This window comes from Helianthus annuus, chromosome 7 (assembly GCF_002127325.2).
Source record: "Helianthus annuus cultivar XRQ/B chromosome 7, HanXRQr2.0-SUNRISE, whole genome shotgun sequence".
NCBI lineage: Eukaryota > Viridiplantae > Streptophyta > Magnoliopsida > Asterales > Asteraceae > Helianthus > Helianthus annuus.
In genome coordinates, this window is record NC_035439.2 from 127,417,201 (window position 1) to 127,561,379 (window position 144,179).

Genomic DNA, 144,179 nt, shown 5'->3' on the forward strand with positions numbered 1-144,179 from the left:
AACTAGTGAATCAAGCCGTATAATCACAGAGGGTTATACTAACATGTAACTAGGTCCAAAAGAAGCTCTAAGGTAATCCTAAACTTGACTAAAACGCGTCAGAACTGAATGTTAAAGCGAAAGTCAAACTATGCGACTTTCGGTTCCAAACCGGGTCTAAACAGAAAATTGTCAAGTTGAACATGTTGGGACATGTTCTTACATTAGTTACCAAGTTATATTAATGATCAAACAGGTTGCAAGTATCCTACATTGCTAATTATGAGTTAATTTGGATTTAAGCATTCTGTTGACTTCTTAAAGTAAGCTTTGACTCGACAATTATCATGGTTAGAGTGGGAATCTGGAAATACCCTTTTAAGGGTTTGTTGCCCACATAATTACCTACTTATAGGTATTTTTATTTCGAGATTTGACTGAGTAATTATTGACTAATCTCGAAGTCAAACCTTAATTACGACGGTTTGACTTTTAGCTAATTAACTAAGCTAAAATGGATTAAGGGAGGTTAAGGACACTTACAAGAGTCCTAAGATTGCTTATGGAACCTAAGAAAATTTGATTACTGTCCAAGAGCTCCAGAGAATGCCTTGAGTGCAATAGAGAATGAGCAAGTCCCTTTCTTCACAACTTAAGTCCTTATATAGTGAACAAATGAGCTCAAGATCAAGACATGCAAGTCTAGGATGGTTACAAGATCATCCCATGTGTCCCTAATAGGCTAAATACTGCCTAGCAAGTCCCTGGTTTCGAAAACCATATAGTTAAGGCGGTGCAACAGGCTGAACAGGCAGCTGTCCATTTTCTGCTGCCAGCGACAGGCTTACGGACCGTAAGCCTAAGCTCTTGCGGTCCGTATGCAGCTCTTACGGACCGTATGCTGAAATGGTTGCGGTCCGTAACCGACCTTTGCTGAAATCGCCCAGATATGCGTCTTACGGACCGTAAGCCATAACCCTTACGGTCCGTAACCGATGGTCCGAGGCCAAAAATTTTGCAAACTTTCAAGCCTCTACCATGCAATCTTACAAGTCCGAATTCTCATGCTATCCTTTTCAGTTGTGGGTCCTTTTTGCTCAGCCATTGCATGCTTGCATGCCCCTTACATGTTTTTGGATCTTGTGGGAAGATGGAATTGACGGAAATAACAAGAACAAGTCTTGGATTCTCACAATTGAAGAATATGCTTAATTAAATTATTTCCAACTCCTTTTACAAGGATTTAATTCAGGATTTTAGCAGTAACACTCCTAATAACCCAATTTCCATATAAAAGATAGGAATTTTATTTATTTAGAAACAACCGGCTAGATGTTAGATGCTTATCATAACGATTTAAGGATCTTGGGATTTATGATTCGGGTCGCTCAGATGTGTTTCAATTAACATGTCGCCCTTGGGTCGTTCAGAGGTATCTTTAATAACATGACACCCTTTTTAAATCCTACCATACATCTTTTATTTGGTCCAGGTTCCTGACACGTTTGTCCCTCATGACACGTGTCTTTATTTTATTGGGCAAGAATTTCCGAGGTGTTACAATAACGAATCAAGTATAACATATTAGCATGCAGGTATTGGATTGTTGTGTAATTGCATAAAGAATGTGTTTGTGTAAGTTTGTATAATGTAGACATGTTGCACTCAAAAGTGTAAACGAAAAAAGGTGTCGAGTATACCCACAAGTTTGCAAAAGCTTTCCGATAATCCGTGAGTGACGAGTTGTTTGAGGGTGGGGAATCGAAGGTAAGGTTATACGGTGTTTATGGAGTAGTTAGATTCAGGATTTAGAATTTGAGTACTAAAGTATGTATGCATAAAAGTATATATAGTCTAAGTACTCGTTTTGACACTAAGTTGCATGTGATTTCATGGGTCTTAGTTTGCCCATTAGAATCAACAACAAGAGATTTAGAATCGTAGATAAAGTAGCCTAGGTTTATGACGAATAATCATAAGCCGATTATCATCATAAATTCGGCCATGTTCATATATATATATATATATATATATATATATATATATAGTCATAATAATAATCCTAAGCTAAGTCCATCATGAGTTTCATAGATTGTCATATAAGTCAAGCATGGAGGATTAACCTCATTGTATGATTCACCACTATACAAATCATCATAAGGATGATTCGGAGGGTCATGAATGACAAGAGATAAACAACTAACTAATACATTATCAAGTAGCCAAGTAAGACCTAATCCGGGTGAACCACCACAACATGGAAAGAGTTAACTAAGTGTTGGAGGCTAGATGGGGTCATATTACTTTGAGACTAGAAAGCTACTTGAGTTAAAGAAATAAAAACACCAAGTGAGGTGTGGAACAAGTTAGGATAGCCCAAGCTTCCAAGGTTCACACTTTCACCAAAGCACAAGTCTTGCCATATGAACTATGGTAGACTTGGATGGTTTCCATCACTTGTAGGTTGTCTTAAACCTTAATAAACAGAAATTTTAGAGGGTATTTGCACCTCTAAACTCGTAGGAATCAAGCTCTAACAAGTTCCATAACCATAGATAGGTTTAGGATGATGTTAGGCATAAGATCCTTGAAGAAAAGTTGAGTTCATGAAAAGTTAATCACAGGTCTTCCAAAACAGAAAGTTTGGACCTCAAAATGGTGTTGTTCCACCTTGGTTTACCATGGTAAACCTGTGGAAATATCCCTAGAGGTGTTTCAAGCCTTGTAGAAGAAGAAATGATGAAGAAACGTTGAAGAAAAGTGAGTTTGAACTCACTTTTGTACTAGAAAGAATTCTACCTTGTTCTTCAATTTCCAAAAGTTTTAAGAGTGTTTTGATGATTTAGAAGTGTTTGGAAAGTGAAAATGAGTGTTAGGGAGGTGGTATTTATAGTGGGAGTGTTAAGTTTAGTGTTAAATGTGTTTTAAAAGAAGTTAGGTGGGAGTTGGATGAGAAAATTGAACCAATTCGTGCATGAATCGGAGTGGGCTACGAATCAAGTTCCTCTGTGCGTCGCGAAGGTTGAGAAGGTAATTGCCGCATGCCGCGGCGCTTGACACCTGGCACACTTTTAGTTGTTTACACATATGGCCCCTATGCTTTTACATATTCACCATTCTAAGCCATTTCTTGTATAAATAACAAAATATCAAGTATGTAACATGTAGAAAAGCTTAGATTTAGTATTGTGAATATAGAATTAAGTATTTGTATGTATAAAATGAATAAAATCACGTATTTACGACCGATTGTTAGTAAAAAAAGTATGTGTTTTCACGTGAGATGCATGTATATCAAACAAGTATGTATCTTGAATATAAAACGAGTATGCATAATCAATGTAAAACATCAAACGAATATACTAACAAACTTAAAATCTTGACTTTGAAGAAAATCAATAGAATTTGAATACAACTTAAGTTTCAACAAACACTAACTACGAACACACGATCACCTGCCTCAACAACTTTCACCAAAGCTCAATCAAGAGTCTGTTACGCAGCAACATCTCCTTTGCTACATGTTGTGTCCTGGCTACATATGCTACTGGAGACAATGTCACAGCTGCTGATCCAACAATCTTCCTATACAACAGATGATACAAAAACTCTTCTTTATTACTGATCTTTATTTCTCATCAACATCTCCCTGATTTGTCCTTTGAATTGTAGTTCAAAGTCCAAGGAGAACATGTCTTCTTCATCATCCCTTTCAAGTTAAAGGTCCAACAAATATTGGAGATCGTACGCATTCAGATTATATGCACTATCCATTTTAACCCCTTCAACACTACTATCCGATCTGATCAAAGCCAATAATTGGGTTTCTGAGCATGACTTCCACTTTACTATTTTTGGATCAGCTGGTTTTCTTGGGAAAAAACTTATTGAAGATGAGTTTGGTGATTGCGGTCTGCTGACTAAATTTGCAACTACTTCTCTGAGTTGAGCAGCAAGTGAGTCAGCAGCAGGGCCAATTTGGTAATGAAACATATATTTTATTGCCTCTTTTATGTGTTCTTCATACATTTGCTCATCTTTCTCATCAGTCTGCTTTTACCTTTTTAATTGTCTTAAGACATTTGCAGATAAAGCAGATGATGAGAGAAGCTTTTTGGGAGTATGGGTCTGTTGAGGTAGAGCAACAGTTGTAAGATAGACTGACTTTTGAGGAACATTTAGATCTTTAGCTCTCAATTCTTCTAAACTTTCGTAGATCTAAACTATGTTAAATTTAGACCATCTAGCAATGGATCTAACTGAACCATAACCAACAGCCACAAACTCTACTCTCATTCTTTTAAACTTCAATGTCTCATCAAAATTTTCCAACAACACCAACTCAATTTCAATCTTATAAGAAAAAAACATTTCACCACCCTAATTTAGCCTTGATAATTTTGTGCCGAAATTAGTTCACAACAATCTAGATGGCCTAAAAGCATACCCTTTCCGTCAAAGTCAATCTACGACCGTCCAATCCTTATCTCTGGAGATCCAAAAAACGCGCATCTATATCCTACACCCGCGACACACAGGAACACTCCTCCACCATACCCCAGTATATAGCACAAGTAGCTTCATTCGGCTGAAAACCCTATCTCTCTCGGCCGCTACATATTCCGCCTCCGCACATACCGCAGAGGTACCTCTCTCGTCTCTCACTTTTCTCTAGGGTTTCAACACCTTATAGATCGGTACGATCTGTTAACTTCTATATGTTATATCAATAATCGTTAGTTATATTCTTAATCATCAAGTTTTGGTGATTGTTATGATGCTAGTTTTGTTTGATTTACTCTAGATCTGATAGATTTAAGTTGAATATTTCATTTCTGTTGTTTTATTGCTAGATCGTTGATGTTTATGAAGTATTATGAACATTTTGTTGTATTTAGTTTGAATCTGACGGTTTGGTTTATTATCATGTTAGATCGTTGATGTTATGATGACTGTTTTAGCATTTTGTTGTAGATATGTTGTGTTTAGTTTGAATCTGATGGTTTTGGTTGATTGTACGATGGATCGTATATCTCTATGAGTTGAATTTTGTTCTGTTACTGTAGATCGATACTTTTGTGATGTGATTTTGGTTTTCGTTGATGTTTATTGATGTTTGTTTAGTTTGATCTGTGAGTTGTGTTTTTGTCTAGGCATAAGTTTAATGGTTTGAAAATGAAAGATGTTGATTGAGTTTTTGTTTATTTTTCACAGTGTTTGTATTGTATCATTTTTTATTAGAATACACGCTTAGATCTGGAACTTATTGTTGTGATTTTAACTTTCGGTAGTGTTTATGTTTGCTATTTGGTGTTGTATCTGTTCTAAATATGTTGTAAATTTTGACTTGGTAGAAACAATAAATCTTTTGTAAGAAAATATTGTATGAATATTATATTATTGTTTTAAAAACTTATGCAGTTTTTTTATTGTTTGATGTTTTGCGTTAGATCTGTATATCTGTGTTATGTTTTGCCACTTGGTTGAAGTTTTGCTAATTAATAACAAAATTTTTCACATGCTAGTAATAATTGTTTACGAGACATCAAATTTTATGTATGTTTCAAATTTATATGATACTTTTTATGTTGTCATTTTCTAAAAAACTGTACGTTATAAAGTTTATGAAAAAAAGTACCACAAATTAATTTGCAGTTTTTTTTTCTAAAAGAGCATTGTTTTACCGGTTGATCATTAGTTTTGTTATTAACTTATTATTAATTGTATGGTGTTTGAGTTTACAATGTAGCCAATTATGTAATAGTTTATTTGAGTTTACAATGTAGCCAATTATGTAATAGTTTAGTAGCTGTATGCTTAAAAGTTCTTTTCACTTGGTTGTTGACTTTATATTTGTTTTTTAAATGTATGATGTGTTAGTTTTCTAGGCTGTCAACTTCTAATGTGTTTTTAAAATGCTTGATGTTTTTGTTTACAATTTTTTTAAGTATACATTAGTTTTTCAAAGTTTTTATCAAATATATTATGATTTACCATTATCAGCTGTTTGTTATCCTTGATGATTTATGATGCAACTGAGGTGTATTTGTGTTTAGAATTGATCAATGCGTTATGTTAGAATGCAAAGAGACTTGACGAATTTGTCAAACCAATCACACACTTGTTAAAACTGACAGTAAATTTTTAATGTTATGTTTTGTAGGACGATTGTTTGAAGCACTATGGCCGATCAGACCCAACATTCAGTCATTACAAGGAGGGTAGCTAGTCAGCTACACCTTTCTCAATATGCCCTTGCTCAGTATGGTGCTGCTGTCAACAGACCAACTCAAAGGCAGTTCACATACGGAAACTACACAAATGCAGGGTTCAGCTCTCCAATGACCCAATCATTGATAGTTGCGAACGCTTCACCTGTGTTTGTTCAAGCACCAGCAGAGAAAGGGCTAACTGGTTTCGCCATTGATTTCCTTATGGGAGGTGTGTCAGCTGCTGTTTCTAAAACTGCTGCTGCTCCTATTGAGCGTGTCAAGCTTTTGATCCAAAACCAAGATGAGATGATCAAGGCTGGTCGTCTTTCTGAGCCATACAAGGGCATTGGTGATTGTTTCAGTAGGACAATCAAGGATGAGGGAGTTATGTCTTTGTGGAGAGGAAACACTGCTAACGTCATCCGTTACTTCCCTACTCAGGTTTGTTACTTGTAATTGAATCATATGGTTAGGTTTGTTAATGTTGTTTGGTTCTGATGTTTTTTTTTCTGTTGTACGCTATAGGCACTCAACTTTGCATTCAAGGATTACTTCAAGAGCTTGTTTAACTTTAAAAAGGACAAGGATCCTTACTGGAAAGTTTTCGGTGGCAACATTGCTTCTGGTGGTTTTGCTGGTGCTTCTTCTTTAGTTTTCGTCTTCTCTTTGGATTATGCCAGAACCCGTTTGGCAAACGATGCTAAGGCAGCGAAGAAGGGTGGTGAGCGACAGTTTAACGGTCTTGTTGACGTTTACAAGAAGACGTATGCATCAGACGGTATTGCTGGGTTATACCGTGGGTTCCCACTTTCAGCTGCTGGTATTTTCATCTACCGTGGTTTGTACTTCGGAATGTACGATTCTCTCAAACCAATTCTTCTCACCGGAAAGTTGCAGGTCAGTTATAGTTTTTTAATATTTTCATTTGTGAATATATTTAAACGAATGTATGAGCTGATCCAATTTTTTTTGTTTATGAATGTTATAGGATAATTTCTTTGCCAGCTTTGCTCTGGGTTGGTTGATTACAAACGCTGCTGGTCTTGCATCGTACCCAATTGATACCGTTCGTAGAAGAATGATGATGACGTCTGGTGAGGCTGTGAAGTACAAGAACACGTTTGATGCTTTCAGTCAAATCGTGAAGAAGGAAGGTGTGAGGTCGCTGTTCAAGGGTGGTGCGGCTAACATCTTGAGAGCCGTGGCTGGTGCTGGTGTGCTTGCTGGTTACGATCAGCTTCAGTTAATTGTTTTCGGAAAGAAATGGTCTGGAGGTAGCGGTTAAGCGTTTGAGGGAGGGACAGTCTTGTCTTTAATTTTGAGATATTTGCCATAATATGGATGATGGTGATAATTTGTTTCTTGAGACTAAATTCGTGTAGTAGGATTAAAATCATCCTGCGGTACTTTCTTTAATTTTGTTTTGTGTGTTGCATTTTGAGGTTTTCACCGTTGCAGGAAAAGACTCGGTAATAAAATACTTGCTCCAATATTTTGGATTTATAGGTCATATAATCGTTTTCTAAAGCCATATTTACTGTTTTAGTTTACATTGCTATGTTAGCGTGTTCTTTGACCCTTTTGGTTATCGTTTTTATTCGTTAGTAATAAAATTTTTACTTTAATAATTTTTCAAACTTTTAAATGATTCTAGTTGCATTTTTAATTAATTTACTCCATAAATTAAGCAAGTGGGTTGAATAAGAATCAAAGTGTATGGTTGATCAAAAGTATTCTCCAAAAGCCATACATTGGTGATGTTTATGTCAGGCATCGGAACCTTTTTCCTACAAATGTCAAAGCACTTTAGAATTTTTTTAACGCCAAACTAATTCTTCAAATGGGTTACTGATAAAATTCACTACATCGGGATACACTCGCCTCCGAACCGAGAAAAACCCTCAGCTAGGGCCGTAGCCCATGAACACTCGCTGAATACATGACGGTTTGGTGAGGTAAAACCCGCTCAGTTCAAGAGTTGAACTATCAAGAGTTGAACTAGCGATCATCTATTCGTCTAGTCTACCATCATCACCAGGTGCCGTAGAAAATAATGGGGAGGGCAGGAATCAAACTTGAGTCCCTTAGAACACAAACACTCTCCCTTACCACTCCACCACCACCTAAGGTGCTGTTTGTTTTTTCAGAGGTAAAACGTCTGCAGTCTGCGGACCACATCTGCAGACATCTGTGGCAGAAGAGGTGGACCAAACCTCTGCAGTCTGCAGGAAGAAGGCTGTTTGTTTTTTAACTTCTACAAACTGCTGAAATAAACTGAAATATAAATAAACTGATTTATTAAACTTATGAATTAACATTATAAAACAATTTATCAAGATGAACATCTATATTCCATATAAACTACTCCACATATATATAGCTATACAATATCCCCAACAATAAAGTACAAAAAAAATCAACTAAATCAATCAATAGTCCCAACCCTTTAAACCTAAACATCCTACTTATCGTTAAATTAATAAAAAAACGATCAATTACACAGACAAACTATACAATATCCTCATTAACTTGACAACAAATTAAACAAACCAACCAATAGACTACAACAAGCTTCACCTAACCACAACAACAGCTAACTAATTAACTAAATAATTAATAATTAATTAATCAACAAACACACCAAAAGTCGGCAAGCAATTATACCTTCTCGAGACGAATGAAGCTTCACGAATCCTCTACCAAAACTCCTTTGATGCTTCTGCTTAAACCAACTCTTAAGAGACTTCGTATGAACACTATTCGAGCTAATATGAATATTATCGTTATTATTTAGCGGTATACGAGTCTTAATCCGGTTCAAATCGGTCGGAATCCCCACCGCATCCGACGACATGGACGATTCGGCGTCGTTTCGAGTCGTCGTTCCAGCCATAGTGAGAGTGTCGGGGTTGGTGGAGGAGGGAGTAGGAGCTGGCGACGGCAACTTGAGTGGTGGAGGAGAAGAGGTGAGAAGCTAGAGTGGTGGAGGAGAGTGGGTGTCGGCTGGAGTGAGGCGGCGGAGGTGGAGGGGCGGCGGAGGTAGAGGTGGAGGTGGTGGCTGACGGTGGGTGGAGGAGAAGGGGTGGAGGAGAAGGGGTGAAGAGGTGATAGGGTTTTGTGAAGAAGAAGAGGTCTGCAGATCCATGAAGACCTTGGTCCATGTCTACACCAAGAAGTGGTCTCGCAGACCTTTTTTAATGAAAGGTCTTTGAGAAAACAAAGAGGTTCTGAAGACCTTTTCAGGAAAAACAAACACCACCTTACTCTCCCTTACCACTCCACCACCACCTCATTCACACACTTTCAGCATCTCATGTAGAAAAAGCGTCATTTGATTAAAACTCACTAGATTATCCAAAGTAATTTTGTTTATATCAATTCAAAACCTTTTAACATTTAACCACTAGTTCTCTTGGGACACCTATCAAAGTATTAAGTATTTAGAAGTGTAGGGGAATGTTCAAATGAGAAGAAACTTTTTGTAAGAAGAAAAAAAAAGAAATTTCAACCAATAAGAATGTTTTATTTTACTTCATCTAATATAAATATTTAATGTTACAATAAGGGTACATTGGTAAATATACATATGTAATTAATTTGTAGTCTTCCTCTTTAATAGCTAACTATATTAATTTTTTTGTAACTTATCTTCAAAATATATATTTTTTTCAAAAAAAAAATCAAATAAAATAATTTAAAGTGTAGGATAAATTACGAGTTGTGTAGGATACATTACGAGTTGTGTAGGATAAATTTAAGGTGTAGGATGAATTTCGAAATATGTAAGATAACTTTTGATGTGTGTAGACAAAAATAAATTAGTGTGGAGGATACTAGTCTTTATGACTAATTAATTAGTAAAAAATGATAATAAATGAGATAAGTGAAAAAACTAGTTAATATTTTACAAAATTACTCTTTGTTCTTTTCTTCTCAATTAAATTTTCTTCTTAAATGAACCTTCCCCTAGAAGTGTATGCAATATTGTATTTACTGTTTAGACAATGCGTAGGTTAGTTTAATAAAAGCATGTGCCGATGGTTTAATGGTAGGGGTGCTAAACGAGTCATGTAAGTGGGTTCAACCTGACCCGAAACTGAAAATTTTACACGAATCCGAACCCGAAAATCGTGTCATACATATGAACCCGAACACGACCCTAAGTTTTGTAGGTTGATCGGAACACGACCCGCTCAACCCAAATTTTTTATTTTTTTTTTCTGAAATTAATTAATGAAAATTAAAGTTCACCTATATATTAAAAAGCTAAGGGATTGAACAGTAACAATAAATAAATATTAAAAATAGTCTTGAATGAAAAGTAGTAAAAATAGAAATGCATGACTAGTATTGGGTACCAGTACCGGTATCAAGTTTACTAAACTGAGTGTATTTTCGGTATTCGTTCGACACTGGTGTTTGAGGGTAAAGGGAATAAACAATAACAATAAATAAATATTAAAAAGAGTCTTGAATGAAAAGTAATAAAAATAGAAATGAATGAATAGTATTGGGTACCGGTATCAAATTTACCAAACTGAGTGTATTTTCGGTATTCGTTCGGCACCGGTATTCATCGGGTTTTACCCTCAAATACCAGTGTCGTACCAGTACCGACCATATCAAGCCGTACTGTACCAAGTATATTCGGTACCGGTACCCATTTTTGGGGATTTCGGTAACGGCATTTTCGGTACCGGTTGGTACCGAGATCATCAAATCCTGTAGCAACGTAGCAATGTAAGTAATTGAACAGTTTAGATTACTTTTCATACACACAGTAAGTAAACTAGTAAACTGTATTTCGTTTAAATGAGGTTTTATATACACAACAACTTATTTTGCTTTATTTTTTGTCTTTTTACGTAATGAATGAATTGTAGCATGTAAAATTAACTTGTATATTTAAATTATTGATGAGAAAATCGTATCAAATCCTATAATCAAACTGGTATCGTATCGGTACCAAATTTACTATACCAAATCATTTTCGATACCAATTTGGTACCCACCTTTTGGCGTTTTCAGAATCGTTACTTTCGGTTCGACACCGGTCTAGCACCATACCTATATTTATTGATTTTTACCTTCAAATACCATACCTTATTGTACCGAGCATTTTCAGTGCCGGTACCTAATTTTGATGATTTTCCGGATCGGTACTTTCGGTGCCGTTACAGGTACCGAGCTCATACATATTTTAATGTGTTAGCACCGTAATAACTGAACTGAAAACAACCGAATTTCCAACGTGTAGGACGTGTTAGTCCTGTTATTATATATTAGGTTATTTAAAATCGTTTTTTTGGTGGGATTGACTATCCTTTTCACGACATTTTTATTTATGTTTTGATATTCGGTATCTGCTTGCCGTTACTGACAAGCGTTTTGTAGTCATTGGGTCCCCGCCGCAACGCGCGGGCGGAAATTTAACTCGTTTACTTAAAAATACAAATGTATATAACACAAATTATATTTAAATTATAAAATATTATGTTAATTTCCCTTTTTATGTTATAATTATTACATAAAATACACACCTCATTTATTTTATGACATAAAGTATAATGTAAAAAAATATAATATAATATAAATGTGTTAAACGAGTCAACCCGCCAGGGTTGGCCCGAACTCGACCCGTTAACCTAAACGGGTTCGCGGGTTCAACCTGAAACTGATCCGAACCCGTTTAGTAAATCTAAACCACAAATTTCGTGTTAGGTTCGTATCGTGTCAAAAATTCACACCCCTATTTGATGGTAACGTATGTTACACAATTTACTATTATCAATCATTGTCGGCGCCAAATTACAACCACCATCCCATAACCGTCGACATCAATATGTGTGTGTGTATATATATGTATCAGTCGGAACCGATACCAAAATATTTATCCAATATCCATTTTCTAGTTTTCGAATTCACCAAGTCCGGACCTCCCTTAAGAGGCCGGACCATAACAAAAGGAATGCACATCTTAAGGTCCGTCCCCTTTACCAAAACAATGGACACACATCCCAAAATGCGTCCCACCGAATGACGTCATCAAAGTCAACTAGTATAAATACGTCCTCCAATTACACTACAACTACGATTTTCTGAACCTTCGTCCTTACTCTCTCTACTTCCTCTCTCTAGCAAATACTTATCCTCATGCCGGAGGGTGCTCGCAGAGTGGCCCTCCCACCTCTGTGACGAGCCTAACCATTTCACTCTTTTGTCCCTTTCATTACCTCGTTCATTCCATTCTCTAGTTCATTTCATTACTCCATACCAAACAAACCAATTGATCATATATGTAAGAAAATTTGTATCCATGTCATTAAACTACAAGTTACTGAATAATAGTCGAAAATGGTTTTCTTAGATAATATGCAAAATTAAAGAGGTTGAAAGTACAACATATAACGGTTCCAAATTCTTTGACATGACAAAAATATCATGACTCAATAACAATATTTATTTCATCGCTCAAGAACACAATATTTATTTCATCACTCTTCTGCACTTTAATACAATGGATTACATGATTCGAAGACCTGTACTAATTCCAGTTAGACATCGCTAATTGTACTAATATTTCTAATATCCTAATGTGAATTGGATCACCTTTTTTGTTATCGCCAAAGATAGGTAAATATGTGGACTTGAAAAGATCCACCATAAGGGGGAATTGTAGGGTAACAAAAGAAGCAATCGGAATGAAAGCTAATCCACTTATTGGAACAAGCATCCATAGCTTTTTATCACAAAAGACAAGGAACAAGGTTGCACTGAAGGCTATCATCATGCTTGTTGTAGATAGTAACAAACTGAAAAGTCCAATAAACAACCTCCTTGGCAAGCTAACTAGAAAGTCTTTCTCAGCAAAACGTGCTGTCAAGATAGACAAGAACACTAGTAATGCTGTACTCGACGCGAATAGTGAGATTGCATCTGATATAGCAAAGATAATGAATGCAGTTTCCTTTTTAAACAAAGGGGTCCCTTTTTCTTGATTGTTTCCACCTGGTACAGTAATTGCAGCTGCAAATACAATTGTGGTAATGAGTGCAGCAGTGATACTACATGACTCTGCAGTGGTTTTCATCCACTGTTCTCCCTCCTTCACTAAATCCTTGTGTGCCATTGTGAAAAGCATGTTTGGTGTCTCCTTGAAATAGTTTTCTTGTGTAATATATGTAGGAAACACAAATTTCTTCACTTCCTATTATAAAATTAGTTTCACTTGGTTATCCTACTTCAAAATAACTTAATAACAGTTTAATTATATTCACTTATAGTTCAATACTTATGTATGTACCTCACGCCATTGAAGCTCACGTTGTAGTTGTAATGCTGCACCTGTTCTTTGATTGAGTACAGTTGAAGGGGCCAATCTTCCCGCCAAGTGCAAGATATTGTTTTCATAAGAATCTTTATAGATCCTATAACGATTCTTACGTGTCCCGATGTCATAAATAATGTTGTAGATTTTTTCAGATCGGTTTATTATTGCTAAATGAATAATGTCATACCCACTTTTATTTGTACTATCAATTGCTTTTGATGATCTTGATAAAATACCATGAACAACTTCATAAGCATTTTGACATGCAGCCTCAAGAATTGGTCGGGTATAAAGATCGTCTGAGTTCTCCAACTTGTAAATTTCATCACAGACATGGTCCAGAATTTTCTTGGCTACATCCAAATCCATCTTTTTGTTCTCTATTCGCTTGATGGGTGCAACTGAAATTCAAGAACTTATTAATAAGAAAAGATTACAACTTGTTTTAAGAGAATAAATTAAGAACTAAATTGGCAAGGAGTGTATTCACATGGAATCTTTGCGCCCTTCCACAAAAGGAAATAAAGGAAGAGGAATAGGAAAGAAATGGCCCCTAGGAGGAGGCATATAAATACAAAGGATGATGCAATCATGGCTGGAACTGCATAAGCACAAAATTCTCTATTAGAAAAAAGTACAACTCACTTTTGGTTCAAATATAATTGACTAGGAATATTTACTTTTTGTCTATAAATATACACAACTAATTCGTGAGTTGTGTTTACCTGTTAGTATTACCAATTTAAATACCAGAGTACGAATGTCCTTATTATTCCGAGATGAGTAGAATGCAAAACCCCATAAGGCGAACGCAGGAAACCCCAAAAGAAGAATGGTCAGCCACATTGTTTTAAGTAGTATTCCCAAGATATGGTCCAAAGCTAAAATAGAGAACCACAATCAATAATTCTTAAAATAGAAGTCAAATAAAAAAAGATTAAAGTAGAAGTCAAATAAAAAAAGATTAAAGTAGAAGTGAAATAAAAAAAGAGTAACAAATGAAATTGTTTAGAAACATACAAGGAGGATATACAAGTTTTTCCCAATGATCTAGCCCACTGGGAAAATTTTTAGCTAGAGCCATGAGTACATCATCACTTCTCGAAGCAGACTTTGGAAAATTTTGAACCAATTCTAATGCTAAACCTACAATCATAAACAATAAAATGTCACTCTTCAAAGCAATATGTTCACGTTATATATTGTCTGGGCAAAGATGAAAAATTTAGAATATTGGTGAATAGTAGACTAAGCGTTACCATTAGAAAAAATATATTGTCTACTAAACTTACTATATTGTTTTGCGGAAATAGCAGTAACAAGAAGTTTGACTGCCATATCATCATCTGGGTGATCAACAGAGCTAGATAAAGGGGATTGCAACTCGGTTTTGTCTTCAACCTTGACAGCTTTCAACAAATATGCAATGGTATCAAGATGCATATTTTCATAAGCTTTGTGCAATGGATCTTTACTGTCATTGTCTTTAACTCGTAACAACATTTTGTTCCTTTTAACTAGTAGATCTACAACATATGTGTTGCCAACAGCCGCAGCAATGTGAAGCGCTGTGCTTCCATCACCACGATCTCTTCGTTTAAGTAGATCTTCATCATTCTTTATATACGATAACAATTTTTTCACAAAATCATTATGGCCGTTTTCAACAGCAATGTGAAGAAGCGTGCTACCATCCCCGCCCATTGCTTCTGTTGCTAGGGATTTATGTACTTTTAAAGCGTCTTCTACTTTTGGCCAATCCCCAAATTTAGCATATTCAGGTAACTTCCAGTGCCTCAACCACCTTGAGTGATCGGTTTCTGTTGGATCCACGTCTCGATCCACTATTATATCCATTGAATTTGCCCCTTCTTCAACTGTGTTTGTTTCTCCTGAAACAACAACCCCATCGACTTCATTTTCTGTTTTGGATTACGTAGGAAGAGAAGGTTTTACAAAAACGGTTATGAAATGCATGAATAAACAATCACAATTAGGGACCGACCAAATTAATTCTATTAGTCTATAGTTTTAAACCCGGAACCTTAAACAAGAGGGTTTCAAACTCTCTCACAAGTTAAGCAAGTCGACAAGCTATTAATCAACATAGCTGATTACACCCATGTTAAAGGATAATTCAAATTAGGTTGGTGAACCAGTTGCATATCAGAAGATAGCAATTTATTCATACTCGTTCGAGCTATATTCAAACTCATCCCAGCTAGGGCTGAGCAAAAACCGGTTTAGCCGAACCGCAACCGGTTAAAATGGTCCAAACCAGTAGTAATCAGTGCTATTTTCATTTATGTTTTTTTAGTAATTTGGTTTTCGATCTAATAACCAAAGAAGACCGCTTCAGTGGGCCCGCTTTAGTTCAAGATTTTTCCAACTACAATTAACTTATTATATGCCATTTAGAATTTTGCCTAGTGATCAAGAAGAATTATCTCTTGTTTTTGTGGGGAGATTAAGATTCAATTTTTGGGAGGTGTATTTTTAGGAGAAAAAATCTTTGCTGTTAAAAAAAAAATTTAACTTACTATATATGTTAGTCAATCAAATCTGTATTTTCGGCTAAAGGATGGAGACAGCTGGTATTCACAATACCAAATGAATATGAAGTGAAAATTGTTGTTATAAAAGAAAAAAATAGTAAACCAAACGATATATTTCTATATCTATGCTTGATTACCACTTTAATATGTAGCTAATGTGCATATTCGTTTTGTTTGGAACCATAATTTATTTTGATAAAAAAACATAATTATAATGAAAATGATAAACTGCAATATCATCTTAATGGATTTATTGATTATTGAGAACCGTATGGATCGATCCTATGATATAATCTTAATGGATTGGTATAGGGAAAATCGTGTGCGCCCACATCCCCTAAACATAGGTACATTAGAATTAGATCTATAACTAATGTACACGTTATTGTTTATTGCCATTGGCTCACATTGGTATTTCCACATAGATTGTTATCGCATTGATTAATCATTGTATAGAATTGATCGTATCGTTACATTGTTATTGTCATAATATTGTTTCACCATTGGTCGTATACCGTATTGATCGTTCTTATTGAATTATTGTTATTGCTATTGTTTTTCGTTACTGAGCATTTTTTTTGCTAAACCATATTTCTTTTTGTTGTTTTCTCTTATTTCTTAAATAGGTACTGAGCAGAAAATGTGTGAAAAGTAAACGCTAAATAGCTAGAGTTGGAAAGGAGTTTAATAGATTGTTATTTAAATAATTTTAGACACTTTTGTTTTCTCTTGAGCTCATTGTGTGGTTTTAGATTTTAAGCTTTGAAGTTAATATTTTATTTAGTTAAGTTTTAAAAATATATCGGATTACTGTGTTGTGTGACACGTCAGCCCTAATCGGGTCGGGATGTGTGTTACGTGTTTAACAATGTATAGGAATGAGCAACAACTGAATTGTTAACCGAAACTAAACCTAAAACAGGCAAAACTGAATTGAAAACAGAGGAAATCGAACCGAAATCAACAAAAAACCGAATTAACTGAGAACCGATTAACCGAAAACTGCATTAACCAAAACCAGATAACAAATTCTTTTGTACCCTTGTTTAACCAAAATTCACCGAACCGAATCTTTTATATTTTCATATCTTTCTAGCTTTTTTATACATGCAGTTCATTTATTTCTTCATTTGATGGATTTATTATTCTATGTCATGTATTTATACCTCTATTTCATGTATTTTTAAGCAAAAGTTTTAGCGAAGTGATGCACTATCTGAAGATCACCGGTTACAGTGTAAAAGTGTGGAACACGTTAAAAATATGGTTCTTACAGACTTCAGGGTCATCCTACAGACTATGGGTAAAGATATTGATGATTTCGATCTTCCGAAAATAACAAAACACAACTTACAATATATAGTTTATCATGAGGTGCAAGAGGAGTACGGGATAGTTGTGGAACCTGAACATTTATCTGCCATAGATGAACTTAATTCAGACCAAAAAAGAGTGTTAGATGAGATCATGACACATGTGGATACTGATCGTCTAGGTGTGTTCTTTATAGATGGTCCGGGTTACGGGAAAAACATTTATGTACAAAGCTTTGCTTGCTCAAGTACGTTCACGTGCTCTTATTGCTCTTGCGACAACTTCATCATGTGCCGCAGCTAATAATATGCCAGGAGGGAGAACGACTCACTCGAGATTCAAGATTCCCATTTGTGTTAATAACAATTCGATGTGCAACATAAAAAAAGTTGGGTAGCTGAACTAATTAAGTCCTCCAAGTTAATCATATGGGATGAGCCGTATGATTACTAAATTGAGATGTTTGAGCCGTATGATTATTAAATGGATCTCATCATGATGCAAAGTATTTGACACCTGTCCTTTAGTTTTCAACTTTTATGTTTAAGACTTATCTTTCCTTATTTGTGTGTTGTTTTATATAACTTTTAGTTATGTTTAAGACTTATTTCATGTGTTACTTCTTACACCAATGGTTTCTTGAAATACTTGATAATTTAAATTCTAAATTTAACAATTACTAGACACGTGTAACACTTATGACGTATATCCACCATGTGGAGAGTTCAAATGAAAAAAAAATTTTTGTAAGAAGAAAAAAGAAGAAATTTCAACCAATAAGAATGCTTTATTTTACTTCATTTAATATAAGTATTTAATATTACTATAAGGGTACATTAGTAAATCTACATAGATCATTAATTTGTAGTCTTCCTCTTTAATTGCTAACTACATTAAATTTTTTGTAACGTATCTTCAAAATATATATTTTTTCAAAAAAATAAAATAATTAAAAGTGTAGGATAAATTACGAGGTGTATAAGATAAATTAGAGTTGTGTAGGATAAATTTCAACGTGTAGAATGAATTTCAAAATATGTTAGATAACATTTGATGTGTGTAGGTAAAAAAAAGTAGTGTGGAAGATGATAGTCTTTATGACTAATTAATTAGTCAAAGATGATAATAAATGAGATAAGTGAAAAAACTATTTAATGTTTTACAAAATTACCTTTTGTTCTTTTTCTTCTTAATTAAATTTTATTCTCAAATGAACCTTCCCCTATATAACAATGTTATCATAAATATTATACAAATAAAAAAACTACCAGAAACGAGTGCCTAATTGCAAAGCGTCGCCCCTGCCGCATCGCGCGGACACCCTACTTGTGTGTGTGTGTGTATATATATATATATATAGGGTCGAGATTTAGAGAAAACGGTAGAAAGTGTGAGAACGGTGAGAAAGCTTATGGATCGTCCGATCAAAACAATCTATGGACTAGATTGGCGCGGTGGCGTTTTCGTAAATAATATCAATTTTATTGCGTGGATGTGCCTCATTAAGGGTAAAAAGGTCTTTACACTTCTATACCAAAACGCCATACTAATGAATAAAACGCCATTACGGACCAAACCACATCCCTATATAAACAAAAACATCACAGACATAAAAACACACCCCCAGAACCTGAAACGCCATATTTTCTACTATATACCATTCATTTTACAAATGCCAAAATCCCCAAAACATCAAACACAACTACTCAAAAAACGCCATATTTTCTACTATATACCATTCATCTTAGAAACGCCAAAACACACAAACATCAAAAGATTCCAAAAAATCGACGGTTCTTTCAGATACACTATTTTCTCAGTAAACGCCAAAAAATGGCAAATATTGTTTCTTATATATTCAAATATTGTTCTACGCCAAAGTTTCGGATAATGCATTCTTCCCTGAGGTGCTGTGACTCAAATAACATTTTGCTGCATGAGATGGACAAATCATAAACAAAAAGATGCTGGTGTCAGATTTATGTCATTTTTTTGTGTTTTGTTATTGATGAATATTATAATGGCATGAAAAGACGAATGACACTGATGAGTTGTTTGAAGATACACATTCAAACAAAAACTTATGTCATTTTGTCTTTCCAAACGGCCATAAAAACACAAGCATGGCTAAGCCAAACCACCATTGAACATGATTCAAAGAAGAAAGAGACTGATGACAGTGAAGATTTGGAAGATGAATTGTTTTTATTTTTATTTTTTTAATTTTCTTTTTCTGTTGTCACATGTGAAAAACCATAATGCAGTAAAAACGCCAAAAACTCTCAAACTATAATGAAAGTAGTTTGCAGAAGTATTAATAAAAGCTAAAAATGAAAAAAAAAATGCCAAAAACTACTTAAAGCCATTCAAAAACGCCAAACTTGGGAGATGGAAAGTCTATGACCCTAAAAACTCATAAAAAGCTGAACAAAAAAAACAATAAAAATACAGAGTAACTGAAAAGACGGCTACTTTATTAATATAATTTATTATAAAATAAAATCCCGTCTAAACTACACGCCAAAAACATCCTATAAGAGAGACGTCTCTGCACAATCAACTGATCACAAAACCAAAAACAAACGCCATATTTCCTAGAAACCATTCAATTTAAAAACGCCAAAAAAATAGTTAAGAGAGCCACAGATGCAGAACCTCGATTCTTCTATATTGAGTATTGATCTGAATGAAATTTCACTGAATGGATTCTTCTCTGAGTTGGGTATCTCTATAATCTTTTGCTGAATGAGATGGACAAATATTCAAGAAAAAGAGACTGATGACACTGATATGACATCATGTCACTTTGTTGTTGATGGATATATTGATGGCATGAAGGGATCAATACATTAGAGCATGCGTTGGTCTTCAACATGTCATCAAACAAGTATATATCCACCCACCATAAAGGATGCCACAAAAAATAAGCATCTTCTAAAGACGGGCGTTATGTAGGAAAATAAGGATCTACATAAAGTATTTAAAAACAGGTTCAAAACGCCAAAAAAGTTAAAGTAGAAGAGGCTGATGACAGTGAAGATTTGGATGAGAAATTAGATTATGATTTTTAATTTGTTTTTCATTTTCTATTGTTTGTTATCTAATTCTCTGTTGTTTATTATCTAATTCTCTACTAATTTTAAAAAAAATGAGTATAAAACGCCAAAAACTACAAACACCAAAACGCCTAATAGTGTGAAAACTGTGAGAACGAATGCTAGCAAAGCACGATGTTGCTATATAAAACGCCAAAAAACGCAAAAAAAGTATTACTGGAAAAATCAACACTAATTGACAGATGAAAATTGAAAGAAACAGTAATTGCTAAAACAGTAAATGAAGAGACGGTATCACTATTGTCAAACATTTATTTATATTAAAAGCCACTACATGGAAAATTGAAATTTATTTATCTTTTCAAAACGCCAAAACAATACTTAAAACGCCAAAATATTTATTTATTTTAAAAGCCACTACATGGCAAAACGCTTGATATAATAAAATCAAGAAACAATAAAGGCCTGCATCCTGATCTAGAAAACAATAAAAACGCCCAAACAATACTTAAAACGCCAAAATATTTACTATGATCCTGATCTAAAAACAATAAAAATGCCGCATATTTATTAAACGCCAAAAAATGGAAAGATGAAGTGACACGCGTTTAAAAAGAGAAATATGAATGGACAAAAAAGCCTCTCCGCCCTTCTCTAAGCGGCGTGACACGTGTTGGGCCAGGATGCGTTCTCACCGTTCTCACACTTTTAAGCGTTTTCTCCCGAACCCATTTCTATATATATATATATAGGGTAAGGTTCATGCGAGAACCACTCTTATTGCGAGAACCTTACCCGATATATATATAGGGCAAGGATAAATTGAAAACCCACTTGAGTTGAATAAACCCTAAAAACCTTTGTAAAAAACCCATGTAAACTCAAGAAACATTTCTAAAAAAATAGGAAATGTAATATACATATATTTGAACATTTTAAAAACAAGAAACACAAAAAAACACCAAGTAGTTTTTTTTAAAAAAATGTTACAAATTTCAGGTTACATAATATATTTGTCCAAAAAAAAATGTAACATACAAATTTTCAACATTAAAAAAAAAAACTAGTAAGTGTTTTTTCATTTTTTTTCATAAATAGGTCCGTGTACATTTATATTACATTCCTTATTTTTTTAGAAAAAAATAAAAATGTTACATAGGGTTTATTTGGGTTTTCTCAACTCACATGGGTTTTCGATTTATCTTTCCCATATATATATATGGGAAAGTTCATTTGAGAAGAAATTTAATGTGAGAAGAAAAAGAAGAAATGACATATTAGTAAAATACTATTTCATTTATAACTTATATCATTAATTTTTAACTTTTTAATTAATTAGTCAACTAATCATTAATTATTCTACATACAATCTATAAAACCTACACTATCAAAATTTTCCTACATATACCCTACACTAGGGGTGTGAATTTCTGACACGATCCGAAAACTCGACACGAACCTAACACGAAATTCGCGGGTTTAGGTTTAGTCTAAACGGGTTCGGGTCAGTTTCAGGTTGAACCCGCAAACCCGTTTAGGTTAACGGGTCGGGTTCGGGTCAACCTGATCGGGTTGGCGGGTTAACCCGTTTAACACATTTATACTATATTATATTTTTTACAATATATTTTGTGTTATAAATTAAATGGGGTGTGTATTTTATGCCATGATTATATCTTAAAAAGAGAAATTAACATAGATTTTATAATTTAAATATGATATTATTATATAAATTTGTGTTTTTAAGTAAATTGTAATTTTAGTATATAAATTTCAGAAAAAAAATTAAAAAATTCGGGTTAAACGGGTCGTGTTCGGGTTCATATGTATGATACGATTTTCGGGTTCGGGTTCGTGTAAAATTTTCGGGTTCGGGTCGGGTTAGACACGCCAACCCGCGAACACGACCCGTTTAGCACCCATACCCTACACATTATAGAATTTTATCCTACACAGTCGAAATTTATCCTACACATCTCGAAATATATCCTACACAACTCGTAATTTATCCTACACAACTAGTAATTTATTATACACTTTAAATTAAGTTGTTTTTTTTTTTAATTTGGAAAAAGTATATATTTTGAAAAGGAGTTACAAATTTAATTTAGTTAGTTATTAAAGGCGAAGAATACAAATTAATGATTTTTGTAAGTTTACCAATATACCCTTATATTAAAATTAAATGCAAATATTAAATGAAGTAAAATGAAGCATTCTTATTGGTTGAAACTTCTTCTTTTTTCTTCTTACAAAAAAATTCTTCTCATTTGAACCCTTCACTATATATATATATATATATATATATATATAGGACAAAGTTCCGTTAGGAACCACCCTTTATTGCGAGAACCGCGAGAACCAGTGTGAACACAAACAGTAATAGCTAAAAAAATCTAAAAAACACTCAAAAAATTTTTTTTTATTTTTTACTATTTTTTATATAAAAATCGCTACTTTTAGTATCCAAAAAAAAAAGAATTTTTTTTTTTGGCTACTAAAAGTAGCGATTTGAACATAAAAAATAGTAAAAAAATAAAAAAAAATTTTTAGATTTTTTTTTGATTTTTTTTTGATTTTTTTAGATTTTTTAGGTTTTTTGGGGGTTTAGTTTTTAGCATTTTAGCTTGGGGGGGGGGGGGTTTAGGTTTTTGGGGGGTGGGGGAGGGGGGTTTAGGTTTTTGGGGGGGGGGGTGGGGTGGGGTGGGGGGGGGTTAGGTTTTTTTTAGGTTTTTTGAGGGTTTTAGTTTTTAGCATTTAGCTTGGGGGGGGGGGGGGTGGGGGGTTTAGGTTTTTGGGGGGTGGGGGGGTGGGGGTTAGTTTTTTTTTAGGTTTTTTGAGGGTTTTAGTTTTTAGCATTTAGCTTGGGGGGGGTTAGGTTTTTTTTTGGGGGGGGGGGTTAGGTTTTTTTTTTGGGGGGTGGGGGGTTTAGGTTTTTGGGGGGTGGGGGGGGGGTGGGGGTTAGGTTTTTTTAGGGTTTTTTTAGGTTTTTTTAGCTATTTTAGCTTGTGTTCACATTGGTTCTCGCGGTTCTCGCAATAAAGGTGGTTCTCGCATGAACCTTACCCTATATATATATATATATATATATATATATATATATATATATATATATATATATATATATGGGTTGGTTAACGTATAATCTTTCTTAACGTACGATGCGTACGAGATGAAATTATGCACGTTATAAAATTAAAAACACTAATCACGCATGTTGAAAAAACATAATCACGCATGTACAAAATCAGAAATCACGCATGGGGTAAAACCCTAATCATGCATGTTATAAAACTAATCACGCATGTTATTATTTCATCTCGTATGTATTGTACGTTAAGGGATATTGCATTTTACACTTTCAATATATATATTGTTTTTGTTTTAAAATTAAAATGTGATGTAAATATGATATACACATGACTTGTGAGGAGAGGAGGCCGTGCTAGTGGGTACAAAGAACTAAGATCCGGAAGTTGAAGAAATAAGATCGTTTTTAGTCTAATGTTTATGTACATTTACTGTGATATCGTATTTTCAACTCGAAATTTACGTTTTCTTATTTTATTATGTTTTCAACCTGACCCGACTTAATTAACCCTGAAATTCTATAGTTTGATATTAAGAAATTTGACCACTGAAAATAGGTAAACTCATAAGAGAAAATTCCTAAATTCGTCACTACCTCCCGCATTAGAGATGCTCTAACCAGTCCGCTCAGCTTTTCACCCACAAACACCTCTATTTCTGACAAATCCCCAATTATAAAACTAACTAATACCTGATTTAAGTTTAAAAGAAAGCATATTCATTTGAAGAATTAGGTAAGACTTTTTAGAAATGAATCAAGGGACAACCGTTGTTAAAATGTAATAACAATACTACTAAAAGATCATAGTTATTTGTAATTAAAGCAATCAAGATATCATCTGGTTGTGATTAGTCATATTATACAGAAGATGTACCTTTTTGCGAACGTGTAACAGGATCATAGTTGGATTTTAGTTTTTCCCATACAGCTTTAGCTGAATCGAGATCGTGGATATCTACAAGTATATCTTCACTAACAGAACCCAAGATCCACCCTTTGGCAAGATTATCGTATTGTCTTTGTGTCTCTGTGTCAGAAAATCTTGGGCCCACAAATGTGTCTTCCACGATGCCACCCATATTGTTACTGCCCAACAAGCAAAGCATTTGTGATTTCCAAACAAAGTAGTTCTTGTTGCCTGAAAGTTTCACCGAAACAAAGTTGGATACATTATTATCATACAGAATAACGTTTGAAGCACTCATATTTGAGGTATATGAGTGAGTGAGAGAGAAGCTGGGTGAGAAATGGACAGTTAATTAAGAGGGTTTTGATACATTTTATGATCTACTCAACTCCTCTATTTATATACCAAATGGAAGGGGTTCTTTGCATCTCTTCCAAGAAACATTACAAAAACAACCTTGTTGACATAAGAAAGTGTAAAATGACCCTTTCCTTTTGTTTCTTACACAAATGGCCGTTGACCTAGATCTACCTGGGTGCAAGATCCGCAAGCTTACGTAGCATAAGGTAAGCTATTTTGAATTTTTTTTTTTCAAAATTTAAGTTCTAGATTGGTATTTTTTTTTATAATTTTTTACAGCTTAAATTGTAAAAACATCCAGGTTATATAATATTAAAAAAAGATAAGTTTTATATATATATGTGTGTGTAGGGTTGTTCAGTCATTGATTAATAACTTAAAAGTACATTAATTTGTTGTCTTGGCACGTTGATGAAATATATTATTAGTCGATCATTATTCACTTAACATGTTTTGATCGAATAATGAAAGTTTATACTTCCCCTTGAATTAAGAAGGAAAGTCAACTATCATGTGAAATTGCACATGGTTGCAAAACGTTTAGATTTCTCTCTCATGTCATGGGAGGTGACATCATAATTATACAATCCAAATATAAAATGAAATTACTTTAAATGATTGTTTAGTTCATAGAGGTTAGCCCGTATAAATTTCAACAAAATACCGAAGTGCTTTTCGCCTACAGGCTACAGCTATTAAAGTGTATACAACTTGTTTAGACAACAAATTTCATGAGAAGCAGAAAGGCTGTTATAGCTCACGAGCCGAGCCAAATCGAATGTAGATTTCAAGCCGAGCGATTTCAAGCTATTTTCAAGGGAGACATGAGTCACAAGTTGTTTGAACACTCCTATTTAGCCATCTAGCAAGGAACTAAAGATAAAGAATAACATACAACATAAGAAAGTAAATTTTTTTACTATGTGTATGTTGTTGAAGCTATCGTTTTTATGTAATAATTTGTGTGACATAAATTACATTACGTATTAGGTTGTGACTTTTTATTAGTCTTTAATTGTGCTTCTTAGTTATTTCAATAAACATAATTTTTCTTTCTGAAATTAACGTATTTAAATAACCCCCAAACACCTCCCTCAATAGTGTTTACATAGTCTTATTTTGTTTCGTTTTTCATTATGCTTTATCACGTTTTCATGTTTTTTGTGTTTTCTTTATATGTTAGGCATGCCAGCGATAACTATGTTGTTTATTACACTCCCAACGGTACCAAAATGTGGACTCCCAACGTTAACCCCGAGTTTAAACCACTAGTGGGGAGTGTGTTAAAAAAAAAATCTAAAGATGTTATTTTGATGTACAAGACTTGTGCTGAGAAATCAAGTTTCTCTTAACGTAAACCCTAGAGAAAAAAATGGAAATAGTATGTCACCCACAAATAGTTGAGGTGTAACAAAGCGTCAAGACCTCAATATAATCTTAAATTCGACACAACCAAAGAATCCTGGATGAAGATTCGGCAAAGCACTTTTTCGGTTACTGATTGCAAAGCTCGCATATGTGTCCAAATTTGCAAGGAGACCGGTAGGTGTACGGTAATAAGGTTTGTTGATTGTCACACCCATCCACTTGGTGAGTCATATAACCGTGACCTCACCAAGATTTCTCGAAAGTTATCATCCTCTTCTAAACAGTTTATAGATCATATGAGGCTATTTCTTGGGGACCAAGACACCTAGATGGTACATGATTGTTTTCGTGATTGTAAAGAAGGTTTGCCTAATTTCCATTATGATTTTGTGCTGGATGATGGGAAGCTGAGATCTTTGTTTTGGGCAGACGAAATATGCAAGTTAAAAAACCTAAATTTAATCACTAAAAAAACAACAGTACCGATGCACACAGTTTTTTTAGTGACGAAATGTAGTGTTTTTCATAAAAAAAAATTATTTTTGTGTGTTTTTAATTTTTTTAGGTATTTTTGATTGTGTTCATATTGGTTCTCGCGATAAAGAATGGTTCCTAACATATCCTTATCCTATATATATATTATAACTCACTTGTTAATAATGCCCCCAACCCAACTTTATTACATACATAAACTACCCCATCTCTTTTTTTAACATATGTTTAATATATATTTTAATAGCAGGTACATTATGAGCTTTGTGCCATTTACAGGTTTAGACCATAACAAGCAATGTGTAATATTTGGAGCTGGGTTTGTTGCCCAGAATGATCTTTGATCTCTAGATCGCAAATGATAAACGTAACTTTATTGAATACTGAAATTTGAATACAATGGAATGATTACAAATGAAACTATCTATCCCCATTTATACTAATCTAATGGATACGAGTGTAGAGACACGTCACTTCATGAACGGATGTGTCTCTAGATCTTGTGGTTGTAATTAAACGTGAAGAGGTGCGTCTCTAAGATCCAAAAGTCGCGTCCCTTCATCCTTGTATGGCTGCAATTTGTGAATGGGTGCCTCCTGATGTGTGTAAAATGCAACATATAAATTACATCAAATGAGGCATAAAACTAACCCCTTTTAAGTACTAATGTTGGAAAAAGTGTATTTTTGTCTTCCTTTTGTATTTTCAGGATTAGATGAGCTCAAATTAACAAAAGAAGCAAAAAGACAGCTAAATCTAACATAAATACAAGAAAGGGAACAAAAGTGGACTTCCCGACCCCTCGACAACATCTTCCCAAGCAAAACAGAGAAGGCAGAAGACTGAACACGCCCCGTACTCAGCGAGCACGGGGCCATGCCCAAGAAGCAGCAGAAAAGACAAACATGTAGAAACTTCTATTGCTCACCACGGGGCCGTGCCCAGTGAACACGGGGGCGTGCCCAAAGTACTGCAGGCGCATTAATTGTAATTGCGAATTACAATTAATGAGGAGAGATAGTGTCAGACGGGCACGGGGCCGTGCCCAGCGGACACGGGGCCGTGCCCAGGCTTCTGTTCAGCCTATAAATAGGAGTGCTTGGAGCCATTGCAACTCATCGCTAGGCACACCACCTCTCTCACACTTCATCCACCACCCACCACCATCACAACACCATCATCCACCACCATCATCCATTGTCCATCATAGAGTGTGTGAGTCGTCTCGGGATCCAAGATTGATCGTAAGAGTTCTTGACAATCAAGGCCATGTTTGCCTAAGTCTCTTACATCACTTGGTGAAGACAAGTGTTTAGTATAATACTTTTTATTTTTAATCTTTTGCACTTTTTAATTGGTTTTGTATTAATGACTTTAATAACTAGTTTCTTATGTTGAAGGTGATTCTTCCTTATCGTTTGTCCGTGGTGTCTTGGCATTATTTTACTGTCTATATAAAATAAAAGATTTTCACCATTCATATCTCCACGGTCTATATGGAGGTATGTTGGCTACCTGGTCGGGGGTTAAGGGAACGGTTTGGTAAGGGTCTTGCCCTTGTTCAGCGTTTAGAGGTCCTGCAAGGGACCTGGGTCAAATTTAGTAGGACCTCCTTCAATACCCAAAGGTATTGGATGGCGGGGGTCCAAACTCTTTGATCCCCTCATAAGTTAACTACTACTAATACTATAACCCGGCTATTTAGGACTGTATCCCTGCTGACTCAGACTACTTAGTCGAGGGTAACGTCACCTCCAAAAGAGGGGCCTACCATAATTTGCATTAATAACTTAATTAATTATCTTTCAATAATCCGACCCTTTAGGATTGTATCCTTGCTGACTCAAACTACTGGGTTGAGGGTAAAGTCGCCTTCAAAAGGTTATACTAACACACGAGTCGGATCCAAGTGATTCATCTTGTCTATCTGTTTTTATTTTTGTTTTATTTTTCAGCATTTAGTTAGTTTTATTTTCTTAGTTTAAAAATCTTTTTCTAACATTTTGATTTGATTAGACGTTGAGGATAAACCGGTACTAAAAGCTCTTGTGTCCTTGGACGACCTCGGTATCTTACCAACACTATACTACGTCCACGATTGGTGCACTTGCCCATATGTGTGTTTAGTGTTAGTAAATATCGTGTTTTATAAATTTAAAACTTGGCTAAAGTGGAAAAAGGGCTTAAAATATATACTTAAAACATATACACACTAGCACGCATCAAGTTTTTGGCGCCGTTGCCGGGGACACAAGGATTTTAAGAAAGTTAGAAATCAACGGCCTAATCATATTTTTTTATTTTCTTTTTACTTTTTTAGGATTTTCTTAAATTTTCAGCTTCTGCAGAGCTCAGCACGGGCCGTGCCTGGTTGGACACGAGCCGTGCCCAGCAGTATTACTGGCAGTTTTTAGTTTTCCGAGTTACAGAAGGCTGACCACGGGGCCGTGTCGGTGCAACACGGGGCCGTGTCCAACTCTCCAGTAACAGGGATCCGGAAAACAATCACTGTAACTCCGACCACGGGCCGTGTTCACTGAGCACGGGGCCGTGGTGAACTTTCTGACCAACATTCTTTTCTGTTTTTGTTGCAGGACTTGGAACCAGACGCCACCTCTACGTAGTGTATGAGCTCCAGCTCTCATAAAGACATAAAAGAACCTCTAGAAGAACCCGAACGCTTTCTCATAAAAAGGCTAAAAGCTAAAAACCGAGAGAAGGTTTCGGGGAACCCACTTCCAATGGCGGACCAACGTACCCTCATGGATTTCTACGACCCACCGTAGGTAATCTCGGCGCCGCTATCAATGCACCGAATGTTGAAGCCAATAACTTCTAACTTCGGCCGCATTTGATACAGATGCTTCAAAACTCTGCAACCTTCCATGGGCTTGCGGACGAGGATCCCCATCTACATATTACTAATTTCTTAGAAATATGTGATACCTTTCGGATCAATGGAGCATCAAATGATGCCATCCGCCTCCGAATGTTTCCTTTTTCACTAATAGACTGAGCAAAAGCTTGGCTTAACGCCCTCCCAGCTGGATCGGTAAACACTTGGGATGAACTAGCCCAAAAATTTCTATATAAGTATTTCCCTCCCGTTAAAACGGCTAAATTAATGACCGAAATTAATACATATTCACAAGAGGACGGGGAATCTTTATATGAAACTTGGGAAAGGTTCAAGGAGCTATTGCGAAAGTGTCCACATCACGGCCTTGCGATATGGCAACAAGTATCCACTTTCTATAATGGGTTGTTGCCACACACAAGGCAAACACTTGACTCTAGCTCCGGGGGACTTTTAGGTAATCGCCGCCCGCATGAAATATATAATCAAATTGAGGAAATTGCTCAAACCAATTTTCAGTGGCACACTCCCCAAGGCAATAAATCCATTTCCCCGGGCGCCCATAAGGTTGATGAAAGCACTTCTTTACAAGCCCAAATCGAGGCCCTTTCTTCAAACATAAAAAAGTTGGAAATGACAAAACGGTCTCGGTTATGGCTTGTGAAGGGTGTGGTGGGCCACATGAAAATTGGAGTTGTATGAAAAAAACAGACGATCAACAAGAATAGGTAAACTACATTGATAATAGACCTAGGCCGTCGGGTCCTCCAACGGGCACCTACAACCAAGGATGGCGAAATCACCCTAACCTTGGTTGGAGAGAACCCGGCAATGGTAGTAACAAACAAAGCGTAAACCAACGAACAAACTTTCAACAACCAAGAAATGAGTCACAAAATTTCCCTCAACAACAAGGTGGACGAGAGAGGCTTAAAGATACTATATCTCGCCTCATCTCCGACACTGAAAAGAAAAACTCGGATAGATTTCTACAATTAGAATCAAATTTTAGAAGTCAACAAGCTAGTATTCAAAACATTGAAAAACAAATAAATCAACTAGCCCAAAATTTCTCCGAGAGACCGCAAGGCGCGCTACCAAGTAATACCGAGACAAACCCAAAGGCACAAGTTCATCTCATCACTCTACGGAACCGTACCGTGGGTCCCGCAGAAGGGCCAGCACCTAGTGAGGAGGTCACATCTCCGCCATAGCAAGAGAAGGTCACTCCTCCACCTCCAGAGCCTACCAAGGCTCCTCCGGTTCCATACCCCAGTAGGTTAATCCGTCAAAAGACCAATGAGCAATTCGCAAAATTCAAAAGTTTGCTAAAACAAATGCATGTCCACATTCCTTTTATTGATGTCCTAACCCAAATGCCTAAATACTCTAAGTTCATGAGGGACTTCCTCACTCATAAAAGGAAAATTGAAACATTGCAATTAGTTAACTTAGGCGAAGAATGCTCCGCCCTCGTACTCAACATACTCCTCCAAAAGAAAATTGATCCCGGAAGCTTCACAATTCCTTGCTCGATCAGGGACTCCCCCGTTCGTAATGCACTAGCCGACCTCGGAGCTAGCATTAACCTCATGCCCGCATCAATGTTCAAAAGACTCGGCCTAGGAAAAACGAGTCCTACAACAATGAGTATACAACTTGCTGGTCGATCCATTAAATTCCCGCAAGGTGTCATTGAAAATCTCCTAGTCAAGGTCGACAATTTCGTCTACCCGGCAGACTTTGTCATACTTGATATGGAAGAAGACACCAAAGTCCCCCTCATACTAGGGAGACCATTTCTCGCCACCGCACAGGCAGTGGTGGACATGAATGGCGGAACACTCACTTTAAAATATGGGGATAATAAAGTAAAATTCGGGGTTGGGAAGAGAATAGAGGACGATGATCCGGTCAATTATATGAAGGTTATTGATTCGAGTTTGGATGATGCTCTCCAACGGTGCAACCTGGGATGCAAAACATCCCGCTCAGAAAACATATAACCTTGCCTTGGATCTAGCCAAGGACCCTTATAAACGTGGCGCACCACGAAGGCAATCCGCGGAACTATCCTTAGTTTAAGTTTAATCTTTTAGTTTTAATTTGCAGGAATAAAACACACTCATGGTGGTCAAGGATAACAAGGGAAATGAGAAACATAGCCCCATGCACAAAAACAAGGCCATCCGACAACAATTTCTCCATTACAGTAAGCTCAGCACGGGCCGTGCCCAGCCAACACGACCCCGTGCTGAACATCCTGCAGACAAATGCCCAGTTCAGGTAACTGGACACGGGCCGTGTTCACCAAACACGCCCCCGTGTCCAGGCTTCTGTTTCTTTTCCTTAATTATCGTTACTGGCACCTGAACACGGGGTCGTGCCTGGTCACCACGGGGCCGTGTCCAGACTGCCAGTAACATAAAAATGTTGCTTTTAACACCATTTTGCACATTCAATCAACCTAAAAAATTTATTTTTGAGACACATTGAGGACAATGTGTAATTTAAGTGTGGGGGGATGCTAAAACCTTGAATTTTGCAAGTCCTAATAACAAGCCTTACACAAAACTCTATTGGAACCGCTAATCACCCCAATTTTTTTCAAACAATTTTTTTTTTCATTTTTTCTACTTGTCTAAGTTTAAGTTGGGAATTCTAAGACTAACAAGGTTATATTTTTATAAGTTTACAACCGATAGCGTCGTGATAAAAAGAACCAACATAAGAAAATTATGAAACGGCATGACAAGCTTAGTTAAAATTCGATTATATATACTTGATCACATAAAAACCCATTCCCACAAAAGTGAGTTTTGAGCCTTTATTGAGCATACAAATATACATCTTTACGCTAAATGCTCATTTCTCGTTTCTTGTGTGAATAGCCGCTTGGTTCTTACGACTCTAGAACTTGCCACGACAATTCATTCCCGGTCCTTACCAACTTAAACCCAAGTAAGTAAATGATGGAGGCATTAGGACTAACCCTTTTTCTTTCAACACCATTATTTTTATTTTTCTTTTCACCTACCCAAAAATTCCCCCTAGTTAGCCCCTTTGAGCCTAAACCTTTTCATTTCTTAACCCAAAACCCTTTTTACCCACCCAAAACCCTTTTTATTTTTACCTTTTATTTTAGTAACAAGCTCGGTCTTCGTGTCACGAAATATATATATATATATATATATATATATATATATATATATATATATATATATAGGGGACCGCTAAAATGAGAACCACCTCTAGTTGTAAGAACCATGGGAACCAGTTTTTAGCCCTTAGATCAACATGATGGATGGATGAGATTAAATGAATATAAAAATATTTTCCAACTCTTTTTGTCTTTTATGATTTTGATTTTTTTATTCACAAAAGGGTATTTATGGAAACTAATTTTAATGCCAGTAGTCATATCCTGCACATTTCAGCATGCATGTCTAATCAAATATTAAAAACTTTCAATTCTCTATGTTTACTTCTTGCCTTCTTCCAATCTTCGTCATAAACAATCAGAAAAACATCAAACCCTAGAGAAACTATTTGCTCTCCTCTCTTAGGCGACGAAGAAACACCCAAAAATTCGTTCGGCGATTCCGATTTCGGCGTCCACATTTGAAACGGCGAGGACTCCTAGGTTCAAATCCAGGAGAAAAAACGTTAACAGGTTGGTGTCTCTCCTTTTTCCTTTTAATAGTGAGAATTCTGTAATAGAGTTTTTTGAATGATTCTTTTGGATATTTTTATTGGGAACGAATGTGGGTTGTTTCAAGTTATGTAGCGGATGTTTGGGTGGCGGGGGGTCGGTGTTGGGGTCATTTATTGAATGGGGTTTGGGGTTTGATCCTCCGGGGGGGTTTTGTATATTTTGGCGATGATTCAGTATTTTATTATATATCGTAGGTGTTTACAAGGAAAAAATGGTTGCACATACCAGAAGCTTGAGCCGGGGGAAGGGGAAGACAAATTTAGAACCAGATGTTATATGCGTTAGTTCCGGTGAGAAAAGATAGTTTCTTTCGTTACGTAATTAACAGCTGGATTTTTTACACCACGTGTAAAATGAAAACCTAAATGTACATAAAATGTTTTTCCTCCCGCGTACATGTAGGCACGAGGTCCCGGCGTCAGCGCAATAGTCATGTCGCTTGTGTGCTCTTTGACTCGACCGAAGAAGATGTCACGCCCCCACGGGCGAACATCAAACGGCAGATAACGAAGCGGAAGCAAACGGACTATTGTGGCTCCCCGACGAAAAAGAGGAAGAAACACAGACAACCAGCACAACAACAGATTCCAGCGTTGAATACACGATCTTCCTCGAAGCAATTATTCAGTGCCATGATGGTTTTAAGTGATCGTCAGAAAGAGTCTATTAAGGCAATGGGTTTCGGGGGCTTGTTAGGTCTGAGTGTCAATGGGATTCCTGAGAAGTTAGCCTTCCATGTGGTGGATAGTTTTGATGCGAAGTCGATGACGTTAAACATAGGTAACGCCAGCCTGGTGGTTGACGCGGGGTTGATTAGCAAATTGTTAGGGATACGAAACACAGGTTTGAGGTTTGCTGATGTCGAGGTAGCCAAGACGCTTCCTCCATCGTTGAAGGCGTGGCGGGCACGCTTCCCACCAACAACTTACGTAGCCCCTTCACTGATTTCGGCCGAAATACAGAAGGACACCTATTCGGACATGGCGTTTTTTCGTACCGATTTTGCCTTGCTTTTCCTCACTGCGATGGGCAGTTCACAGCAGAACGGTTATGTCAAAGACAAGATTTTGAAGCGTTTGACAGCGGAAACAAGATACGAAGATTACAATTGGTGTGAATTCATTATCGAGTGTTTGAGGAAGTGTAAGAAAAAATGGAGGCCATCGGACCCCAAGTGTTGCTGGGTTGGGCCGTTGACGGTCCTGACGGTGAGCATGTGTTTGGTCGTTATGTTTTAATTTGATTTCTTTTTATTAAAAGTTTACGTTTATATGTTATTGTGTTTTTATCTTTTCCTACAGTTGTTGTATGTAAACTGCACGCAGCAGCCAGCGTGTGACAACTCGAACTTAAGACTCACTTTAATGTAACGTTACGTGTCTACGTGATACTTGACTAATGAATGTAATGTGAATCTTGTGATTATGTTTTTACGTGAGTAGTGTTTACTATATGTGTTTGTATATTAATTAAGCCAAACCGCACAAGATGTTCTAAACGCATAACACTACACATCACTCGCACAAGGCCGTTTGGGCCTCATCCTTGTGCACGGACCAATAGGGCGGCCCATGAGGGGTTTCGGCCCACTCCCCTTTCACGTGATCAAGCAAGTTGTAAGGGGTTTTGTTTCTCATTCTTGTTACAAACATATCACACACACAAGTTCTCAAAACCCTAGTCTTTTCTCTCTCTCTCTCGTTTGCTTGGAACCCGACGGCAAGAGCATCCACAATTCGGATCACCCTCTCTTCTTCTCTAATTCGGTTAGTACTTGTCATGTTTGTAATTGTTTGTGTGCATGTTGATGTTTTCGAATATGATTGCTTGATACCGAATGAGTCTTGTTAACAGGTTGTGTATGATAATTTTAGATTGGATCAATGATAGTTAGTGTTCATATAATTGACTTGCTCATGAATCGGATATAGGTGATTGTATGATTGTAATCGGCCATATGTATACGTGATTGAATCAGATTGTAACTGGTTAATATGCTAACTAAATCGGATTAGTTGATGCTCATTGATTGGCTTCGTGAATGTTAGAATCGGATGTGTTTATGTGTTTAGATAAATGTTCTTGATTTTGGATTATTAATGTTCATACGAAATTCATGATAAAAGTCCTGTTTGATCGATAGTATGCTTGTTGGATTATGGAAAAACTGTTAATTGATCTAAATTGTGAAACTGCCTAAGTTGTTTGCTAGAATCACGGAGTGATTGTTACAGGAATTATGGAAACCAGTTACACACACGGTTGCGACTCAGATTGCGAGTCGAAACCTCACCGTCTCGACTCGAGACCACAAACAGCACAAGCCGAGACCATGGTTGCGAGTCCCGTTGCGACTCGTAACCGGACCATGACGAACCGAGATCACCATTGCGACTCGTAACCAGCTGTTGCGACTCGTAATCTCCGGTTGCGACTCGAGATCCCCGTTGCGACTCGAGACCGGCTATGCACAAACACTGTTTTGGGCCTACACTGTCACGGGCCCAATCTTATGACTGTTATGATATTGGGCTGCTTATTGTCATTGGGCCGGGTAATGATTGGACCGAACACTTAGATTGTTTATCGGATTGATGATACATGTACGTGTTTGCCATGATTATACGTGATACAATATACGTGCTATATACGAACCTGACTTGTATAATAACCATGATAGGACGTGGTTGACCATTTACTAGCTTAACTGTACTCTTTGTGTATCTGCCGAGCAAACCAAGGTGAGTTCACACAGCCAAGGCATGGGATTCCCGGGTTGGGAATTGGGTTGGATATGTTGAATATGGAATGATTACTCGTACTTACGCATTCTCTAGACTATAGACCATCGTCCTCAGGTTAGTCAGGTGTCACACCCCGATTTCCACGTGTCTCACCGGTGGGCCCGGTGGGGGATTACTGTGACGATGTTGGCAACAATATAGTCAAACCACACAATTATATAATGCACAGCGGAAGCATAAGATAAATATATAAATTTCAACCTCTGATCGTAATATCAAAATGTATTACAGGGGTTGAATATATCCACAGTGGATCGTAAATAGTCATAATTTATTGTTCCATCAGATACTGCAATCAAGCTTGCGAGGCTTATCCCGACGCTAGGGAGCTAATACCAGCCAATTACATTTAGGTACCTGCACTTAATCTTTTTGGGGAAAATACGTCAGTTTACACTGGTAAATACATTCAACTGACACATTTGAAAATGTTTATTAAAATTGATTTGAATGCACAAGGCACAAACTCTTTTATAACTTGGGAAAATTCATAATCATCTTGTGAACGTTTTACATGTTCTTTTATGCGTTCAGTAGCCCGGGTCGTGCCGGGTTAAAGATTTATAGACACACCACGTTTGCGTAAAACCGTAGTACAGAAACCAACGGCTACGTCTTTTAGTTTTAATGTCGACACTTTATACCGGGTGTACGCCTACACCGGGATGTCGATGGTCGTGGCCATTTCGTAAAATGATGCCGAGGATATCCGGGACAACGGTCATTAAACCCCCCAAAGGCTTATAAGCAACAAAACTGTTTAAATGAGCCGATCATATTTAATCAATTAACCACCTAAGCGATGGAATTATATAATGCTCAATCAAGCGGTATTAATATACCGTAACCCAAGCCCATATAGGGGAAATAAGTCAAAAGTATTTACCTTTGCAAGTATAAATCCTTAATTAAGATCAAGTCACCGATAGCTTTTACTGGGGCTCCTAATCTGGAAAGAAGGTTTTAATTAACCTCTTAGAATCCTAACGGTCCTTGTATTAGCCGTAGCTTAAACCGGTTGATTCCGATATATAGATATGGTTAATTCGCACGAAAAGGCGAAAACCGAGAATGGAGTATGATTTGGACCCAACAAGTTCAGAGACTTGTTTTATATGGGTTAATGGTTCACACTCTGGATTTTTGGGGTTCAAATAATATAATTTGACCCATATCGGCTATTGCACGAAAACTAGTTTCATGAGCCGTACCGTGTGCGCGAATAGGCGAAACGGTTTACCATAAGTGTCCTACGCTTATTTCCTAAGTCAATATGCCTTAAAAGTATTTTGGTATCAGTAGGATACCTTCCGTAATGCCCGTAACGAGTTTAAGTTTCTATTATGCCCCGTAGGGGCTTTTCGGTCATTTTAAAGACTTTAAAAAGGCTTTTCGAGTTCTACAGGAAATCTGAGTTTCCCGAACAGCTTATAAAGCTTAAAATACTTTATTTATTATTTAAAACCAGTGGCAACTGGAATCGGGTCAAAAGACCTTGTAGAACTCCCGTTTTGGCCAAAAAGGGCATATTCGGTATTTACCGAACCGTAGCCATAACCGCAGGTTATGAGCAAGGTAAAAATTATTAAAAATCTCTAAAATTCCCAAAATATTATTTTACCACAGTGGGTAAAAGTTTTGGTGATGAAAACTTGGGTTAGATGGGCGTTATGCTAATTGCGCCGTTAATTACAAAACTTTCTTAAAAGTGCGCCTTTTAGCATAACTCTCATTCTAGACCTCGGATTGACGTGAAATTTTAAGGACATGCTTATAATTTAATAAGCAAGGTTCTGGTCCGTTCACGTGTCCGAAATACTCGTTTTATTCTAGAAAGGCCGTTACGGTCAACTTTTAGGCGTTTAACGGAAATGCGTAAAGGACTCGGATAACTCGTGAACCGATCACAGAGGTTTATACCATCATGTAACCTGGTCCTAAGAGTGTCCTAAGGCATATCTATACCTCACTAAAACGGGTCAGAACTGAAGTCAAAGCAAAAGTCAAACTTTTGCGACTTTCGGCTCCGAACCGGGTTAATATAGCAAACGGTCGATTCAAACGAGCGCAAACAAGTTTATATGCTTATTATCATGTTTTATGATTATCAAAACAGGTTCCATAACATATATTTTACGGTTTATGCATATATCGCTAAAATAGCTTTCTGTTGACTTTTTAACCGCACGTTTGACTCGACATTTGACATAGTTAGAGTGGTGATCAGAGGGAACCCTTTTAGGGGTTTATTACCTCCATTCATACCAACTTATAACTACTTTTGATTCGTCATAAGACTGAACCATCACTGAGTTATTTTAAAGTCAAACCGTATTTACGACGGTTCGGTTTTTAACTAAATACTAAGCATGAACTGAACTATGAATGATCAAAGTAACTTACAGAAGTTAAGACTTGAATGTAGAGCAGAGAAGAACACTTGGGAGCCTTTAGAATAGCCAGAGATGTGTGTTTGAGTTGTTGTGAATGTTATGCACACAAGGGTGCTATTTATAGTCAAAAACATGATCCAAGATCATTACAACTCAAGCTACAACTGGTTATGGATGGTTGGCATGTGTCCTAGAGAGTTATGGGTCGAGTAGGGGGCAACCATACCTCTGAAAGACCCATTATTACATGTTTTGGCGTTTAAAACAGCCAACAGCCATGTTTCTGTCGCTGGGCGCTGCTTACGGACCGTATGGCTTCGGCCTTGCGGTCCGTAAACCATAGGCGGATAATTTGAAATCATTCACCTCCTTACGGTCCGTAAGGTATAGCCTTTGCGGTCCGTAAGGGGTTAAAAATAAATCATTTTCAAATCTTTTTGTCATGATTACTAAATCTAGGTAATTAATTACTTGACCTTTCGGGTTTGAAGGGGTAACTTTGCGGTTTGGCCCTCGGTTATTTACCGATAGGGGCCTCGAGCTATTTACCTGCATTATTAAGTCCCCGGTTTATTTATTTAATTATTCTGAAAGTCTTAACTTTCATTATTGACGCTTTTAACCCTTCTTCTACGAATTCGATCGTAACCTTCCCGTTTCATATCGAAACTTCGCGAAATTTATATATATTATTTTAGTGAGTGTATAATACCGTTACAAAGTCTTGGGAACGTTAAAGGGTCACTCAGAGGTATAATTAAACATGTTGACACAGTTAACCCCTGTAGTTTGTAATCTCTCACTTTCTTCCGCGTCTTGTTTTTGTACGATCTATATTTTATTCGTTTGAAGGTTCAAGCATTATTTAGGGATACTATACAGTATATTTACCCTTGTTGACATTTATAACCCTCGAATTTATATACTTTCAAGGTTTGTCAAAATTAGTCCTTTATTTATTATGGATGCTACGTGTAATCAAATGACACGTGTTAATACATCATTGGACACAAAATTTCGAGGTGTTACATCCTCACCCCCTTAAAATAAATCTCGACCCGAGATTTACTCAAATAAATAGGGGTATTTTTCTTTCATTGTAGCTTCGACTTCCCACGTATATTCAGGACCTCTACGAGCATCCCATTTGACTTTTACAATCGGTACGTGCTTTCTGCGAAGCTTCTTCACCTGTCGATCTTCAATCGACAAAGGTTTTTCTATGAACTTTAAGCTCTCATCTATATGCACATCTGTGTGCGGGATCACCAATGATTCATCGGCGAAGCACTTCTTGAGATTGCAGATGTGGAACACATTGTGAATTCCATTGAGCTCTTCAGGCAAGTTCAATTTATAGGCAACTGATCTGACTCGTTCAATGACCTCAAAAGGCCCTATGTATCTCGGACTCAGCTTGCCCTTCTTGCCGAAACGCATCACCCCCTTCCAAGGTGATACTTTCAACAATACCTTTTCACCTATTTCAAAGTGAAAATCTTTACGCTTCGGGTCAGCGTAGCTTTTCTGCCTATCTCGGGCAGCCTTGAGACGTTCCCGGATCTGGACAATCTTGTCCGTTGTCTGGAAAACAATCTCTGGTCCCGATAATTGGACCTCTCCTACTTCCGCCCAACAAACAGGCGATCTGCATTTCCTACCATATAATGCCTCAAAAGGCGCAGCCTTTATGCTGGTGTGGTAGCTATTATTGTAGGAGAATTCGATCAGGGGTAGGTTTTTATCCCAGTTACCACCTAAATCGATCGCACATGCACGAAGCATGTCTTCTAGCGTTTGGATAGTACGCTCACTTTGACCGTCCGTCTGTGGATGGTAAGCCGTACTAAAATTTAAACGCGTGCCCAAAGATTGCTGGAAACTTTTCCAGAAGTGAGATGTGTATCTAGTATCCCTGTCGGAGATAATAGACACAGGTATGCCGTGTAAGGCTACAATCTTATCAACATATAGTTGGGCTAACATATCAGAGCTATACGTCTCCTTGATGGGTAGAAAATGAGCTGATTTAGTCAGCCTATCGACTATGACCCATATTGTATCGTTTCCTTTCCTGGTTTTGGGTAACTTGGTTATGAAGTCCATAGTTACGCATTCCCACTTCCACTCGGGAAGTTCAGGCTGTTGTAGCAAGCCAGACGGCTTTTGGTGCTCGGCTTTAACTTGAGCACAAGTCAAGCACTTTGCTACATGGGCGGCTACAGACTTTTTCAAGCGTATCCACCAATAATTTGCCTTTAAGTCTTGGTACATCTTATCAGCACCAGGATGGACTGAGTATTTGGAACTATGGGCTTCCTGGAGAACAACATCTCGTAGTCCTCCATATATCGGAACCCATATACGTCCGTTCAGTCTAAGAATTCCATCCTTGCTAAGAGTCAACTGCTCTTCAGTTACTCCCAGCTTTTCATTAGGATAATTAGCTTCCAACACAGCCTCACGCTGCGCAGCTAATATCCTTTCCGTCAAATTATTTTTAACCTCAATGCTCTTGGCATTGATTCGAATGGGTTTTACCCTTTCTTTCCTGCTCAAGGCATCGGCGACTACATTCGCCTTGCCGGGATGGTACCTGATTTCACAGTCATAATCATTCAGGGTTTCCATCCAACGGCGCTGCCTCATGTTCAACTCCTTCTGGTTGAACAGGTGCTGGAGGCTTTTGTGATCAGAATAAATCACAAATTTAATACCATAAAGGTAATGCCTCCACAACTTCAGTGCAAATACAACGGCACCCAATTCCAAATCATGGGTGGTGTAATTCTTTTCATGCACCTTTAATTGCCTCGAAGCATAGGCAATCACCTTGCCCTTCTGCATAAGCACACACCCCATGCCCGTGTGTGATGCATCGCAGTAAACTACGAATTCATCTGTACCCTCAGGTAAGGTCAACACAGGTGCGTTGCTTAGTTTCTGCTTCAGTATTTCAAAGGACTCTTGCTGCTTTGGGCCCCAAATGTACTTTTCTTTCTTCTTGGTCAAGGAAGTCAAGGGCGCAGCAATCCTTGAAAAATTTTCAATAAACCTCCGGTAGTATCCTGCTAATCCCAGGAAGCTACGGATTTCGGTAGGTGTCTTTGGCTCTTGCCAGTTCATAACTGCCTCTACCTTAGCGGGATCCACTTGGATACCACGCTCACTCACAACGTGTCCTAAAAACTGAACTTCTCGTAGCCAGAATTCACATTTCGAGAATTTGGCGTAGAGTTTCTCACGCTGTAGTAATTCGAGAATGCAACGGAGGTGCTTCTCGTGGTCAGCTTGGTTCTTGGAATAGATAAGGATATCATCGATGAAGACTATGACGAATTTATCTAGATACGGCTTGCAAACGCGATTCATGAGATCCATGAACGCAGCCGGTGCATTTGTGAGCCCAAAAGGCATCACTAAGAACTCGTAATGACCATAGCGAGTCCTAAATGCAGTCTTGTGTACATCTTCATCTCTGACCCTTAGTTGATGATAGCCCGACCTTAAGTCGATCTTGGAGAAGTAGCTTGCTCCTTGCAGTTGATCGAATAGATCATCGATCCTTGGTAAAGGATATCTATTCTTTATGGTAACTTTATTCAGCTCTCTATAGTCGATGCACAACCGCATCGATCCGTCCTTCTTCTTTACAAATAGGACAGGAGCTCCCCAGGGAGATGAACTAGGTCTGATAAAACCTTTCGCCAGCAGTTCATCCAACTGGGTCCTCAGTTCTTTCATTTCCGTTGGCGCTAATCTGTAAGGTGCTCTTGCTATCGGAGCTGCTCCAGGAATGATGTCAATTCTGAACTCCACTTGTCTATCTGGTGGCAAACCAGGTAGTTCTTCAGGAAAAACCTCGGGGTATTCAGAAATGACAGGAAGATCCTCGATCTTCGGCCTTGGTTCTTCAATTATCACCTGAGCCATGTAAATTACACAGCCTCTGTTCAAACACCTTGAAGCTTTCAGCATAGATACGTCTTCGGGCAATCCGTAATGCGTATCCCCTCGAATGGTAAGAGATTCACCACTCGGAGTCTTTAAAACTATTTGCCTTTTGCCACAAATGATTTGGGCCTGGTTATGAACCAGTCCATGCCTAGCACGATGTCAAAACCCGCAAGTTTGAAAGGAAGTAGAGATAAAGGAAAAGAATGGTTCCTAATGGATATTTCACATCCTTCTAGAATAGTAGAGACGGTTTCTATCGTGCCGTCTGCTAACTCCACTTCGTATTTCACGTCAAGGGTTTTGATTGGCATATTTAGTAGTTGGCAAAATTTCTGGTCTACAAAGGACTTGTCAGCGCCAGAATCGAACAGTACTCTTGCAAATATATTATTTACGAGAAAAGTACCTGTAAGCACATTGTCGTCCTTGACCGCTTCCTTTGCATCCAAGCGAAAAACTCTCGCATTTGTCTTCTTAGTCTCTTCTGCCTTCTTGGCATACTTCGGGCAATTACTCTTTATGTGCCCCTTTTCATTACAATTAAAGCAGGTTGCATCCTTTATCTTTTTGCACTCCACTGTCTTATGATCCTTAGACTTGCATAGCCCACAGGGTGGAGTCCTTTGTTGCGACTGTGAGCCAGACGCAAACCTACACTTCCCGGAGTGAGGTTTCTTGCAGACCTTGCAGTGAGGTCTTCCATCAGCTTGCCCCTCATTCCTTGCCTCCGACCCTCTCTTGCCCTCACCGTTTCCACGGTGCTTTTTCCCAGACTTTCGTGAGGTATCATCCTCACGCTTTCGCTTTTCAGCCTCCTTGCTCTTTTGTGCCCTCAGATGGACAGCATCAAGCGTAAGAGACAAGGAGAGGTCAGTAACTGACCTGAAGGTCGTTGGCCTAGAGGCCTTTACGCTAGCTTTGATCGCCGGCTCTAAGCCCCCAATGAATCGGGCAATCCTTCTGGGTTCTGGTGTCACAAGATATGGCACCAGGCGTGACATAGTGTTAAAGCTTGTCAGATAAGCTTGACAATCCAGGTTTGTCATCACCAGTGAGACAAAATCTGCCTCAATCTTCTCAACCTCGTGCTGAGGGCAGTAGTTTTCTTTTATGAGGGTAATAAACTCCCCCCATGACATTTTGTACAAGGCAGACTTACCTGAAGCCTGCACCAGAGCTCTCCACCATGCCAGGGCCTCGCCCTTGAATGACTGGGACACAAACTTAACCACATCCCTCTCAGCGCACCCGCTGATGTCCACAATCATGTCCATCTCGTCCAGCCAGGTGATACAATCAACAGCACCTTTCTCCCCTGTAAATTCACGGGGCTTACATGATACAAAGTATTTGTAGGTGCAACCCTTAGCACTAGACGCATCAGTATATTCTCTCTCGCGATGAACGCTATGCTCAGTAGACGAGTGCTTGTCGTCATCTTTCTTGGGTTCAGAGGGTGGTTTGGAGTGTGTCTTTGGTTTAGAGGGTGGTTTTGACACAGTTCTGCCTTGAGACTCAGTATTTTGACGATCAATAGCTGCCTGGACAGCATTGTTGATCAGAGCCTTTAGTTGTGCGCCCGTCAAATGTACTGACGCATTGTCATAGTCATCTTCATTTGTGTGGCTGTTCTCTCCATTGGGATCCGCCATTGTAACTGGAATCTGTTACAGAAGATAACAAAATTTTAATTTAGGAGATTATTATATGATTGTCTTTTATGACAATTTGTCAACCATGGTATAGAGACCATATTCGGTTAACTTATTAGTTCATTACATATTAGGATCTGAATGTATCCTACTTCAACTATATAAATAGTATTGGCGGCATAAAGCCTAATCATGACGATGTTTTATAATATCAGCCGAGATTTCAGAGAATCATAGGCATAGAGAGTTGAACCGTAGTTCTTTTATCTCTTTCTGACAGAGAGTCATAGACTACCACTGCCTTTTGTCTTTATAAGACAATTATTATGGCCCATAGGCACTACACCTCTAATGGATGTTTCAATATGATTAGCCCGTAGGCACTATATCTCAAAATGGATGTTTTTAATATGGTTGGCCCGTAGGCACTACATCTCTAATGGATGTTTTAATATGTTGGCCCGTAGGCAATGCATCACTAATGGATGTCTTTTTAATACTGGCCCGTAGGCACTACATCACTAATGGATGTTTTAATAGTTCTGGCCCGTAGGCACTGCATCACTAATGGATGTTTTAATATGTTGGCCCGTAGGCAATGCATCACTAATGGATGTCTTTATAATACTGGCCCGTAGGCACTACATCACTAATGGATGTTTTAATATTGATCACCTTTATTGGTGATTTAACCCACGATTTATATATCATTTAGTTGGGTTTTGAAATCCTTAAAGGATTATTGTATAGGAATGACGTGTGTGATTATAACGAATCACATCTGCCATGAATGTTAACATGCGTACAGAGGTTAACAGGGATTCAGAATCTTTTCAGTTAGGTCGTACCATCTTGACTAGATCTTAACAGACCCCAAGCTAGGTTTCACCTTTTAAGATTCTTTATTTAGGCAGATCAATATAAAAGGAATGGTTTTGATTTATTTTTATGTATTTTAAAACAAAACTCATAACATACATTCCAAAATCTCAAATACAATTACATACTGCCCTAAACGGGTCTTTCAAATAATACATACCTCCATAGAGGTTTTAAAATAAGTGACAAGTCCACGCAGGGACTAATACAAGATAGGTGTCCATGCAAGGACTAAAGATAAGTCCACGTAGGGACTGAAATACGATAAGTTGTCCACGCAGGGACTTATTTCAAAGTAGAAATTACAGTAGTACTACTATTAAGGGCTAGTGGTCACGTTTCTTCTTCTTGCCCTTTAGTAGGTTCGCCAAGCCCTTGAGAAATCATCGGTGGCTTTTCTTCTCTTCCTCGAACTCTCTCTCCACACGATCTAGTCGATGGAGTATTTCTTCCTGTTCAGGAGGAGAGAAACGTGGTTGCGGCGCTTGATGCGGAACTGGAGGTCTGGGAGGTATTGGATACCCATGAGCTGAGTAGTCCGGTGGTCCCATGTTTCCATGTGCTCCGTCAGGGTAGCGCGCATTATATCTAGCCGACACCACATATGGGTCGCGCTCATAGCCGTAGTTGTATTGTGCCTGTGACGGTAAACGGGTTGTAAGCCGTTGGACCTGTGTAAGCTGGTATGGGTTGGTCATACCCAAATGGTGGCGAATTTCGTGCAGTAGGTGCGGAGTTCGCTTCTTGTATAGGACTTGAAGGTCCTTCTTCTTGTAGTGGCGGATAGTGGCTACTACTAGAATGTCGAGGAGTGCTGAAGTGGATACCCCCTCCTCCTCGTGTAGACATACGAGCATTTGTCCTCCTACGCCTCGGCGGATCAGGTATAACTGGTTGTGCCGGTGGCGGAGGTGGCGGCGTAACTGCCTCAAAGCGTGAATCCTCAGATGGATCCTGTGGATGTCTCGGTTGCGATGTCTGATGAGATGGTGTGTTGTACCACTCATGTCGGTCAAACAAGGCCATAAAGCTGTCTGGGCCTTGATACTGCGGACCATGATATGAAGATCCATCAGATACTTCTATCGGATGCGTGGGCGTACCACGAGCTGGTTCAGTTGGATCCTCATCTTCCTCCATGGGATCTTCAGAAAAATGGTCTTGTGGCCCTAGTGGAACAAAACCTGAAGGTTCCTGTATGTAGTCAGCCGGGTTAAACTGAGCTACGTAGTATGGAGTAGGGTCGTCATAATTCCGGTGCGATACCGAACGTTGTAGAGGTATGAAGGAAGGTTGTGGGTTGTTGGGATTATTTTCTGAATCTGGCCCAAAGGAGTGCCGGTAGGATGGCGTCGAGCTGTGCGAAGTGGAATGCCTCGCGGGTTCGTAAAGATCTCTTCGTCGTTGTGGCTCTTCGCTCCTTGTCATCGAAGGATGTCTTGTACCAGATGGTCCAGCTTCTTGATCGTGATGTGTCACGATTTCTCCTCGGCCTCTTCGTCCCCTTCCTCTTCCTCGGAATATAACGGGTGGCATTTTCCTGCTCCAAAACTTATTAAAAATCAAATCAAAAATAAAGACAAAAAGGAGTAACAATCCGAATTTGTCCTAAGTTATTGTCTAGACTCAAGTATGTGCAATTGTGTCACTGAGATTAAACACATTAGGATAGTGTTTAATTCACTCAATGTTGGCTCTGATACCAACCTGTCACACCCCGATTTCCACGTGTCTCACCGGTGGGCCCGGTGGGGGATTACCGTGACGATGTTGGCAACAATATAGTCAAACCACACAATTATATAATGCACAGCGGAAGCATAAGATAAATATATAAATTTCAACCTCTGATCGTAATATCAAAATGTATTACAGGGGTTGAATATATCCACAGTGGATCGTAAATAGTCATAATTTATTGTTCCATCAGATACTGCAATCAAGCTTGCGAGGCTTATCCCGACGCTAGGGAGCTAATACCAGCCAATTACGTTTAGGTACCTGCACTTAATCTTTTTGGGGAAAATACGTCAGTTTACACTGGTAAATACATTCAACTGACACATTTGAAAATGTTTATTAAAATTGATTTGAATGCACAAGGCACAAACTCTTTTATAACTTGGGAAAATTCATAATCATCTTGTGAACGTTTTACATGTTCTTTTATGCGTTCAGTAGCCCGGGTCGTGCCGGGTTAAAGATTTATAGACACACCACGTTTGCGTAAAACCGTAGTACAGAAACCAACGGCTACGTCTTTTAGTTTTAATGTCGACACTTTATACCGGGTGTACGCCTACACCGGGATGTCGATGGTCGTGGCCATTTCGTAAAATGATGCCGAGGATATCCGGGACAACGGTCATTAAACCCCCCAAAGGCTTATAAGCAACAAAACTGTTTAAATGAGCCGATCATATTTAATCAATTAACCACCTAAGCGATGGAATTATATAATGCTCAATCAAGCGGTATTAATATACCGTAACCCAAGCCCATATAGGGGAAATAAGTCAAAAGTATTTACCTTTGCAAGTATAAATCCTTAATTAAGATCAAGTCACCGATAGCTTTTACTGGGGCTCCTAATCTGGAACGAAGGTTTTAATTAACCTCTTAGAATCCTAACGGTCCTTGTATTAGCCGTAGCTTAAACCGGTTGATTCCGATATATAGATATGGTTAATTCGCACGAAAAGGCGAAAACCGAGAATGGAGTATGATTTGGACCCAACAAGTTCAGAGACTTGTTTTATATGGGTTAATGGTTCACACTCTGGATTTTTGGGGTTCAAATAATATAATTTGACCCATATCGGCTATTGCACGAAAACTAGTTTCATGAGCCGTACCGTGTGCGCGAATAGGCGAAACGGTTTACCATAAGTGTCCTACGCTTATTTCCTAAGTCAATATGCCTTAAAAGTATTTTGGTATCAGTAGGATACCTTCCGTAATGCCCGTAACGAGTTTAAGTTTATATTATGCCCCGTAGGGGCTTTTCGGTCATTTTAAAGACTTTAAAAAGGCTTTTCGAGTTCTACAGGAAATCTGAGTTTCCCGAACAGCTTATAAAGCTTAAAATACTTTATTTATTATTTAAAACCAGTGGCAACTGGAATCGGGTCAAAAGACCTTGTAGAACTCCCGTTTTGGCCAAAAAGGGCATATTCGGTATTTACCGAACCGTAGCCATAACCGCAGGTTATGAGCAAGGTAAAAATTATTAAAAATCTCTAAAATTCCCAAAATATTATTTTACCACAGTGGGTAAAAGTTTTGGTGATGAAAACTTGGGTTAGATGGGCGTTATGCTAATTGCGCCGTTAATTACAAAACTTTCTTAAAAGTGCGCCTTTTAGCATAACTCTCATTCTAGACCTCGGATTGACGTGAAATTTTAAGGACATGCTTATAATTTAATAAGCAAGGTTCTGGTCCGTTCACGTGTCCGAAATACTCGTTTTATTCTAGAAAGGCCGTTACGGTCAACTTTTAGGCGTTTAACGGAAATGCGTAAAGGACTCGGATAACTCGTGAACCGATCACAGAGGTTTATACCATCATGTAACCTGGTCCTAAGAGTGTCCTAAGGCATATCTATACCTCACTAAAACGGGTCAGAACTGAAGTCAAAGCAAAAGTCAAACTTTTGCGACTTTCGGCTCCGAACCGGGTTAATATAGCAAACGGTCGATTCAAACGAGCGCAAACAAGTTTATATGCTTATTATCATGTTTTATGATTATCAAAACAGGTTCCATAACATATATTTTACGGTTTATGCATATATCGCTAAAATAGCTTTCTGTTGACTTTTTAACCGCACGTTTGACTCGACATTTGACATAGTTAGAGTGGTGATCAGAGGGAACCCTTTTAGGGGTTTATTACCTCCATTCATACCAACTTATAACTACTTTTGATTCGTCATAAGACTGAACCATCACTGAGTTATTTTAAAGTCAAACCGTATTTACGACGGTTCGGTTTTTAACTAAATACTAAGCATGAACTGAACTATGAATGATCAAAGTAACTTACAGAAGTTAAGACTTGAATGTAGAGCAGAGAAGAACACTTGGGAGCCTTTAGAATAGCCAGAGATGTGTGTTTGAGTTGTTGTGAATGTTATGCACACAAGGGTGCTATTTATAGTCAAAAACATGATCCAAGATCATTACAACTCAAGCTACAACTGGTTATGGATGGTTGGCATGTGTCCTAGAGAGTTATGGGTCGAGTAGGGGGCAACCATACCTCTGAAAGACCCATTATTACATGTTTTGGCGTTTAAAACAGCCAACAGCCATGTTTCTGTCGCTGGGCGCTGCTTACGGACCGTATGGCTTCGGCCTTGCGGTCCGTAAACCATAGGCGGATAATTTGAAATCATTCACCTCCTTACGGTCCGTAAGGTATAGCCTTTGCGGTCCGTAAGGGGTTAAAAATAAATCATTTTCAAATCTTTTTGTCATGATTACTAAATCTAGGTAATTAATTACTTGACCTTTCGGGTTTGAAGGGGTAACTTTGCGGTTTGGCCCTCGGTTATTTACCGATAGGGGCCTCGAGCTATTTACCTGCATTATTAAGTCCCCGGTTTATTTATTTAATTATTCTGAAAGTCTTAACTTTCATTATTGACGCTTTTAACCCTTCTTCTACGAATTCGATCGTAACCTTCCCGTTTCATATCGAAACTTCGCGAAATTTATATATATTATTTTAGTGAGTGTATAATACCGTTACAAAGTCTTGGGAACGTTAAAGGGTCACTCAGAGGTATAATTAAACATGTTGACACAGTTAACCCCTGTAGTTTGTAATCTCTCACTTTCTTCCGCGTCTTGTTTTTGTACGATCTATATTTTATTCGTTTGAAGGTTCAAGCATTATTTAGGGATACTATACAGTATATTTACCCTTGTTGACATTTATAACCCTCGAATTTATATACTTTCAAGGTTTGTCAAAATTAGTCCTTTATTTATTATGGATGCTACGTGTAATCAAATGACACGTGTTAACACATCATTGGACACAAAATTTCGAGGTGTTACATCAGGACACGTTACGTAAAGCCTACGTAACCCAGATTATTTGCCATTTGTCTCCCGGGTCGGGAGGACACGTTACGTAAAGCCTACGTAACCCAATACCATCCACTGGCTTCCAGGTCGGAAGGCCACGCTGCGTAAATCCTACGTAGCCCCCACGCGTACCACTGTCCTCGGGGAAGGGCACGTCACGTAAAGCCTACGTGACCCTGTACGTATTCCTGTTCTCGGTAAAGAAGAACACATGGTCGGAAGTTAGTCTAGTAAGTACCGTTAGTGAGAAGCCCTCATTAGCCAGGATAAACATGGGAAGCCCCCACCAGTAATAAGAACACAAGGTTTGGGAAGCCCCCACCTTTAGTACACACTAGTATGGGAAGCCCCCACTAGTCATATTTATACACTATGCTATGAACTTACTTTCTGTGAACTCGCTCAACTAGTTTGTTGATTATTTGCTGCATGCCTTGCAGGACCTTAGGTACTTTATGGAGCTTGCACAGGGAGGAGCAGGTCGTTGTGGGATATGGATCATGAACTTTATCTGAACGTATAACTATCTTGAGATTTTATACTATGCTTCCGCTATTTAAACGATGTTTGGTTTTGAAACATCAATCATGTCATGATGATTTACATTAATTACTTTTACTATTAAATGCTATGTTTGATATGATTGATGGCTTGATCCTGGTCAGTCACGCTCCCAAGCGGTGGTACTCCGCGGGTGGATTTTGGGGGTGTGACAGATTGGTATCAGAGCCATTGGTTATAGAGAACTTGGTTTTAATATGGGAAAACGTTTTTATTAAAACCGGACTATAACCAGAACAGTGCTCTCAACGATCCACAACGACGCTTCGCTCCACGTGCAAGACTCAACATCCTAGGTAATAAGGTTTATGTTTATTGCCTGTTTGCTAGAACTGTTTAGAACTTTGCTCGCATTACGTTTAGATACACATGATACTATAGCATGAGAATCCCTACGTGCTTACACTTTTCTGTCATCGCCCTATTCGCGAACCATTCTTACCTATGCTACTTGTTACAATGAAGATCATGTCTGGAAGAATCAACATGACACAAGCCCAGCTAGAGGCTCTCGTTCAAGCTCAAGTTGCTGCGGCAGTTGCAGCAGCTCAAGCAGGTCAACACGCGCAGCAGCCTGTCTGCACATTCAAGAACTTCATGGACTGTCGTCCAAACTCTTTCAGCGGCACCGAGGGGGCAGTGGGACTCCTCCATTGGTTTGAAAAGCTAGAATCAGTGTTCGAAATATGCGAGTGCCCTGAGGCTCGCAAGGTCAAGTTTGCCACCGGTACTTTGGAGGGAATAGCACTGACTTGGTGGAATGCACAAGTCCAGATCTTAGGGTTGGCAGCTGCTAACGCCACCCCATGGAACGATTTCAAGGAACTCATCAAGCGTGAGTATTGTACACGTGAAGACATTCACAAGCTGGAAGACGAGCTGTATAACCTGAAAATGGTTGGATCAGAAATCGAAGCGTATACTAAACGGTCGAATGAGCTGGCCGTCCTGTGTCCAACTATGGTGGATCCTCCATACAAGCGCATTGAGATGTATCTCAAGGGATTGGCGCCAGAAATTCAGAGCCTCGTGACGTCGGCTAATCTCGACAACATACAGGAAATCCAGCGTCTCGCTCATCGCATCACCGATCAGGCAGTGGATCAGAATAAACTGCCCAAGCGTGTTAGTGCTACTGCTAACGTCACCACCTCAGTTACTCCTGCTACATCTGGTGACAGTAAAAGAAAGTGGGAAGGAGATTCTAGTAAAGGTTCAGCGACTGTTCAGCCACAAGCTCAGCAGCAGAAGATTGACCACTACCAGAGTCCTAGTCAGCAATCCTCTGGCAGTCACAGACAGAGGAGATATCAGGGTAGTCAACCTAGGTGCCACAACTGCAACAGGCATCACCACGGCCCGTGTAACAAGGGTCGTTGTCAAAGGTGTCTTAAGATGGGGCACGAGGCCAAAGACTGTAGGAGTCCACGGCCTGAGAATCAGAATCAGCAGCCCCAGCAACCAGCTCCACAGAACCAGCAGCAGCAACAGCAGCCACAGCGTGGAAACCGGGGATGTTTCCAGTGTGGGGCTGAAGGTCATTTCAAACGCGATTGCCCTCAATTGAACCAGAATCGCAACAACAATAATCAGGGCAACGGAAACAACAACGGTGGAAACAACAATAACGGCAATGAAGCTCGTGGTCGTGCATTCGTACTAGGTCGAGGCGACGCAGTGAACGATCCCAACGTTGTTATGGGTAAGTTTCTCCTTGACAATATTTACGTTACTGTTTTGTTTGATTCGGGTGCGGATACAAGCTATATGTCTGTGAAAACGTGTCAACTGCTAAAACGTGCACCAACACTTTTACCCACCAAACATGTAGTAGAGTTAGCTAACGGTAAAAGTCTAGAAGCCACGCACGTAGTTCAGGGTTGTAATCTTATCCTAGCTGGTCAAGCCTTCTCTATTGATCTCATTCCCATAGTTTTGGGTAGTTTCGACGTCGTGATTGGGATGGATTGGTTATCCCAACATCAGGCAGAAATCTTATGCAGCGAGAAGGTTATTCGCATTCCTCGTTCTGGTCAGGAACCTCTAGAAGTTCAAGGCGACAAGAGTGGTGCTGTGGTTGGCATCATCTCTTTCTTGAAGGCTCAGAAATGCTTACGTAAGGGTCACACAGCCATTTTGGCTCTTGTTTCAGATGCGTCTGCAAAAGAAAAGAAATTGGAGGACATTCCAATTGTACGTGATTACCCTCAGGTGTTTCCTGAAGACTTACCTGGCTTACCGCCTCATCGTCAGGTCGAATTCCAAATCGAGCTCGCTCCAGGAGCAGCACCCATAGCTCGCGCACCATATCGTCTAGCTCCATCGGAATTGGAGGAACTGTCAAAGCAGCTACAAGAGCTCTTGGAAAAGGGCTTCATTCGTCCAAGCTCTTCGCCTTGGGGAGCTCCAGTACTTTTCGTGAAAAAGAAGGACGGTACGTTCAGGATGTGCATCGACTACCGTGAACTCAACAAGGTGACGGTGAAGAACCGTTATCCTCTTCCACGCATAGACGACTTGTTCGACCAGTTGCAAGGGTCGTGTTACTATTCGAAGATAGACTTAAGGTCAGGGTACCATCAGCTGAGAGTCCGGGATGAGGACGTCTCCAAGACAGCCTTCAGAACTCGTTACGGTCACTACGAGTTTCTCGTCATGCCGTTTGGGTTAACGAACGCGCCTGCTGTATTCATGGATCTTATGAACAGGGTGTGCAAACCCTATCTTGACAAGTTCGTCATTGTTTTCATCGACGACATTCTGATTTATTCCAAGAGTCAAGAGGAACACGAGCAGCATCTTCGCCTTATTTTGGAACTCCTTCGGAAGGAACAGTTGTACGCCAAGCTTTCTAAATGCGACTTCTGGCTTCGTGAAGTCCACTTCTTAGGCCACGTGGTGAACAAGGATGGGATCCATGTCGATCCATCCAAGGTAGACTCGATCAGAAACTGGCCTGCACCGCGTACACCGACAGAAATACGCCAATTCTTGGGTCTGGCAGGTTACTACAGACGGTTTATCAAAGACTTTTCAAAGATCGCGCAACCACTTACGCTACTGACACAGAAGGGTGTCACCTACCGTTGGGGCAACACGCAGGAAACTGCTTTTCAGTATCTAAAGGATAGGCTTTGCAGCGCCCCTATTCTTTCATTGCCAGAAGGCACAGAAGACTTCGTAGTATATTGTGATGCATCCATCCAGGGTCTTGGATGTGTGTTGATGCAGCGTGATAAAGGGATAGCCTACGCTTCTCGTCAACTAAAGGTTCACGAACGGAACTACACGACGCACGATTTAGAGCTGGGAGCTGTTGTTTTCGCGCTTAAGATATGGCGACACTACCTGTACGGTACCAGGTGCACGATTTACACCGATCACAGGAGTCTCGAGCATATTCTTAAGCAGAAGGATTTGAATATGCGTCAACGACGATGGGTCGAGTTACTTAACGATTATGAATGCGCTATCAAGTATCATCCAGGCAAAGCCAACGTTGTGGCTGACGCCCTCAGTCGGAAAGACACTCTACCACGGCGCGTGCGAGCGCTACAGCTTACGATTCAGTCTAGCCTTCCTGCACAGATACGAGCTGCTCAGACAGAAGCACTGAAGCCCGAAAACGTCAAGGCTGAAGCCTTACGCGGCTCACGACAACAGATGGAACAGAAGGCAGACGGCGCCTACTATGTAACGGGGCGTATTTGGGTCCCACTTTATGGCGGTCTACGCGAACTTGTGATGGACGAAGCACACAAGTCTCGCTATTCGGTACATCCAGGGTCGGATAAAATGTACCACGACATCAGCACTACTTATTGGTGGCCTAGTATGAAGGCCCACATTGCTACGTACGTTGGAAAATGCTTGACCTGCGCAAGAGTCAAGGTTGAATATCAGAAACCAGCTGGCCTACTTCAACAGCCTAAGATACCGCAATGGAAATGGGAAGAAATTTCCATGGATTTCGTTACAGGCCTACCTAGATCCCAGCGTGGGAACGATACCATATGGGTGATCGTGGATCGACTCACCAAGTCTGCACATTTCCTACCTATAAAGGAAACGGATAAGTTCTCCACTCTCGCAGACGCCTATCTTAAAGAAGTTGTTTCGAGGCACGGGGTGCCCACATCCATCATTTCGGATCGCGATGCACGATTCACGTCAGAGCTATGGCAAGCGATGCACAAATCTTTTGGCTCACGATTAGACATGAGCACAGCATATCACCCTCAGACGGATGGGCAGTCTGAGCGAACGATTCAAACACTTGAAGACATGCTTAGAGCATGCGTTATCGATTTCGGCAACGGCTGGGAAAAGCACCTCCCTTTGGTGGAGTTTTCGTACAATAATAGTTATCACACCAGCATTCAAGCCGCTCCATTCGAGGCATTGTACGGGCGTAAATGCCGGTCACCTCTCTGTTGGGCAGAGGTGGGGGATAGTCAGATTACGGGTCCAGAGATTGTAGTGGACGCCACAGAAAAGATAGCACAGATACGACAACGCATGGCGGCAGCACGCGACCGTCAGAAAGCCTACGCGGACAAGCGTAGAAAGCCATTGGAATTTGAGGTCGGGGACCGGGTTTTATTGAAAGTTTCACCCTGGAAGGGTGTGGTTCGTTTTGGCAAACGGGGCAAACTAAATCCGCGGTATGTCGGACCATTTGAAATCATAGAAAAGATTGGCAAGGTAGCCTACAAGTTGAACCTACCAGCTGAACTCGGGGCAGTTCATAATGTCTTTCACGTATCGAACTTAAAGAAGTGCCTATCAGATGAAAACCTCATCATTCCTTTTAAGGAACTCACTATCGACGAGCGGTTGCAGTTCGTCGAGGAACCAGTAGAAATCACGGACCGGGATGTGAAGGTCCTCAAACACAAGAGAATCCCTCTTGTCCGAGTTCGTTGGAACTCCAAACGTGGTCCAGAGTACACCTGGGAACGCGAAGACAGGATGACAGAAAAGTACCCCCAGTTATTCGAAACTAATGCTACCACTACTGAGGCTGAAGCAACTACTTCGGAATTTCGGGACAGATCAACGGGGGGAGGATGTGACACCCCAGGAAAATCAGTGAACAATACAGTTTACCTAGCTTCCTCAGTGAGTGCATACCAAATTTCGGGACGAAATTTCCAATTAGTTGGGGATAATGTGACAACTCGAACTTAAGACTCACTTTAATGTAACGTTACGTGTCTACGTGATACTTGACTAATGAATGTAATGTGAATCTTGTGATTATGTTTTTACGTGAGTAGTGTTTACTATATGTGTTTGTATATTAATTAAGCCAAACCGCACAAGATGTTCTAAACGCATAACACTACACATCACTCGCACAAGGCCGTTTGGGCCTCATCCTTGTGCACGGACCAATAGGGCGGCCCATGAGGGGTTTCGGCCCACTCCCCTTTCACGTGATCAAGCAAGTTGTAAGGGGTTTTGTTTCTCATTCTTGTTACAAACATATCACACACACAAGTTCTCAAAACCCTAGTCTTTTCTCTCTCTCTCTCGTTTGCTTGGAACCCGACGGCAAGAGCATCCACAATTCGGATCACCCTCTCTTCTTCTCTAATTCGGTTAGTACTTGTCATGTTTGTAATTGTTTGTGTGCATGTTGATGTTTTCGAATATGATTGCTTGATACCGAATGAGTCTTGTTAACAGGTTGTGTATGATAATTTTAGATTGGATCAATGATAGTTAGTGTTCATATAATTGACTTGCTCATGAATCGGATATAGGTGATTGTATGATTGTAATCGGCCATATGTATACGTGATTGAATCAGATTGTAACTGGTTAATATGCTAACTAAATCGGATTAGTTGATGCTCATTGATTGGCTTCGTGAATGTTAGAATCGGATGTGTTTATGTGTTTAGATAAATGTTCTTGATTTTGGATTATTAATGTTCATACGAAATTCATGATAAAAGTCCTGTTTGATCGATAGTATGCTTGTTGGATTATGGAAAAACTGTTAATTGATCTAAATTGTGAAACTGCCTAAGTTGTTTGCTAGAATCACGGAGTGATTGTTACAGGAATTATGGAAACCAGTTACACACACGGTTGCGACTCAGATTGCGAGTCGAAACCTCACCGTCTCGACTCGAGACCACAAACAGCATAAGCCGAGACCATGGTTGCGAGTCCCGTTGCGACTCGTAACCGGACCATGACGAACCGAGATCACCATTGCGACTCGTAACCAGCTGTTGCGACTCGTAATCTCCGGTTGCGACTCGAGATCCCCGTTGCGACTCGAGACCGGCTATGCACAAACACTGTTTTGGGCCTACACTGTCACGGGCCCAATCTTATGACTGTTATGATATTGGGCTGCTTATTGTCATTGGGCCGGGTAATGATTGGACCGAACACTTAGATTGTTTATCGGATTGATGATACATGTACGTGTTTGCCATGATTATACGTGATACAATATACGTGCTATATACGAACTTGACTTGTATAATAACCATGATAGGACGTGGTTGACCATTTACTAGCTTAACTGTACTCTTTGTGTATCTGCCGAGCAAACCAAGGTGAGTTCACACAGCCAAGGCATGGGATTCCCGGGTTGGGAATTGGGTTGGATATGTTGAATATGGAATGATTACTCGTACTTACGCATTCTCTAGACTATAGACCATCGTCCTCAGGTTAGTCAGGACACGTTACGTAAAGCCTACGTAACCCAGATTATTTGCCATTTGTCTCCCGGGTCGGGAGGACACGTTACGTAAAGCCTACGTAACCCAATACCATCCACTGGCTTCCAGGTCGGAAGGCCACGCTGCGTAAAGCCTACGTAGCCCCCACGCGTACCACTGTCCTCGGGGAAGGGCACGTCACGTAAAGCCTACGTGACCCTGTACGTATTCCTGTTCTCGGTAAAGAAGAACACATGGTCGGAAGTTAGTCTAGTAAGTACCGTTAGTGAGAAGCCCTCATTAGCCAGGATAAACATGGGAAGCCCCCACCAGTAATAAGAACACAAGGTTTGGGAAGCCCCCACCTTTAGTACACACTAGTATGGGAAGCCCCCACTAGTCATATTTATACACTATGCTATGAACTTACTTTCTGTGAACTCGCTCAACTAGTTTGTTGATTATTTGCTGCATGCCTTGCAGGACCTTAGGTACTTTATGGAGCTTGCACAGGGAGGAGCAGGTCGTTGTGGGATATGGATCATGAACTTTATCTGAACGTATAACTATCTTGAGATTTTATACTATGCTTCCGCTATTTAAACGATGTTTGGTTTTGAAACATCAATCATGTCATGATGATTTACATTAATTACTTTTACTATTAAATGCTATGTTTGATATGATTGATGGCTTGATCCTGGTCAGTCACGCTCCCAAGCGGTGGTACTCCGCGGGTGGATTTTGGGGGTGTGACACAGCGTGCAACACCGGCGTTGGGGTCCGCGCACTTCATTACTGGACAAAAGATCTTTTGACGCGTCGTCAGGACTACGAGATAGCGAACGGAGGGTTCGGGCGTGGACGGGTGAAACCTCTAAGTGAGGCCCCAGCTAAAAACGGTGGAGCTGAACAGGTATGACCATATTTAAATTTTTGGTATCCCCTTTTTCCCGTATTTCCTTATAATTGGTTTATTGTTGGTCCAGCCTTAAAACAAATTTACGTAGACCGTTAAAAGCATAGCGTTTTCAACGATAAAACTGTAGGAACCACAAAACACTTTTTTCGTAAAAAATGGAAGTTCTACGTGAATTGTAAAAACCCTAACGATGACGGTATGGGCGGGCAGGCGAGCATTGTGGATGAATGGTTACAAGATTAGCTGCTTTAAGGTCCAAAATAGAGAAGACCTTAAGCGATCGGTTGAACCTGGATCCGGACAACGAGGATCATAGGAGGGTGAAGCGGAAATACCTCGAAGTGTTAGACGTGTTGCCATGTCTGCCGGATGAGGGATTAGAGACCTTCGAGGAAGGCGACATGCTGAATAGAACAGCCGGGGGTTCTTCCAGCCCTCCGTCCGCCCTAGCAGGTAATTGAATTGTTTTTTTATTTTTTTTTTTGGCTACGCTAGGTGCATTTTTTTTACCATGTTGTTTTTTATGCAGAGGGGGTTGAGCAAGCGGCGCAAGACGACACAAATGTTGCTTCTGATTCTGCCGACGAATACGAAGAGTGTAATTTAAATGTGTTGATAGCAGGTATCGCCAAAACCGCAGTAGAGGGGGACGGCGCGAGCCTGAGAGATGTAAGCATAGTCTGTGACACCTTTCCAGGTAATAAAAAGAAGGAAATGAGTAAACAAAACGCCCCCTCGAATTTTTTTCCATTGGAATTGTTGTCTTTGTGAAAAAAAGTGTTTATGTATTTTCATATTAGGGACACGTGGCGCTGCGGGTGGAGACGATGCCGACGATGGCGCCGATGAACCAGATATGGGCAATGTTGGGGCTGTTACCGCATGTAGTGGCGGTGCTGGGTACAAGCAGGCTGAAAGTTTGGAGGGGGTGAATCACGGGGAAGACCAGTTGGCGGTTGACAGCCAGGGTACAGTGAGCTTGGGGGATAACAGTCAAGTCGATGCTAGCGTGCCGGTCGAAACGAGAGTGGGGCGCTCGGATGTTGAGAGCCCGGTGAATGTTGGCAAGTCAGGTAACGAAAAAAGGCCCCATGAATGGAAGAAATGGACCTGTTGGGTAACTACTTCCTTTGTTTACTTTTTTTTTTCAGACTCGGGTGACGTTACGGGCGGTCCTGAAGCCACGCCCAATGATGGGAACAAAGAAACGGGCGCAACCGTCGACGACGGTGTTGAAAATGCACAGGCGGATGTTGATGGGAGCCCACCTGCCGCCGACGTTTTGCAGCAGCAGGCTGCCTCATTGCTTCGGCCCCTGGCTGTATGCGGGCTGTTTGCTCCGTTGGTTGGATCACCCAGGCTCGCAGCCGAAATTGAAAATGTTTCAGAACCTGGAACAGGTATGTGACCAGAAAAAATAAATGGGATTCAACTTGTTTATAACATTTTTGTACTTTTTTAATTTTTATTCTTTTTTCAAGCTAGTAAAAAATGCTCTGATGCATGAGTTTTTTGTGCTTCTAACCAAGGGGTGGCCGCTGAACGGACTGATGGCGTGACAACGGAAGGGGTGCAAGTGAGCGTTAAGACTGGCGGAGGTGAGACGGTTGTTAATCGCAGTTCGACGATGGAACTGGGGATTGGGTCTGTTGGGCGGGGGCGAGGCTGGACCAAGTCATCAATTGCCGCGAGGCTTCTTATCGGGCCCCCGTCTGTCAGCGCAGGCTGTTCCTCGGGCTTGCGTGCAGCAGACTACGTGCCCAGGGTATCTTGCGAGGGGGAACAGCCCGTGGGTACGCGCAGTGGAGTGTATATAAAAAAATACCAATTCACGTTTCTTATTTGGGTTTAATGTCTAAACACGGTAAAAATGTGGGCCTTCATGTGTTAACTATTTATTATCGCTCCCGTAGGTGTTGACGGTAGCAGAAGCCGGGTGGGGGGCAGTAGCCAGCCGAGTTTTAGCTTGGGGATCTCGCAGGAAGTAGCGTGTGGCGCGGGAGCAGGCGAAAAATCACCTGGTACGTTCCGTGGGGTGCTATTATGTTTCTTATTTTCGTTTTGGTCCTTTCTTTTTAATTTTTTTTTAACCTGTGCCAAACCACCCACCAGTAGCAGGTGTCCAGACTGACTTCGGACCCGGGCCTTCGGATGATCTGGACGTGTCGGCCACCATATCTAGCCCTGTCAGAAGCCCTCTAAGCTTCAAGTCATGGGTGCGCGAAGGTGAGGCCCCTACGAAGGTTGATGTTGCGTCGGGTAGCCAACCTAGTTTCAGTCTGGGGATATCGCAGAGTGTGCCTTGTGAGCGGCAGCCAAACGGGAAAAACTCGAGTACGTGCGCCGTGACTGTATAAAAAACAAATCACTTTCTTATCACCTTTGTTTAATATTTTTTATTTATTTTTTTTCATTTTCCTTGCGCTACGTAGGGAATGGTTTGTTTTTTATGTATCTTAATTTTTTGTCTCTCGTTCTGTTTTCTTCCTGTGTAATCCCCACCACCCAGCAGGTAATGAGGCCGGATCGGGTTCCGTACGTAGTGGTGGTGCGGGCGGCACCGACGGTGCAAGAAGACGTTTAGGAGCTGATATCTGCGGCTGGGGCCCTATTGCAACCCGGGGCCCGTTCGACATGGCAGAGGGCTGTAAGCGCACGGGGACTGGGGGGCACCCGAAGCAAACGGAGCCTATTCAAGCAAGACCAATCAGAGCGTTTCACGAGAAGCCGCGCTTGCGTTCCAACCCTGATGATGTCGAGATAGACCCAAAACAAAGCACGACGCTGGAACTTTCGGCATGGCGGTGGCTTTTCCGTAAGCGGACAAAGAATGGGCTGTTGAAGCAAGCACTATTTGAAATGACCGAGAGGTAAAAAAGATAAACAACCACGATTTATTATGCCGCGCTCGTGTCGCCATTTTTACACCAAGTCTAAAAATGATTTTTATGTTTTCGGATAAGCGGGTTTTTTTATGTGTTTTTTTTTTCGCAGTGATCCATCCATACAGGTCAACCCGGACGATGCATGCGATAACTTTCCGTAAGTTACCCAATCGAAAATAAATTTATGAAGAACCCTATCGGTCGGATATTTGTTAGGAAACATACCTGATATGAAAACTTCTGGAAATTCCCCGTTTTTAATTTGTAAACTTTTTTTTTCCTTCTTGTTCATGCCCCGTAGATATGTGATGTTTGAAGACATGTTTGGGGCACGGGTGGAAACTATAGCCCTTCAATCCCTGGAGATTGGAAGCAATGTAGCCGGGTCAATAGTCGATGCATGGGCGCACGTCTTCAACGGTGACCCAAAATTTTCAATCCCCGGGATGCCTAGACGCTTGTTTAGCGTCCACACAGCCGTGGTAAGATGTTAAGCGTACACCTTTTTTCCCACATAAAACGTACAATCCTTGTTGAGATGACCTTTTTACAAATTTTCGCAGAACACAAGTAGACCTTTTTTACGTAAACCGTAAGAGGAAAAAAAAAAATTATGCCGTAAAAAAAAATTATGCCCGTAAAAAAAATTATGTGCATAAGTTGTAAAAAGTAACTTTTTTATGTGCATAACTTGTAAAAAGTAAAAAAGGGTTCCGTAAAAAGGTATAGATTGTAAAAAAAAAACTTTTTATGTGCATAACTTGTAAAAACTAAAAATGGGGACCGTAAAAAAGTAAAGATTGTAATTTGCGAACATAACAAAAAACTTTTACGTAAGCGGTAAAACGTAAACCTTAAAAAATGTTTTCCGTATAAAGTTTGGCATAAATAAGTTAAAGGGGTGAAACATAAATTTAGTGTAAACCGCAAAAAAGTTTTCTTAAAGGTAAAACAACAACTGTAAAAAGTAAACGTACGCAATTAGCAAAAAAGAATAAAAAATAAAAAAAGTACAAAAGTAAAACAGCCCGCATACAGCTAGGGGCCGAAGCATGGTGGCATAAAATTATGCCTGAACCGTAAAAACTTGTGCCTGAACCGCAAAAAGTTCCCCGTAAAAATTACGTTTTCATTAAACCGTAGTTTCGCGAAAAACTAAAAAGGTTTTTTCTGTAAAAAGTAAAACGTAACCCATAAAACGGTTAACGTAAAAATTTGCCTAAACCGTCAAAAAAATATTACGCTAACCTTATACGTAAAACGGTTTCCGTTAAAAGGTAATCTAAAAAAAGGTCTCCGTAAATTTTTTACGTAAAAAGGTTTCTGCGAACTTTTTTTACCTGTAAAGTTCTTGCGTAAAAAAGGTTTCCGTAAAATTTAACGCTAAGCATAAAACCGCTTAAAATGTGCGTAATATGTAAAAAGTAAAAGGGTTTTCCGTAAAAAAAAGAAAACTTTGTAATTTGCGCAACAATACAAAAAGTTTTACGTAAACGGTAAAACGAAAACCTTAATATGTTTTGCGTATTCCTTATGCCGTAAAAAAAATAATAAAACGTAAAAAAAAAAATTACGCCGTAAAAAAAAATAAATAAAAAATTATGCAGGTTGACTGGATGTTAAGCTTGGAGACAGACCCTGATGGGGGTCGCGTGTCTGCGTTTGAATGTGGGCTCAAGAGTAGCCTGGCCGGGCGACATCACCTGCTGGACCTGTGAGCGTTCGACATGGTCTTTGTGACAATGCTAGAGGGAGACCACTACTACCTTGTAGTTTTTGATTTGGAGGCCGAGTGCATACACCTCGTTGACCACTTGGGCGACAGGGGGTCTGGGGCATTGTTAAGGGATGACGACAGCTATATCATGAAGTCAACACCGTTTAAAGTGGTATGTGTTGCATGTTTTTTTTCCTAGTACTGATATTGTATTTTTGTCCTTTCTGGTATAATTAAAGCTCAGGTCGTGTTACGTCTGACTTTTTTTCCCCTTGCCCGCAGAAAGATATTTTCGTCGATTACTTGAAGTTGGTGAATCATCCCAAAGTGACAGCAATGCAAGCGAGTCTCATTATGCGCGAGGACCTTCCATGGTCTACAACCCGCAGAATTGTAGCGCCGTTTGTTGAGTCCGGCATATTCGCAATGCGCCATATGGAACAGTTTGTGGGTTCCAGGCGAAGTTTCTTCTGTGGGTTTAGTGTCCACGGGGCGCGGAAAAAAGTCCAGTGCAATTACTTACGCAAAAGGTATGCTGCGGAGATAATGTTGTCCCCCGTGAACAAATATGGCGACGTCATTCGACGTCGGTTGCAGTTTGTGTAGTCATTGTTCTGACATGTTAGCCAGTCACTTTTTTTTGAATGGGGGTATTATGGGTTGGGCGTCTTTTGGGGTGGTTTTTAGCAAGCTTAGACAATGACTTTTTTGTTTTGGGACGATTGACAGATGTGTTTCTGTGGGTCACTAGGACAACCGCATGTTGGTTGACTAAAAACACCCAGTAGGGGGTGGTTTTAAAAAAAAATTCCCTTTCCTTTTTTGTTTCTTTCTTGGTTAATCGAAACTTTACGTAACCCGAAATAATTTTCTTGCTTAGAAGGTAAAAAACGTAAACTCCAAAAGGTATGCGTAAAACGTTAAAACGAGCATGTAAATTCGGGGAATAACGTAAACAGTTATACGTACAAAAGGGCCAATCGTATATTTTTTTACATGAACAGTTACGTAAACCGTACAATAGTTTTAAAAGGTTCATGTAAAGCCTGTTACATAAACAGTTGCGTACCCCGTAAAAACAGTTAATTCCCGTAAAACTTTTTTCGCGAAAATTTTTATGTAAAAATTTAAAAAATGCAAAGTTACATAACCCGTAAAAAGTTTTTGCGTAAAAAAAAAAGGACGAACATCGCCCAAAAATGCCCGTAAAAAGCTTTTTGCGTAAAAGGTAAAAACGTAAACCATAAAAGGTAACCGTAAAAAATTTGCGTAAAACGTTAAAAAATTTTACGCTAAGCGTACACCTGTAAAAGTTTTTGCGTAAAAAGTTTCCGTGAAAAGGTACACACAAAAAAGGTCTCCGTAAAATTTTTACGTAAAAAGGTTTCGGTAAACTTTTTACCTGTAAGGTTTTTTGCATAAAAACGGTTTCTGTAAAATTTTTACACTAGCATAACTGTTACATAAACAGTTACGTAACCCGTAAAAAAGTTACTTCCCGTAAACTTTTTTCGCGAAAGCTTTTATGTAAAAAATTAAAAATGAAAAGGTACATAACCCGTAAAAAAGTTTTTGCGAAAAAAAAAAGGACGAACATCGCGTAAAGAGGTTTTTGCGTAAACCGTAAAAAATTTGCGGAAACCGTTAAAAATTACACCTGTAAAAGTTTTTGCGTAAAAAGTTTCCGTGAAAAGGCAAACTAAAAGAAGGTCTCCGTAAAATTTTTACGTAAAGAGGTTTCTGTAAACTTTTTACCTGTAAAGTTTTTGCGTACAAAGGTTTCTGTAAATTTTTTACGCCAAGCATAAACCGTTTTAAAAATGTGTGCAGTATGTAAAACGTAAAAAAGGTTACCGTAAAAAGGTAAACTTTGTAATTTGCGCAACATTTACAAAAAGTTTCCGTGAAAAGGTACACACAAAAAAGGTCTCCGTAAAATTTTTACGTAAAAAGGTTTCGGTAAACTTTTACCTGTAAAGTTTTTTGCATAAAAACGGTTTCTGTAAAATTTTTACACTAGCATAACTATTACATAAACAGTTACGTAACCCGTAAAAAAGTTAATTCCCGTAAACTTTTTTCGCGAAAGCTTTCATGTAAAAAATTAAAAATGAAAAGTTACATAACCCGTAAAAAAGTTTTTGCGAAAAAAAAAGGACGAACATCGCGTAAAGAGGTTTTTGCGTAAACCGTAAAAAATTTGCGGAAACCGTTAAAAATTACACCTGTAAAAGTTTTTGCGTAAAAAGTTTCCGTGAAAAGGCAAACTAAAAAAAGGTCTCCGTAAAATTTTTACGTAAAGAGGTTTCTGTAAACTTTTTACCTGTAAAGTTTTTGCGTACAAAGGTTTCTGTAAATTTTTTACGCCAAGCATAAACCGTTTTAAAAATGTGTGCAGTATGTAAAACGTAAAAAAAGGTTACCGTAAAAAGGTAAACTTTGTAATTTGCGCAACATTACAAAAAGTTTTACGTAAACGGTAAACCGTAAACCTTAATATGTTTTGCGTATTCCCTATAAAGTTTATAGAAGACGTATAAAATCAGCAGGAACCAACATAATGTAGGACGTATACCTTTTTCAATGTGGCAACATAAAAACCGGGAAATGTTCCAGGAATTTTAACGTAGAGTGTAAAAACCTTTTCGTTTATTTATGTGAAACGCAAAAAGCTTTTTTTTACGGTAAGACATACACGAAAATCATTAAATGCAAACATAAAACCTTCATATTCTATAGGATCGATTAAACGTGAATTTTTTTCTTTAAAACTTAATACATTCTGTGGGAAAAAAAAGGATAATAAAAATCAATAATCACACTCAACTTGTAAACACACAAAAAGGGAAGTGGTAGGTATGTCTGTAAGGAGAGGTGTTTTGGAATTGGACAAAACATCTTTTCTTAGTTTGTCATTTAGTCAAAAATAGTAATGGGCTTGGAACCACTCATTTTTTCCTTTGGAGTTGAAGTGATAACTGCACAAGGGTCAAGTGTCATGCACCAAAAAGGTCAGGAATATCTATAAGTGCAGTTGGAGAAAAAAGCACAACTCCTCTTGTCACCTTCCTTTGTTTGTATCTCTATATATAGTATACCGAATTAGGTTGTTTTTCATCCCAAACCATAGAACAAAAAGACATTCTCTAAATCCACTAACCGACTTCAACAACCAAAAAGGAAAAGCAGATGGCAGATGGCCGGAAAGTTTGGCGCCCACGCAAACCTGTCCCCCCCGGAGGTGAACTAACAAAACATACATGTGTTACATTGTCTTAGCGCGTCGCTTATTTAATTTTTTTTTTATTTTTAAAAAAACGTTTTTGTTTACCTTCTGTCCAGGCTCGTCACCAAGACCTCCCAATCAAAATGCGAAAGCCAAAACAGTGCAAGTGTGGAGCAAGACGGGATTGGTGTCTAACCCAGACACTATTTGGCTCCCTATCCAGCGCGAAGACGGTGTCTCAGGGGTGCAAGTATGGGATCGTCGCCGACTGGGTATGAATTCGGAACCAGATTTGGCTTGGTATCCCAGGCAAGCCACGGGGTCTCCCCCGACCCCCCGCCGCCCCCCGCAAACAGCCTTTGGTTCGCCGGCTCCCCGGTTCGGTTCACCTTCTGCCCCCTTGAGCACGCCGGGGCCCGTTACGCCGGTTCGTGGGAACTTTGGTTCCCCGCCAGCCCGTTTTGCTTCGCCCCCTCTTGTTGGAGTTGCTTTTCGTACTCCCCAAGGAGCTGCTTTCAGGACGCCACCATCTGTGGGTGGAAGCGAGAGGTCAAAGGGCAAGCAGCCAATGACTCAGGTTTGGGTTCCTAAGGCGACCCAAGGGGAGGATCCTGATCCCTATCATGGTTCCAAGGATGCAGCGGCTGGTTCGGATACGGGATTCTTTTTGTGGGGCGCGGACTGCGACTCTGATTTGGATTAGCCATTGGTGAAAATGGTTTTCAAGCGTTTCGCTGGATGTGTAGTGCATGTGGGGTTTGGTCGCTAGGGTGTTTTATGTGTCATGTGTTCCATTGCAGTGTTGTGTTTTTTTAAAACTTCGTTTGTAACCGATGTCTGTTTCGTAGTGTCTTGTTTTATGCATTAAAATGCAACGTATGTGTCTGTAAAATGTTTCGTTCAACTAATAAAAATGGAACGCGGTGTATGTGCTGTAATGTTATTTTTTTAGCAATGATAAAAATTGCCTGGACCGTAAAAAATGGAACGCGGTGTATGTGCTGTATTGTTTTTTTTTTTATCACTAAAAATGGAACGCGGTGCATGTGCTAAATTTAAGGTTTCGTATCACTTTTTTACGCCCAAACTTTTACAGATATACGGTAAGCGTAAAAAGTTTTTTATACGTTTTTAGGCATTTTTTTAACTTTAACCTTTTATGGGTTACGATCTACTTTTTACGGAAAAGCTTTTTTTGCTTTTACGCAAAACTACGTTTTAAGGAATACGCAAATTTTTACTTAAAACTTTTTAAGGAATACGCAAAACATATTAAGGTTTTTCGTTTTACCGTTTACGTAAAACTTTTTGTATTGTTATGCGAATTACAAAGTTTTCTTTTTTACGGAAACCCTTTTTGCTTTTTACATATTACGGGAAACCCATTTTTAAGTGGTTTCTGCTTAGCGTAAAATTTTACGGAAACCTTTTTATGCAAGAACTTTACATGTAAAAAAGTTCACGGGAAACCTTTTTGACGTAAAAAATTTACGGAAACCTTTTTTTAGTTTACCTTTTCACGGAAACCTTTTTACGTAAAAAAAGTTAGCGTTATATTTTTTTAACGGTTTAGGCAAAATTTTTACGTTAACCTTTTTACGAGAACACACAAAAAACATAAACTAAGTACTATTAACCATACCACAAAGGGGGGGGGGGTTGCTTTATACATTAATTGTCATACCAAACTTACAGATATAATATACCAAAAACTTATTACCTAGTCCAAACACAGCCATGCTGGTCAACAAAAAAGACACGTCAACCCAACCGTGCACCACATAAGTCATAAGGTGAACCCCCGTTGCAAAAAAAGGAACCCCCCCGTCACGCCGCCCCCTTCAGCCCCAGGTCTAAGGTTCTGCAGTCTTGCGTTTCTCTGGGCAGTTGCGGGAGTCATGCCCGGTTACAAATCGGTTGCATGTTCTGCACAATCGCTTGGGCTTTTGGTGGTTCTGGACTGCCCTCTCACCCGGCCCAATCATGCGTTTGTTTGTCCCGCATCCCTTATTGCGTACGCCTTGAGGATTGGAGCAGGAAACGGGGGTGCTCTCCTCATCTTCCACCACCACGCCTAGCATATCAGCCATAACCTGTGACTCTGTTGCCTCGGCGACTCTTTTACCACGTCGATCATCATTGAATTCTTTTGTCCAGCCTTTGATTTTCTCAACGAAATCCTCCATCGCTGCCCGGTCGCCCATCACAGCCTCAAACGCTTCAGAAAAGCAGTCCACTAGGGTGTTCCTGGTCAACGAAACCGGAGACAAGTCTACCCCATACCTGAATTCTACACGGAAAACCGACTTCGGCAACACGTGACGTCCCTAGCGACTAACCACATACTTAGCCGGGATTTCGTCCACCTTTGTTTGCCGGTATACGCAAAATATATGCCTGCAAAGGTATCCAATACGGCACCAAAGGTTACATGAGCATGTTGTAGTGTCCTCGACTGGGTCCACTTTAACCTGCACCATGTCGGAAAACACACCCACGTTATAAAAAAAGCGGGTACTGAAAAGAAAAAAAACGGGGAGGGGCCATTACCGTGAATTCATTGACGACATCGGAACGCTTGTCCAAATGCGTAACAGTATAAACCTTTCTCCCGTCGACTACTTCGACCCCGATAGTATAGCAGTGTAAAAGGCCCTTCAGGATCTCTTTGCGGACCTCGATGAATATGGCCGGGGAATACAATAATGCGCAGTGCTTCTCTATCGCCAAACCAGATCTGAAGTCGTGTGCGCGATCATCCGCCTTGAAGTCCCCAACCCTCTGCCTATAGCGTTGGGACTCCATCGTGGAGTCATAACACAAAAAAAACTGGACAAGGGTGTTCGCCCAGGACGAGCTCACCTTAAACGTAGAGTTCGAACTCTCGCACCGGGACGTAGTCTTCATCAAACATGACATTGGGATTTCTCTAAAGTATGCCGGGACCCACATCTCCTTTATGTTGTACATGTCTCTCAGCCACTCGTGACCTTCAAGCCCATACTTCTCTAGAAGCTTCCCCCATCTCCTCTCGAATGTCCCCGGTTTAATATAAATGTTCCACACCAGTTTGTGAACGGCAGCCCTGAATTCAGTGTTATGCGCGACCTCTCCTGTAATCTGGAAAGAAAAAAATGCCAAAAAAATGAGATAAATTAGTTCAGCCAACAAAAAGAATCTCGTATAGAAATAAAAATGAAAAAGACATGAAGGGGCGACAGTTCCACCTTCGCAGGTAGTTTCTTCATGATGTGCCACATGCACAGGCGATGGAGTGAACGATCAAACACAGCAGCCACTGCTTGCCGCATGGCCGGGTCTTGGTCAGTTAGCACCAGGGTGGGCTGCTTGTTGTGCGTGTCGAGGAAAGCCCTTAACTGCCACGTGTAGGCCTCAATTGTCTCACAAAACAATAGCCCCGCTCCAAAAGTGACGCATCGCTTGTTGTTGTCAACCCCGGTAAACGGAACGAAGATCAGATTGTACCTGTGTGTACGACGTCAATCAGTTATAACGCGATTAACCCAGTTGAAACTTTCGAAAAAAGATATATAATGAAAAAAATATATATATATATATATAAACCCAAACTTGAAGGCTGTGAAAATTTACTTGTTGGTTTGATAAGTAGCGTCGAATGCGAGGACGTCGCCGAAAGCCTGATAGTTGACCTTGGAAATTTCATCCGCCCAGAACATGTGTCGAATTTCGCCGTTTTCCACGCTGTACTTAAAGGTGTAGTTCGGCAGGTGGTTGACCCGATCTTTCATCTTCTCGATCACCAAATGTGCGTCCCTGTCACCAATGAACATGCGAACCCTTGATGCAAAGTTCCGAAAGTCATCAGCCGTCCCTTTGACGTTGTGGTGCCCCCCCTAAGGTTAACTTGTAGCCTATGTGCCATCGACGGTCCGACCTTGCTAAGACTTGCTCGATGGATGAATTCTTTAGTAAAAAAATCAAGCTTCCGGCGTTTTTTCGTTAGATCTCTGTTATGCCATGGGACCATAGGATGGTTATGGTTCTCTTCAAAGTGATACAACACCCAAACACCAGATGACTCATCAAACCTCACACGTATGCAAGCTTTACAGTCACACACACGGAAAGTGGCATGCCTTATCTTCAGCGATGTCTCGTCAAGGCTATTGAAGTCCCTATTCTGGCTATGCGGCTTCCCGTGGTTGGAACAAACAATGTACCGGTGCGTGATAACTCCTTTCTTTCGCTTAATTGTCCCAAGCCTAGTTGAAAACCCACAGTGACCTGCGTAGAGGTCATACATCTCCGGGACGTCTTCCCATTGCTGAAACACGGCCTCGATTCTTGGTTTTATGTTTTCCGGAGCAGCTGGGCACCAGTAGCGTGTCCCATTTGGAGTGAACTAGGAAAAGCACTCGTCCTCTGACTCTGGGGCGTGGTCTGCGAAACAAAACACACCAAAAAATTTTATACACCTCAGTCATAAAAAGCCGACTACAATAAAAAAACTAATATTGGGTGGGGGGTGCAGCAGCAAAAAAAGAATACACACAAAACCATGTGTTTATATTTTTTCAAAAACAAAAAATCTATGATGACCAACAATTAACTACTTTTTTACACTGAACGTAAAAAATCAACCCCCCACTCTCAAAAAACATCTGTTTGTATACAAAAAAAAAGGAATAACAAATACAACATAAAAGAATTGTGGGTGAACTGACATCAAAAAATGCAAAAACTAATTTTCACAATTAACATAAGAGGGTGAGCAAGTATAAAGTTAACCCCCATCATTCAACCCCCGCTTTTTATTTTTCTTTGATACCTATGCAAAGTCAGTTCCCAAAAAAAAATTAAGAAAAGTCAAATTAAGGTTTTGAACGGGATATGGGTTACCTCTGTTGCCTGGTTTGGGGTCATCAATGGAGTCCGCGAACCACCAGAACTTGATCCTCGCTCAACACCCACAGTAACCGGCGTCCCAGAGAGAGCAAACTGCTCCAGAAACAGAGTGCCTTCGACATCAATCCCCGCTCCTGATCCCCGTTGTGGGGTGCAAATGATAAGATTATCTGCATCGGCGACTTCTCCTTCCAAGTCGCCACTCGGAGGTTTATACATTTTGCTGGGTGTTTTTGAATTTTGGTTTGGGATTCTCCAGTGAAGGGGGGTGATTGATGAAGGAGGTTTTTAGGAATTGGTAGATAGAAAAGAAAAGGCCAGAAGGTGAATGTGTGGGGTGATTCAAGAAGTAGAGCTTCGTTATATAAAGAATGAAGGAAAACATTGGGATCAATAAAATCTACAGTGCTATTCGTATTATTTCTGACAAATCGAAAAATGGAAAACGGAAATGACAGGGGGGCGGTGGCTGATTGAAAAGGGAAGGGGGGTTAAATTACCATATTAACCTTCAGAAAAGCCATGTGGGTAAATGACATGTCAGCTTGTTATTGGATAATATTAGTTCTCATGGTTCTTACAACTGGAGCTGGTTCTCATTTTAGCGGTCCCCTATATATATATATATATATATATATATATATATATTTTACAATGAAGTTAGAAATAAACAAATAAAGCTCCTCAAACAAAAGCTTGTTTGAATAAATACTTCATTGAAAATAAAAAGTCACAAAAACAAAATGTTTTACGAAAACCGACGCTTTTTACGCTTTTTGCCATTTTCTACTAACCACTAACCCAACTACCCACCTTTAGCCCAAGCCTAACCCTTCACCCAAAAAGTTCTCTTGATATTTACAAAGGTATAAAGTTAAAAAGGAGGAGGATTGATTGCTTGGCAAGCTTATGGTAGGAATAAGTTCCATGCCGCTCTCGAGTGATTCACTAAAAATACACCTTCGGCCGAGTGTGAGTGATTTCTCCCGTGAGGTATGTGAACTTGTATATAAATGGAATTTTAAAAAGGCATGTTATGCCTTAATAAATAATTTACCTTATGAAAAGTTTTTAATAAATCATGACAAATAGGATTGTAAATAAGTAAAAATAAAACCTAAACAATCTTGGAAAATCCCGACACTCTATGACAAGCCCAAAACCTTCTCTTCTACCCATTCCATTTGGGAATGTAAGCCCACATATTAAAGAGTTTTGCTTGAGGACAAGCAAAAATTCAAGTGTGGGGATATTTGATGTGTGTAAAATGCAACATATAAATTACATCAAATGAGGCATAAAACTAACCCTTTTTAAGTACTAATGTTGGAAAAAGTGTATTTTTGTCTTCCTTTTGTATTTTCAGGATTAAATGAGCTCAAATTAACAAAAGAAGCAAAAAAGACAGCTAAATCTAACATAAATACAAGAAAGGGAACAATAGTGGACTGCCCGACCCCTTGACAGCATCCTCCCAAGCAAAACAGAGAAGGCAGAAGACTGAACACGCCCCGTGCTCAGCGAGCACGGGGCCGTGCCCAAGAAGCAGTAGAAAAGACAAACATGTAGAAGCTTCTATTTCTCACCACGGGGCCGTGCCAAGTGAACACGGGGGCGTGCCCAAAGTACTGCAGGCGCATTAATTGTAATTGCGAATTACAATTAATGAGGAGAGATAGTGTCAGACGGGCATGGGGCCGTGCCCAGCGGACATGGGGTCATGCCCAGGCTTCTGTTCAGCTTATAAATAGGAGTGCTTGGAGCCATTGCAACTCATCCCTTGGCACACCCCCTCTCTCACACTTCATCCACCACCCACCACCATCACAACACCATCATCCACCACCATCATCCATTGTCCATCATAGAGTGTGTGAGTCGTCTCGGGATCCAAGATTGATCGTAAGAGTTCTTGACAATCAAGGCCATGTTTGCCTAAGTCTCTTACATCACTTGGTGAAGACAAGTGTTTAGTATAATACTTTTTATTTTTAATCTTTTGCACTTTTTAATTGGTTTTGTATTAATGACTTTAATAACTAGTTTCTTATGTTGAAGGTGATTCTTCCTTATCGTTTGTCTGTGGTGTCTTGGCATTATTTTACTGTCTATATAAAATAAAATATTTTCACCATTCATATCTCCACGGTCTATATGGAGGTATGTTGGCTACCTGGTCGGGGGTTAAGGGAACGGTTTGGTAAGGGTCTTGCCCTTGTTCAGCGTTTAGAGGTCCTGCAAGGGACCTTGGTCAAATTTAGTAGGACCTCCTTCAATACCCAAAGGTATTGGATGTCGGGGATCCAAACTCTTTGATCCCCTCATAAGTTAACTACTATTAATACTATAACCCGGCTATTTAGGACTGTATCCCTGCTGACTCAGACTACTTAGTTGAGGGTAACGTCACCTTCAAAAGAGGGGCCTACCATAATTTGCATTAATAACTTAATTAATTATTTTCAATAATCCGACCCTTTAGGATTGTATCCTTGCTGACTCAAACTACTGGGTTGAGGGTAACGTCGCCTTCAAAAGAGGGGCCTTCTACAATAACTAAGATAATCTCTTAAACAAGTGTAAAAGTGCGAAAATAATCAAAGGTTATACTAACACACGAGTCGGATCCATGTGATTCATCTTGTCTATCTGTTTTTATTTTTATTTTATTTTTCAGCATTTAGTTAGTTTTATTTTCTTAGTTTAAAAATCTTTTTCTAACATTTTGATTTGATTAGACGTTGAGGATAAACCGGTACTAAAAGCTCTTGTGTCCTTGGACGACCTCGGTATCTTACCAACACTATACTACGTCCACGATGGGTGCACTTGCCCATATGTGTGTTTAGTGTTAGTAAATATCGTGTTTTATAAATTTAAAACTTGGCTAAAGTGTAAAAAGGGCTTAAAATATATACTTAAAACATATACACACTAGCACGCATCACCTCCCAAGGGGTTTCGCACCCTTTAGGGTGGTGGTTACCAACTTCTGAAATGTCATAAACAGCCCCTGAACTTTGTAATCGCCATATAACTACCTTTTAACCGCCATATAACTAACTTTATTCTAATAACTAATAAACCCTTGTACTTGAAGGATGTGTAGAGATTAAGGATTTCATTCACCCCCTAATCTTGAACATCCTTGAGTTTTTGCAGATCTTGAACTCCGAGCAGTTCTCGCATTGTAGCAAATTTGACTCTTGCTAGTGCCTTTGTTAGTATGTCTGCCCGTTGTAGTTCTCCACTTATGTGTTCCACAGTGATATCTTCGTTCTCCACGCATTCTCTTATGAAATGATAGCGTGTATCAATGTGCTTGCTTCTTCCATGAAAGACTGGATTTCTCATGAGTGCTATTGCAGAAACGTTATCCACTCTGAGTGTTATCTTCTCTTCCTGACAACCTGTAATTTCACTTAATAGTCTTTTAAGCCATAGTGCTTGGCATGCTGCTGCAGTGGCTGCCATGAATTCTGATTCACATGATGATAATGCCACTGTCTGTTGCTTCTGTGTACACCAGGTTATAGGTGATTCTCCAAAGTAGAATACCAGACCAGTTGTTCCTTTTCCTTTGTCTGTATTAACTCCAAAACTGCTATCACTATAACTTGTGATCTTACATCCTCCTTGCTTCTTGTATATGATTCCATGCTCTTTAGTTCCTTTGATATAACGTAGTATTTGCTTCACTGCTTTCAAGTGTTGCTCCTTTGGTTCTTGCATGAATCTACTAAGCAGACTGACTAGGTAACATAGATCTGGCCTTGTATGCAATAAGTACCTAAGAGAACCTATCAGGCTTCTGTAATGTGTTGCATCTACTAGATCTCCTTCTTCAGTCTTCGTTAATTGTGTTCCTGGATTCATGGGAATCTTTTTGTCATTGCAGGATAATATATTAGCGTCTTTGAGTATCTTGTTCATATAGCATGTCTGCTTGATGGCTATCTCACCCCCTGCTTGAATAACTTCTATTCCCAAATAATATGCTAGCAATCCTAGATCACTCATTTCAAACTTGTTCTTCATCTGAGATTTGAAAACATCTATCTCCTTCCTTGATGTTCCAGTGACTATCAAATCATCAACATAGACTTCAACTATCAGTGTAGAAGTCTCACTCGTCCTTGTATAGATTGCATTCTCTAAAGTGCACTTCTTGAAGTTAAGTGACTTTAGGGTTTGATCTAACTTCGTATTCCAAGCTCTTGGTGCTTGTCTCAATCCATACAGTGCTTTTGATAGTCTATAAACCTTTCCTTCATCTCCTGGCTTTACAAATCCTTCTGGTTGTGAGACATAGACCTCCTCCTTGAGATCTTCATGTAAGAATGCAGACTTCACGTCTAAGTGATGTACCTCCCAACCTTGATATGCTGCTAAAGCCAACATTAGTCGAACTGTCTCAATACGTGCTACTGGTGCAAAGACTTCATCAAAATCTATTCCGTGTTGCTGTATGTATCCTTTTGCTACCAGCCTTGCTTTGTGACTGACCACGTTTCCGTTTGCATCTTTCTTAGTCTTGAATACCCATTTTAAACCTATTGCCTTGTGATTTCTTGGCAACTCTGTCAACCTCCAAGTGTTATTTTTGTTTATCGAGTCTAACTCGGCCTTCATTGCTTCAATCCACTTTTTGTCACTAGACGCTTCCTTGTAATTCCTTGGTTCTTCTTCGGCAAGTAATAATTCCTGTGGATCTACTTGAATTTCCTCTGTCTGTTCGTATAGTTCTTCGAGACTTCTTAGTTTTACTGGAGTGTCACTAATACTCTCCGTTGTACTTTCAGAGGTAGATGGACCTCTACTTGATATTCTACTTGAACTTCCTGATGAGTTTTGATTGTATGAATGTGCTGGCGGGGTTACATAAGAGTTTGGTTCTTCTGTCTGATCTACTCCTGAATCATCATGATGTGGCCCGCTACTACTAGGACTACTTGGTTCATTTTCTTCTAACTCTGGTGGGTTGTCATCTTCTTGAATGACAAAGTTTGTCCATTAGGGATTCCCTGAATCTACCGTTTCCATATAGCTATTCCAGTTCCATGGTTGACCTTCCATGAACTTTACATCTCTACTGACACATATCTTGTTCTTCGCCAGATCATATAATCTGTATGCCTTTGATCCTTCTTCTATTCCAAGGTAAACCATAGGTGCACTTCTATCATCTAACTTCTTTTGTTGAAGTGGTAATACCTTAGCGTATGCTGTGCAGCCAAAGACCTTTAAGTGTTCCAGATTCGGCTTTCTTCCTTTCAATACTTCATACGGGGTCTTGTTTACCAAAGCCTTTGTTGGAATCCGGTTTAATAAATATAACGTATGTCTTATTGCTTCTCCCTAGAAATTTTGTGGCATGTTCATTGCCTTTAACATACTTCGAGTAGTTGATAACATCGTCCTGTTTCTTCTTTCCACTACTCCGTTTTGCTGTGGGGAATATGGCGCTGTAAGCTATCTTGCTATGCCATTGTCTTTGCAATACTTGTTGAATTCAGCCGATGTGAATTCTCCTCCTCTATCCGTCCTTAGCATTTTTAACTTGGTTCGAGTTTCTGTCTCCACCTTTTCTTTGAACTGCTTGAAAGTTTTGAATGCTTGATCCTTGGAAGTTAGTAGATATGCCCACATGTAGCGAGTACAGTCGTCTACAAGTAGAAATATATAATTCTTCCCAGCATGTGTTGGTGGTGATATAGGACCACACAAATCTCCATAGACTAAATCCAGAGGTCTTAAAGATCTGAATTTCGCCTGGTTTGGAAATGGTGTCCTACTATGTTTTCCTAATAAGCATGCGTCACATACTTGATTGGCATGACTTATTTGAGGAACTCCATGTACTAAGTTCTTTCGAGTCATTTCCTTAATAGCATCGAAGTGTAAATGGCCTAACCTTGTGTGTCATAACCATGCTAAATCTTCTGTGTTTGAGAGCAGACAGATTGGCCTTCCAATCTTCAACTTTACTTTGTACAACCTGTTCCTCATTCTCCTGACTCGCATTAGTAACTTTCTATTTCTATCGCAGACTGTTAGTAAGTCTCCATCCATTACTACTTTGCAACCAATTTCTGTAAGTTGTCCGAGGCTCAATATGTTGCTTTTCAGACTTGGAATGTAGTATACTTGAGAAACAATCTTCTGTTCTTGGTTCAGACATTCCAGCAGTATTGAACCTATGTCTTTAATTTCTACGTGTGACCCGTCACCGAACCGAACTTGCCATGTCACCTTTTTATCTAATTCTCTGAAGTGACTTCGCACTCCTGTCATGTGGTTGCTGGCCCCGTTGTCTAAATACCATAGACTTTCATCTTCTGTGGCGTAACTTGCTGGTTCTATGCGTTCTTCGTTTAGTAGAACCCTTTCTTGAACAACTTTTTCTTCATGTATTTCCATTAGCAATACGGGTGCTTCGTCTTCCTCGACGAGATTTGAATGTTCTTGTACAACATCTTTCTCAGGACAGTCTTTCTTGAAGTGTCCATACTTCTGACACTTGTAGCACTGGATCTTACCTATGTCTGTTTGGTTTCTTCCAATATTCCTCCAATTCTTAGACCTTCCACCTCTAGGTCTATACGAAGATCCTTCATACTTAGTGCTTTGCTTGTCTTTATTGTCTCGCCAGTTTCCACGCGGTTGGTTGAACCTGCCACGCCCGTGGTTTCCAAACTGTCTTCCTCTGCCTGAGTTGTTGTCGTGATGTGTAAACATCAACCTGTCTTGACTTTCTCCTGGGCTTCCTTTCTTTTGCTTAAGTCTTTCTTCGAACGTTTTTAACCTTCCGACCGCTTCTTCTAGCATCATTGTTTCTAGATCGGAGTACTGTTTCATCGAGGCGACAATCTGAGTAAACTTATCTGGCACTACATTTAGGAGTTTGCGTACCAGAGTCGGTTGATTCAGTGTTGTCCCTAATTCGCTTGCCCGAGTAACTACATTATTTATCTTTGCGGTGAAGGAGTCTATAGTGTCATCTTCCCTCATTTGCATTAACTCGAATTCTGATAAAAGTGTATGCCAACGAGCCTTCTGTACCCGATCAACACCAATGTGTCTTGTCTTGAGATTTTCCCAAATTTCCTTTGCAGTTTTACAACTTGCAACTTGCAATATAACATCCTCCGGTATAACTTGGAACAGATAAGCAATTGTCGCCTTATCTTTCTTAACATCCGTTTGCGTATTTTCTACTGGTTCAATCGTTTCCCAAAGTCCATTCGCTCCAAAATCATTTTGATGCGAATTGCCCAAACCGTATAGTTTGTTGCTTTCAAAATAGGACACTGGAATTGGGAAAAAGAACTTCCTTCTTTTTGAATTACAATTTGTGAGTTTGGTCGGTTGCTCCTAACATGTCTTCCGACCGAACAATCTTCACTTTCAAAAACTTTTATCTTTCTTGGTTTCAACAAACCTTTAATCCTTAACCCCCACGTATAACCCAACGCGTATCAAACAATCAATCTAATTCGCACTAAACCCCGGAATCAAAACCCTAGATTCCTAACCCCTGGTTCGACCCTGAACCGAAAATAAAACTAACTTGCGAATTGAGAAAAAAATAATAAAACCTGATCGCGAATTCCCTGCGATGCCTAGAGCCTGATGCTCTGATACCAATTGTTGCCCAGAATGATCTTTGATCTCTAGATCGCAAATGATAAACGTAACTTTATTGAATACTGAAATTTGAATACAATGGAATGATTAAAAATGAAACTATCTATCCCCATTTATACTAATCTAATGGGTACGAGTGTAGAGACATGTCACTTCATGAACGGATGTATCTCTAGATCTTGTGGTTGTAATTAAACGTGAAGAGGTGCGTCTCTAAGATCCAAAAGTCGCGTCCCTTCATCCTTGTATGGCTGCGATTTGTGAATGGGTGCCACCCAAGGGGTTTCGCACCCTTTAGGGTGGTGGTTACCAACTTCTGAAATGTCATAAACAGCCCCTGAACTTTGTAACCGCCATATAACTACCTTTTAACCGCCATATAACTAACTTTATACTAATAACTAATAAACCCTTGTACTTGAAAGATGTGTAGTGATTAAGGATTTCAGGGTTGATCGATAGTGAAACTATTGAGTCCTACATTTGGCTCCTTGAATCATTTCTGAGAGCTCATTCCAAGCGACCCAAATTGGTTTTAACTGATCGGATTCGTCCATGAGCTAAGCTATTTCACAAGTCTTTACATAGGCTCGACACCGTCTTTGTATGTGGCATATAATGAAAAAGCTCACTTTGTTCTATAACCTTTTTGTTGTGCAATTTTTTTTTGTTAGAAGTTTAATATTTGTTTTGGTTAACATAATTTTTAATAGATTGTTGCTGATCTTTTACGTAATTCTGATATAAAGACATGTTTAGATCGTCTGGTATGGAATGTGTACATCAAGCCAACTACGTTTGAAGAACGGTGGCAAGCTTTACTAGAAAAGTTTGGTTTACAAGATCATGATTGGATAAAGAGTAAAATGCCTGGATAGTCCCTGTGTTTTGTTAAAATTTCACCCTTAATCCCTAACTTTTTAAAATTACACTCTTGCTCCCTATGGTTTGCTCAGTTGTTACTCGGATAGTCCCTAAAGTAGATGAATCTTAGTTATCTCAGTTAAGTGATTGTGAAATGACAAAAACGCCCTTACTTAAAAATTTATAAAAACACTAAAAAGAAACTAATTAATCATTTAAACTCAGGTGGGCCCCACCCTCGACTCTTCTTCATTCTATCAAACAAAATCTGCAGTTCATCACCACCATTACCTCTACCACGCCGACAACCATCACCACCACCATTACGACATTACCCTCCACCACCGCTATAAATTAACTCAGAGAAAGAGAGGGGAGTATTGTTTGGACCTCATATGATGACATTGGGAACAAGAATAAAATGTTTGCTTGATTCAACTATCAACACCGTTGCTTAACTACTCAAAATTTTAAATACCAAATGCAAATTTCAACGAATGACAAAAAAAAAAAAAAAAAAAACACGCCTAGCGAACTCAAGTCGACTTCAAATTTAATCTAACGCTTACATCTATGTAAGGATAAAGAAGTGAAATCAAAATAAGCATTTAACTGTCTTCAATTACAAGCAAGAAATTTGTTTACCTTTTATTTTTTTCTTTCTCTTAAACTGTCAAACAAGTCTTCAATTAGAAGAGGAAAAAAATCTAAAACAGATGAGTCATTACAGCAATTGCTTTGGAAAATGGTGAGAAACGATGAAATTGATGTTAAATTTGCAGTGTAGAAAGGCTCAAATAGCATGTGTGAGCATGATTGTTAGGATGGCGTGAGGAATTGGGATATTTTGGGGGTTTTAATGGTGAAAGGGGATAAATAGAAACCTAGAATGGTTTACGTTTGAAAAAAAAAGGAAGTTGGTGTGTGTGTGTGTTTGGTGTCAGTGTGTGTGACAGAGAGGAGAGAAAGCGGACTAGGATGGGAGAGATAATTAAGAATGTAAAGTTGCAGAGATGAGGTTTGGGGTGGTGGTTGACTGAGGTTGAAGATGAATTGTTGGTAGGTGGTGCCGTGGTGGGGTCCCAAAAACAATATTAGTTGAATTTTTGTTTTAATAATTGTTTTTTAATAAGTAAGGGTAGTATAGTCATTTGACACTAACTTAACTGAGAAAATTAACCTTCATCCGCTTCAGGGACTATCAGAGTAATAACTGAGCAAACCACAAGGAGCAAGAGTGTAATTTTAAAAAGTTAGGGACTAAAGGTGAAATTTGAGCAAACCACAAGGACTATCCGAGCATTTTACTCTTGGATAAATGATATGTATGTAGGGAATTTGGGTATCTGTTTAATTTGTTTTTTATTTTATAAAATATAGTTCTATAATCTAATTATAATAACATTTTATTATTAATCAAAAGCGGAAGTGTGTACAAACACAAAACGGATAAACAATATCCCCACCAGTGATCCAGTTACGAGTTATTCAAATAATTATATAAATCAACCATAGTGGCTTTAGAGCTATAATTTTTTATGAATACCAAGAACCCACATGATGGATCCGACAAACGGCTCTACTAGTAAGCCTGATCACAAGTTCCCGAAACACCACGACAGTGGCGGAGCTTGATCAAAAGTTTCGAGGGGGCGTAAAGTGATGGGACCCAAATTTTTTTCCTATCGTTATATTTCGGGTCGGGTTGGCTATTCGATTCAAGTCAGGTCAAATAATAATAGTTCCAAATAAAACAAAGTGTATATTTACCAAACTACCCATCATTTATATACAAAGTTTATAAATATTTAGGATATACAATTTAGGAAAAATAATCAGAGGGCGATCCTATATAATTTTAAATTTTTTGGACGAAAAACCGGAACTTATACACTTCTAGCCAAAACATTGGGGTGGGCGGGTGCACCCTCGGGCACCCACTATACTTCGCCAGTGCACCACGACATCTATATGCAAAAATAAATCAAATTCGTTTAACCGAACGGGAGACGCAAGACACTGGCAGTGTGCAACGGCGGTGGACAGAGGGCGGTGGCCCGATGGGGTCGGATGGTGGCAGTGGTGGTGGCCTACGGTGGCTGAGGTGGCGTTGCGACAGTTGTGGTGGCCTACGGTGGTGGAGGAGAAAGAGGGGGGAGTAGAGATGGCAAAGAAGCCCGAGTCTGACGAGTATACCCGAAACATATGGGCCATGTATACCCAAAGCCCGACGGGTATGGGATTAAAATATAAAAAAAAATCGGGTATGGTTACAACAATGGAATTTAGTGATACCTGCCTGTAACACCCCCAAAAATGCGTAATTTTTCTTATTATGCCTTTAAATATTTTAGTATGTAAAATAATAACTTTAGTTGATTAACTAAGTTAAGTAGAATGACTCTTGTGTAGAAGGGATGAAAGATTGTGCTTGAATAAATAACAAATGAAACTACAGGGGCTGAAAGTGTATAACTGAATGAAAGTTTAAAAACAAAACAAAGAGTGCAGTGTGTGTGTATCGTACGAGAGAGAGGGAGAGAAGGAGAAAACCTTCTCCTTCAACAACAACAAGAAATTCAGCAAATCAAGAGGTTCTAGGACTGAAATTGAATGCATGTATTGAGATTCTTGAACATCTAAGTGTCTCTAACATATGGTAAGTTTTGATGATCTTTCATGAAGTGGGTTGTAATCAATCCGTGAAATTATATGGAAATAAGTATGAATATTGGTTGGAATTATCATGTAGGAGATGAATTATGCTTGATATTGATCATCTTGATGATTTGAAACAAAACCCACTTGTAGTGATAAGATGATGAAGTATGATGATCATGTAGGTGCAAAATTAGTACAATGTTGATGTATGAATGTGTATGTAGTAGAATATTTGATAAATGAAATTGATATAGAATGAATGTTATGTTTAGTTGATTTGATGATCCAAGATATGAATTAGAAGGAATGTGCATAGAATACATGTACATTATGCTTTGCTAGTGGTACGCACACCAAGTGCTTGATGAAATGCCTTGAATAAAGTTTTTTATATGACAAAGACAATCTCATGTGTATATAATGCTAGATGGTTAGAATTGGTAAATGATAGATTGTTAACTCAATTTTGTTGAGAAAAGAATGGAAACGAAGACATAAGATTAAAGTATATTGATTGTAAATTGTAGGAGTGAAGAAAGAAGACATAAGCCATTCCGGATCACAAGCGAAGCACGACAAAGGTAAGTTCTTATACTTATAAGTACTAGTAGCTTTAATGTTTATGTTACATTTTTATGTTAAGAATATAAGTTTGTATTTTGTTAAAAGAAAATACATGGAAGTTCGATTCATGCATACGGGTCGAATAAGTAAGAATGACATATGTATGAATTGGGAATTGGTGTCGAACCGGATATAGAAAATTGAAGGAATTCAACATCAAAACCCGGTAGAAAGTATGATCGAATGAAAGTAAATGAAAGGATTATTATTACGTTCGATGGAAGGTTCGAATTCTATGTTAGTTCATTACGATGTAACTAATTTGTTTGGTATGGTTGTAGGTAGATCGTCGTGTTAGGTGGCGCCAAGCTTGGAACGAACACATCACCCGCATATCATGTTTCTGCGTTTCATTTCAAAAGGGTCAAAACATTTTGTAGTTATGTTTAAGTTAGTCGTACGTTTGTAAATTGTGTTTAAAACTTATCATGTTAGCATGTTAGCTACTTGTAAACTTTTAAGTAGGCAGGTTTTGATTGTAAATGTTGGGTTTCTACATGTTAATGAATGGCAAAAGCTTTTGTTAAATGTTAGTACGTTTATATTATGCGTTTTTAGACCCGTGTGCGAATGGGCCTTACAAGTTGGTATCAGAGCCAAGGTTTGAGGGATTCAAGTACAAAGACCGAGGTACTTAAACTCAAACCGAAAGCTCATGCATAGTGTGTGTTTGCTCCGAGGCGCAAATCAAGTAAGTGTATTTAAATTTTAAGAATTTCATATAACGAATAATGATACGGGATGTTATGGGATGTTACGGGGTGTTACGGGATGTTACAGGATGTTATGGGTCAGTTCGGGTTGGATCAGGGCTTGGAAACTAGTCTTACAAGCTGAAACACAGGAAAACAGCATTGGTAACACAGAGGGGGCGTTGCCGACGGCCCCTGTGGCGTCGCCAACGCTGCCCGTTTGTCCCGACACCCTATACTACTGCCTACGCCATTCCTTGATGACGCGAAGATGCACGAGGCGTCACCGACGCCACCAGTAGTGTTTGGATGCTTAATTTTGTTAATCTTTGGTATTGCACCCCCAAACTCGTTCCGACACCTAGTTAAACTCCCGAAACGCACCATATCGTTACTAGGACCCTTAAGGTTTACTCGGGTCACATCAAAGTGTCTTGAAAATGTAAATGTGTATGGTTAGAAAGTCACGAATGCGAATTTTATCGGATTCTCTGACCTTATGGTAGAAAGCATGTAGTATGTGGTCGTAAGAGACTATTAACACATAGAATGAACGGAAGGAATGTCATGAAATTCAGAACGTTAGAACGAGTTAAGTATTTTGAAAGAAGAATGATAAATGTATGAGTAAGAATGAAAGTTTAAATTGAATGAATAAGAAATGGTATTGATCTAGAATGTTTTTGTAGATGGCAAACGAGAATGAAGCGAATGTTGATGATATAACACGTCAAGAGGAACTTAACGCCAAGGTCGCGAAAGAAGTAGCGAAGGCTATACAAGCCAATATACCCCAAATGGCTCAAGAAGTAGAAAGCTGTGTGCTAGAAGTTGTTGAAACTATGATGACGAACAAGCTAGAAGGATTGAAAGAGTGGTTGGGTGAAATTTAAAGTAAGAAAGGGTCTCGTAGATGTACCTATAGAGACTTCATGGCGTGTAACTCATCGCCATACAACGGAGAAATCGACCCGATAGTTTGCCAGGGATGGATCTCGAATATAGAAGGTGTCTTTGTGAGAATCCACTGTGAGAAGGAAGACCAAGTAATGTTTACCACGGGCCAACTACAATGCCAAACAAAGGATTGGTGGGATACTTATAGCAAGGAAGTAGGTGAAGACAAAGTTCAATCCTTGACATGGCAAGAGTTCAAGGCACCCTTTTTTGAAATATCATTGCCCACAATCGGCAATTGATAGAATCCAAGAAGACTTCTTACGTCTTCGGCAAAAGGGGGAGACCATAGATGAGATCACCAACACCGTCCTTGACAAAATGAAGTTTTGTGAAGAATTAACAAGAATGGAACGGAAGAAGATCAATTGGTACCATGACATGTTGAAATCCAAATTCAGGAAACTCATTACTCCTTCAAAATACGAAACATTGGAAGAACTAATAAATTGAGCTAGAGATCGAGAAATTGAGTTGAAGCGACATGAGGAAAAGGAGAAAAGAGGAACACAGAGAAAAGTACCAACCCGAGTCCGTCGAAGAAGCTGAAGTCACACGATCACGGCAAGAAGGAGAATGTGAAGGGTGGAGCTCGCCGGTGTAAGACTTGCGGGAAGCTCCACTAGGGGGAATGTTTAATGGGTAAGAAAGGGTGCTATAATTGCGGGCAAGAAGGGCATCCATATTACAAGTGCCCCAATCCTTCAAGGACATGCTTTAAATGTTTCCAAACAGGACATATTAAAGTGGAGTGCCCAAAGCTTCAACATGGGGCAAGTAAAGAAGGGAAGAAGGATAAGACACCCAAGGCTAAGGGAAGAATGTTTCAAATAACCACCGAAGAGGCCAAGATTCTCCCGAATGTTGTTTCAGGTATATTCCTGTTAAATTCAATGCCTACATATGTGCTATTTGATAGCGGAGCTAGTAAGTCGTTTGTGTCGAGTGATATTATACGTCACCCTTCATTTAGAGTTTAAAGAATATTTGTACCCCTAGAAGTAGAAATAGTCGATAGCAAAAACTACCTGTTACATGAAATATGTAGGGTTAGTAAAATAACTATAGAGGACGGAGATTTTGATATAGACCATATTCCCGTGATCTTGGGGGAATTCAAGGTAGTGGTGGGTATGGAATGGTTAGCCCGACATCATGCAGAAATCCAGTGTAAAGGTAAGATTATCCACGTGTTGTCACCTAGTGACAGACGAGTATCCATATACGGATAAAGAGAAGTTAAATCCAAATTGTGCACTAGTACACAAGCGATCAAGTACGTCCGAAATGGAAGTAGGGCATTCCTAGCCTACGTAGTGAATACTCATCATGATGCCCCAAGGACTCATCATGATGCCCCAAGGATGGAAGATGTGAAAGTTGTTAATGAATATTTGGATGTATTTCCAGATGATCTACCGGGGTTTCCCCCGAGCGTGAAGTAGAATTTCGAATCGAATTAAATCCGGGTGCTAAGCCGGTGGCTAAAGCTCGTTTGGCTCCTACTGAGATGCGGAAGTTAATGACACAATTGCATGAATTGCTCGACAATGGCTTTATACGTCCAAGTGTGTCACCATGGGGAGCACCCGTTCTATTAGTGAAAAAGAAGAACGGTGCAATGCGCATGTGCATCGACTATCAAGAATTAAACAAACTAACGGTAAAGAACCATTACCTTTTGCCTATAATTGATGACCTTTTTGATCAATTACAAGGGGCTAGTTGGTTCTCAAAAACTGATTTGCGTTTAGGGTATCACCAACTCCGAGTACGAGAAGAGGATGTAGCCAAGACCGCGTTTAGGACTTGTTATGGACATTACGAGTTCTTGTTACCTTTGGGTTGACAAACGCACCAGCCGCGTTCATGGATTTGATAAATCGAGTATGTTGAACTATGTTGGACAAATCTGTGATAGTCTTCATTGATGATATATTGGTGTACTCCTGAAGCGAATTTGAACATGCGTGCCATTTACACGAAGTGCTAGAAACACTTCGTAAAGAAAAGTTGTATGCGAAATTTTCTAAGTGTGCGTTTTGGTTAAGGGAAGTGCAGTTTCTCGGCCATGTAATCAATAAAGAAGGTGTTTAAGTGGACCCAACCCAAGTGGAGGCCGTAATGAAGTGGGTTCCCCCAAAGAACCCAAGTGAAATAAGAAGTTTTCTAGGCTTAGCTGGTTATTATAGAAGATTCATTCAAGATATTTCTAAGATAGCATCACCCATGACTAAGCTAACGAAGAAAAATGAGAAGTTTATTTGGGGTACGGATCAAGAGAAAGCCTTTCAGAAACTGAAGGAAAAGCTATCAAGCTCACTGGTGTTGGTATTACTGGACGGGACAGCTAACTTAGTGGTTTATACGAATGCCTCACATCAAGGGTTAGGGTGTGTCCTAATGCAAAGAGGTAAGGTAATTGCCTACACTTCGAGGCAACTTATACAACACGAGGGTAACTATCCAACCCACGACTTGGAGTTGGCGGCGGTTGTAACACCCCAAAAATATAAAACTTTATATTAAAATTATAAAGTATAAAGTAAACAAAAACAAACTAATTAGGAATAAATAACCTAGTTAGTCATATGTCTAGTTGTTACAAAGGAACTTGGTTAAAAACCCTTTAGGGTAACTCAAGTAAAGATAAGGGACTAAAGTGGAACATGTGCTAATTAGTTTTAATAAAAACAAAAAAAATTAACACACCGAAACATATACTTGGTGTGTTCTGGTCGCGCACAAACACAGAGCCAGGAAAGGCTCCCCAAGCTCAAACCCTAATTATTAAGAATTGACCAAATTGAAGGCCAAATTCCGTTCCAAATCAAAATCCAAATATAGAATAGTGATCTCCTCAGTAAAGGGATCGAAAGGTATGTAAAATTCATTGAATAATTCCATCTCTGGATGAATACTTAAAAATTCGAAATTTGTGTTGCATGATTGTTGTTTGAATAGATTTGGAATGAAATTGTGACTAGGAATAAACCCTAGTCAATTACTTGTTGAAATTTTGCTTATTACTTGTGAAACTCATAATCACCAATGAAGGTGTTAAGTGGGTTATGTAGAAGTATGTTAAACACTAGGATTATGATGGTTATTCTAGTGTAATTCGAGTTCTATGAAGTGATTTCTGAATGTAAAGTGAAAAATTGACATGAACTTGCTTAATGGGTGATTAATTTTGGTTACATAATTAGTCATGAGCTTGATTATAAACTTCCAGAAATCATGCCCTTTAGGTGTTTGTGGAAATGCCTAAAAGAAAGCCTAATGTCGAAAATTTGATGTAAAACGCATACTTATATATTTTGGCGAATTATGCGTGGAATGTTAAGAAAAGAGTGCTAAACGATTCGTGGTTGAACTCTATAGGCAAGGAAACCGGGACGTCGAGCGGACAAGCCGACGGTGACACGCGTTTGAAGGAAGCGCTTTGAAGGTACGTAACTATGGTTTCGTTACGTTATGCTTGATTAAGTATTTTCATTAGTAGACTTTAAATTGGCACAATATATGAAATTGGTATTTAGTCGAAGTGACAAAGATCACTGGGTAAATAAACGGGTCAAATATTGGTTAGAATAAGTTTGGTGTGTTGTAAAATGGTGGTTTTCACTAGACAACCAAATGGGTCGAACAACGGTTAATATGTAGTGTTGAAGTGACTTAAATGTCACTCATTAAATTTGAGTTATAAAGGCGTAAACCATGGAATGGAAGTGATATGCTAAGGTTGATAAGCCCGGGAATGGGTAATTATGGTTAGAATCCAATGTTGATAAATTATGCAAGTACATAACTTTCGATTCCATTACTTAGCTATAAAGATTGTCTAGTATGTTTTGTAAATAATGTGTAGTGTGACAAGGATGTTTGATGTATCATAGAAGTGACGGAGTTCACACGATAGATCAAACGGGTCAATTTGGATAAACCTTGGTGGTCACCAAAGTGAAGGTTTCATTTGGCAACCAAACGGGTCAAAACTATGCCTTAAATCAATGATGTGTGTAGAAACTTGAAAGTCTCGTATTATGTTAGTGTTATAAAACAACACGCCAATAGATTGACTAAACTAGGTTAAATTTATGAACCCGTGATAATGGGTCAAACGGCTAGTAATCACTCGCAAGAGTTGCATAAAACGGCATGCTCGTAATATGAGAAAAACGAGCATGAAATGCTATTGTGAGCGTAGAACCATGTAATGGTGTCGATACGCCAAAGTTTACAAGCCTGGGGAACGGGTAATTAAGTCTATTATACTATAGAATTGTATGATGGAAAGTATGCACACATAGCTAATGGGTCGGATAATCGAAACAAGGAATTGTGAACCATCCGTTCATAAACCGAGTTTCGTTATGTGAAATTTACATGGTTAAATCCGTAATTTTAATACGGACACATAGGAAAAAGAATTGGCTAAAACGGACATGTAAATAAAAAGTTATGCAAGTTTAAAGTTGAGATTTTTGGAAAATTGGGAGCTGGCAGAAATGCAGGAAACCAACCTGCATCCACTGGAAATTGGGTTTCCCTGCGTCACGCGCCAAGAAACACTAGTTCTGGCGCGACACGCGAAAGCGCTCGCGGGGCGCGAAGGATTTGATGGAGTCTGTCACGTGGCGCGACATACCAAGAATTGAAATTTTATTTTGTTTTCAATCGTATGATACTAGAACCTGTTTATACGTATTTTATTGATGTCAAAACTAACAATTATTATGGTTTTGGCCTTAGGTGATGTTCATCTCATCCTGGATGCCGATCAAGCAAGTATGCAAGAACCAAACACAAAGTTTTGAAGCTTCCGCGATAATTTAATCTTGTTTTAGATTATGTTTATTTTGTAAACACTAACTACATGTTGCATGTTTTAAACTAGTCAGTTGGAAATTTTAGAACAACTTAACTATGTAAACTTAGTTTTTATATCTAAGTTTCGTAATTATGCATTTTGGCTTGGAAAATGCGTCTTTTATAGTAAAATCTTAAATAATGAGATGGGTGTTACAGCGGTAGTATTTGCCTTAAAGATTTGGAGGCATTACCTATACAGAACAAAGTGCACGATCTACTTGGATCCATAAAAGTCTAAAGTATTTCTTTGAGCAAAAAGATCTTAATATAAAGCAACGGAGGTGGTTGGAACTTATCAAGGATTATGATTGTGACATCCACTGCCACCCGGGAAAAGCGAACATGGTGGCGGATGCCCTAAGTAGAAAGGACTACCGCCCTCAATTCGAGTAAAGTCCATGAAAATGGTAGTCACGCCTAATCTCCTTGAAAAAGTACGGGAGGCTCAGATTAAGTCCTTGAATGCGAAGGATCTAAAGGAAGAAAGAACGAAAGGGATCGCGCACAAATTGGAAAAAAATACGAGTGGGATCAAAATAAGGTATGGCCGAATCTGGATACCTTGGCATTGTGATGTGAAAGACTTGCTATTAGAAGGGGCTCATAAGTCTCGGTATTCAGTACATCCAGGGGCCACGAAAATGTATTGACACTTAAGAAAGAACTATTGGTGGCCTGGAATGAAATGTGACATTGTCAAATATGTCGCAAAATGTTTAACGTGTTCCCAAGTAAAAGCGGAACATCAAAACCCATATGGGAAGTTGCAACCCTTAGAAATCCTGGTGTGGAAATGGGAAGATGTGACTATGGATCTTGTAACCAAGCTTCCTAGAACAAGAAAAGGGTATGATGTTATATGGGTCATTGTTGACCGCCTCACCAAAAGTGCCTATTTCCTACCTATTCGGGACACTTATTCCTCAGAAAGAATGGCTGAAATTTTTGTGAACGAAATTATATCCCGTCACGGAGTATCCGTGTCATTGTGTCGAATCGGGACACGCGTTTTACTTCACGTTATTGGCAAAAGTTTCACGAAGAGATGGGTACCCAACTGCATATAAGTACCGCCTACCACCCCCAAACAGATGGTCAATCGGAAAGAACTATTCAAACGCTCGTCGATATGTTGAGAGCATGTGTCTTAGACTTCAGAGGAAGTTGGGATGAACTGTAGGATCGTTGTTGGACCCAAACGAGTCGATCAGAAGAGTTGTTAATCCGGATCAAGGGCGGAATCAATGAAACGGACGCTCAATGTAATTATAATGTCTCTTTTATTGATTTAACATTGATTACAACCTGAGAACAATTTGGCAGCACTTTGTTACAAAATCCAGATCCCGTGCCAAATGAAACAGACAAATGCACTATATATATTAGTGAGATTCCGCTCGAAATGTCATGGAGCACTTTCAAGCGGAATCAGAAGTTTCTGATTTCGCTTGAAATGACTCCTTGCACTTTCAAGCGGAATCACCTCTTTAACCACTAAAATATGATTCTCGAACCTCGTGCACTGGTTATCCTATTCTATCCTATTTCATAATACAAGACGAAGTCAATAGATGTAATGCACTAACAGACTCCCCCTCGGATATTGACGAAGTCTTCAGTGTCTAGTCTCTATCGTGACACCTCTTCAGTCTTGATCATTCAGCCTTCTCATCCAAATTGTAACATTGTAAGCATCCATCAATCTTTCTCTTCTTTCATCAGCTTCACTCTTTGACTATTACACCAGGATCTCATTACTGGTTCTATCATCAACAGCTTCATCAGGCTCCCTCTTTCGTCAAACTTCCGTGCTTTTAGGGATCGACACCTAGCTTTCCATCTACAAGCTCCTCTTGCTTCAAGCTTGTCTTCAGACTCCCCCTTAGACTCTGCTCTCGGGATCGAAGTCTGGAATTTTACCTGCATCACTCATACATTTTTAAGTAACAACATTTTAGACTCCTAGGAATCATATCCTGGCAAATCAAACTTTCTAAAACACTTCTCATGAATTTGGCAGTTTCATCGAATCGAATCAGAAACTAGCTCTATAACAACATAAACATCCAAATCCCCCACAGTTAATCATCCAAGTCCAAACTAATGACCTTGGAGATATCACAAACTGTTTTTGATTTTTGATTTTTAATACAAGTTTCAAATTAATAAACTTGTTTTATTTTCAGAAACACAATCAGCTTACTTAGATTTTGAAACTCAGCATCTCAGATATCGGTTGTCGAAAATAAAGCAGAAATCAAAATCTTTTTGTATTTTCTGAAAATATAAAGCAATAAAGAAATATGTACAAACATATTTACAGACAATATTTTTGTTTGAGTATGCGTCAGAGGATCATATTAGTTTATGACAAGTCACAAGTACCGTTGAGCTTAGTTACACAGTAAGAATTAAACAATTCACTTAGATTGTCGATATACTAGTCCACTTAAATTTCCATACAAATTTCAACTGATTCAGGATATGAATTAGGTATTTTAAGAACTTAAACTCATTCATGTGTCCCACCTTTTGAATAAACTCCCGTATCCAGATCCCAATATTCAGTCTTACAGGTGAGTATACCACAGATGATATCTGTAAGGGGTTAAATGCGAGGGCGGTGAGAGCTCAGGTCGATACTTTCGTATACGCAGAGAGATGACGGCTTCGTCTTTTCGGTGTGTCCCCTTTAGAGGATCTTTTTGTTTCAACAGCACACGATTATCATTTTGCAATGTTTCATCGTTTTTTATGCTGAGGGTGGTGCTATATTTCAAGCAATGCGGAAAGTATTATTCGGGGACTAGGTCAGAACTTCCATTCAGCAGAAGTCCCGGAATAATACCCCAGATATCACTGAGTATAAAGACCTAGTATCTCAGAAAGAGGGACCTTTCAAACAAGATTTCAGGGGTTACCTATATATCAAAGTAGTGTTCCCCACGAAATAAGTAAGTTTGAATTTTAGGTTTATATCCCGAAAAAGTTTACTAAATGTATAAAAACCATTCGTCATATCATCAGTGAGACTGTTTAACGCTATTTAAACATTACATTTCTTTAGCATACTGCGACTGTCTACTGATGTACTATCATTTCCTCTTTTTACGCAAAACTCAAATTTTTAAATTTTATCATGTTTTTGGCTTTTTCAAATTTTCTAATGTTTTTGTATTTTCTGACAATTTTTCTCCCCCTAAAATGCAAAATCATTAAAAAAAATTTGACAACACGATGCTGATAGCTTTGTCTCGCCATCCATTTTCTGCTTCTTGTGTATCGAATTACAGAAAATATAACAAACTATTAGCACTTTTAGCAGAAAATCTAACATAAAGTACCCCCATGATTTACAACCCATTGATTTTCGACAGTTTGAAAACCGTTTTTCAATCTTGTGAAAGTAATCATGTTTGTTCAGCCGTGAGGGTTTCGACGTATTCAGTCAACATACACATTTTTTTTTAATTTTTATGTACAGAAAAACAAACAAACTCCCTGTTCAACCAAACCAGGGTCCAGCAACCTCTTCCTCCTCTTCATGTGCCAGACTGCTCCAGTTTTCATTCTCACAATCTTTGATTCTATTGAGCACCTGCACATTCAAATTACTCAATTACTTGAACAATTTAGCCCAGGTCTGTTGGACCTTAGGCATTTCAACATAATAATTTTCATTCAATGCTGGAAACTCTTTGTCATCATTCACAATGACCATATCACTTTTGACTTCAACTTTTTCATCTTTTACCGACATCACTTGTTTCTTAATAGACCATGTTTGACCTGTCGGTGTTCCTCTTTTGTAAAAATGGGTCTCTTTTTGAACACTTTGTTTTTGAACAACATTTTTTGGTTTCCAAAACTCTTGAGGTTTTGTCATATCAACAGATGTTTTCCAACTTTGTGTTGTTCTCAATTTTGGTGTTTGCACATTCCAGGTTTGTCTTGAACCAAACCTAGTGTGATTTGATTTCCAAGTTTGATTTGAAGCAAACTTTTTTGTGTTGTACCTCCAAGTTTGTTTGGAATCAAATTTGGTAGTCTTTTGTTTCAAACTCTCAGACTCCTGTTCTTCAACATCAACAGGCTTTGGATTTGGACACTTTCGTGCAACATGACCAATTTGATCACATTTAATGTGACAACCCGTGATTTACGGCTCTTAATTACGTGATTAACAGGTAATTAACGCGAAAATAAATAGTGTTTACAGCGCAAATTAACTTAATTAGGCCTTTGGAGTGCCTAGGAACGTCTGTCCGACTATACAGTGCGCGAACGGTGATGAGCGGAGAAACATGCTAAACGTTAAGCGACAACGGACCGATACCATACAAAGTACTGACGACACCGACAAATATGGATGATACGCGACTACCGACCGTATTTTGTGTATTTTAATTTTTACATTAAAACGGAGTTCGGGCTTTAACAACGAGTCTTGTAGGAATTACGGGCCACTTACACACGAGACGGGCTTGTGGGCCCAGGGCCCAAGCCTAGCACCCACAAGCCTAAACCTACACATAAGATATTAAAATCCTATTAAGATTTACTGAATCTATACAAGATTTATTAAATCTACGTAAGGTTTACACAATCTATACAAAAGATCTTGTTTCATAGGGTATGATATCTAACCTGAATGTAAATAGAATATATGAAAGACAATAAAATCTTCCATCTTACCCCCAGTCTATTAATAGACACACAAGGTTAGAGTTACCCACAACCTCCCACCCTCCTGTTTTCCCTACGATTCTACCTGCAAACACAAAGGAGGTTGTAATTTTTTTTTACAAGACATATGTTACTCAGACACCTGCTACCCTCTCTCGATTTCCATACAAACAGAATAAACACACAAAATGGAGATTAGGACTCCCATTAGACAAACATCATCCATCTTCACTCTCCTCTCTCGGTTACAACATGCAAACATAGAGCAGTCACCTTCCCAAAGAGGAACCCTAGCTCTCACACCCACCCCCCTTTCATTTTTTTTCTGTTTCGGTAAGTAAATCGGAGCACCACCACCACTAACCGGTGGTGGTGCGGCGGCCACGAACGGGTGAGAGAGAGAACCGAGATGAAGGGTGAGGTTAGAGAGAGAGGAGCCGGAGTGAAAGAGAGAGAAGAGGAGGAGCGGCACCGCCGCTCACGGCGGCGGCAGTGGAAACAGGCGGCGGCTTCAGGCGGTGGTTAGTGTCTCGGACCAGTGGATTGTGCCTCGGTCCAGCGGTTTGTGTCATAGACCGACGGTTCTTGTCCTTATCCGATGGGTATCACCAATTTTCCGGTGGTTCGCGCCTTTATCCGAAGATTTATCCCGGTAATCTCGTCCTATTCCTTTTATTTCTCGCAAAACTGAAGATGATGATGATGATTATGTTTATATGTCCACTGTTGTTGGTAGAGATGATGATTGGTTCTAGTCGTTTTGGTCACGGCTCACGTCGACAAGTCAACAGTTCCGGTTCGGCTTCGGTTCGCGGTCAGACGGCTCGGTTCGGTTTGACTCGGTCAAACCAAGTCAACTCAGTCAACTCGGGTCAACGGTTCAGACCTGTTGTGGTTCGGGCTCAGGTCAGCGGGTCCGAGTAATGCAGTCAAAGAGATTAGACGGTTCAGTTCGGTTGACTCGGTCGAACTGAGTTCAACTCAGTTGACTCGGTCAACTCAGCGAGTCGACTCGGTCAACATCCCGACGCGAAGACTTGGTAAAAATTAATGTCACGTTTATTTTGTTATTTTTATAATATTATTACTCACGTGACAAACGAGCTCGAACCAATATAAAATAACGTTTAGTTTATACGTTGTCATCTCATAAAATTATATATATATTGAGTACATGATTGGATTGTTGTTGAAAATTGTTGAATCTTGATAAAAGTAACGACAACTTGCGTTGTCGGGGCCGTCCAAAAACAGAGGAAACTCTGCCCGTTTTTCGAGAAAATCCGTAAAATAAAACGAGTTTTATTATAAAAACGTGCTTTTCTTGTAAAACGACAACTATTGTTATAAAGCGACTTTTACGAGATACAAATATAAAGTTTCCTTCGACAACGACTTACAACTTACGAGAACAACTCTATGGAAATTATTTTGACAACAAAAATAAATATAGTTATTATTATATTTATTTCAAATAAACTCGAATCCCTTATAAATAAATATAGTATATATATTTATTTCAAATATCACGCGACACGATTTCGCCTTATAAAATAAATATAGTTCTTATATTTATTTCATATATCATACGACAAACAAAACGAGTTCTTTTATAAAAATAAATATAGTTATATATTTATTTTCAAATACAACTCGAGGATTCTTTTGTAGAATGAGTATAACTCTTTTATATTCATGTCAAACGCCTTAACGGCATATGTATATATTGATAATTTTCAAAACGCGATATATAATACGAGTCTATTATATATTACTTTCATATGAATATTCCTATATATCAACGTACGACTTCATAAAATGAAGCTAAACGAATATAACTTAGTCATTTTCATTAAGTTAACTATTTACCGTCGAATCGTTCGATTAACGATTCGGTAGAGCTCGGTAACACGTAGTTACCGTTTTTGCTTAGAAACTTATTAGATATTTTATGTTAGGAATATTGTAGAACACATGCTAGCAAGTCTCATCTTGGAAACGACATCGCGAAGTCGTAATTAGCTAGCTTTGCACAGGAATATTCAGGCGAGTTCATAACCCCCACTTATTACTACTGTTTTACATTCTTTTTGTAAATGTTTTCGGGGTGGAAAGACATGCACAATTTTCAGAAACATACAAGGTTTTGAACAAACGCAAAACTCGTATTTCTAAATCATATCACGAATGGATTTCGAGGAACTCAAATGATTTACGAAAGGTTTATACTAAACATACCGGTTTTTACAAAACAAATGCTTATTTTCGAAATATGAATGATTTTTCATAACTAAGGAGTCAGTCAGGGTGGCTGGGAAGGTTCAGTCAGGGTGGCTGGGAAAGTTCAGTCAGGGTGGCTGGGAAAGCTCAGTCAGGGTGGCTGGGGAGGCTCAGCCAGGGTGGCTGAGGTGGAATATATGTTACAGTAATTATGAAAATTTTTTACATGGTATGGTTAACGTAAGGAGGTGTTATACGATCATGTGAGTGGATAGGAACAACATGGGGCCATTAGTCCTCATGGAGGGACCGAGGGACAGGAGCGGTAGATCTATCTGGGTGTAGCGAGCCCAGCCCCCGGCCAAACTAGAAACGGACCGTGGGGTGACTTTGTCCACATACTTTGCCGTGGCGAAATCTGCTAGGTTTGAGTCTCCCTATTTGCACTTCACATATGTCAGTGGCCTTGCAAACCATTGGTGATCACAAGTCCTCTTACACTGCTACATACCAGGGATTTTATACTTACGGAAACTTCTTGTTCATACAAATTAACTACCATGTTTTATACAAATACAAAGAATTATGGGGGTATGGAGTCAAAGTCAGGTTGGGCATTGACGGTTATGCGAACATTACAAAGACAAGGCTTTACAAATACATGGTTTTATGAACATAACGTGTTACAAACACAACGTTTCCATATAACTTGGCAAGAAAATGATTTTTAAATTCATTTTTCTCAATACTATTTCAAAAACCGGTTACCAAAGATTTATTTTCAAACCTTTCACAACTCAAAAGATTTATTTCAGATCTTTTACAAACAAGCTATGAACTCGCTCAACTTTATGTTGACTTTTTCGCATGTTCTTTCTCAGGTTGCATTTCTAAGACAAAGCACGGTTGGAATAGGAGGACCATGAAGAGTCGAGTACTTAGTGAGCGTTCAGTTTCTAGAAAGACTTAGCTTATTTGCTTCCGCTGTGCAATGAAGATACCAGTCCAGTCACACCAACGCTCTGATAATTTCGGGGTGTGACAGATTGGTATCAGAGCTATAGGTTACAGCGAATTAGGTTTCTGTTATACCTAGGCTCTAACCTCACCTCCCCCCCCCTGGGGACTTAGATCATTGAGACGTTGAATACATACAGAACGCCTAGTACTCGAATATGGTCTCTAACCGTTGCCGAAAAACAAGCAGTCAAAATATTGTTTCAAACATATGCTAAAATAGTGTTTTATACACGATACACAAAACAGGCGCATACAGTGCCCAACACTCTGAGAGTTTAGGAAACATGCATTTAAGACCTTCGGAAAAGGGAATTCAGTCTGAGAGGCTGGTAAGGATAGTCTAGTGGGACTAGGAGATTCAGTCTGAGAGGCTGGAAGGATAGTCTAGTGGGACTAGGAGATTCAGTCTGAGAGGCTGGAAGGATAGTCTAGTGGGACTAGGAGATTCAGTCTGAGAGGCTGGAAGGATAGTCTAGTGGGACTAGGAGATTCAGTCTGGGAGGCTGGAAGGATAGTCTAGTGGGACTAGGAGATTCAGTCTGGGAGGCTGGAAGGATAGTCTAGTGGGACTAGGAGATTCAGTCTGGGAGGCTGGAATGATAGTCTAGTGGGACCAGGAGATTCAGTCTGAGAGGCTGGGAGGATAGTCTAGTGGGACTAGGAAGTTCAGTCTGAGAGGCTGGGAGGATAGACTAGTGGGACTAGGGGAATTACTTGATTGCTTATTGGTGACTAACATGCGTAATTGATTATATGATCGATTATTTATGCATGGACATCACGTAGGAATCGCGAATATTAACTCGGGTACACACTATTATCCACATTGTCTATGATATTTTAACTCCCCGAGCAGGCAGCCTACGCATAACAAAACGCTAGCGCACGGGAATACATGGAACTCAATTTTTACGTCCACGGATGTCGGGGTACATCACCTTCTACATGGCACACGACGCTAGTGCACAGGTATACGTGGAACTTAAGCTTACATCAACAGAGGTTGAAGTATGTCACATACGACTATCAAGGCGAGGCCTTTGAAAAGACGCGATGGCGCAACTCAAGGACGACGCTAGATTCCTGTCAGCAGGAGAACTAACGGCCAGGAAACGACAACTTGTCACGCGGTCCTGCAACGACACGAATCACTCCAAGGAAAAGACGTATGTCTCCACATCCCCTCTATTTCGGTTAACGACGGTAATGTCACCTAACAATTGGTCGTCACACGAAACCCCAGGTAAAGTCCTCAAATTTCTATTATTGAAATTTCGAATTTCACGCTCACTGAGTAGATTTTCGCATCTCTACTCCTCTTAATGGTCATTGTATCACGATCATTTCTTTACAAGTTACATACATGGTTTTTTCATTGTGACCATGCCGAAAGTTTTCTTGTTGATACATATGTTTATTGTCGGATTGCGCTAAAACCAAGTTCAATTGTTTGAACTTGTCCATTACACCCATTTTATTCCAAATACAATATGATGTATTGAAAACATCATATTCAAATTCGTATTAACAAACGTTTCATTTGTTCCAAGTCGAAGTGAACTTGTTTGGCATTCGACTCCATTAAATTGTTTGCTGATTTCGACACCTTGTGGCGGTGTATTCATTAACTTGAAGCTTGTGCTAAACTCGTTTACGCATCTCATACACGGATCAAAAAAAAAAAATTTTTTTTGATTGTTTTTCCAATTCACTTCGATTTATTATATCAAAGCGGTCTTAATACAATAGCGTGTTAAGACAATGGTACACAAATTCATTTTTACATTCCGGTGTACCTACTAACGGTTCTTTCATTATCGATCGAAAATTTTGCAATATCCATTGCTTCTTCACATTCGATCGAAAACATTATTTCTTTGATGTTCAAATTTCAATTGAAAATTCTATGATGTCATTTGAAACAAACTTTCGGATTCACCTTATTACGCTTTCATTTGACTTCAAATACGGTGGATTTGTTTGATCACCGCTATTATTGAATTATTTGACTCACTACGACACCTTGTGGTGTCAGTACAAACTTGTAGCTTGGGCTAATCATGATTGAGCGTTTCATGCAAAACATAGGTGATACTTGTTCGATCACCCCTATTATTGAATCGTTTCATTGCGACACCTTGAGGCGTCGGTATAACTTGCAGCTTGAGCTGATCACAATCGAGCGTTTCATGCAAACTATTATATTTGAGATGGTTGATTCTAAGTTCATCCAGTGGATGTTATTGCTTCTAGAACTCGTTTACATGTTATAAACGTTCATCTGGAATTCGATTGGTCGAAGTTCCTGTTCATTGTTGGATCCTGCTAACTTAGTCACACTAGTGACTGTATCTATACATCTTGTTTCCCTTGACATCAACTTTTGAAACACACTTCTGAAGAGATAACCTATTCTAAATTTCGAGGACGAAATTTCTGTAACAGGGGGAGAATGTGACAACCCGTGATTTACGGCTCTTAATTACGTGATTAACAGGTAATTAACGCGAAAATAAATAGTGTTTACAGCGCAAATTAACTTAATTAGGCCTTTGGAGTGCCTAGGAACGTCTGTCCGACTATACAGTGCGCGAACGGTGATGAGCGGAGAAACATGCTAAACGTTAAGCGACAACGGACCGATACCATACAAAGTACTGACGACACCGACAAATATGGATGATACGCGACTACCGACCGTATTTTGTGTATTTTAATTTTTACATTAAAACGGAGTTCGGGCTTTAACAACGAGTCTTGTAGGAATTACGGGCCACTTACACACGAGACGGGCTTGTGGGCCCAGGGCCCAAGCCTAGCACCCACAAGCCTAAACCTACACATAAGATATTAAAATCCTATTAAGATTTACTGAATCTATACAAGATTTATTAAATCTACGTAAGGTTTACACAATCTATACAAAAGATCTTGTTTCATAGGGTATGATATCTAACCTGAATGTAAATAGAATATATGAAAGACAATAAAATCTTCCATCTTACCCTCAGTCTATTAATAGACACACAAGGTTAGAGTTACCCACAACCTCCCACCCTCCTGTTTTCCCTACGATTCTACCTGCAAACACAAAGGAGGTTGTAATTTTTTTTTACAAGACATATGTTACTCAGACACCTCCTACCCTCTCTCGATTTCCATACAAACAGAATAAACACACAAAATGGAGATTAGGACTCCCATTAGACAAACATCATCCATCTTCACTCTCCTCTCTCGGTTACAACATGCAAACATAGAGCAGTCACCTTCCCAAAGAGGAACCCTAGCTCTCACACCCACCCCCCTTTCATTTTTTTTTCTGTTTCGGTAAGTAAATCGGAGCACCACCACCACTAACCGGTGGTGGTGCGGCGGCCACGAACGGGTGAGAGAGAGAACCGAGATGAAGGGTGAGGTTAGAGAGAGAGGAGCCGGAGTGAAAGAGAGAGAAGAGGAGGAGCGGCACCGCCGCTCACGGCGGCGGCAGTGGAAACAGGCGGCGGCTTCAGGCGGTGGTTAGTGTCTCGGACCAGTGGATTGTGCCTCGGTCCAGCGGTTTGTGTCATAGACCGACGGTTCTTGTCCTTATCCGATGGGTATCACCAATTTTCCGGTGGTTCGCGCCTTTATCCGAAGATTTATCCCGGTAATCTCGTCCTATTCCTTTTATTTCTCGCAAAACTGAAGATGATGATGATGATTATGTTTATATGTCCACTGTTGTTGGTAGAGATGATGATTGGTTCTAGTCGTTTTGGTCACGGCTCACGTCGACAAGTCAACAGTTCCGGTTCGGCTTCGGTTCGCGGTCAGACGGCTCGGTTCGGTTTGACTCGGTCAAACCAAGTCAACTCAGTCAACTCGGGTCAATGGTTCAGACCTGTTGTGGTTCGGGCTCAGGTCAGCGGGTCCGAGTAATGCAGTCAAAGAGATTAGACGGTTCAGTTCGGTTGACTCGGTCGAACTGAGTTCAACTCAGTTGACTCGGTCAACTCAGCGAGTCGACTCGGTCAACATCCCGACGCGAAGACTTGGTAAAAATTAATGTCACGTTTATTTTGTTATTTTTATAATATTATTACTCACGTGACAAACGAGCTCGAACCAATATAAAATAACGTTTAGTTTATACGTTGTCATCTCATAAAATTATATATATATTGAGTACATGATTGGATTGTTGTTGAAAATTGTTGAATCTTGATAAAAGTAACGACAACTTGCGTTGTCGGGGCCGTCCAAAAACAGAGGAAACTCTGCCCGTTTTTCGAGAAAATCCGTAAAATAAAACGAGTTTTATTATAAAAACGTGCTTTTCTTGTAAAACGACAACTATTGTTATAAAGCGACTTTTACGAGATACAAATATAAAGTTTCCTTCGACAACGACTTACAACTTACGAGAACAACGCTATGGAAATTATTTTGACAACAAAAATAAATATAGTTATTATTATATTTATTTCAAATAAACTCGAATCCCTTATAAATAAATATAGTATATATATTTATTTCAAATATCACGCGACACGATTTCGCCTTATAAAATAAATATAGTTCTTATATTTATTTCATATATCATACGACAAACAAAACGAGTTCTTTTATAAAAATAAATATAGTTATATATTTATTTTCAAATACAACTCGAGGATTCTTTTGTAGAATGAGTATAACTCTTTTATATTCATGTCAAACGCCTTAACGGCATATGTATATATTGATAATTTTCAAAACGCGATATATAATACGAGTCTATTATATATTACTTTCATATGAATATTCCTATATATCAACGTACGACTTCATAAAATGAAGCTAAACGAATATAACTTAGTCATTTTCATTAAGTTAACTATTTACCGTCGAATCGTTCGATTAACGATTCGGTAGAGCTCGGTAACACGTAGTTACCGTTTTTGCTTAGAAACTTATTAGATATTTTATGTTAGGAATATTGTAGAACGCATGCTAGCAAGTCTCATCTTGGAAACGACATCGCGAAGTCGTAATTAGCTAGCTTTGCACAGGAATATTCAGGCGAGTTCATAACCCCCACTTATTACTACTGTTTTACATTCTTTTTGTAAATGTTTTCGGGGTGGAAAGACATGCACAATTTTCAGAAACATACAAGGTTTTGAACAAACGCAAAACTCGTATTTCTAAATCATATCACGAATGGATTTCGAGGAACTCAAATGATTTACGAAAGGTTTATACTAAACATACCGGTTTTTACAAAACAAATGCTTATTTTCGAAATATGAATGATTTTTCATAACTAAGGAGTCAGTCAGGGTGGCTGGGAAGGTTCAGTCAGGGTGGCTGGGAAAGTTCAGTCAGGGTGGCTGGGAAAGCTCAGTCAGGGTGGCTGGGGAGGCTCAGCCAGGGTGGCTGAGGTGGAATATATGTTACAGTAATTATGAAAATTTTTTACATGGTATGGTTAACGTAAGGAGGTGTTATACGATCATGTGAGTGGATAGGAACAACATGGGGCCATTAGTCCTCATGGAGGGACCGAGGGACAGGAGCGGTAGATCTATCTGGGTGTAGCGAGCCCAGCCCCCGGCCAAACTAGAAACGGACCGTGGGGTGACTTTGTCCACATACTTTGCCGTGGCGAAATCTGCTAGGTTTGAGTCTCCCTATTTGCACTTCACATATGTCAGTGGCCTTGCAAACCATTGGTGATCACAAGTCCTCTTACACTGCTACATACCAGGGATTTTATACTTACGGAAACTTCTTGTTCATACAAATTAACTACCATGTTTTATACAAATACAAAGAATTATGGGGGTATGGAGTCAAAGTCAGGGTGGGCATTGACGGTTATGCGAACATTACAAAGACAAGGCTTTACAAATACATGGTTTTATGAACATAACGTGTTACAAACACAACGTTTCCATATAACTTGGCAAGAAAATGATTTTTAAATTCATTTTTCTCAATACTATTTCAAAAACTGGTTACCAAAGATTTATTTTCAAACCTTTCACAACTCAAAAGATTTATTTCAGATCTTTTACAAACAAGCTATGAACTCGCTCAACTTTATGTTGACTTTTTCGCATGTTCTTTCTCAGGTTGCATTTCTAAGACAAAGCACGGTTGGAATAGGAGGACCATGAAGAGTCGAGTACTTAGTGAGCGTTCAGTTTCTAGAAAGACTTAGCTTATTTGCTTCCGCTGTGCAATGAAGATACCAGTCCAGTCACGCCAACGCTCTGATAATTTCGGGGTGTGACATTTAAAACACACTTTCTTTGAAACATCCTTGGCCTGCTGTTGTTTCTTTTTCTTAGCATCAAACTCCTCATTAGACTGTTGTCCGATTTTGAGTTTTTCCTCTTCTTTCAAACTTTTTCCTTGAACAAAATTCACTTTTTGTTGCAAATTTGATTTTTCATTTTGTTTCCAATTCTGTTTCCTTTTATATCCCAACCCAGCCTTTATGTTTTTCTTCTTGAAACCAGGTTTGTTATAAAAATTTCTTGTTTTTCCCAGCAAATTTTGAAATTTCTGACTTTTCAATTTCAACCATCTTAAAAATTTTATCAATTTTCTCTGAAATCACATTCTGATTCGGGAATACAATATCTAAGAATAGTTTGTCCGATCCAATCATGGTATAAACCAATCCTTTTGAATCATCATTCACAACTTTCTCAGATTTTGTGTTTTTCAGATACTCATCATGAAAATTACCTTCATCTTCATCCTGTGATTCAGACTTACCTTTTGTAGACTCATCTTTCAAAACGCTATCAACAACCTTACTTACCACCTCTGAATCATCAGCTTCATCAGATTTGGTGTAAGTCACATCGATACTTTCAGGTAATTGGTCAACTATGTTCAGACCTTTTTCCACCTTTTCCTCATCATAGAAAGTATAATTGTTTCTCAATGGTGGTGGTACCTGATGAAATTCTGAACCAATACCCTTTTTACACTTGTTAGTATTTTTGTCATCTGGTGTGATGTTGAAAATGCGTTCGAGAATGTACGAAGAGTTATGATAACTTTGAAGTTTGGTAACAACCTTTTCTTTTTCAGCCAGAATTTGTTTGAGATTAGCAATTTCATCAACACACTTGTTTAATTCAAGTTGCTTTTCTTTAAACTTTCTCTCATACATTTCTTTAGTGATTAAAGTTTCAATCAATCTTTGGTCAAAACATTTGACTTGGCTCTTCAAAGTATCATAAGCTTCTTGTACTCTCTGACTCGACCACTTCAATGAATCATACTCTTTTTGAAAATCTTGAAATCTATTTTCTTTTTCAACACAACCAACACATTTTGCTGCACATAGTTGTCTATAAACATCATTATCTTTTTCAAGACCTTGACATTTCTGTGTCAGTTTTTCAACTTTTAGTTTTAAAATTTCTTCTTTGTCAATCATTTCTTTACATTTTGTTATGAAAACATTTTCAAGTTTATCTATTTCATTATCTTTTGTTTTTATGATGTCATCTTTTTCAGTACAGACTTTGCACATTTCTATGCAATTCCTGCACTTGTTTTCAATGTTATCAACATTTTCAACATTCGATAGATCAGAAGATTCACTTACCTCATTCTCTTTCAGCACCGATTCTTCTGTCTGATCTTCCTCTTTGTTCTCCTCTTCTTCTTCTTTCTGTTCTTCTTCAATCAATCTTCTGCTCTTCCTCAACAGCAAGCTTTGCAGTAATCTTCACTTCTTCAACCATCTTTTTCAACTCTTCTTCTTTTCTCTTCTTCATGTCTACCACCTTTGGTAGACTTGCTTCACAAACTTCCTTTATCTTGCTCACCAAATCCGGCAAATATTCTTTATCAGATAACCTTCTTGTGTTGAAAGTAGCCTGACTTGGCAGAAAATTTGTTACAGCCTCAAAATCCACCTTTGATGGGTCAACAACTGGATTACCCCGTGGATCCGTGTAACATTCTAATTCATCATTCCATCTTTTGGCTCTCTGGGCTTCTTTGAATGATTCTCTGAATTTTTCAATTTCCCATCTTGCGTAATCTATTTTCCACCATCTATCATGATCAACATTAGTCACAAATGCATATCCAACTGCATCTTCTTCAGGTAGATCTTGACTCCAGTCGTAACCTTCATCGTCATCAATAACCGCAAGAGCTCTGGATTTTTCTTCAAGCTGCTTCATCCTGGGGGGTTCAGCCTTGTTCTGATGATAAATTGCTTTCTTGTAATAATCTTCTTTGAACGGGTTTTCAGAATCATCAGCATAAGCATTTTGGCACTCTCTTTTGAAGTGACCTTTCTGTTTACACTTAAAACACGTCACTTTTGATTTGTCAAAACCTAACTTCGTAGACGGTCCACCAATTGACTTTCTCCCGGTTATCTCCATGAAACGCCGTGCCCGACGAACTGCACTGGCCATGCACCACCTTATGTCGATCAATTCAATTTCTTCAGGATCTATTTGATCATAGTCTTCTTTTGTCAGGTTGGTGTTGCCAATCTTCCCTGCTACAAGGCTTTCATATGATTCTAGCACAGACGCTAGAAAAACCATCTGTTGCTTTGCCGACTCTTTGCTGAAATTTTGACCATTTTTCAAATCTACAGCGATGTTACATTGAAATAAATTCTTTGAAGCAGATTGACTTGAAGTTGTTGAAGAAGATCCACTGTGAAACCCACTGTGAAGACTTTCATTGTTTACTGAATTTGAACTTTCTGCAGAAAACGTTGTTCTTGGAGACCCAGCCTGTGGTACATTTCCTCTGTAGTACAACTCCACATTCTGCTGATAAGATGGATTGTTGACTTTAGATCTCTTTATCTCCAACTCATGGCTTTCAAGTCTTTCGATCAACAAATCCACTGTTAACTCTTCAGGCTTGATTGTGTTTTTCAACATTAAAGCAAAGTATTGCCAATCTTGATCATTTGGCAACGAGTCAAACAGTTTATCAACCAGCTCCTCTTGAGTGTATGTGATTTTGTATCTGGCCAGCTCCATCTTCAGATGTCCAAATCTCTCGATCATTTTACAAACAGATTCATTTTTCATACAGCTAAATAGATCAAACTCTTTACGCAACAATTTCTTTTTGTTTTTCACAATCTCAGAAGTACCTACACATTTTCTCTCTAACGCTTCCCATAAACTCTTCGATGTTTTCTCTTGTTCAAGTAGCGAAATAATATCTTCTCTCACTGACTGTTTTATCAATGTAATCATTTTGTAATCAGCTACAACATTTTTTATATCTATTTCTGTGAAATCTTTTTCATCTATTAACTCTCCACTTTCTTTTACTGGTTCTGTATATCCATTTTCCAATTTTAACCAACTTTCAGGAGCGACAGCTTTTACCCAACCCTCAAATCGGTTTTTCCACCAGTTATAATCTTCAATCTTCATTACCTTCAGTGGTTTCTGTTGGCTTCCATACATATTTTCAAACTTCAAATTCTCTGAAATCTCTTTCGAATATTCTCTCATATCAGATCTTCTTTTTGTCGATTCTGAAGTGAATGCGTTGTAGAATGTGTTGTAAAATTCTTCACCGCTGCTCGACATCTTCAAACAATTTCACAAGTTGTATATCCTCAATCACCTGAGAACACAAACAAACACAATCAGTTTAAACAGTATCAAATAATCTGAAATAAACTGACACTTGGATGTCGTGAAATGATCTTGACACAAGACACTTTGGAGCGAAATCAGATTTCAAGCTAAATCCCACTTTCAAGCGAAATAGTGATTTCAAGTGAAATCACAGGAACCACTTTTGGAGCGAAATCACTGGACTAACAGGTTCAAGCGAAATCAAACAATGATACTTCAAGCGAAAACAGAATCAATCCTCAAGCGAAATCACTTGAATATCACTTTGGAGCGGAATTTGCTGGATTTTCAAGCGGAATCGCAAGTTTGAAGTGGAATCAGGTAATATTTTCGAGCGGAACCATGTTTTGAAGCGGAATAACTGATCAGTTTCAAGCGAAACCTCAATGTTCATTCAAGCGGAATCAATAAACTGGTCCATTTTAGTCATTTTTAATGCGAATTTTGTGCTGATTCTTTCTAGGCTTTGTTAAATTGCTATTTCGCACAAGTTGTGAAAAATTCAAGCCATTTTGACTATGAAATCTTGTTCAGTATGAAAAAGAAAGTGTAGAAGACAGAAATCTGATGCAATCGAGCTAAACTCTTCCTCCTGAGCTCTGATACCACTTGTAGGATCGTTGTTAGACCCAAACGAGTCGATCAGAAGAGTTGTTAATCCGGATCAAGGGCGGAATCAATGAAACGGGCGCTCAATGTAATTATAATGTCTCTTATATTGATTTAACACTGATTACAACCTGAGAACAATTTTGCAGCACTTCGTTACAAAATCCAGATCCCGTGCCGAATGAAACAGACAAGTGCACTATATATATTAGTGAGATTCCGCTCTAAATGTCATGGAGCACTTTCAAGCGGAATCAGAAGTTTCTGATTTCGCTTGAAATGACTCCTTGCACTTTCAAGCGGAATCACCTCTTTAACCACTAAAATCTGATTCTCGAACCTCGTGCACTGGTTATCCTATTCTATCCTATTTCATGATACAAGACGAAGTCAATAGACGTAATGCACTAACATGAACACATGCCATTATTAAAATTCTCGTACAACAATAGCTATCACAATAGCATCCAAATGGCACCATATGAAATGTTGTATGGGAGGAAATGTAGAACTCCGATATTTTGGGGAGAGGTGGGCCAAAGGGACCTGGCATCAAAGGATGTTGTGGCCAAGACAAATGAAAAGATCACCATTGTACGAGCTCGTTTAAAGGCGGCTCAAGACCGGCAGAAGGCATACGCGGACCGTAGGAGGCGTCCAATCGAATTTCAAGTGGGGAACTGTGTCTTACTAAAAGTCTCCCCTTAGAAGGGCATAATCCGTTTTCGAAAATGGGGAAAGTTAGGGCCACGTTATATAGGACCTTTCAAGATCCTAGCTAAAGTTGGAAAGGTTGCTTATCGATTAGAATTAGAATTGCCGCCGACATTGGATGGAATACACAACACATTTTATGTGTCACAACTAAGAAAGTGTCTTGCGGATGAAACGGCACACGTGCCCCTCGATGACATTGAAATAGGCGAGCGAATGAATTATATTGGAAGACCGATAGCTATTAAAGATTCGAAGGTGAAATACTTACACAACAAAATATACGATTAGAAATGATAATCGTTTAGTTAAGTTTTAAAATTTATTAAGTTCATCTAAATCGAACCACTATTATTTATTGCTATAGGGTATTAGGGTATTACAACACTATCTAAATTGAACCACTATTATTTATTACGACAAGGTATTAAGGTATTACAACACTAGAATATACTTGTATCATAAATGAAAACACACATGATTGAATAATTATCAGGATTTGCAAATACCACGAAATTGGTAGAATCGAATGCAAAACTTTGTTTGATTATTAAATAAGAATGGGTTCATAATAGAAATAAGATTGGATCACAAATGCATATACTAATGATAAAAACGAGTCGGATTTCGGGAATTCGTTTTTGGCAGATGTTACATTTGATTTCGCCAAGCACATGTTAATTCTCGTATAGAAAAGCCATACATATATAGAATTAATTATTGAAGTAACCCCACTCTCATTGTCACACCCCGACCCGTAGCGGATTATTGGTCGGAACGAGATAATTGTCCAAAGCTTATGACAACTATTATAAGTTTAAATATTTAATCATGCCAAAATTAAAATGTCACATAACATATAACTTTCAAATAATTCATACATGTTCAAAGTCATAAAACATAAGATACAATCCAATTTATTTTCTAAGGCATGTCCTATGTGTCTTCATCTTCAACTCATCACACCTGATTTCCTGTATCATGCGTAAAAGTAATTTTGGATTAACAAAAATAAGATCATCAAACCCTAAAAACTTTAGAACCGAGATCATCGAAGTCAGAAAGATAACATATATGTTGTTCTCAATCTGCCTTTCTCACTCATAAACAAATTAAGAAACCCCAAATCAAACAAATCGGTGAAAAATAAACCAAAGCAAAACAATCAAATAAAGACCAATATAATATCTCATCGACGATGGTCACCGGTTAACCGAAAAACCCCCAAGCCAATCACAATTACCGAGGACTTAAACACCTGAAACACTAAATTTACCAAAACAATAAAATAACTCACAGGCGATGACGTGTACCAACAATCACCGGAAAAACAGAAAGTACGACGAAAAACCAGCTGCCACCGCCTCTTCTCTCTATAATCCGGAGAAAATGTTTTAAAGAGGGAGTTAAGTTAAGCGGTGAAAAAAAGTGAAAGTGATATAGGTATTTAAGGGGAAAAAATAACCAAAATATGTACAACACATGTATGCGAAGCACGCAACTAATGCGCATTGTACACACACATGGAGCATAGCAAGGTTCATAATTGATATTATATAAACTAGTAGTAAGACCCGTGTGAACACACGGGTAGGTTTAATAACGATCGAAATCAAATACTAAAAAACAGATTATAATATATTATTTAAATTGTTTGCGTTTAGTTATATATCTTTATAAAACAACTTTATAATATATCATTTGAATTGTTTGCAGACCTGTCTACTGAATTGGCTCCAGATCAACTGGTCGGAACCCTAGCCGTCAAGTCTTTTAATTCCAGATCAACTCTGTTAATTCCAGAGACCTACAAATAGGGAAAACTTGATATATTAAATTACCATATTACAAACACAAATAACAACCTGTAAACAATATTAAAACCAGGTTCTCTTGTTTTTAGTTATAATTTACCCCAACCGCGCTTCGTAGCGGATTTTGCAATAATCTGTTTTTATGAAAATAGAATACAGGTGCATACTCTGGAGTAACTTTACATACAACTTCCTAAAAGTTTAATTTTTCATGTATATCCTTTTAAGTTTCAGAAACTCTCACAATATTATTTTTACCCATTCAATAGTAGATAAATCAAAAATAGGAAAACAATGATAGTATTAAAAATATTATGAGGAAGCTCCTCAGATCTGTCCCCCAATTTCATCAACCATTAATTAATCTAGGATTCAACCTAAAACCTTGCATTACAACCTTAAATCAACCTAAAGCCTAACACTAATCCCCTAATTAACAAAAACCCTAACTTGATTTCATTCTCCCTATCCATATCATCAACAACATTACAAATTAAACAAACACCAAAACTAAAAACAATATTAAAAAACTGTAAACAAAAGTACCTGAACATCATCATAGCCAAGAATATCTCTATTTTCTCTAAACTATAGTACTATCAGACCAAAAAAAAAAAACCCAAACTATAGAGTAAAATCCAAACACCAACCTACAAGAATGATTCAGTAGAAAAGTTGAAAGTCGCACTCAAAATTTGTTTTCCAGGTGCTTGAAGTAAAGTGGGAGCATGGTTGGTGACGGTCTGAATAATCTAACCCAAACCAAATCGGCTGGTTCAGTCTAGTGGAGCACAAAAAACCCGAAAACGGACTTTTAGTACCTGGGTATTGGATACCCGAACCCGACCCTGCCTGTAGAGTATGGATAGGGTATTCATTTTGAGATCAATACTCGTACCCGAAACCGGACCCGATACATACCCGAAAACCGGTTCTAGACCCATACCCCAAACCAGGTTTTTTCCGTACCCGAACCAGGTATTTTCAATACTCGATATATAAATCTATTTTTTATGTTTTTTTGAATTTTTTAAGTATATAAATCTTAATATACATGCACTTTTATGTTATTTATTCGTATTTTTTATGAGAAAAAAAAAAAGAACTCGGAACAAAAAAAAGTGCAGCCTCATAAAAAAACCCAATCTATACCTGAAAAATATCCGGAAATCCGGTTTTTTTATACCGGAAAACAGGCTACTTTGATACCCGCCAGTTACACCGGGTATGGTTTTTCAGGCCAATACCCGGACTCGGACACAAACCCGAACACAACCGGTTATTGCCAATACAAGAAAAAAGAAACATACCTGGTCATACCATTACCCGTATCCGAGTTCATCCATCATAGATTTAGCAGTTGTGCTATGGCCCACATCTTCAAGAAAATTCATCCATCATAGATTTAGCAGTTGTGCTATGGCCCACATCTTCAAAATCATTGGTTGCATCCTTTCCTGCAAATGTTCATAAAAAAATCCATCGTTGATTTAGCAGTCGAGTTCTTATACACTTTGATTTGACTTGTTATATGTTTCTAACTCATTTTTACTCAAGTTTGATAAAGTTCAACCCAATAAATCTTTAGCCAAGCTTGAGCTCGAATTACTCAATAAAACCTCTAACGGTTGATTTACGTCTCATACAGTCCTAAACATTTAAACAAACAACAGACGTACCCATTAGAAAGGTTGCTCCCAATGAGATCCCCAACGCAAGCCTTATACAGTCATACATTAGTATAAATTCTTTTATTCAAATGACAAACTTTGGTTCGAAAAGGCAAGCCTGAGGCGCGAGAGGCACCGCATCAGGGGCAAAAAGGCGTGCCCCATGTAGCTCTTGGTCAAAGTGGTCAAAATTAGGGTTTGTATGAGGGTCACGTGTAAAAATAACCGAAGGGATGAAGAAATGATGAAAGATTTACTTGATAAATAGCTTATGCTTGTAAATAAAGCTTATTTGGTTCTAAATAGACGTGTGCCTCACATACGTGATGCGCACGCCTTGCGCCTCGTCTTTTGGGACCAAAACGCCCTAGAGCTCCTCACGCTTTTGTAAACCAAGAAAGATTATAACTGTGGTATTATAGAAAGTAGCTAGCTTTGACTCTTTGAGTATTAGAAGGCTAACAATCGTAATGTACCTGATTTACCCTTGTTCTTTAGCTACAATTACAACCATCTTCTCATCAATACTAATTGTCAATTATCATTTATGCTCTTAACTTGCAAGATTTGAATATAAACACAAAAAAGCGAAAATACCTGTAGCAGACAACAAAATATCATCGCCACCAGGATGATCCTCCAAGAACTTTGTCACATCATAGACCTGCACCAACACAACATTATAAATAAGAAAAACCAGCCAAAAAACAAACAAACAAAACTAAACATAAAAACTGAAATCCTATCTGTCTAAATGTCATGCAATCGTTTTCTTTCATTGTATGGATTTGTGAAGTAGGAGTCCTGTTCAAGCAAGTTAGCCTACACAGCCAACACAGGGTCCATTCATATTGTTTTTAGGTGGTGTTTGGATGCACATCTAAACTGATTTAAGTTACAGAACTAGTTTTGAGTGTTTGTGTACGAATAGTCGAATATGTACTATTCTCGGAATATGAATTCTGATCCTTAAGTCACAATAATAACTTCCAATGCGTTCAATGTTTCATATCCCCCTTTTCCCAAGAAAATTACAAAAAAAATATCTAAGATTGTTTCAAAGTTCAAACCAACATACAAGATACAACCTTTATCTACAAAAAAAAATCTGCCTAATCAGCCCTTCAAACAAAACACAAAGACATCTTCTTGATTAAGAGCTTATGGTCCAAGACTTTCCTTAAGATTTTGTTGTTGTAATTCATATCAAATTTCTAATTCAAATCCACTTACTTTGACTGAAAAAGTCAACCTTTTCATCCAACCCCATCTATCTGATTATTTGATCTGTTTTACATGCTTTCTAGCTTACATTTCACATTGTTAATACAGTGAAAAATAGTAAGATGACAATTTTATATTTTTTACATAAGATATAGTAATAAATATAACTTATATGCAGAAATAGAACACTATAATGGTTAGTTGAAGATATACTATAGTATTTTATATTGGGGAAATAGCGAAAATGGCCAAGAATGGGTCAACTTTTCCATATTAGCCAACTGAAACGTCTTGGGGAGACGTGTGAAACATCTGCAAACGTCTTGGCGTCTCACCAACCAAAAGCTGCCACGTGTCCCATACAGGTCAGACGTCTTAACATCTTGGCTGAGACGTTTCAGACGGCTTGTTGAGACGTTTTAATAGTTGAGCCAAGAAGCTGATACTTTTGCATGACTTGAGACGTTTGAAGCCGGCTTGAGACGCCTCAACATGGCTTCAGACGTCGGAAATTATATTTTAAAATATTGAGACGTTTGAGACGTTTCATTAAACGGTTGAGACGTTTGACGTTTGAGACGTTTCACTGTCTCTAAAGTTTCTTTAAATAATATAGTAGGTAAGTAATAGTATATAAATACAATATAAGTTGAATTTATAACAGCTCCGGACGGAGGATAAACTGGTTAGAACGTTTGGGTTATACACGACGGCGCGCGTTCGAATCTCACTAAAGGCCGGTTGTTTAAAAGAAGACCCCCTTTTTTATATTTTGTTGTTTTTCAATTCAATATATTTGTTTTAAATAATATAGTTTAACTAAAGGAGTATATAAATACAATATAAGTTGAAATTATATCAGCTCCGGACGAAGGATAAACTTGTTAAGATGTTTGGGTTATACACGAGTGGCGAGGGTTCGAATCTTACTAATGGCCGGTTCTTTAAAGAACACCCTTTTGTTAATTTTTTTTGAATTTAAATGTTTTTTTTTCCTTTTTATATTTTCTTTTTTTTAATTTATTGTTTAGTTGGTATTTTATTTTCTATTTTTTATTTCTTTTTTTTAATGTTTTTTTTACTTTTTTTAAAAAGTTTTAAGACGTTTCAATAAAAGGTTAAGAAGTTTGAGACGTTTCTCGTCTTCCAAAGCTCTTTTTAAGACGTTTGAGACGTTTCCCGTTTTCCAAAGCTCTTTTTAAGACGTTTGAGACGGTTCCCGTTTTCCAAAGCTCTTTTTAAGTCGTTTAATTGAAACCATGAGACGTTTGAGATGTTTCCCGGTTTTCAAAGTGATTTTCAAGACGTTTGAAACCTGTTTTTAAGTCGTTCACAATTTTCCACCCTGTTATACACAACGTTTTCTTGTTCACCATATTTTCTACCACATTGGTGTTCACAACTTCAAAAAATGGGCAGACCCCCGGATTCAACAAATGGTTCTAAGAAGTCATCTACAACGGGTCTAAGAAGTCATCTACAACGGACACAGATCTTCTCCCTTGTAATGGGATGAGATCGGATATCCCCTTCTACGTGCTCTGCGGGGTCGATCGGGTTGAAGAACTCATCTACAACGGACACGGGAAGGGTTAAACGGGTTGTTCAGGTAATGACGATTCTACCCGTTTCGGGTGGTTGATGAGACATTGGCTAACACAATGGGCTCTCACCAGTGTGTTAGCCAGGTCCTGTAACATCACCCAGCCGGGGAAGCGCAGAACCAAATGTGAACAACCCGTTACATATCACCTAGGCCAAAATAAATGTGGGTTGATTGAACTTACCATTTCACGACCCATATTTATTTATTCCTAGGTGTTTTGATGCTAATTCCGGATCAAAATCCGGATCTTCTACCCCATTTTAAATTTATGGAAGTAGCGGTTTAGTGTATTCTAGTTCAAATGATTATATTTGTAACAGTGTTATGTTTTTTATGTACTTTGTATTCAATGATAATAAAGTTATAAATTTTACTAGTTTACGTTTTAATTCATGCTCAATCCAGTATAATTCAATGTTTAAAGACGTTATAACAGCCTACTAAATGTTAAGACGTTTCAACAGGCAATTTCCCTAAATGTTAAGACGTTTCAACAGGCAATTTACCAACCTGTTAAGGTGTTTCAACAGGCAATTTACCAACTATATATACCCCTAATACTAAACACACATAAACACACATGCCGTTCTTGTTATTCCACTTTCTTTGTTCATCTTTCTTCTACACCCAGAAACACACAACCACACCTGGCTGCTACCTCGTGGACGGAAGTTGAGGACATAGCATTGGTGGAGGCTTGGGAGGAGGTGTATATCAATCCTCCTCGTCGAGGGCAGGGGGGTCTATGGGTCCGGGTGCAACAATATTTTGCACAACTCCGTGGTCCGGACCACGGCCGTACCGTTGATGCCTTATCTTCAAGGTTTCGGGTTATACGGTTGGAATGTAAGAAGTTCGAGAGTTACTACAAGTCTGCGGAGAATTCATCCGAGGGCCTTAGCGAGGACGACATCAAGGCGGTTGCCCTCATCAACTCCCGCCGGACATGATTTCGAACATGTCTCGCAGTGGGAAACGATTAGGGTTTAGATTTAGATGTTTTTTTTTTTTTTTTTTGAATGTAATGTTTTTTTCTTTTGTATATATTTGTTTTTTAAATTTAATGTTTAGTATGTATTTCCTTTTTTTACTATAATGTTTTATATCTTCTTTAACAGGGTTGGGATTTAAAACGGTATAAATAAACTTAACTATTTAAAACTTGAACCTTAACTAATAAAATTATAAATTATAAATATATATTTCTTTTGTTAAAACCGATTATTTGTTTTATATATTTTCTTTTATAAAGTTCAGGGTTCATTTGGTCAATTTCTTGAAGTTATACTCCAGTGACTGAAATTGATATTTCAAAAACTTAAAAAATTTAAAAAACGGGGTCTTCTTTAAAGAACCGGCCGTTTGTGAGATTCGAACCCGCGCCACACGTGTGTAACCCATACGTCTTAACCAGTTTATCCTCCGTCTCGGAGCTGTTATAAGTTGAACTTAAATTGTATTTATATAGTAGTTACCTTATATTAAAGTATATTATTTAAAACAAAAATATTCAAAAACGGGGTCTTCTTTAAAGAACCGGCTGTTTGTGAGATTCGAACCCGCGCCACACGTGTGTAACCCATGCGTCTTAACCAGTTTATCCTCCGTCTCGGAGCTGTTATAACTTGAACTTAAATTGTATTTATATAGTAGTTACCTTATATTAAAGTATATTATTTAAAACAAACATATTCAAAAACGGGGTCTTCTTTAAAGAACCGGTTGTTTGTGAGATTCGAACCCGCGCAACACGTGTGTAACCCAAACATCCTAACCAGTTTATCCTCCGTCCGGAGCTAATATAACTTGAACTTAAATTATATTTATATACTCCTTATATTAAACTATATTATTTAAAAAAAATATCAAAAACTTAAAAATCTGAAAAAGCTGGGGGGTTATAAAAGAACTGGCCCGTTGTGACAATCAATTTGGAACATTGATTCAACATGTCCTCGTCTTCTATCTCTGGTCTAATTCGAAGACCTAAACTCTTCAAGGTCGATTTGGATGGAAATGTGTACTGTCATCACGACATTCTTGTGGTTCTTCGAGTAGCTGGACTTAAAAGTGAAAGACATGGTGAAGAATTTTACGGGTGTTCTCACTGGCCTGTAAGTTCAATTTGGTGTTTTGTAGATAGTCAATTGCAATTTCTTTATAGTTGTTGTGTTTTTGTAGAGAGGTGATTGCAAATTCTTCTTGTGGAAAGAAGATGTTGATAATATGTTCGTTGAACGTTCATACGGCACCTCAACTCCAGTGACGTTTAAAGACCTGAAGATAAAGAACCTTGAATTACACAATATGTTATTAATAGAAGTGAACAATAACTTGAAAGCAATGAGATTTGACACAAAGACGAAGTCGAAAAACTATATGTGCTAAGTTTTTTAATTGCAATTGCAATATTGTTGTATTTTTGGAATTAGTATGTATTGAATTGCTATCGTATTTAGTGTTTGTAAGCATTTGTAAGCACTTGTTATGAAGGAATTTGCATCTGGACCAAAATTGCCAATGTTTGAACCAAAATTGACTAACTGTGTAAATCAAAATTGGCCAAACTGTCTAAAAAGGGTGGTCTTCTTTTAAAACGATACAACATAACTTTAATATAAGATAAAAAACGATACAAGATAAAAATAAAAATAAAATCCTAAAACGCTAGCTAAATATAATTTTTCAAGGTTTCAAACACTGAAATGTGTTCAAAATCCTCGTCATAAATTATTGCGTAGTCTAGCAGGGCTTCTTCAATCACCTCTTCTTCAGCCAGGTTATTGTGCCAATCCTTTTTTTTAACGTTCTTGTACCTTCCTAAGAAACGGCTACATTTGAAGCGTAGGAAAGCACACCGAGTGTTGAGGTCATTCGCGCTACGGGTCGTTTGTTGCACGTGAATGCAGAAATAGCTCATAACTTGACCCCAGAACGCGGGATCGGAAACTGAGTAAGTGCCTTCATCATGAGCGACAGCGTAGGAGACGGCAATAGCAATGTCTTCTTCGTCGGTCCAAGAAGAATCCATGATTTTGTTAACAAATTTCAAGTTTGAAATATTATTATTCGGAATGTACGCTTTTTATAAATTTGAAGACCTTTACATTTTTACACCAACAATTGACAACGAAATAATAGACTTGTACGTTTTTTAATAAATTTAAAAATAAACTTTCTGTATTTTATGTTTTATAAAAAAAATATTGATTTTTTTAAATATTTGTTTTAAAAAAAATATTGATATTTTAAAAAATTTGTAACTTTAAAAAAAATTCCCTGAAAATAATACCTTTTCTTGGGCTTATTTACGTTTCAAATTTTTGCAGATTTACATGCCCGTAGCGCACAACGAAAACCACTGGTTACTTCTAAAAATAAATATGCGTTCGCTTAAAATATATGCTTATTTTCCCGATAACTGTAACCTAAGTAATTGCGGAGAAGGATTTTGCATACACAGGAAAATACATCAAATTCTTTTAGAATTTGAATCTCCATTCGTATGGTTTCTGGGACGTATATCATACTGGCAACAATCAGGGAAAGATGGTGTAGAAGCCTTAGAGTATTGCGGGGATGTTGTGTGGCCTGACCACGGAGCTCATATTGGTCGAAACTCAGGTGTTATCATATGTATGCTATTGGAAAATCTAGTTTACAACCGTTCATTAACATGGAAAGAAGTAAACATGCAGGATGCTTGTGTCAGATATAGACGCTACATGGCTGATGAACTCTATGCCGAGCGCTACACACCAAGTAATTTTTGATGGCTGGACGTACGCATTGTAAAATTTAATTCTTATATAAATTAAAAGTACTAATTACTATTGCGGTTACAGAATTTGTTACATGATTTTCCTAAATAAAACATAAAAAAACTAAGCTATTATTAAAAATCTGCTAAATTATAAGATGGAAAAATGTCATCCGTTGGACTCTGGGTTTCTGTCTCTTTCCCTTTTCCTTTGCCTGATGATTTCTGTGAACGAATCTGTGATTTCATTGGATCTAAACAAACGTCATGAACATGTCCGTATGTTCGACACCGCGAACAATATACCGGAACAGGTTCTTCCCCACGAGACAAGATTCGGGTGTTTTCTTTTGGACGGCCAGATTGACGTTTTGTAATATGCGGGGGTAATACACTGCCAAGGCCTTCTGGTATCACCCATTCAGACCTATGAGGCAGAGGATTAATCGATTCTTCATACGTTTTTTTGTATACTTCGTTTGAATAACACGAGAATGCATAATGACTGCAGTCAGCTTCACCCAAAAATCTTGAAACAACAATCACATGCCCACAAGGTAGACCAGAAACTTGCCAGACACGGCAGCTGCACGAACGATTCAAAAAATCAACTACACCCCTTTTCCCACCGTCTTCAACAACAAAACTGTTTACCCGGATGCCTGTAACAGTCCAGGTTCTAGACCCTTCAATTTTCTTTAAAATATTCTTCTGTGCCCACTGAGTCAGTGAATGGCTCTCCTACATGCCCTGCAGTCAACGGTCATAAAACCATTTTTGTACAGACTCGCGGAAGAATTCGATAAGTTGCGTTATCGGCATCTTACGCGAGAATCTAGACAAAGAGTTAATAGACTCCGCACTATTAGATGTCATATAGTGGTATCGATTGCCGGGACAATGAGCTCTTGCCCATCTACCAAACCCAATATTTGTTAAAACCTGGCGTATTCTAGGAACAGCAAGACACAAAGCATTGAATGACTCGTTAAAGTCAGACATCCGATAAGATTTACATGTCTTCCACATAGTGCCTCGTACTCTTGTTTTTAGACGACGGCAAACGTAAATTCATCATTAAATGACGACAACACAACCCGTGGTACACACGTGGAAACACGTTTCTAACACCTACATGTATAGAATTCGCCATATCCGAAATGATCGCCATATCTGCTATTTCACCAACACAGTCTCTAAGCTTTGAGAGAAACCACGTCCAAGATTCACCATCCTCTGATTTTCCAATGCCATAAGCAAGTGGTAAAATCTGATTATTTCCATCCATGCCCACTGCTAAAAACAACGTCCCTTTAAATTCACCCTTTAGGTGTGCCGCGTCAATGATAACGACAGGTCTTAGATTAATCATAAAGCTACGAATCTGAAAATTAATGAAAACGAAATAAGAGCAAAACCCATGTTACTTTAAAAAAAATAAGAGCAAGTACAAAAGAAAATGTGTAAATTACCGCAGCACCTAAAGCAATAAAAACCATTTTAAAACGACTTTGCTCATCAACCAAGATGTGAGTAACGCTTCCAGGATTTGCAAGCTTCAAATTGTAACAGTATATTGGTAGTTCGGCAAAAGAGTCTCGGGTTGTTCCTTGTAGAAGTTCAAGTGCATAGCTTTTACCACGCCAAGCTTGAAGGTTTGTTATCTCAACCTCGAACCTTTGTCTAAAATCTTTGACAATCTCTTTCGCTCGATATATCCTACCACTATCTTTTAGTTGTTCCTTTAAAAAGTGACCCAAAACCTTTGGGTTAGCCTGACGGAAATGTGGGTGTGTTTGCGTCTTCGAACAGGTGTGTCTATCGTTCATATGTTTAACAAACCATAAACTACCACAAGGAATAGCATATGCCTTAAATCGTCATTCACAACCATCACCCATGCATGAAACTTCATATCAACTTTAAACTCGAAATGCTCTAACAAACATTTCTTTCCCAACTCAAGCTTCATCTCTTCATTGTTATTGAATATATGACCGGCCTCAAACACTATAGACAAAGAACCTGATTCGTTGTTAGACGTGGATGATTTTTCAAAATTATTTTCTAAAATAGGACACTCATCGTTTAAAACATCAACATCGTTTAAAACATCAACACTTTCTTTTACTGAAATATTTAGATCTGGAGCTTTGAAGTTGTTTAAAGAAGAAAAACCAGAGGAACCAACATCAGACTCTTGAATAACATATAATTTATATAATTCAAAAGGATTCTGCATCGCCAAATCAAATAAAAATCTAACATCTCGATCATTAATTATATCGATTGGTTCAGTAAACGTAGACATCCGGTATGACAACCGTGTAATGTTTGGAATATCACACATGTTAGAAACATAGTTTACAAAACTATTATATGAATGATATGTTTCAACTTCTAAACCACGTCTCCTTGAATCGCCATCAGTAACATAGTAACATACTCAATGTTTCCGTTAATGACATCCCACTTCCCCCCAGTATAAACAACAAACCTCACCCTCATGTTGTGAGATATTTACTAAAAACAAACAAATGTTTCGAATCTTAAATAAGGGTTCCATCTAAATAATTGCAACAAACGTGTTAAAATAAAAAATATATATATAAAAACGTCTTAAATTGCTAATAAAACGTCTTAAATTCGTACAAAACGTCTTAAAATCGTACAAAGCGTCTTCAATAAGTACAACAAAACGTCTTATCCGGCTCGAGCTGATGTAGCCGGCTAAATACAGTTAAATGGCTCAAGCCGTCCGGAAACGTCTCAAGCCGTCTGGATAAATGGCCAGCCATAACGAAACGTCTCAAGCCGTCTGAAACGTCTCAGCCAAGACGTCCAGACGTCTGACTTTTCTATCGGACACGTAGCAGCTTTTGGTTGGTGAGACGCCAAGACGTTTGCACATGTTTCAAACGTCTCCCCAAGACGTTTCAGTTGGCTAATATGGAAAAGTTGACCCATTCTTGGCCATTTTCGCTATTTTCCCTTTTATATTATTCCATATATAACTTTGCAACTTTTTTGTGCTTCATTAGTTGTACATTGTGCTATGTGTGTTTTTCAAAAAAAAAGTTTATTTTTTACTTTTAACCCAAATGTTTTTACCTTTTACAATTTTAACCCTAGATGATTTATTTTTTGACTTTAACCCAAAACTTTTCATTATTTGCAATTTAACTTCAAAACTTTTGTCACTTATACTTTTCATCTTTCGCAAATTTTCGTTTTACGTATAGTTCTAATTTTTTCGAGTTAATACGACGCAACATGCATGTGTGGTTCAACGTTTTTACCTCTATTTTTCCATGTTTGGCAGCTTCGTCGCAACACGCATATCCTAGGTCGAGTCAGTGTTGGTGGTCGATGACGGTTGTGGGACATTAATACTATTTGACACCGTTTTACGTCCGGCCGCAACGCGGGGTGTGATTTGGGGGTTTTCAAAGAAAAAATGGTTATGCATATGGTTGTCGTAACGTTGGCTTTGGGGGTTTTCCAAAAAAATTGATTTTTTTTTACTTTTCACCCAAAAGTATTTCATAAATTACTTTTAACTCAAAACTATTTGTTTTTTTTTATTTTTAACCCAAAACTTTTTATCTTTTGCAATCTATCCTCATAACTTTTTTTTACTTTCAACTTTGGTCCTTTATAGTTTTCATTTTCCGCAAATTTTTCGCTTTATGCTTGGTTCTATATTTTGTGACTTAACACATCGCAACGTGCGTCTTTTGTTTAACATTTTTACGTTCCGTTCTAAATTTTGCGAGTTAACACGACGCAACGTGCGTGTATGGGTGAACGTTTTTACATCGTCTATTTTTCCCCGTTTGACAGGTTTAACATAACATGCGGGTCCTAGATTGACTTAGTTATAACTAAAGAATCCCCGCCGCATTGCGGCGGGTCGCAATCCTAGTTTATAGTTAATATAAAAGAATGTCCCTTTCATGTCATTTATCAGATTATTAGTTACTTGAATAATAAGAATTGCCAAACAACTTATTATCTAGTCATTGCTAGTTTAACAAAAATATCCACACAATAATTCCTACTGCTATCATCAGCTATTATTTAATATCGCATAACCAGTTCCAAAATGCACATCCAAACACCCCTAAAAATACATTCATTGTGGAAAAATATCAGTAAACCTGGATTTGCTTGGATCATTTGAAGGCTGGTGTGGAGCCAATCCTGCTCGTTACGACCCGAGCCAAGCTAAGCGTGGCTCACTTTCTAATCGAGTCGAGCCGACTCGGCTCAGTTTTAAATCGAGCCATATCGAGTGAGCTTTTTCCAAGGTATATCCGAGCGAGCTTTTTCCAAGCTATATCCGAGCGAGTTTTTTCCAAGCTATATCTGAGCGAGCTTTAAGCCGCAAGCTTTTTGGACAACAGCTCTTGCCTAAGCCCCAGGACCTGTCATTGCAAGAAGCAGAGTAAGTCGAGATAACAGTTCTCGTTTGACGTTACAAAGTCGAACAAAAAAAACCTGTAGTGAAGGAGGAAAAAAAGACGTAATTAACAAAAAAAGACAATAAAAGTTGTAGGTAAACAATATTAAATGAACAAAATAAGACATAATATTGAATCACAAGTTTGATGGATTGCTAAAGGGTACCTTACTGAAAACATATGTAGTCCAAGTCAAAACTGAACCTATGGTTCCATTAAAGTTCCTACTATGCTGGTTCCATTCACGATCCTGATCCCGCTTACCACCATAACCATGATGATAAGAACCATCTCCACTGAATGTGGCCCGCTATTATTCCTTCTATACCTTTGTTGTTGCCGGTCATTACCATTATTCAACTGTGACCCCAAGCCCCCTTTTTGCGGTTCGACGTGCGCGATATCTCTCACAGAAGACTCCATAGGAGTATTACCAGATTTTCCAGAAGCGTTATGAGGACTTTCATTTTCGATTACCAAATCTTAAAAAGTAGTATTTTTTAGCAAAAACTAACATATAGATATTTATGCAGATTCTACACTCTATGCTCTACAGTTCTAAGGTTTTGATTCTATTGGGGACAACAAATCTATTCATCAACAATATACATCACATTTCAATCCACCAGAAATACATTCTTTTTTACCTAAATTCATCATTTTAACTACAAATTTAAAAACCCCAGATCAAAAGGACACTCTTTTTATACTAAATTCATCATTTTAACTACAAATTTGAAAAAATAAGCCAAACGAAAGAACAGGAAGTGTTGGTTAAAAAAAGTCAACTTAATCAAACTGATTAGGTATTTTATGCCAAAATTAAAAAAAAAATTATAAGAGAAATAAACGAAAGACCTTTTCCATACCTTTAAACACATTCATCATCCCTTTATGCCCATCATCTTCTCCATTTAAACCGGAAGATTTGGGTCAGATAAAGTCAAACATACATTGATAATCAGAGAAAAGTACACATGTAAACTTCAAATGCAAGAGAAAAGTACACATGTAAACTTCAAATGCAAGATCTTAAGGTGCGTAACATAAGATGAAAAATGTCGAGATAAATGATTGAAACAGAGAAATATTTAATTCAGGTCAAACTGCTTGGGCCAGGTTTGACCCATTCAGTTTTGGGTAAGTTTTCCAACTTGATCCATTCAAAGTATTTGTAAATTTAATCTAACTGACATAAAACCGTTACAAAATAGGTTAAATGGCACCTCTACATCAAGATAATCCATAAATTGGCATAAAGTAGAAATAAAAGCATCATATTTTGAAAACTATTTTCTATACTTACACGTTAGGATGATTGGGTTCCATAACAACCATTCCAGTTTGGGTATTGATTTTGGCATCTAACTTCGAGGTTCGAATGAGATTCAAAATCCACCTTTCAGCATCTTCATAGTTTAGGTTTAGTTTCTCAGCAAGCACCCTGAATATTAAACGAAACCATAGAGCAAGATTCAGATTTCTTCATGCTCCCAAGCACGAAATACAAACAGTATATAATGAACAAAGTTTGTACCCCATGTCAAAACCAGCAGCACATATAAACTATAACTAAAAAGATGCACAGGTAAAGCAAACCTGCACTGTCCAACGGTGACATGGTCACCTTCTTTCACTCGGAAACATGGCGAAATGTGTGCTGGGATGTTTGAATGGCGCTTCTCATAACTTCATACAACACATAAATCTTGTGAATTGGATTAGTTATGGATAAGTACACTGGTAAATTGCAGCAAAGGGTTTTGAGTCTGAGTCTAACCGCTGATACTTCTTCACATAATAGAGGTAGTCCCGATGAACAATAATGGTCCTAACCCTTTCCGCACTGTGGCAAGTACCAGCAAGAATACGACCTCTAATGGAGACATCACCAGTGAAAGGGCACTTCTTGTCAATGTAAGTTCCTAAAGTAATCAAATATCGTATCATCATCAGTTACGTTAGTTCACCAAAACTAATTAGTTTGCAGCACAACAATTCACAAAAAAAATTCATTAGTTGGGTTGTAACAATAATCATGTTAGCTGGTACTAATGTAGGTTCGGTTTTGATAGCTTGTAACTTGAAACTGGCCACTACAATACCAATAATCTTGTAAAAGCAGATAATGATATTATATGAACATTGCAAATAATAAGTAAAAATGACATTGCAAATTATATGAACATCTCCTCACTAGAAGAATCAAAAGATTCCACTGAAGGAGTCTTTCTAGCATGTAGGAAAATAAAAATAATGATCAGAAAAAAGAGACAATGTTATAAAAGCGGTTGCTAAACGGGCCGTGTTCATGGGGTGGGGATCGATCCTGATCATATAAAGTTAAATAATTATATATTAGTAAATGACAGTTGAGAAACAAATAATTATCATTATATACTTAATATACCAACTAACTTAAAAAAGAAGCTTAAAACACATTCACAAGTTTATATCAACTTCATTATATTATATGATTCTCACAAAGACATTTTATCGAACAGGTGGTATGCATACTTTCAAAACAACGTATTCATCATGTCTCAGAAAAATGTCGGAAATTCTTTAAACAAACCTAAAAGAATAATGTAATCTCTCTTAACTGAACAACCCTTTTACATAATCCTTCCATTCCCGAAACACAGTCCATATATTTCACCCAAGTGATCACTCAACTTTACAAACCATTTCACTTAAACCGACTTGCATTCTTGCGAAAATAGAAACATTCACTCAAGTACACTAACTTTAGCATAGAATTTCATAGTAATCAACATTCATTTGCAATGGAAATTCACAAGAAATATTTTAAAAAGTCAATCAACCTACTTGACTTTCTAACTTTCTAGTTAGTTGCTATCCAAATTGAAGGATAAAACCAGCCTTTTGGGGACCAACAACAATACAAAAAGACAATTCTACTGGTCCCTAAAGTAAACATCAATTAACCAACTGGGGTAGCCCAGTTGGCCACCGACACCCACCTCTTCCCAGAGGTACCGGGTTCGAGTCTTGGGAGTGGCATATGTCGTCCAGGGTAAGAACTCGGCATGGGGAAGTCACCGCGGAGCTAGCTTGGTCGGGTAGCGGCTCCCGGAGTGAGATCACTCCGGCGATTGGGAGGACCGTGCACTATCCCCCCCCTAAAGTAAACATCAATGATCCTAACAATATCAAGTCAAAATCACAAACATATGACCTAACCCTAGTCAATATCCTAACAAATCAAATGGATGGATCATGGATGAATCGATATTGACCTAAAATCAAGATTCAACACCAACTACAAAAACATAATCAACATCAATAAAGATATTTGTATTATAAAAAATCGAAAAAACAAAAACACCCAAAACCTAAAATTGAACTTGAAACATGAAACAGATTAACAATCTTTGTTCAAAATAAGTTACGAATTACGCAAATCCGATACAGAAACTTACCATCAATACAATCCATCTGTGAAGTAGCAGATGACGAAAAAGTAAACATGTTTCCAGAAAGTAATGTGGCGGCAGCCGGTTCCTCCACCGCCTCCATGCCGAAGAAACGGTTGTTTTCACCGAAGATTATATAGATACCCACATATGAACCCTAGAACTTCAAATTTGTGTTAAAAAACAAACTGAGAAAGGAAGAGCAAATATGAGAGGGGGATTTCTAACCTTGAATCTGTCATGATTTGTGAAGGAGGCAACATGAACTACCGATTTGAGAAAGTATCAGTGCCGATTTGAATATGTCATGATTTGTGATAGTTTTTTTCTTTCAGAGGGAGAGAGAGAAGGAAAGGGAAAGAGGGCAGTGATATTGATTCCCTGGCATTTATTGAGCCTCCTTCTCTATTTTGAATTTTGAATTTTGACTTTCAAATTTCAAAATTCAAATTAAATGGTATCTATATAATATAGATATATATATATATATATATATATATATATATATACACAACAGAATTATGACATAGCTCAGGAGTTGACACGTATGCAGATTTATATCAGCCTCTCATCTCTTTTTATAGATTATATAGATATATAAATTATTAGTGTCCTCTTTTTGTTACACTTTATAACCTTAATTATACTTTATAACCTCTTTTATTTAATATTGTTATTATTATTTGAAATTTTGTCTTATTATACTATATCTAACAATTATTAACCGATTAGTTAGAAAAGGTCATTAGAAAGCTAAAACTTGTCTTTGTTTATCATTTTTTTATTAGTTCCTTGACGTAATTGCGTGTGATAGTGATATGTGCCACAAGTAGGCCTGTAAACGAACCGAACGAACACGAACATAGGCGTGTTCGTGTTCATTCATTTAACTTTAACCGAACCCGAACCCGAACCCGAACACGAACACGAACATATAATCGAACACATTTTTTGTTCGTGTTCGTTCATTAAGAAATCGGGCATGTTCGTGTTTGTTTATGTTCGTTCGTCTAAAGCCTTAACGAACACACGAACATAAACGAGCACAAACAAACATAAAAAAATTAACTGAACATATTTGAATAAACATAATATAACATGATTAAAGAAACAAGTCTAATATATTACATTTCATCCGAAAACACATCTAAATAAGTGTTCATAGATATACTAATTAGTTATATTTATATAAGTAGTTAGAAAACCTAATATTTATATAAATATAACTATTTATGTATTTATTAAAATTTAAACGAACATAAACGAACGTTCACGAACATAAATGAACGAACATAAAAGAATGTTCACGAACATAAATGAACGAACACAAGGTGTGTTCATGTTCGTTCATTTAATTAAATGAACAAATTTTTTTGTTCGTGTTTGTTCATTTGTAAAATAAACGAACATAAACGAACTTCCCGCCGAACAAGTTCATGAACAGTTCATGAACGTTCGGTTCGTTTACAGGCCTAGCCACAAGGACACCAGGCCTGCTTACAGGCCTAAACGAACTCTCACGAAGCCCACAAGGTTACTGGATTAAAGTCTTCAAACCGTTGCTGCACTTTTTATTTTTCAACATTTAGTTTGAATAAGTAGTTTCATGCACATGTTATTTAATTACTGTATGTATTAGAGCATCCACAACAAGACCTACTAAAAACACCTAAAACATGTCCAGTATCTTTCAAAAACATCAAAAACCCACCTAATAAGAAAACATAAAAACATTGCCACATCATCACCACCTTTTTAATTTTTAACCACACATTTACACCACTTATTCTCTCTCTCTATATTATATATATTAAAAGTACATGGTGTGAGATTAAATATATTATTAATATAATATTTAATCTTTTAGCCATTATAATCATTTATATTATATTAGATCAAAATATATTAATAACCTATTAATAATTAGTTGGTAATTGTTGATGGACCATATTACCCTTATTAACTAATTAGGTTTCCTCTTGGGTGTATATATAAGGAGATTATTAGAGAGTTTAAGGGTTACACAATTTAGTGAATCAATCAACCCTCATAACATCAAATCGGCTCTCTCTCTCCCAACCGAAACCTCCCTTGTTTCGGTTCATCACCATCATAACTTTACACCCTAAGGAGGAACCAGATCATCCTCATCCTGACATGTATGTCGAACTCAATGGCTGCATCTCTGACTGGATTCTCTGCTGGCCTGTCTACTGTAACAGGTATGTAATTCATGTTTTCCATAATGTTTAAACAGAACTGATCAACATGTGGTATCAGAGCATATGTTGATAAATCAGTTCTGTTTTCGTATCCATTATACTGGGATCAAAATCTGGAAAACAGAATTTTGAAAGTTTATAAAAATCATGGCTGTTTTCGGTTTTTCATTGTGCCGAAATCGCTGTTTTGAAATAAAGGGTGATTAATCATGTCACCCGAAACTAATATGGGTTAATTTTATGTCCGAGACCAGTTTGAATCATTAAAATTAAGGTTTCGGATCCCAGAATTATATTTTAATTTTTTAGGGTTCATCATATTGTTTTAAGAAAACTTGAAAATTCATTAAGTTTTGGAATATAATCCGGATTAGTGGGTGTTTTACTGTTTTTGATCTGAATTTTATCTATTAAAAATTTCGGAAACTGTTAAAAGATAATCAGTTATAATTTTCGAAATCTTTGAAAAGTTTAGATCAGCAACAAAATAGGAAACATTATCCCACAATCCCTAAAAGTTCGAGTTTTCAGTTATTATCACAATGACAGCTATTAACAGTGGGCTCGAGACCATCAGATTATGACTCGAGACCATCAGTCTCGACTCGAGACCATAAGGTCTCGACTCGAAATCATCAGGTTCTCAAAACTTTATAACTCGAGACAACAGTCTCGACTCGAGACCACTGAAATCTCGACAAAGGGCCTAAAATCTTTACAACTCGAGACCATCAGATCTCGACTCGAGACAAAGGTCTCGACTCGAGACCATAAGGTCACAACTCGAGACCATAAGGTTGCGACTCGAGACCAAGGTTGCGACTCGAGATCATAAGGTCACAACTCGAGACCAAGGTTTCGACTCGAGACCTCATAACTGACTCGAGATCTCATAACGCAGTCGAGACCTAACTCGAGACCTGACTCGAGACCCCATTACCTTAGGCTGTTTCATGTGAACTAAATTTCGGCTTGGGGCTCCGCCCCGAACCCCGTGCACCACCAACGAACTCACCGCGGAGTTCGATCCGCGCTAACAGGTGGTTTGCTATTAAATACTTGGTTTTGTTAACAGTTAATTAACTAAATCAGAATCAGATAATTTTTACAAAACCAAAATAGCTTAACTTGAATGAGCTTCTGATGTATTAATTCTGGCCAAAGCTGATTTAATACATCTATTTATTGTTCAAGTATTATAAAAGCTATGTTGAGTATGCATTACAAACGTGAAATGTCTTAATTCTGGCCAAAGCTGATTTAATTCATTTATGTTTAGCATGATTGACAAGTGCATAACTAAAGTGATTGTCTCATTTCTGGCCAAAGCTGATTTGTCACGATTACTTTGCACACATACTTAAATGATTACACTTCTGGCCAAAGCTGATTTGTCTTCGTTTAAGTAGAATTTTTTAACTAAGTCTATTATTTTGATGTTAGTAATAGACAATATCACAGCTTCATAATTAGAATGGTCATTATTTATGCATGCCTTAGTATAACATGCCCTTAGATCACACTAGGACTTCTTTCTTAGTATCATAACTTGCTCATCTTATTTCCACTATCAGCACCCAATTGCGGGATTCCACCTTTGACTGGTGATAACTTTGCTGAATGGAAGGATGCCCTCATGCTTACACTAGGATTGCTAGACTTCGATTATGCTCTTAGAGAGAATAAGCCATCTGACCTTACCACTCAAAGTACTGCTGCTGAGCAGATAGTTCATGAAAAATGGACTAGGTGTAACCGCATGTCTCTCATGTTCATGAAGCAATCCATTCATAATGCTATTAGAGGCACCATTCCTGATTCTGAAGATGCTAAAACCTATCTGGCTTCTGTGGAGGCTCAATTCAAAGGAACATCAAAAGCACACGCTAGCACTCTTATCCTCAAGCTGGTAACGACTAAGTATGATGGGAGGAGCGGCATTCGCGAACACATCATGATGATGCATGACATGGCCAATAAGCTGAAAGGGCTAGAAATGGAAATCAGTGATGGTTTTCTTGTTCACTTCATCATCACTTCGCTTCCTTCGTCCTATGAAGCATTCAAGATCAATTACAACACTTAGAAGGACAAATGGACGATGAGTGAGCTGGTCGCTATGTGCGTACAGGAGGAAGAGCGTATGAAGATGGATCGCACTACTGATGTTGCTAACTTCACCACCTCCAACTCTAAAAAGAGGAAGCACAATCATCAAAGGAAGGATGCTTCTAAAGTTCAAAAGCCAAATCCTAATACAAGTGCACCTTCCAGCTCTAAGAACTCCTTAGGCAAACCCTATTGCAAGTTCTGTAAGAAAACAGGACATAAGCAAAAGGAATGCCCTGACTTCAAGGAGTGGCTGGCTAAGAAAGGTAACGATTTTTTCATGATACTTGAGTCCTTTAATTTAAATGTTCCTGCTAATTCTTGGTGGTTTGATTCTGGTTCTATGGTTCATGTAACTAACTCTACTCAGGGATTCCTTTCAATCCGGAAGCTGGGAAGAACCAAAGAACACTTAAAGTTGGGGATGATCGGGAATTAGAAGTGAAGGCCATAGGAACATTACAATTATTTTTGAAAACTGGTTTATGTATTAAACTTTATGACACCTTATATGTTCCTGAGGTAACTCGGAACCTTGTATCAGGACCAAAGTTAGACATGGACGGTTTTGTGGTTTCTCATGGTCATCGCAAACTCTCTATTCTCTATGATTCCGTTGTTTATGGTACTGGCATTCTGGATGGTGGTCTCTATAGATTAGCACTAGATGATAATTTTCTAAATCTTTGTTGTCATATAATATTAATGAATCACTCGCAAAGATGAAACAGATTCGAGACTTAGAGACTTCATCCATGTTGTGGCATCAACGTTTAGGCCACATCTCAAAAGAACGATTAAATCGTCTCGTAAAGGATGAAGTCTTACCTCCTCTCGATTTCACTGATTTTGGAACATGTGTCAAATGTCTTAAAGGCAAAATGACATCAGCAAATAAGAAAGGTGCCACCAGGAGCTCTAATTTATTAGAACTCATTCACACTGACATTAGTGGTCCCTATCAAATCGCTGGCATCACAGGACATACTTCATTTATCACTTTCATTGATGATTATTCTCGTTACATGTACTTGTATCTTATTAAGGAAAAGTCTGAATCTCTTACAACTTTTAAAGATTATAAAGCTGAAGTTGAAAAGCAATTAGATCGTCAAATTAAAGTTGTGAGATCAGATAGAGGCGGTGAATATTATGGAAGACATACTGATGTGGGTCAAGCTCCTGGTCCATTTTATGAGTTTTGTAAGGGCCAGGGGATTGTGAACCAATACACCATGCCTGGTACACCTCAGCAGAACGGTGTCGCTGAACGAAGAAATCGTACCCTTATGAACATGGTGCGCAGTATGTTAGCCAACACTAATTTACCATTATTCCTCTGGACTGAAGCGTTAAAAGCAGCTGTTCATATACTCAATAGAGTTCCTTCTAAGTCTGTCCCTAAAACTCCTTATGAACTTTGGACAGGAAAGAAACCGAGTCTTAAATATATGAAAGTATAGGGCTGCATTGCTGAAGCAAAACTCTATAATCCTTTCCTAAGGAAACTTGACCATAAAACAGTTACCTGTTTCTTTATCGGGTATCCTGATCATTTAAGGGGTTATCGTTTCTATTGTCCTTCCCATGTCACCCGTATTGTTGAAACCAAGCGTGCTGCGTTCCTGGAGGATTTCAAGGTCAGTGGGAGCAGTACCAACCCTTACGAAGAATTGCAAGAAGTACAAGACGCGGGGGGGGGGGAGACTCGTCGCTTACCATTACTCTGTTTACTCCTCTTGTACCCATGCAACTGCACCTGAAGCCACCGCACAAATTCCATCTCCACAACCAGAACCCGTTATACCTCATAACGAAGGCACATCAAACGCTCAAAACCAAGACAACGCTGATCCCGATATTCAACTCAGGAGGTCATCCAGGGAAAGAAGGCCTACTAATTGGGATGATTATGTTACCTACCTGACTGAAATGGATACTGGAAAGCTCAATGATCCTATCTCTTATAATGAAGCCATTAGCAGTGATCAGTCTTCTGAATGGAACAAAGCAATGATTGATGAGCTTGAATCCATGAAGAAAATGACGTTTGGGATTTGGTCGAATTACCCAACGGTGTTAAACCTGTAGGTTGTAAATGGGTGCTCAAAACAAAACTGGATCCGAATGGGAACGTTGAACGCTACAAAGCGAGATTGGTTGCAAAGGGCTACACTCAAAAAGAGGGAATTGACTATCAAGAGACGTTTTCACCTGTCTCTCGTAAAGATTCATTAAGGATCGTTATGGCCCTAGTAGCTCATTTTGATTTAGAGCTGCATCAGATGGACGTCAAAACTGCTTTCCTTAACGGATGTCACACCCCGATTTCCACGTGTCTCACCGGTGGGCCCGGTGGGGGATTACCGTGACGATGTTGGCAACAATATAGTCAAACCACACAATTATATAATGCACAGCGGAAGCATAGATAAATATATAAATTTCAACCTCTGATCGTAATATCAAAATGTATTACAAGGGTTGGATATATCCACAGTGGATCGTAAATAGATATAAAGTATTGTTCCATCAGATACTGCAATCAAGCTTGCGAGACTTATCCCGACGCTAGGGAGCTAATACCAGCCAATTACGTTTAGGTACCTGCACTTAATCTTTTTGGGGAAAATACGTCAGTTTACACTGGTAAATACATTCAACTGACACATTTGAAAATGTTTATTAAAAATTGATTTGAATGCACAAGGCACAAACTCTTTTATAACTTGGGAAAATTCATAATGATCTTGTGAACGTTTTACATGTTCTTTTATGCGTTCAGTAGCCCGGGTCGTGCCGGGTTAAAGATTTATAGACACACCACGTTTGCGTAAAACCGTAGTATAAAAACCAACGGCTACGTCTTTTTAATTTTAATGTCGACACTTTATACCGGGTGTACGCCTACACCGGGATGTCGATGGTCGTGGCCATTTCGTAAATGATGCCGAGGATATCCGGGACAACGGTCATTAAACCCCCCAAAGGCTTATAAGCAACAAAACTGTTTAAATGAGCCGATCATATTTAATCAATTAACCACCTAAGCGATGGAATTATATAATGCTCAATCAAGCGGTGTTAATATACCGTAACCCAAGCCCATATAGGGGAAATAAGTTAAAGTATTTACCTTTGCAAGTATAAATCCTTAATTTAGATCAAGTCACCGATAGCTTTTACTGGGGCTCCTAATCTGGAACGAAGGTTTTAATTAACCTCTTAGAATCCTAACGGTCCTTGTATTAGCCGTAGCTTAAACCGGTTGATTCCGATATATAGATATGGTTAATTCGCACGAAAAGGCGAAAACCGAGAATGGAGTATGATTTGGACCCAAACAAGTTCAGTGACTTGTTTTATATGGGTTTATAGTTCATACTCTGGATTTTGGGGTTCAAATAATATAATTTGGCCCATATCGGCTATTGCACGAAAACTAGTTCCATGAGCCGTACCGTGTGCGCAAATAGGCGAAACGGTTAACTATGAGAGTCGTACGCTTATTTCCTAAGTCAATATGCCTTAAAAGTATTTTGGTATCAGTAGGATACCTTCCGTGACGCCCGTAACGAGTTTAAGTTAATACTATGCCCCGTAGGGGCTTTTTGGTCATTTAGAGACTTTAAAAGGCTTTTCGAGTTCTACAGGAAATCTGAGTTTCCCGAACAGCTTATAAAGCTTAAAATACTTTATTTATTATTTAAAACCAGTGGCAACTGGAATAGGGTCAAAAGACCTTGTAGAACTCCCGTTTTGGCCAAAAAGGGCATATTCGGTATTTACCGAACCGTAGCCATAACCGCAGGTTATGAGCAAGGTAAAAATTATTAAAAATCTCTAAAATTCCCAAAATATTATTTTACCACAGTGGGTAAAAGTTTTGGTGACGAAAACTTGGGTTAGATGGGCGTTATGCTAATTGCGCCGTTAATTACAAAACTTTCTTAAAAGTGCGCCTTTTAGCATAACTCTCATTCTAGACCTCGGATTGACGTGAAACTTTAAGGACATGCTTATAATTTAATAAGCAAGGTTTTGGTCCGTTCACGTGTCCGAAATACTCGTTTTAATTTTAAAAGGCCGTTACGGTCAACTTTTAGGCGAATGACGGAAATACGTAAAAGACTCGGATAACTCATGAACCGACCACAGAGGCGTATACCAACATGTGACCTGGTCCTAAGAGAGTCCTAAGGTATATTTATACCTCACTAAAACGGGTCAGAACTGAAGTCAAAGCAAAAGTCAAACTTATGCGACTTTCGGCTCCGAACCGGTTCAATATAGTAAATGATCGATTCAAACGAGCGCAAACAGGTTTATATACTTATTATCATGTTTTATGATTGTCAAAACAGGTTCCATAACATATACATTACAGATTATGCATAAATCGCTAAAATAGCTTTCTGTTGACTTTTTAACCGCACGTTTGACTCGACATTTGACATAGTTAGAGTGGTGATCAGGGGGAACCATTTTAGAGTTTATTACCCACATAAATACCAACTCATAACCACTTTTTGATTCGTCATAAGACTGAACCATTACTGATTTGTTGTAAAGTCAAACCGTAGTTACGACGGTTTGGTTCTTAGCCAAATACTAAGCAAATGTGGAACCACAAGGTTGAATTACTTACAGAAGCTTAAGAGAAGACTTAAGAACACAGGGAAATGCTTTAGAGCTCTTGGAATGATCAGATGAGTGAGTTTTGAATGTGATGAATGTTGTGAGCACAATGGTGCTATTTATAGCCAAGAACAAGGCCTAAAATCATTACACAACATGCTACTACTGATCATGATGATGGGTAGGTGTCCCCTGAGTGATATGGGTCAATTGTAGGGTGCCCATGCCTCATTGATTGAGGTTTGATCGTTCAAATGGTCCAAAGGCCAAGTAGTTACAACAATTCTGCATCTGGGCACTTTACGCGACCCGCGTGGGAGTTCCCATGCACTTTAACGCGGGTCGCCTAAAGTTTAAATATTAGGCGTGTTATTTAGGAGGCTCGCGGCCCGCTTACACTTAAGCCTAACCTTCACGCGGGTCGCGAGAGGTTAAGATTTCAGAATTTTTAAATCTTTTGTTATGATTACAGAATCTGGCCATTAATAACGAAATCTTTCGTAATGATTTACCTGACCTTTCGGTTTTTGAAGGGGTAACTTTGCGGTTTGGCCCTCGGTTATTTACCGATAGGGGCCTCGTGTTATTTACCCGCATTATTAAGTCCCGGTTAGTTTATTAATTATTCAGAAAGCCTTAACTTTCATTATTGACGCTTTTAACCCTTCCTTTTACGAGTTCGATCGTAACTTTCTCGTTTCATATCGAAACTTCGCGAAATTCATATATATTATTTTAGTGAGTGTGTAATACTGTTACAAAGTCTTTGGAACGTTAAAGGGTCACTCAGAGGTATTATTAAACATGTTGACACAGTTAACCCCTGTAGTTTGTAATCTCTCACTTTCTTCCGCGTTTTGTTTTTGTACGATCTATAATTTATTCGTTTGAAGGTTTAAGCATTATTTAGGGATACTATACAGTATATTTACCCTTGTTGACATTTATAACCCTCGAATTTATATACTTTCAAGGTTTGTCAAAATTAGTCCTTTATTTATTATAGATGCCACGTGTAAACAAATGACACGTGTTAACACATCATTGGACACAAAAATTCGAGGTGTTACATCCTCACCCCCTTAAAATAAATCTCGACCCGAGATTTACTTAAATAAATAGGGGTATTTTTCTTTTATTGTAGCTTCGACTTCCCACGTATATTCAGGACCTCTACGAGCATCCCATTTGACTTTTACAATCGGTACGTGCTTTCTGCGAAGCTTCTTCACCTGTCGATCTTCAATCGATAAAGGTTTTTCTATGAACTTTAAGCTCTCATCTATATGCACATCTGTGTGTGGAATCACCAACGATTCGTCGGCGAAGCACTTTTTGAGATTGCAGATGTGGAACACATTGTGAATTCCATTGAGCTCTTCAGGCAAGTTCAACTTATAGGCAACTGATCCGACCCGTTCAATGACCTCAAAAGGTCCTATGTATCTCGGACTCAGTTTGCCCTTCTTGCCGAAGCGCATCACCCCCTTCCAGGGTGATACCTTAAGTAATACCTTTTCACCCACTTCGAAGTGAAAATCCTTACGCTTTGGATCAGCGTAGCTCTTCTGCCTATCGCGGGCAGCCTTGAGACGTTCCCGGATCTGGACAATCTTGTCCGTCGTCTGAAAAACAATCTCTGGTCCCGATAATTGGACCTCTCCTACTTCCGCCCAACAAACAGGCGATCTACATTTCCTACCATATAATGCCTCAAAAGGCGCAGCCTTTATGCTGGTGTGGTAGCTATTATTGTAGGAGAATTCGATCAGGGGTAGGTTTTTATCCCAATTACCACCTAAATCGATCGCACATGCACGGAGCATGTCTTCTAGCGTTTGGATAGTACGCTCACTTTGACCGTCCGTCTGTGGATGGTAAGCCGTACTAAAGTTTAAACGCGTGCCCAAAGATTGCTGGAAACTTTTCCAGAAGTGAGATGTGTATCTAGTATCCCTGTCGGAGATAATAGACACAGGTATGCCGTGTAAGGCTACAATCTTATCAACATAAAGTTGGGCTAACATATCGGAGCTATATGTCTCCTTGATGGGTAGAAAATGAGCTGATTTAGTCAGCCTATCAACTATGACCCATATTGTATCGTTTCCTTTCCTGGTTTTGGGTAACTTGGTTATGAAGTCCATAGTTACACATTCCCACTTCCACTCGGGAGGTTCAGGCTGTTGTAGCAAGCCAGATGGCTTTTGGTGCTCGGCCTTGACTTGAGCACAAGTCAAGCACTTTGCTACATAGGCGGCAACAGACTTTTTCAAGCCTATCCACCAATAATTTGCCTTTAAGTCTTGGTACATTTTATCAGCACCAGGATGGACTGAGTATTTGGAACTATGGGCTTCCTGGAGAACAACATCTCGTAGTCCTCCATATATCGGAACCCATATACGTCCGTCCAGTCTAAGAATTCCATCCTTGCTAAGAGTCAACTGCTCCTCAGTTACTCCCAGCTTTTCATTAGGGTAATTAGCTTCCAACACAGCCTCTCGCTGTGCAGCTAATATCCTTTCCATCAAATTATTCTTAACCTCAATGCTCTTGGCATTGATTTAAATGGGTTTTACCCTTTCCTTCCTGCTCAAGGCATCGGCGACCACATTCGCCTTGCCGGGATGGTACCTGATTTCACAGTCATAATCATTCAGGGTTTCCATCCAACGGCGCTGTCTCATGTTCAACTCTTTCTGGTTGAACAGGTGCTGGAGGCTTTTGTGATCAGAATAAATCACAAATTTAATGCCATAAAGGTAGTGCCTCCACAACTTAAGTGCAAATACAACGGCACCCAACTCCAAATCATGGGTGGTGTAATTCTTTTCATGCACCTTTAATTGCCTTGAAGCATAGGCAATCACCTTGCCCTTCTGCATAAGAACACAGCCCATGCCTGTGTGTGATGCATCGCAGTAAACTACGAATTCATCTGTACCTTCTGGTAATGTTAACACAGGTGCGTTACTTAGCTTCTGCTTCAGTATTTCAAAGGACTCTTGCTGCTTTGGGCCCCAAATGTACTTTCTTTCTTCTTGGTCAAAGAAGTCAAGGGCGCAGCAATCCTTGAAAAGTTCTCAATAAATCTTCGGTAGTATCCTGCTAATCCCAGGAAACTACGAATCTCGGTAGGCGTCTTTGGCTCTTGCCAGTTCATGACTGCCTCTACCTTAGCGGGATCCACTTGGATACCACGCTCACTCACAACGTGTCCTAAAAACTGAACTTCTCGTAGCCAGAATTCACATTTCGAGAATTTGGCGTAGAGCTTCTCACGCTGTAGTAATCCGAGAATGCAACGAAGGTGCTTCTCGTGGTCAGCTTGATTCTTGGAATAGATAAGGATATCGTCGATGAAGACTATGACGAATTTGTCCAAGTATGGCTTGCAAACGCGATTCATGAGATCCATGAACGCAGCCGGTGCATTTGTGAGCCCAAAAGGCATCACTAGGAACTCGTAATGACCATAGCGAGTCCTAAATGCTGTCTTGTGTACATCTTCATCTCTGACCCTTAGTTGATGATAGCCCGACCTTAAGTCGATCTTGGAGAAGTAGCTTGCTCCTTGCAGCTGATCGAATAGATCATCGATCCTTGGTAAAGGATATCTATTCTTTATGGTAACTTTATTCAGTTCTCTATAGTCGATGCACAACCGCATCGATCCGTCCTTCTTCTTTACAAATAGGACAGGAGCTCCCCAGGGAGATGAACTAGGTCTGATAAAACCTTTCGCCAGCAGTTCATCCAACTGGGTCCTCAGTTCTTTCATTTCCGTCGGAGCCAATCTGTAAGGTGCTCTTGCTATCGGAGCGGCTCCAGGTATGATGTCAATTCTGAACTCCACTTGTCTATCTGGTGGCAAACCAGGTAGTTCTTCAGGAAAAACCTCGGGGTATTCAGAAATGACGGGAAGATCCTCGATCTTCGGCTTTGGTTCTTCAATTATCACCTGAGCCATGTAAATTACACAGCCTCTGTTCAAACACCTTGAAGCTTTCAGCATAGATACGTCTTCGGGCAATCCGTAATGCGTATCCCCTCGAATGGTAAGAGATTCACCACTCGGAGTCTTTAAAACTATCTGCCTGTTGCCGCAGATGATTTGGGCCTGATTACGGGATAACCAGTCCATGCCTAGCACAATGTCAAAACCCGCCAGTTTGAAAGGAAGTAGAGATAAAGGAAAAGAATGGTTCCTAATGGATATTTCACATCCTTCTAGAACAGTAGAGACGGTTTCTATCGTGCCGTCTGCCAACTCTACTTCGTATTTCACGTCAAGGGTTTTGATAGGCATATTTAGTAGTTGGCAAAATTTCTGGTCTACAAAGGATTTATCAGCGCCAGAATCGAACAGTACTCTTGCAAATATATTATTTACGAGAAAAGTACCTGTAAGCACATTGTCGTCCTTAACCGCTTCCTTTGCATCCAAGCGAAAAACTCTCGCATTCGACTTCTTCGTCTCTTCCGCCTTCTTGGCATACTTCGGGCAATTACTCTTTATATGCCCCTTCTCATTACAATTATAGCAGGTTGCATCCTTTATCTTTTTGCACTCCATTGTCTTATGATCCTTGGACTTGCATAGCCCACAGGGTGGAGTCTTTTGTTGCGACTGTGAACCAGACGCAAACCTACACTTCCCGGAGTGAGGTTTCTTGCAGACCTTGCAGTGAGGTCTTCCATCAGCTTGCCCCTCCTTCCTTGCCTCCGACCCTCTCTTGCCCTCACCGTTTCCACGGTGCGTTTTACCGGACTTTCGTGAGGTATCATCCTCACGTTTTCGCTTTTCAGCCTCCTTGCTCCTCTGTGCCCTCAGACGGACAGCATCAAGTGTAAGAGACAAGGAGAGGTCAGTAACTGACCTGAAGGTCGTCGGCCTAGAAGCTTTTACACTGGCCTTGATCGCCGGCTCCAAGCCCCCAATGAATCGGGCAATCCTTCGAGGTTCTGGTGTCACAAGATATGGCACCAGGCGTGACATAGTGTTAAAGCTTGTCAGGTATGCTTGACAATCCAGGTTTGTCATCACTAGTGAGACAAAATCAGCCTCAATCTTCTCAACCTCATGTTGAGGGCAGTAGTTTTCTTTTATGAGAGCAATAAATTCCTCCCATGTCATTTTGTACAAAGCAGACTTGCCAGATGCCTGCACCAATGCCCTCCACCACGCCAGGGCCTCGCCCTTAAAGGACTGGGACACATACTTCACCACGTCCCTCGCTGCACACCCGCTGATGTCCACAATAGTGTCCATCTCGTCTAGCCAGGTGATACAGTCAACCGCACCTTTCTCCCCTGTGAATTCACGGGGCTTACATGATACAAAGTATTTGTAGGTGCAACCCTTAGCACTGGACGCATCGGTATATTCTCTATCGCGATGAACGCTGTGCTCAGTGGACGAGTGTTTGTCGTCATCTTTCTTGGGTTCAGAGGGTGGTTTGGAGTGTGTCTTTGGTTTAGAGGGTGGTTTTGACACCGTTCTGCCTTGGGACTCAGTATTTTGACGATCAATAGCTGCCTGAACAGCATTGTCAATCAGAGCCTTCAGTTGTGCGCCTGTCAAATGTACTGACGCATTGTCATAGTCATCTTCATTCGTGTGGCTGTTCTCTCCATTGGGATCCGCCATTGTAACTTGAATCTGTTACAGAAGATAACAAAATTTTAATTTAGGAGATTATTATATGATTGTCTTTTATGACAATTTGTCAACCATGGTACAAAGACCATATTTGGTTAACTTATTATTTCATTATATATTAGGATCTGAATATCTCCTATTTCAACTATATAAATAGTATTGGCGGCATAAAGCCTAATCATGATGATGTTTTATAATGTTAGCCGAGATTTCATAGAATCAAAGGCATAGAGATTTGAACCGTAGTTCTTTTATCTCTTTCTGACAGGGAGTCATAGACTACCACTGCCTTTTGTCTTTATAAGACAATTATTATGGCCCATAGGCACTACACCTCTAATGGATGTTTTAATAGGGTTGGCCCGTAGGCACTACATCACTAATGGATGTTTTTAATAATATTGGCCCGTAGGCAACGCATCACTAATGGATGTCTTTATAATACTGGCCCGTAGGCGCTACATCACTAATGGATGTTTTAATAATTCTGGCCCGTAGGCACTGCATCACTAAATGGATGTTTTAATAATACTGGCCCGTAGGCACTACATCACTAATGGATGTTTTAATAATTCTGGCCCGTAGGCACTGCATCACTAAATGGATGTTTTAATAATACTGGCCCGTATGCACTACATCACTAATGGATGTTTTAATAATTCTGGCCCGTAGGCACTGCATCACTAATGGATGTCTTTATAATACTGGCCCGTAGGCATTGCATCACTAATGGATGTCTTTATAATACTGGTCACCTTTATTGGTGATTTAACCCACGATTTATAAGTCATTTAGTGGGGTTTGAAATCCTTAAAGGATTATTGTATAAGAATGACGTGCGTGATTTTAACGAATCACATCTGCCATGAATGTTAACATGCGTACAGAGGTTAACAGGGAATCAGAATCCTTTCATTTAGGTCGTATCATCTTGGCTGGATCTTAAAAGACACCAAGCTAGGTTTCACCCTTTTAAGATTCTTTATTTAGGCAGATCAATTAAAAGGATTGGTTTTGATTTATTTTATATATATTAAAACAAAACTCATAACATACATTCCAAAATCTCAAATATAATTACATATTGCCCTAAACGGGTCTTTCAAATAGTACATACCTCCAGAGAGGTTTTAAAATAAGTGACAAGTCCACGCAGGGACTGATACAAGATAGGTGTCCATGCAAGGACTAAAGATAAGTCCACGTAGGGACTGAAATACGATAAGTTGTCCACACAGGGACTTATTTTAAGGTAGAAATTACATTCGTACTACTATTAAGGGCTAATGGTCACGTTTCTTCTTTTTGCCCTTCAGTAGGTTCGCCAAGCCCTTGAGAAATCCTCGGTGGCTTTTCTTTTCTTCCTCGAACTCTCTCTCCACATGATCTAGTCGATGGAGTATTTCTTCCTGTTCAGGAGGAGAGAATCGTGGTTGTGGCGCTTGATGCGGAACTGGAGGTCTGGGAGGTATTGGATACCCATGAGCTGAGTAGTCCGGTGGTCCCATGTTTCCATGTGCTCCGTCAGGGTAGCGCGCATTATATCTTGCCGACACCACATATGGGTCGCGCTCATAGCCGTAGTTGTATTGTGCTTGTGATGGTTCGAACGGGTTGTAAGCCGTCGGACCCGTATAAGCAGGTATGGGTTGGTCATACCCAAATGGTGGCGAATTTCGTGCAGCTGGTGCGGAGTTCGCTTCTAGTATAGGACTTGAAGGTCCTTCTTCTTGTAGTGGCGGATAGTGGCTACTACTAGAATGTCGAGGAGTGCTGAAGTGGATACCTCCTCCTCCTCGTGTAGACATACGAGCATTTGTCCTCCTACGCCTCGGCGGATCAGGTATTACTGGTTGTGCCGGTGGCGGAGGTGGTGGCGTAACTTCCTCAAAGCGTGAATCCTCAGAAGGATCCTGTGGATGTCCCGGTTGTTGAGATGTCTGTCGAGATGGCGTGTAGTACCATTCCTGTCGGTCAAACATCGCTTGGAAACTGTCAGGTCCTTGATAGGGCGTTCCATGGAAGGATGACCCATTAGAAACTTCTATCGGATGCGTGGGCGTACCACGAGCTGGTTCAGTAGGATCCTCATCTTCCTCCATGGGATCTTCAGAAAAGTGGTCTTGTGGCCCTAGTGGAACAAAACCTGAAGGTTCCTGTATGTAGTCAGCCGGATTGAACTGACCTATGTAGTAGGGAGTAGGGTCGTCGTAATTTCGGTGCGATACCGAACGTTGTAGAGGTATGAAGGAAGGTTGTGGATTGTTGGGATTATTTTCTGAGTCTGGCCCAAAGGAGTGCCGGTAGGATGGCGTCGAGCTGTGCGAAGTGGAATGCCTCGCGGGTTCGTGAAGATCTCTTCGTCGTTGTGGCTCTTCGCTCCGTGTCATCGAAGGATGTCTTGTACCAGATGGTCCAGCTTCGGTATCGTGATGTGTCACGATTTCTCCTCGGCCTCTTCTTCCCCTTCCTCTTCCTCGGAATATAACAGGTGGCATTTTCCTGCTCCAAAACTTATTAAAAATCAAGTCGAAAATAAAGACAAAAAGGAGTAATAATCCGAATTTGTCCTAAGTTATTGTCTAGACTCAAGTATGTGCAATTGTGTCATTGAGATTAAACATAATGCCTATTGTGTTTAATTCACTCAAACCTGGCTCTGATACCAACCTGTCACACCCCGATTTCCACGTGTCTCACCGGTGGGCCCGGTGGGGGATTACCGTGACGATGTTGGCAACAATATAGTCAAACCACACAATTATATAATGCACAGCGGAAGCATAAGATAAATATATAAATTTCAACCTCTGATCGTAATATCAAAATGTATTACAGGGGTTGGATATATCCACAGTGGATCGTAAATAGATATAAAGTATTGTTCCATCAGATACTGCAATCAAGCTTGCGAGACTTATCCCGACGCTAGGGAGCTAATACCAGCCAATTACGTTTAGGTACCTGCACTTAATCTTTTTGGGGAAAATACGTCAGTTTACACTGGTAAATACATTCAACTGACACATTTGAAAATGTTTATTAAAAATTGATTTGAATGCACAAGGCACAAACTCTTTTATAACTTGGGAAAATTCATAATGATCTTGTGAACGTTTTACATGTTCTTTTATGCGTTCAGTAGCCCGGGTCGTGCCGGGTTAAAGATTTATAGACACACCACGTTTGCGTAAAACCGTAGTATAAAAACCAACGGCTACGTCTTTTAATTTTAATGTCGACACTTTATACCGGGTGTACGCCTACACCGGGATGTCGATGGTCGTGGCCATTTCGTAAAATGATGCCGAGGATATCCGGGACAACGGTCATTAAACCCCCCAAAGGCTTATAAGCAACAAAACTGTTTAAATGAGCCGATCATATTTAATCAATTAACCACCTAAGCGATGGAATTATATAATGCTCAATCAAGCGGTGTTAATATACCGTAACCCAAGCCCATATAGGGGAAATAAGT

The 144,179-nt window shown here is 38.9% G+C and overlaps 7 protein-coding genes, 3 long non-coding RNA genes and 1 pseudogene across 16 annotated transcripts; 6 read left to right on the forward strand and 5 right to left on the reverse strand.

Moving 5' to 3' along the window:
* The first annotated feature begins 4,467 nt into the window (after window positions 1-4,467).
* On the forward strand, window positions 4,468-7,701 carry LOC110885766 (ADP,ATP carrier protein 1, mitochondrial). 2 transcript variants are annotated; one of them, XM_022133474.2, is made up of 4 exons: window positions 4,468-4,624; window positions 6,143-6,632; window positions 6,717-7,088; window positions 7,180-7,701. In XM_022133474.2, exons 2-4 carry the CDS (start codon window positions 6,162-6,164, stop codon window positions 7,474-7,476), a joined length of 1,140 nt encoding a protein of 379 aa, XP_021989166.1. In that variant the 5' UTR covers window positions 4,468-4,624; window positions 6,143-6,161; the 3' UTR covers window positions 7,477-7,701. The 2 variants fall into 2 exon arrangements, with proteins under 2 accessions (XP_021989166.1, XP_021989167.1); XM_022133475.2 differs by having other exon boundaries at window positions 4,541-4,676.
* Window positions 7,702-12,633: 4,932 nt separating this feature from the next.
* LOC110885765 lies at window positions 12,634-24,762 on the reverse strand. 2 transcript variants are annotated; one of them, XM_022133473.2, is made up of 7 exons: window positions 24,412-24,762; window positions 14,814-15,413; window positions 14,542-14,667; window positions 14,247-14,402; window positions 14,012-14,122; window positions 13,495-13,922; window positions 12,634-13,398 (listed from the first exon to the last, which is right to left on the reverse strand). In XM_022133473.2, exons 1-7 carry the CDS (start codon window positions 24,740-24,742, stop codon window positions 12,736-12,738), a joined length of 2,415 nt encoding a protein of 804 aa, XP_021989165.1. In that variant the 5' UTR covers window positions 24,743-24,762; the 3' UTR covers window positions 12,634-12,735. The 2 variants fall into 2 exon arrangements, with proteins under 2 accessions (XP_021989165.1, XP_021989164.1); XM_022133472.2 differs by having other exon boundaries at window positions 14,814-15,443.
* A 5,026-nt stretch (window positions 24,763-29,788) lies between these two features.
* On the reverse strand, window positions 29,789-29,889 carry LOC118480798 (annotated as a pseudogene).
* A 2,872-nt stretch (window positions 29,890-32,761) lies between these two features.
* LOC118480418 lies at window positions 32,762-33,796 on the forward strand. The gene is made up of 3 exons (XR_004862653.1): window positions 32,762-33,194; window positions 33,431-33,526; window positions 33,639-33,796. It is a non-coding gene; the product is annotated as an uncharacterized LOC118480418 (long non-coding RNA).
* Window positions 33,797-33,854: 58 nt separating this feature from the next.
* On the forward strand, window positions 33,855-34,606 carry LOC118480266. The gene is made up of 2 exons (XM_035975019.1): window positions 33,855-34,444; window positions 34,538-34,606. The coding sequence occupies exons 1-2, from the start codon at window positions 33,869-33,871 to the stop codon at window positions 34,604-34,606; spliced, it is 645 nt and encodes a 214-aa protein (XP_035830912.1). The 5' UTR covers window positions 33,855-33,868.
* A 24,436-nt stretch (window positions 34,607-59,042) lies between these two features.
* Window positions 59,043-60,038, forward strand: LOC118479382. The gene is made up of 2 exons (XM_035975020.1): window positions 59,043-59,586; window positions 59,716-60,038. Exons 1-2 carry the CDS (start codon window positions 59,043-59,045, stop codon window positions 60,036-60,038), a joined length of 867 nt encoding a protein of 288 aa, XP_035830913.1.
* Window positions 60,039-60,095: 57 nt separating this feature from the next.
* On the forward strand, window positions 60,096-60,829 carry LOC118480419. 2 transcript variants are annotated; one of them, XR_004862654.1, is made up of 3 exons: window positions 60,096-60,207; window positions 60,299-60,520; window positions 60,699-60,829. It is a non-coding gene; the product is annotated as an uncharacterized LOC118480419 (long non-coding RNA). The 2 variants fall into 2 exon arrangements; XR_004862655.1 differs by having other exon boundaries at window positions 60,696-60,810.
* A 21-nt stretch (window positions 60,830-60,850) lies between these two features.
* LOC110882633 lies at window positions 60,851-63,615 on the forward strand. The gene is made up of 4 exons (XR_004862656.1): window positions 60,851-61,056; window positions 61,181-61,553; window positions 62,679-62,960; window positions 63,098-63,615. It is a non-coding gene; the product is annotated as an uncharacterized LOC110882633 (long non-coding RNA).
* Window positions 63,616-67,867: 4,252 nt separating this feature from the next.
* On the reverse strand, window positions 67,868-71,120 carry LOC110882631 (protein FAR1-RELATED SEQUENCE 5-like). Its single transcript, XM_022130608.1, has 7 exons — window positions 70,896-71,120; window positions 70,638-70,657; window positions 69,627-69,809; window positions 69,242-69,500; window positions 68,565-69,134; window positions 68,412-68,485; window positions 67,868-68,297 (listed from the first exon to the last, which is right to left on the reverse strand). The coding sequence occupies exons 1-7, from the start codon at window positions 71,118-71,120 to the stop codon at window positions 67,868-67,870; spliced, it is 1,761 nt and encodes a 586-aa protein (XP_021986300.1).
* Window positions 71,121-90,919: 19,799 nt separating this feature from the next.
* On the reverse strand, window positions 90,920-106,716 carry LOC110882630. The gene is made up of 5 exons (XM_022130607.1): window positions 106,273-106,716; window positions 104,923-105,348; window positions 104,742-104,834; window positions 92,751-92,819; window positions 90,920-91,141 (listed from the first exon to the last, which is right to left on the reverse strand). Exons 1-5 carry the CDS (start codon window positions 106,714-106,716, stop codon window positions 90,920-90,922), a joined length of 1,254 nt encoding a protein of 417 aa, XP_021986299.1.
* A 15,418-nt stretch (window positions 106,717-122,134) lies between these two features.
* LOC110882663 (40S ribosomal protein S11-like) lies at window positions 122,135-126,431 on the reverse strand. 4 transcript variants are annotated; one of them, XR_004862659.1, is made up of 6 exons: window positions 126,293-126,431; window positions 126,071-126,221; window positions 124,408-124,552; window positions 124,165-124,316; window positions 122,794-124,071; window positions 122,135-122,591 (listed from the first exon to the last, which is right to left on the reverse strand). XR_004862659.1 is itself a non-coding variant. In XM_035975247.1 (5 exons), the coding sequence occupies exons 2-5, from the start codon at window positions 126,165-126,167 to the stop codon at window positions 123,930-123,932; spliced, it is 474 nt and encodes a 157-aa protein (XP_035831140.1). In that variant the 5' UTR covers window positions 126,168-126,221; window positions 126,293-126,431; the 3' UTR covers window positions 122,609-123,929. The 4 variants fall into 4 exon arrangements, 1 of the variants encoding a protein (XP_035831140.1); XR_004862657.1 differs by having other exon boundaries at window positions 122,136-122,591; window positions 124,227-124,316; XR_004862658.1 differs by having other exon boundaries at window positions 122,136-122,591; window positions 124,227-124,316; window positions 126,071-126,227; window positions 126,293-126,427.
* Window positions 126,432-144,179: the final 17,748 nt, after the last annotated feature.

Excerpts from the sequence above, each read along its gene's own strand:
- LOC110882630 (XM_022130607.1), bottom strand. The coding sequence starts at position 106,716 with ATGTCGAGCAGCGGTGAAGAATTTTACAACACATTCTACAACGCATTC. Across the intron at positions 105,349-106,272 it reads AAGCGTTAGAGAGAAAATGT|AACAAGGCTGAACCCCCCAG; the intron begins GTAGGTACTTCT and ends ATTTATCATCAG. Across the intron at positions 92,820-104,741 it reads CGGTGCTGAAAGAGAATGAG|GTGCTCAATAGAATCAAAGA; the intron begins GTAAGTGAATCT and ends TTGAATGTGCAG.
- LOC118480266 (XM_035975019.1), top strand. The coding sequence starts at position 33,869 with ATGATGGTTTTAAGTGATCGTCAGAAAGAGTCTATTAAGGCAATGGGT. Across the intron at positions 34,445-34,537 it reads GGCCGTTGACGGTCCTGACG|TTGTTGTATGTAAACTGCAC; the intron begins GTGAGCATGTGT and ends CTTTTCCTACAG.
- LOC110885765 (XM_022133472.2), bottom strand. The coding sequence starts at position 24,742 with ATGAGTGCTTCAAACGTTATTCTGTATGATAATAATGTATCCAACTTT. Across the intron at positions 13,923-14,011 it reads GAAGGGCGCAAAGATTCCAT|TTGCACCCATCAAGCGAATA; the intron begins GTGAATACACTC and ends CTTGAATTTCAG. Across the intron at positions 13,399-13,494 it reads GTGAGCTTCAATGGCGTGAG|GAAGTGAAGAAATTTGTGTT; the intron begins GTACATACATAA and ends ATTTTATAATAG.
- LOC118479382 (XM_035975020.1), top strand. The coding sequence starts at position 59,043 with ATGGGCAATGTTGGGGCTGTTACCGCATGTAGTGGCGGTGCTGGGTAC. Across the intron at positions 59,587-59,715 it reads TGTTTCAGAACCTGGAACAG|GGGTGGCCGCTGAACGGACT; the intron begins GTATGTGACCAG and ends CTTCTAACCAAG.
- LOC110882631 (XM_022130608.1), bottom strand. The coding sequence starts at position 71,120 with ATGTATAAACCTCCGAGTGGCGACTTGGAAGGAGAAGTCGCCGATGCA. Across the intron at positions 69,501-69,626 it reads GCTACTTATCAAACCAACAA|GTACAATCTGATCTTCGTTC; the intron begins GTAAATTTTCAC and ends TCGTACACACAG. Across the intron at positions 69,135-69,241 it reads TGAAGAAACTACCTGCGAAG|ATTACAGGAGAGGTCGCGCA; the intron begins GTGGAACTGTCG and ends TTTTCTTTCCAG.
- LOC110885766 (XM_022133474.2), top strand. The coding sequence starts at position 6,162 with ATGGCCGATCAGACCCAACATTCAGTCATTACAAGGAGGGTAGCTAGT. Across the intron at positions 6,633-6,716 it reads TCCGTTACTTCCCTACTCAG|GCACTCAACTTTGCATTCAA; the intron begins GTTTGTTACTTG and ends TGTACGCTATAG. Across the intron at positions 7,089-7,179 it reads TTCTCACCGGAAAGTTGCAG|GATAATTTCTTTGCCAGCTT; the intron begins GTCAGTTATAGT and ends TGAATGTTATAG.
- LOC110882663 (XM_035975247.1), bottom strand. The coding sequence starts at position 126,167 with ATGGAGGCGGTGGAGGAACCGGCTGCCGCCACATTACTTTCTGGAAAC. Across the intron at positions 124,553-126,070 it reads ACAGATGGATTGTATTGATG|GAACTTACATTGACAAGAAG; the intron begins GTAAGTTTCTGT and ends TGATTACTTTAG. Across the intron at positions 124,317-124,407 it reads TATGTGAAGAAGTATCAGCG|TTATGAGAAGCGCCATTCAA; the intron begins GTTAGACTCAGA and ends TGTTGTATGAAG.